Raw genomic sequence first — 141418 nt, 5'->3', positions numbered from 1 at the left:
CAGCGAGGGCTCAGTCAGACCAAGGACAGCCTCTGTTTGTCTGGTGTCTTTCACTTTTCCATTTTAAGCTTCTGCTGGATAATGGTGGAAAATGATGCGGATGTATTTATTTATCTCGCCCCTGTTGGCCTGACAACAGAGACGCAAGACGATTCAAAGAAGGCGAACAAAGGGAGACGCACAGGTGTGTCTATATTTATCTCTTTTTCTCTGAGTGAGGGTAACATTAAACATGAGAATATTGATCTAAGATCGAAATAGAAGCAAGGTGAGTGGAAGTGGAAGAACGGCTCTGTCGCTGAGAATGGATTCCTCCTCGCTCCGTGAGAGCTGAAGTCGAGGGGCTCTTGAGTAAGACACCCACGCATGCATGACAGACAAATGAAGTGTTTACAGAAGCAGCGAGAAACCACCGCTGTGCACATTTCCTCAGTCTACCTGCTGTCTGCCTCTCGCTGTGTTCACGAACAGACGAAGCCACGCACACTCATATTCACACTCCGTTAACACTCATCGGTCTGTGGCGTCCAGCACAGTCCCGGAGTCATCGCTGATGAAGTGATGAAATCCAGTTTTTGATGCCGCTACCTTCCCTCAAGCTGCCCTGGTGAGTTTTATTTGAGGTAATGGTTCCCTGAATGCCTCATGATCGCCCACAGAGAATCAAAAAATGGCTCATTCTCGCCGTAGAGTTTATATATCGTCGAGTTTCTCCGTCTGACAAACGATTAAATCTTCAGAGTTCAAATGGCCTTCATTGATGTCATCGACCAAAGCATCTATCAGCGTTAGATTATCACCACATGATCATTCAAATGTGTTCCTGAGCTGTGAAAATGGGAGCATAAAACCCAGATGAGGAACATTTAGTAAGCTTTGGTGTCATGTGAAGAAAAACAGTGAATGTGACTTAACTCATAAGTCTCAGATGTTGTTGTGATAAAGCAGAAACATCCAGTGGAGTTGAGTTAGCGCAGCATTATGATGGGGTCGCTCGCACAGCAGCATCATTTCTGAGTAACATATTGTGTCTATTTTGGTCGATGTCAACAATCCTGTGAAATATTCTGTTTATCACACAATAGTTGGTGAAGAGTGCTGAAGTGCCTCTTCCTCCCACTGCCTCCCTTATTAGCTCTCTTTCCCCTGTTCTGTCGCTGGAGTGGCACAGTTGTGTTGGCAGTATTACTCATACCTGGGCTGGATCAACTGGGCAGGCAGGCCTGGATCTGCGTTAATCATCCACTTCCACTTCCTGTTCCTCAATGTGCCAGCAACCTGCCGTGGGCGGACGCTGATGACGGGAAATAACGCAGCCAAAGCAGCGAGAAACAGGAGGGAGCGCTTGACTAGGATGTTATTATAGTTTCACTAATATAAGGGTGGCAGGCTGGGAAGGGAAGCGCGGATGACTGAAGCCGCCACAGTGTGAGAACACACACACACACACACACACACACTTTAAGAGGAGTGCAGGTTTACTGATTCACATGAAGTGAGCTGGCAGGGACGGGAGCATCGGAGGGGGAGACGAGGAGACGGGACGGGATCCCGGAGACTGTCCGAAGCTCCCAACGACAACTTTTTTATTATTATTAACTCACTGAAATCAGCAAAAATGACAGCAGCCCATAACATTTCCACAACACAAGCACAGCAATAAATCTTAGAATAATTTGACAATATAATACAGTCAGTTTTGATCTTTCTGTGCCTCCTTTTTGTACTTTGCTGGCTGTAACAATTTAATTTCCCTGATTAATAAAGTTTTATCTTGTCGGAGAGTTAGATGAGAAGCCAGCAGCCAGTTAGCTTAGCTTAGCTTAGCTTAGCTTAGCTTAGCATAAAGACAGGACCCAGGGGAGTACCTGCCAACCACCATCTTTAAAGCTCACCTATCATCGCTTTATCGCTCCTGGTCGTCATGTGGCGATTCATGTTTTAACTTCAGAAAGTAGGCTGTATCTCTGCGTCTGTGGTGCGAGTGATAGTCAACCACAGGTGGATTATTTGTTGATGGATTCCTGCATCACCATCAGACTGACACCAGACAGGTGTTGGACACAACTGACACTATGCTGAAAGTGTAAATGAGACCAACAGAGTGAAAACAAAAAATGTGCATCAGTGAAGCAGGCCTGATAGCAGGTCTGTCTGTGTGGGCAGGCTGTGATGTCTGCTCGCCTTGTTCCTCTCATTTTGTCATTTTTAAAACAGCTTTTAAATCATAATGACTATTTATACTCCTCTCGAGTTGGCTGCGTGGGCTCGATGGAGACAGCGCGAATGATTCACAGCCTTTAGAGATCGCCTTTTGTCAACCAGCGCTTCACTTTCCCGTGGCGCTCCCTCTCTTTCTCTTTCTGTTTATCGCTCTCATATCTCGCTCCCAGTGTTTCTTTTCTCCAGCAGAGCAATAATAGAAAGATCTTGTAGCCGCTTCAGGTAGAGGCCGTGTGGGTGGAAGGACATGTTGACTCAAGGTTTAGACAGGAGCCAAAGATAGTTTTTGAAGGAAAGGTTTCATAAGTCTCCAGTCTGACTCACGATTAAAGTCAAAGAAACGAGTTACTGTGAGCTGCAGCACTGGCCTGGCCAATCAGGTCAGTGTGCTGCTTTAGTCTGAATTCACTCTGAAAACAAGCTCAGAAAAGACTTTCAGAATTTAGACTACTGGAGTTGAACAAATGGCTAATGAAAGATTAAACATTGATTAGATTAGACCTTTATTCCAGCTAAAATTCAGTTTCCATAGAGCCATGAAAACCAGTATTTCCACCTTGTGCAACAAACATGTCCATATCATAACGAAAATGTACCTTCAGAGTCAACGTGTGCTGCTGTACTGAATATGTTTTGTTGGTGCACACGTCTGCAAAATCCAAAATACAGGCATGAAAAGGTGTAGGACAGCAACACTGCAAGCCATCTGTGATAGTTACAGCCTCAAAGCAGTCGCTAACGTTAGCTTAGCCACTGAACGTGACCTCAGTCGCTGCTGCATAAAAACTACAGCTCCCATGAGGCCTTGGTAGTGCACAAATGACAAAGACTCATGGGATATGTTGTTTTATCTGAAATGACACCGAGGCCAACAGGGAACCCAGCACGTTAACGTCTCACACGCTAGCAAACGGGTGTTTATTTACACCTCCAGCAGACACAGGAAGACATTAGCATTTTTTTTAGCTCTGTTTGGGTCTCAACTCTGTCAACTCGTTGTCGGCTCTTGTTCTTGATTATGTTTTGGCTGCGTGACGTCTGTATCTACAGGCCTGTTAAAATCATAAATAATGCATCTTGGCTTAAATGTGACCATACAGCAGGTTTCTGAAAAAGAGTTTGCTTCTTCTGGATTCACAGAACTGGAACCAACAATTTCCCAATCAGCAGCCGCTCCTCCAACCATCCGAGCCGGTTCTGCCCGGACGCCTATAACGGTAAAAGCCTATTACGGTGTAGACCATGAAAATCGGATGTTTCCCCCATTGCTTTGCTGTAACTGGGACAGCTCACAGAAGCACGTGCAGCACTTGACAGCCAGCTATATCAGCACCTTGCAAATCCATCAGATTCGCACATGGATCACAGTGGGAGATGGGTGACGAGGGGGCTGCCAGGAGAGGAAGGTGGGTGTTGAGGCAATTCAAGAGCTGTGAATGGTCGAACTATTTCTGTCACTGGCAGGTGCTTTTAGGCAATCAGTAAAATTCAAAGTTTTAATACGAGGTCAGTGTTCATAGATTCATTATCTGACATGCACCTTCACCTGCTGACTGTGTTTTTGTCTTTAATACACCATGGAATAGCATTTTCCTGATACGTTTCTGCAGGATTTGGACTCAATAGCAGACACCCAGACTGGGAGGAAGGGAGGGTCAAATGGGAGTTTATTGAATGAATAATGAGTGGAGGCTCCAGCCACACTCTTAGCTGGGAAGTCAGCGGGGTGAGGCATGAGGTACTGAGGTGGAGAGCAGCTCACGGATACGCTGGAGTGCACAGAGCTCAGGTGGAGTGCTGTTCTAAATATTCACTTATACTAGCACTGACAAATGGCCAACTATACCACCGAGCAGCAGGAACAGTCTGCCAGCGAGCCCTCTGCAGCCCACAGTCTTTATGCTGTGCTTGATTGTGATGAGTCCCAGCTGTGTTGGAGCTCCTGAGCCACCTGGAGAACCACACCTCTGCCAAACGAGGACACACAGGAAACAAAGCCCCTCACCTCTGCACAGAGTTTCCCGAATCACCACATTTCCAAAAGGAAACAAGACAAAAATTACACAGAAAGAAGCTTTGTCTCAGTCGAATAATGAGAGTAGTAGCAAGAAAATGATTTTTTCGATCTGTAAAAGAAGCTGTCACACACGTCAAGCATGTGTGAAGAAATCTATTCAGATTTAACAAAGTGCTGAACAAAACCTCACGATTCAGACGCTCAGTGGAGGAGGAGCTCAGTGAGAGAGGAAGGCCACATGTGTTTGTACAAAATGTGCAGCAGTTAGAGGCCCTGTGTTCATGGGCACTGCGGCTCTCAGATCACCTCAGGACTCCCTGTGCTACCAAAGGGACTTCATGGAAAAACGCCTGAAAAAACCCCAACGCGTCACAGCTACAGCCTCACATGGAGTGAAAATGTCTTCAAACTAAAAAACTGACGATGAATTTAAACATAGATCACGTTAAAGGTCAAACATTAGTCTGAAATGCCTGCTTTCGTTCAGCACACAGACGCGCCGGTACCCAGATTTCCTTGAATATTGGACCACACGTGAGCCCCTGAAGGAAACGTTCCTGAACATTTCAGGGACAGGCGGCATGTGCGAACGGGCCTTTAGGTAGAGTCGTGATCGCACTGGGGAAAACAAACCGTCTCGCAGTGGAAACTGCGTGGGCTGACTGTGATAGAGAACATTGTATTGTACTGTATGCACACACACACACACACACACACACACACACACACACACACACAGGGAGAGAGCAAAACACTGAGTCCCAAAACAAAGCTCTTCATTCTGACGTTCCCCCCACTCCAGACATTCCTTCCCAGCATTCCTAAGGGCGTGGGTGGGGTCAGAGGTCCCAACCACACAAGTGATGGTTTTAACAGTGGGAAGCATGTTAATGAAACCTTCACACACGTCGACACTCCACACTTCTGAGGACGTTCGGTGATGCGATGCATTCGTTAACTCTCACCTCAATCTGATTCTCGCCCTGATTGTGTTGTAAGAGTTCCCCAAAAACTGGCGCAGGATGTGGCGTGTCGGCTTCCAGATTTGACAATCTGGCCAAACAAATGTGAAGGCAGGAAACAACAGCATGTCATGCACACGCTGGCGACAGGCAAACAGGTTTCACTCAGGAAACATGTGTTAGTCTGCAGGGGAGGACAGAGGAGAGGCTAAAAATGCACAAACGCCACACAGCTGATCTGGCAGAGCGTGAGCTGGGCAAATGGACAGGAAGCGAGCCAGGCTGCTGCAGAGATCAGGTGACCTACCAGAGCGGGAAACTGGAGGAGGGCGGAGAGGTGGTTGTCCAATCAAGTTTTATCTTTATCCATCAGGGCGTTTCACTTAACAAGGTGTGGGTGTGGTGAGTCTTCTGCCGTGAATCTAATCACCAGCTGACATTATTGCACATCTGCTCCAGACGTGTAAAATCTTAACAAATGTCATGTGACTTTGGATACACACATAAGTTAATAAAGGCAACACACACACTCACACACGTTCACTCTGATAGGATTTTTAAGTAGCAGACTGCCTGCTGTTCAATTAGGAGAAAATTTACAACATGTGTCAGCACACACATCTTTGCAACTTTCTCTGAGACACACACACACACACACACACACACACCCCTCCCATGCCCTCATCCCTCAGTTTCGCATAAACACAACACTTACACACATGATTCCAACTGCAGAAATCTTACTCACAAAAAAATAAACTTCTCTAACAAACCAAAAAGTGCCATGTTTGTTGGAGGTGGTGGTTTCACACACACACACACACACACACACACACACACTGGGGACTTTAGTTTTGTCCCCATAAGGAAGGAGAGTCCCACAACATGAGTAATACACACACACACACACACATTTTCTAATCTTAACCTCAGCAACCCCATTCATGAGAAGTGTTATGGGCTGGTAGTTTTGTGTGTGTGTGTGTGTGTGTCACTGTGTGCATAACAGCGTGTGTGATCTGCATGTGTGCAAATCCACCAACAGGAAGTGTTTGGGGGGTTTCGTTGTTTTTGTGAGCCGGTCCATCTGTTGCTTCCGACGAGGTTTTGGTCACAGTACGTTCTCTGAGCCGGATTAATAATCTGCAGAGAGAGAGAGAGGTGGAAAGTGTGATGGTGTAAGCGCTGAGATTGTGAGGATTGGCAGTGAAAACGATAGCATGGCTGGCATGCAAGAGAGTGTGTGTGCGAGCGTTTGGGGCCCTTCATGTCTGTGTGTTCTGAGCTTGTGCGTGTGTGTGTGTGTGGGTGTGTGTGTGTGTGTCTGCCTTTGCAGTTTTGGAACTTGTAACACGATCCATGAGGGCAACAGGAAATTGCTGGAGTGGATGAGGGGGAAGCAATGTGACATGAGACAGGTGGGTGGGGGGCACTGGGGGAGCTGATGAAGGGACGGATGGAGGAGGGGGTGGAGGCTGCTGTCAACACGCTGTCGCTCGAGGGTAAGAGGGACAGGAACCGTTAGCAGAGGATTAGCAGGCGCGCCAAGTTTAGCCCCACAACCCCTCGCCTTCATTTTCATGGCCAAAAAGCCGGAGGGAAGCGGGGCAGCCGCGCTCCACGGCGAGCCCGCAGCTGGATGTCATGTCCGCACTCGGCCACGCAGCGGATGTGGCATTTTCAACACGTCGGGATGCTACGTTTGCGACATGTGTCGGGAGAAATAAGCATGGAGCGGTTTCGTGTGGCGCAAAGTAACAGAAGCTGATTGATCGGCGCTTTGATCGGCGCCAAGAACTCAGCAAAGACTTGCCCAGGTGCTGATTTCAGACTTTTAAAAGTTACTTTCTGGCCCGTGTTCTGTTTTCCAACTAAAACTCCCCACGCGCTGGCAGCCTATCTGCTCCAACTGGAGGGCGGCGTTGTTAGCAAGCACCTGGAGTCGTGAGCTGCTACAAAAACTGAACAATCTCATTCTTCAGCCAAAATAGCAGCTGAGCTGTTATTATTCCAATATTCAGCATGGTGATATCTGGAGCTCACTTCTAATTGGCCCTTTTATACTCTACTGTGAAGAAATGTGCGAGTAGGAGGATAAAAGTTCTATCGATGTTACCACAACTCCCACTGGTGACAGCAGAGGTCAAAGGTGAAGTTACCTTGTGTTATCAGCATTATCTGTAACTCAGAGAAGAGACATAACTTATTAATCTTTTCAGCTAAGCAGTGTGGATTTCTACCTTTTCACTGCAGCTGCTTTTCCTGACTTTTCTGTCTGTCATGTCTTTTCTTAGCTTCGACGGCTTTCTCATATGAATCATCCGAAGAACTGAGCGGCGCTGACGTTCAGGGTTCACGTCTTCCTTCGCATTCGGCCATCTGTGACTGCAGTAAAAGCACTTCACGGATGACGGTCTTAAACCCAGAAAATGTTGTTTTATTGCTCTCCATTATAGCACATTGACAAAAACGACGCGTTGTTTCGGAGAAATGCTTCTGATCTCCGTGGATTTCAGAGGAGGATTGCGAACTGTGCTGAGGAGGAAGGGCAGTGCCGCTGTGCTTTATACTTAAAGGAATAAAACTCCCCTCAAAACGCAGACTGTCACTGTCACACTTCAGTTTTCTTACAGGTTGAACAGGATAGATGTAATTAGTGAGCTTTAGTGATGCTGTTACTCAGAACTGGACTAGCTCCAACCCCTTTTTTCAGCCTTCATGCTGACTTTAGCTCCACACTCTACTAAAGTAAGTGCCTTTCCCCAAAATTAAGAAAGAAATGAGTGGATCCACAGAAAGAATCTCTGTTGAGGACTCCTCTTCCTCCTCTCTCCATTTTGCTCCAAGCACTTTAAGTACACCTGAGCTGACAATAGCACTGCAAGACCAAGAAAGGAGCCCCGGTAAAAAGACTCCGGATCATCCAGCAAAGATGTTGAACCTGTCTTAGCTTTAGCCACAGTACAATGCACGGGCTCATCAAACACGTTGTTGGTAGATCATGTTGTAACATGAATGGAGTTTTTTTTTTTTATTTACCTCACTGACATCAAGAGACGAAGGTGTAAAATGGCGCCATGATAACACTCCAGAGAAATTTCATCAGTGTCATGCAATTATAAATCAAGTTTTGGCTTCTGATAATCCTTAAAACCGGATTGTATTTCATCCCCTCGGTTACACCTGCAGCCGCCCGCCAATGCAGACCCTTCCACTTTTTAATGCAGTGCTAATTTTAGCCTGAACGCCTGCTTATCTCCTCACTACTGTACATTCAACTCTGGGCATATCAGTCATCTGACCACATGTTCGCATGCCAACCCCCCTGAAGGCCCTCGCCATGACCCAGCCATACGTGCTTCCAGATCCCTGTATGGCCGGCCCTGTCACAGCAGCTATGTGATGAAGGTGCTGATGGGGTCTGCCAAACCCATCTACATGCCAGTCTAAAATTAGTCCTGGTAGTTTCCTGTGCCCTTTAATCCTGGGCTTTAAAACCACTAAAGGCCAAGCTGCAGACAGGAAGAACGGCCATGCGAGCCCCCGGGCGCTTGGCGTGCCGCGCATACCCCCGACGCTATCTGTCAATCCCAGTCCTGCCATGACATCACGGCGATCCGTTCTAAGAATAAGAGCTTCCCAGGCTTGGCTATAGTTAGGTTCAGGTTTGATGGACGATATCCGGGTGGCTGAAGCGACCCGTCCCTTCATCCGCAGGTTCACAGGTTTGATCCCCTGCAGCAGCCACTGAGTCCATATCTGTTACAGCGTCCTTGAACAAGACATTGAATTTCATGCTGTTCGGGGGGGAACCACTCCTGGCTGTGCTTTTACCTCTCAGATACTGAGTTTGATCTCAATAGACAATCTTCAATTCAATTAATTACACGTTGTGACTATTGAATGCCTTTTCTCTGCTTGGTCTTTCAATCTATTAGGACATGTAAAGGCCCCAAATTTGACATATTTCGATTTTATGTCACCAGATGTGTAAACTGGTTCTCAGAGAAAAGCAGGAAATCGTGCCTTGTAAACATGTTATCAAAATTCCCCAAAACTGACCCCTTCCAGTAGATAAAAAAACTCAATTTTAAGGTGCTGCTGCTCAAAGAACAGCTTAGAAAAATCGAACATCAGCCATCAGAAGTCCTAAAAACAGCCAGCTACCATATGAAAGGTGTCTGAGTGTAAACATACAGTGTTATGTTGGTACTGGTTCTACTGGATTCCATTATAAACGCAGCTCATCTCAAGGGCTATGGCTTCCATTTTTAGCCAAATAGCAACATAGCTGAGGGAACTGCTTTGTCCAGCACTTAGTGAAATATAAATAACTATGGGATGGACTGAATTGTGTACAGACATTCATGGTCTCACAGAGGATGACGCTTGTTATTGGTGAATTTTGCTGCTACAGTGGCGCAATTATAGCTTCCTTCTACCATTGAGATGGACCGGGGTGGATTAGTGGTGGGCAGGGATGTTCTCGCTCACTGGCTGTACAGTATGTCTGCATTAATCCTGTGATTAACTAACTCTTCCTTTAATTGAGTTCATCAAGCAGAACCCATGACTTTAAAAACCATGAAGCAGGCTGAAAACTTGAATGGTGATGCCACTAAATTATCAGCGTAAGATCTCAGAGACATTTGCTTGCCGGACTACTTGGCATGAAAGGATACAATGAAGACCACTGTACTGTATACATCAGTAGAGATTTCTAGCAATGCTACTCCTCTCTTCTCCAGATTTTTCCCCCAGTTATGCAAATTATTGAGGGCAACATGGAAAATGAAGACCTCCCTAAAAACAGCTTCATTCAGTGAGCTGGAACAAACACTGCTCAGTCCTGCATACACTCGTCTGTTTGAGCTGGACTGTAGGAGTCATACTATTATGAAATGATTACCCAGGAAATGGAAAATATCACCTGAACTGGAAAGTGGGCAAAGGTGCCAGCTCAACTCTGCGCGTTGGCACCCACTGAGACGCAGCAGCCTTTTTATAAATCATTTACGTCAGGACATGAGTGTGCAGGTTTAGCCCTTTATATTATCGCCAATGATTCACTTGCTTTGTTCAACCACAGTCGTTCCGGAGTTTATTTCTACTTTAAACCTAAAAAAGACGTGCCAGAGAGACCTTCAGTCGCTTTATTTTGACCTCTAATTGCTCATCATTAAACATATGATTCATAATGAATGCAATTCATTAATCTGCTTCTAGTTCGACAAGACATTTTTGAAGAAGACTTCACCTTTCTGCATCTACTGCATGTTAGCCTCTGTGTATGATGTGCATATTAAACTGAAAAGAGTCAAGCATTTGCTTTGTTCCATTATGAAGTAAATGCTGATTGCACAATGTAATGGCTCTAGAATAATGACACCATCAGCTTGTCGATTGGATCCCTATAAGCCTCACTCTGTCTGCCTCCAGGTGCCATCTTCTACTCCGTCCTCCACCCCGGCGCTCACCCCTGCTGGAGTTACTTTGCACGAAGCAATACTCAAACTGTTATCGCTCTGTGCAGAATTATGACATTTTAACTACCTCTTCAGTGAGCATGCTCCTTTCTCCTCTCTTATGTCCAAAGTGGTGCTGATGATTTCTGCAGATGGTCGTTTGGTCGTTTCTGAGCTCTGAGGAAAACGAAAGACGATCTGGTTGCCTTCGCGACAGCGTTGTCAACAATAATGTCACTTACAAACACTGGAAGGGGGGTTGAAAAGTGTGTTTCCAAAACAACAGAAATGGATGCTGAAAAGATGAATAAAAGCAGTGTTCACTCATACCTTCCATTGCCTGCTTCTTGTGTCAGTGCGGGACTGTTGGCCCTCGTGTTTTATGAAGCCCTCACTGAACTCTAAAGATGTCTCCTGTGTTGCCTGCAGATTCACAGATTAAAGCAACTCCTCACAGTTAATCACAGTGAAGCTGCTGCTTGTGTTGACTCACTTTTAACTCCAGTTTGAGGCCCTTACCCCATGACGAGCACATACATGCTGCGCACATCAAGGGCTTAGCAGACGACAAGGGAGCCGGTCTTCGAAAACCCCCTTTTATATTCAACTGATGCCCACTTTGATGCACGGAAATGCTTTGCTTGTCCCCAGAATTCACACACTCTGCTGCTGGCGTTGATCAGCATGTGTGGGAATGTGTGTGCAGAGCAGGCGGGTCTCGGCTGAGCTGTGAAGCAAGTCGCTGCTTGCGTGAGAACCCGACGCTCCTCCTCCTCCTCCTCCCTCTCCTGCACTGGGAGGATTATCTCCTCCTGGGCCTCCCGGTTTTTACAGGTACATGCTGCTGCGCTCACTATCAAATAACACCGTATCTGGGTACTTTCAGCTCCCTTTGATGGCTGAATGCAGAGGCCCCACCCTCAGGAAGCGAAGAGGGAGTGCTTGTGTGAACCCAAAGCCCTCGCCGCAAAGCGGCACCTGGAAAAACCAGTCGGGCTGTTTACACCGTGACTGGAATCACCTTGTACCTGTTGAGTAGCATTTTGCAGCTTGTGAATGATTGTTGCAGAGAACAGAGTGTGCGCGTTGCTTTGTTACACCGGCGCCATGTGACAGGACATGCTAATTCTCAACTGGAAACTTTAGGACATGTGTCGAGTGCCGTAGTTAATGAATAGCGAGAGCTTGGTGAACAGCTCCGTGATTCATGGCGAATGTTTTTGTTGTCGTGACTCGGCCTGCTGGTTAACACTCAACTGTACTGCGGGTGAGGAGACACTTACATAAACGTGTTACTGTGGACGCAGACCAAACACCAACAACCAACAAGTGTGTCAATGGAAGAACAGGCATGGAGAGCACAAAGTGTAGACAAAATAGCAATTTATTAATAACTTATCTTTTCTTTACATTCGTAAGAGAGGAGTGTGGAGCGGGTTGGCAGAGGTTACCAAGCGTCCTCTGGAAAGAGGCCTTCTCTGTGGAGGGGGCAACACGTTTTCTCTCATCTTGACAAATAAAAACTGCATTTCACAGAGTTTTCCCTGAAGAGGCGAGGGGAGCAAAGCCTCCTACTTTGTCCACATGACTTTAAACCCTTGTGCACAGATCAGGATTTCTCACATTAACCTTCAGAGATCCAGACAACGCATGTTGGGCCATCCTGACTCAAGCATGCGTTCACTGTCGTTGAAAAACTGCTCAAGGTTTGGTTGACTCTTTCTTGTGATAAATTAAAAAAAAAACCTCTGGGATGCTGCAGAGTTGAGAAAAATGGTGAATTTCTCTGAAGGCTAATGCGCAATAAAACCCTCTGAGCGCAAAAGTAAGGCAAACAACCAAGGTGACTTTGATTTGTGAGAGGGTGGGTGCAAACAAGGCCCGTCGGCTGTATTCACACGTAAAGCGATTATCAAATATATTACACATGTACACGTTTTTGCACAATTCTTAGAAAGCCTACTTGATTTTTGGCATAATCAACTTAAACATACTGATCAATATGCAATTTGTTTACTTAGATAAAAGTAGAATATGAAACAAAGAGAATCTTCAGTACCCACTTGTTGCAAAGGGGATATACTAGAGCAAGGCTTTTACTGTATTGTCTTTATATTAAGATATATACACAATGTATAAATGTTTGAAAAGACTCCACAAATGTAAAATCGAGTTCGGTATATGGTGTGCCTTTTAAAGCTGGGGTGCTTCAACCCCACACAGGCAAGTCTTCACAGAAGACAAAGGAGACGACGCTCCCTGACGTCTTGGGGGAACCAGTGCGAGACCCCAAAACAAACATAAAAAAAGGGTTTCGTTTTCAGATCTGTCCAGTTTGAACAATCACGTCTCTTTGGCACACCAGCCCAGGAGCTTTGAAGCATAACGTACAGCCGTTTCCTCAGACACAACGACAAAAAGAGAGAAAAGACCTCAGGAGTCCGACAGTGATATAGGGTTGAAGAAAGTATCTGCACTCTTTAAATGACTCTCCTTTCTGTCTCTGTCTCTTCTCATTCAGTCAACAGCAGCTGCGTCTTGGCCAGACAGCTTTGGCCCTCCAGTAACCACGTTCAGCAGCAGTCGCCTCAAACCAGCTGTATCAATAACGTCTAGAGCCCGGTCCCACGGCAGACGACGGAAAAAAGAAACTTTCTGCAGCGTTTCCAACAGGAGGCCCATGAAACCTCCAGCGAGGAGATGTGCGGTGCAGCGGCCCTCACGTGGACTCCAGGGGGTCCAGCTGGAAGACGTTGTGGTTGGTCGGGGTGGTGAAGTACAGCGGCTGGCTGGGCGCTGCGATGCGGTTGTCGCACGGGCTCTTCAGGCCCAGCGTGCGCTCAAAGTCCAGGAGCTGGCCCATGAAGTTGAAGTTGGGTGAGATGTTGGACTTTTTCATCTTGACGATGTCGTAGGCGTCGTTCATGGACAGGTTGAGCTTCTGCATCAGGTAGGCCACCGTTACAGTGACTGAGCGACTGATGCCGGCCAGGCAGTGGACCAGGACGCCGCACTTCTGGCCCCGAGCCTCATCTGGCAGAAAGAGAAGAGGGTGGAAATGTTCAAGAAGTGCACCGTGGATTTAGAGCGACACAGAAAAGTGTTTAAAAGGCTGCAAAAAGCGCTTTTTCATTCCAGATTAAAAGTTTTATGACCCGCTGGTTAAATATTTAGCCAATTAAATGTCAGGAAATCCATGGTGGTACCTTCGTTTTGTCCAACCAAGAGTCCAAAACCCCCCAAATATTCATTGTATCATGATACAGAAAAGAAAAGTGGCAGCTCCTCAGTGAAACAGCGAATATCTGGCATGTTCAGCAGTTTTAAGAGGCATTATTTGAACCTTTCAGACGCACTAGTCCTTCTACAAACCCCCTTCTGCACAGACAGAACAAAACCTGCGATAAACATCTGTGACATTTAAGTCAAGCTGTGCTGGAAGCTGGAGCGGGTCCAGAGAGGGAGAGCGGCGGAAGTTATTATCCCGGCTATCTCCCAGGCGTGTCAGTCAACAAACAGGGGCTGCGGCGGGAGCGCACATAAACAGAGCCCACATTCTTTCGTTTTTTGGCCTCGAGTAGCCGGCTGGGAAATTGACTATTACGGTCTATTAAACCATTCTTCCGCTCGCCAGGGTTACTCCGACAATGGTGCCATTTGGGCGTGTAAACGTAGGAGTCATGAGGGCACCCTGTCAAGGCGAACAGGATGTCAACAGGGCCTGTAAATGGCTCCTTTTGTAATGTGGAGGGAGGAAGGAGGGGGGCAATGCCATGTCCTAGATTACTTTCAATGCCACTTCCTTCCTGTTGCGCTCGAATTACCGCCCTCCCCTTGTTCACTCTCCCCATTCTCCTGTTTCAACGTCGCCCTTTGTGCTGCAATTACACAAGCCCCGGGACAAGAGATAGGCCAGGATGTATTCCATTGAAGTCAAATCCTTTGTGCAGAGTGCATTTTAGCCTGTGCACCATTAGAGGCGGACTTGTATTCCTCTGCCTCAACACAATGGCCTTAATCTGCCCGCTCTGTGTGTCCCTGCCTGATTGACTGATAAGATCACAGCCAGGGACACCTCATCTAATCTCAATTGCACAATAAGAACATAAGAACGTCTTGGCAGCGATAAGACATATCACATTAATAAGATTATGTCCCCGGTTATCTGGTTCTGCCCCTCCAATTTGTCTGCATGCATTCAAAAAACTTGCAGTGAGGGATTAAGTGAAGAGTGGTGAAATGATTAGTGGAATAATCAGCCGACAAGCTGCTTCCTGCTTTACAGGCGTGAGGATGTGCTGCTTTTCTCTTTTATAGGACTCAAATGTTTGAGTTTTGGGCTGTCGGTCAGACAAAAAAGCAATTTGAAGAGTCCCTCTGCACGTTTTATGGATGAATGACTCAAATACAACCATTTGCAGTTTAAGCTATAATAAAAAAAAGTATTGATTATTAGCAGCCCTGACAGTAAATGAACATGTAAACAACCCAGAGGCCTCCTGAGGTGAAGACTCTGCAGAAAGAGGAGCAGCAGCGTGTTATCAGCTCTGCAGGATGACTTACCAATGAAGCTGATGGCCTCGGGGAAGAACTGAGAGAGATTCTGGCTCCAGTGATCCGAGATCGGGATCTGCTTGTACTTAAACTCCCCCGCGTTCTCAAAGAGGTTGGGCAGGTTGGGAGTCACGTTGAGGATGTACTTGATGCCGTACTCCTCCAGCACGTCCAGGTTGGTGGAGTCCTTGGCGCAGCCCAGGTAGAGGTGCGGCAGGATCTCCACCGGGAAGGAGGGCTGCGGGTTGGACAGCGGGCTGCCGTCCGAGTCTGTGGCGCTGCTCGGGTCCCGGTCAATGTCCGACTCGATGTCCGAGGAGTCGGAGCTGATGCGCAGCCCGCCGAGGCCCAGCACCTGGGCGGTGGGGGAGCTGCTGTTGGAGGAGCCGTCCAGGTTGGTCTCGCACAGAGCCGGATACTCGGCCTGGAATTTACTGAAGCCACCTGGAAGATGTCACAAAAATCCAGTGAATACACGGCCGCTGTGTGAGCGCAAGACTGCCAGAAATATTCATCTTAACCTGTGATTCACACTCTGTCACTTTCCCTTCCTGAAAGCCAGACTGATTACAGCTCCACATAATGCGTTTTTTAGTGGGTTAATAGTCTACCCATTCAGGAAGAATTGCTTGATTATATTTGCGCTGTAAACATGCGAAGGCGCAGCTGCTTATGAATAGGATTTCACATGAAACGCCAGCTAAAGCGCCTCCTTCCGTCCCTGCGCAATAATCTGCGGCTGTGAATGAACAGCGGCGGCCGCGGGGCCCTAAAATGTGAATGAACCGCACTCACCCTCCAGATAATAGGCCTTGTAGCCTTCGTCCTTCATCCTCCTCAACAGCAAACCCAGCACGGAGCCCCCGTCCACGTTCTCGTTCCACTCCCGGCTGTACTCGTCGTACAGCACGATGGTGTCGGTCTTGCATCGGCGCACGAACTTCTCCCGGTCCTCGCCGTCGGAGAGCAGCGACCGCACGGGCAGGTTGCCCTTCTTGAGCCGGCGGAGCATGAGGCTCGGTATGGCCACGTTGATCGCCGTCTCGACGTGCGACGACTCGTAGAGCTCCTGGGCCCGGCAGTCCATCACAAGCAGGCCGTCCCTGCGCGTCTCCAGCTGCTCCCGGAGCCAGCCCACCGTCTTGCTGATCGCCATAACCGAGTCGAGCTGGACGACGGGCTTGAGCTTGTCAAGCATTTATAGGCAGGAGTCAAAAAATGAAAGATTTGAAAGAAGCGAGGTCTGGAGAGCCGGAGGTTTTCTGGCTGCAGCGAGAAGGAGGCGAGCAACCAAAAAAATCTGTCTGGGATCTCCTTTTAGTCCGCTGCTCGGAGGGCCCGCAGTCACAAAAGCGTCTGAGGGCAAAAAAAATACGAGAAAAGTGAAAAATCAGAGAAATCAGCTCTCACTCCGAGCCTCCTGCAATGCGCTGCGGGACGAGGCGCACCAGTCAAAACGCGTCTCCTTCACAGATTTCCCGGCTGCTCACACTGGCTGTCATTCATGCATCTGGCCGGAGAGCCCGTGTATTTATCAATGAGTCACACCGGCCCTGCGACGCGGCTGACGCTTCCGCTGCTCTTATATAACTCCACTGCTCCGAGTTCAGCTCCTCTTCCTCCTCTAGCCTCCTTTCTAGAGATCCAGAACAGGACGGTTGGGTAGAGGGTGCCTCTGGATCTGAACCATGCGGGTTACGCACGTATATTGGTGTGCGCGGATGCCGCCTGTCCCCCGCTGTCTGCGCTGTGAATAGACGCTCTGCGGGCTCTGGCTCGATGTGCTCTCTGCGGCGCCAGGCTGCTGAATGGCTACAAACGGGAGGCGTTTCATTGGATACATTATGCCGAGCGGCCAATCAGAGAAGCCCCAGCCGCGGTCGCCTTGGAAACGGGGGCCGGATGGAGCGGCCCGTGTTGATGAATTGTTAATGAGTTTGTCATTCACAAAAACGGAGAGGAATTTCCGCTCCGGATCAAGTGAGTGCAAACAAACAGAAGAACTGCGGGGAGAAGGAAGGAAGAGAGGGAGGGAGGGAGAGTGGCCTTTACTCAGACTGAGAGAGAGAGAGAAGGTTAAAGAGGAGCAGAAGAGCTGTGAGGCCATAATAATACAGGCTGAAGATAATGTGCTTCACAGGCTTCAGTCTGTCTGAACTTTCACAAAGTTCAACTTTAGACTTTTGCAACTTAAAGAAAATGTAAACTCACAATAAACTCCAGATAAAACATTAAACATCAGCTCCAAATGTGGAATAGTTCAGTCTTGTCTTAATAAATAAATAAAAACATTGGATTGAAAGTCTGATTGTGACTGAATAAAAACCTCCTGGAGGGTCAGAGGTCAGCCTGGCAACAACGGAGGCCTTCAGCTTCAACGGCCTCTCAGTGGGACGTCCTTCCTTTGACGACATCTCTATTATACCCTCTTGTCACTGGCTCCTGTAGCTTTATGTTGTGATGAGAAACTGGCTTTGGGTTCCGCGCTGTGTGTTTCAGTAGCTGCACAAACCTGCCAGACGCTCAGTGAGCTTTTACGCAGAACGCGCCAGAGCATCCTGAACTAAGAGGAGAACGCTGGTGCTCGTTTCAAGTCCAACCAGCCTCTAAATATTAAGGTAAAAAACAACAAACAGCAGGAGAGTCTTACGAAGACGCTGCTCGGGTTTTATTTTCGGTGTCTGTTTCAGATGTTTCTGTGCTGCTTTTTAATCTGCAGCATCTGAAATAAACACAGCTGAATAATACCGCTCTGAGACATTGTGAGCGCAGATATTTCTGGCTGTGCAGCCTTCAGTGGACTGAAGAGGGTCGTTTGTGTGGGCGGTGGTATATCAGTGTGTCACCCTCTCTTTCTCTCTCTCACACACTAACTAGACAAACCAGAGTATTCCTGTTCAACTGCAGGCTGTGGAAAGATTATCTTTTCATCCTGACATGTGCAGCTGATGTCTGTGATATTTACATTTAGTGGCTATAAATAAAATCCCTGTAATATTCCAGGATTTCTGTAGCCCAGTTCTTTCTTCACGAGGACACGTCCTGCACACGAACAGAGAACACAGGTGTGTCTGCGTTCACTCTGCGGTCCGAAGCGTTGGCATCGCTTCCCATCGTGTCTCCGGCATGTCCGCGTCCTTCACGCCCTTTTAACGCGGCCCATGCACAGTCACCGGGGGCGCTGATTGCTTCCCGTCGGCCTCCTCAATGGCCTCCACACCAAAACTAAATGCGTTTGCACAGTAAACAAAAGGAGCATTTCCACCGGTTGTGTTTTTAGCGCCTTCTGTGTCTCGCAGTCGACTGTAAAGTCACACAAAGGCTTTTAATTGATGACCTGTTGATTTAATATGCCTGTCCAGACCCAGGAGGTCTGATTAGCTTCAGACTGTAGGTCAAGGAAATGGGTTTCCTTCTACTACAATCATATATCAGTAAATATTACTGTTATTACTATATATAATTCTATGTATTATTATTGATGGTATTGTTATTGGTATTATTATAGTATTAGTATTAGCAGTGGTAGTATTCTATCATTCTGTTACTCTTATTCTTATTTCTTGATGTAAACTGTCGCATAACAGACGGTTGTGATTTACTGTTGCATATTATTTCATATATACTATTTATGGTTGATTTACATTGTCGTACAGCGCACATATTTTTACTTATTTCTTCCATTCTCTAAGCCATTCTTACGTCCTTTCTATTTTCATTACTGTTGGGAGCAACTGCAACGGACCCAACGTCCCCTCAGGGATCAATAAAGTGTTTTGATTGTGATTCTGAAAGCTGTCATCAGACGCCAGATGTACCCTGAGATATGGGAGAAAAGCAGAAAATGGTACAAAATCAAAAAAACTAAGCCAACTAGTGACTCAAATTTGTATGTGGCCAATATAACATCATTGTAAAAATCAACATGAAAAACACAAGAAAGCACATCCTGAAGGTGCGGCACTGAATTTGCTGTAAGAATAATGTTTTGTTTTTCAAAATGATGAGATAAAGCAGCGAGTCTGTCAGGAGGGTACAGGTCTGCAGCTGCGTTTGCAAAGCAGATTAGACAATACTTCACCAATACACCAAAAATCCTTTTCATTTCCTGTCTACAGCTACATCTGAGGTATTAGCTCTCTGGAGGAGTCCCACGTGGCTCTGCATCGCACTGTAACTCACACTCACAGACTGCATGGACCACTGACAGCCAGGTCAGAGTTTCCATCGTGGCTTCCTGTAAACCATATCTCATACAGTGAGTGTGGATTCACGTTAAAACCATTTCTGCCCAAATACAGACGTGTTTTGACAGCAGCCTCATTTCTGTGCTGCATCCCGTCTGTCTCACACCTCGGACACCAGATACGAGAGAGCATTGAGTCCACAGGACTTTATCAGTCACCTGACGACTTCCTGTGTGCCTGTAAACGTAGTGGAATGAAACGGTGGCGTGAAGTGAGCCGACTTTGTTCAGAGTCTGAAAATGCAGCTTGTACTTATAGTTTACATCAAGTGCATTAAAGGTCAGATATCCAGACTAACAGAAATAGATGTTCTGCGTCTCTTCTCAGCAGATGTGAGGACAGAAACGCGTTCGTTTTTGTTGCACTTCCACAATTACTTGTTCCATCTTCACAGACTGAAACCGAAGCTGCTATCTTATAGCTTTTCCTTTATGGATTTATTCATTCATTTTCAAGCCAGGAAGTCCACAAACAGAATAAAAGCAAACAATGGGGTTATAAAATTCAACTGATTGCTTTCAGCTGAGCAGCAGATGATTTAAAGGGAACCAATCGTTTAAGAGAAGACACTTAAATTGATGAGTTTGTTTTCATGTAGCTGCGATCTGAAAGGAACTCCTCTCATCGTGGTCAGCTCACCAGAACGTGGTGAACTAAAGTTTTGGCTTCAGACCGGCGACTGTCATAAATTATTAGGTTGTTTCACTTCCTGCCAAATACAAATATAGCTGCATTTCTTTCTGTCGCTCCCAAACACACACACACACACACACACACATGCTCTAATAGCAGACAACCTCCTTTCAGCCACTCGTCACCTCTTGGCTGCACGTCTGTCTGTGTGAACCCAGGATAAATGTCGACATTGTACGTTTCTGCAAACCATTGATGTGTTGCACCTTTTCCCGTCTTCAGGTTTAAACCATACGATTCCTCACATTTCACAGTTTTCAGTTTCATGTTGTCACAGCGCTGCGGTTCATGTCCGGTTAGGTTTAGGCACAAAAACCACTTGGTTAATGTCAGGAAACGATCATGTGTTGGATGAAAATACCCGGGTTCGTCGCCACAAGCATGGCTGGAAAATGTCCCACGTGTCATTACCGGTTTTCTTGTCACAGCCAGAGCTCGAATCGTCGTCTGCTGCTTCGCCTCGCCGTCACGCCACCACCTCCACCTCCTCCTGATGAGAAACTCTGCTCATATACATGCACCGCTAAGCTGAGCTACGTCACTTTGGTAGTGTAGAAACGTTGATATGATACATATGAAATGTGCGTATTTAACGTATTCAGACACCTGCAAGTCCAGCATTTTACGGGCCAGTGTCTCCGTGGTGTGTTAGCATTTGAAGTGTGCAGCGGCCCCAGTGTTAAGGTTGTCCCTTGGCCCCTGCAGAACGCCCCCCCGCCTCCCCCCAGCGTGACAGAAGTCCCTCTGAATGGAGCCAAGCTGTTTCTATTCACCTTCAAATGAATTCTGCTCTCTTTCACCAGCAGACGCTCCCTCCCTCACCGCCTCCTCCTCCCTGCTGCTCGCCCCATTCTTCTGCCTCTGTCTCTTTTTTTGCCCTTGGCCCCGTCTTTCCCTTCCTCTCTCACCCACTCTGTTTCACTTCTCTGTCTCTTTGTCCCTGTCATGAATTCTGCCATCACTCTCTGTACATTAAATACGTCTGTAATCACTTATTTGTGACTACACGCAAGGAAATGCAACATTTTCAATTAAACTTGCTTTGATCAGCCTGATGGAGGCGTCAAGTGTCGTAACGTGTCCACATAAATATGAAAGCACGGCCCACACCTGAAAAGGACCTACATCCTCTTGAGCGTTTTCACATTATTTACAGAAAGCTGTCTTCCACACTGAAATGCCAAACAATAGAAAACTGTACTTCAACTTTGTCTTTTGGCAGTAAAGCAACAAATTTGAGCTCCAAAGACATCTTGGTTACGCTTGAGGATGGCTCATTAGTGCTATGAATCAACAAAGGAACACATTATAGACCTTTCTGTTGTGAATGCATCTGTTAAACTGTTAAAATGTACCGAATTACAGATGATTGTTCAAGAGGTTTTCTCTGGAGAGCCTGTTCAGAAAGCAAAGATTTGGGCAAACTACCGCTGCAGTGAGGACGGAGGGTTAAAGCCAAAAGAAAATATGCATTTTCACATGTGCCTGGCCTAGTGTGGACCGAAGCCCTTTTTAAACAGAGGCTCTGCAACGCTGCCTTCAGGAAGAGACCCATCATTATGCCGGCTTTGCTTTTTCCCAAAGAACCAAACGTAACGCTGCTGCAGTGTGCGATCTGGATTTCACATATTTTACTAAAAATTCAAAACTACGCCAACTGTCAACTTCATTTGGTCCATGTCAAAACCCGTGGTATGACGCAGCCTGTCACCATGTGATTCATGTAAAAATATCTTCACAGGTAGCAGGTTATCTAATCATTGATTAATATCTCTGGTCTGATGATCTGTTGGCATGTTTACTGTTGCCTTATTCGGCCTGCCCGTGTTTGCGTCGTACTCCTGGAAAACCCCTGACCTTCCTCCTCTCTTTGTCCCTCTCTATTCATTTCCCACAGTGCTGCAGACTTACTGGATTTCACGTCCACTCTGTTGTGAATGAGTGACAGGTGTGTCGGAGGAGAGAACAAAAAGCAAAGTGTTGTTTTTCTCCTGTATCGCTTCTTAAAGTTTCACCTTTTCCTCTCCACGTTTTTGTCCTGTCTCACCCTTCCCTCCACGCATTTGCATTTCAATCGGCTCACATTTCCATACTGACTGACTTAATGATCGACTGAATGATTGAAGATGAGCTTCAATTAGCAGATGACCAGAAGCAAGGAGTTTAAAGGTCAGAGCCACATTATCTCTGCTTAATACCCTCTGCTTCATAGACTCCACTCTGCGACTGTCTTCATGGGACCAGAAACACTGAGGTTTCGGTCCTGGTGCGCTCTGCTCTTCTTTAAAACACACACACAGTCTCTCAAACGTCTTTAAATGTCTAAACATCACATCAAATTTCAGATCTAAATGTTCCCCGAGGGTGAGCAGCGACTCGTCCAAACTCAAATCAGACAGAGGATCATGGAGTCGAAGCTGTTTCATACTCTTAACCTCCATCTTTTCCAGGCTGCCCCCCCAACCCCACCCCCGACCCCACCCTCTCTTCTCATTCAGCAGCTAATCTTGTCCTCCTCCTTGTTTCTTTGCCACCGGCTGCTCGTCTCAGACGGGGAAATCCTTTGTCCTCAAACAAAGACTCACCACATGCACTAATCAGGTCTGGAGCTAGACCTGTCTGTGTGTGTGTGATAATGTGTGCATATGACACACGGGATTCAGGAAGTGAGTATGACTTATCATGGAATTTGTTGTGTGAGAACGACAGAGAGACAGACAGAGGCAGACAATGAGAGAGTGTCTGCACACATCGCTGCGTTGCAAAATCCTAAAGTTAGCACATGATGCACAGGAAGCGTGTTTGTGTTTGTGCTTGAAAGAGGAAGTGGGTGTTCAGTAAGAGCGGTGAACGATACCGTGAGTAAACACACGAAAAGAAGAGCAGGATTGTTTAGATTCCCCAACGTTATTCCAAATATCTCACCAGAAAGTTCTTCTGGTCTACATTTCCGCCTGGCGTGTGATCTGTATGTGGCTTGTCTGGATAGGGAGGAAAACATGCAGGTGCACGCCGAAAACAATGAATCACAATGGCACCAGATCAGCCAAACCAGATCTGGAGGTGATCTGGCACGTGATCGGATCTCATGTCAATGACATCTGCAGAGTTTGACCACATTCTCAAGGAAAAAATCTGCTAAATAAGTTAAAGTTCAGCCTCTTTATACTCGCTCCAGCTGCCCAGCAAAAAAGCTACTGTAAAGCCTTGTTTTTCCTCTGCAAAGGAAGAGAAGAAGAGTCTGTCCGCTACCATCGCCTCCCTCGACTCACCAGCTTTCTTGAAAAGTCAGGCAGCTCTCCCTGATTTGCATATTTGGATCAGATTACCAGGACAAATCCAGATTAAAGCATCACAGATACATTGTCTTATGAAAGACATATGACTATCAGCATGTATGTGTCAGATAGTTTAGGAACATAGTTTCTCCTGCAGGGAGTAAAACGTCTCACTAAGTAAAAGCACATAGGCAAGGCAACGTGAAAGCCAAACAACATGAAGCGACGAAGCAGAGGCCGTGCAAGCGTGCAAGACGAGGAGACGCTGGACTCCTTCCGAGGAGTTTGAGATCAGCAGAGGCCAAGCAGGAGGCGTTGCCAGGCTCCTGCTCGCAGATAACCACCGCATGCTTCCTCCTGTTATCACACTGATTCTATCTGTACAGGGGCAAGGACGCCCAGCAGAGCAGCACCCACGCAAACGCTCGCAGGTGGACGGCACGCGATGCCTCTGACGGCTCATTCTGTGCAGGCCGTTTTCTCGTAAATACCGTGCTCTGGTTTTCAGTGGTACAGTGGTGAAGGCTTCCGGTTTTGGGGAGCTGACTCGGTTACAGAAAGCTGGCCAGATATTTTACAAAATATAAGCAATGCCTGTAAAATGGACAGCTTGAAGACAGACTGAAACTTCACAACTCTGCTTGAGATGTAACAGTTGCATAAGACAAGACGAGGCGTCATGTCGTCTCTACTGTTGTGATACTGTATGATCCTTGAACAGAGACGTGGAACCAAAGAACGAGAGACGCAGCAGACGCCTGTTGGTCCTGAGAGAAACTCAACAATGACACGACCGAGTTCGCTGCAGGCCACAATTCATCCATCCTTACCAAGACACTCCTCCAAAAACGCTTACACTCATTCAAGAAAAAGAAATTGTTGCCAACTGCCAGCGAGGAAGAGGAAGAAGAAGAGCACTTCTGGACTTTCAGTATAAAAGCCAAAGCTTTGGAAAATGTTAAACAGCACACGAGTGAGGTGGAGCTTCCGACCTTTTCAGCCCACAGTGAGATCTTGTCTCTGCTGCTCCGTCAGCTGCCGTCTCCACCACCCATCCGCAGACCATTCATGTGTTAATCAAAGGCCCATTTACACCTACATCACCTCAGGGATGGGGAGCACACACACTGACACACACACACACAAACACTCAGTCGCAGACAAGTAGGCGTACATGTTTCCTGTGTTGTGCAAACTTGTCTCGTTCTCACACTCACACACACACTCACACACACACACACATTTCCTGTGTTGTGAAGGGCGGTTGTTGTGTGTCTTGTGAATGATTTGTATGTTAAATTATTATGATTTTTATGATTACGTCGCATAGCTAAGTGCATGTTTTAAGCGAAATAATGAATTATTTTCACAACAGGGTGGTGATTATTGACTGTGTTGTCGGTTTGCAAGTGTTTTCTTGTGTTATTAATGCTAAAGTTTTTGTTTTTTATGTAATACATGCATACGCAACATCACAAACCTGTTTGCACTGCTGTTATTTATATTAACATTGGCTCATATCCATACATCTGCGCAATATTACTTATTTTTTTTACTTTTATACATGGTTTCTACTGCATAATAGTACAAAACACCGTATTTATTTTCCATTATTCATGTGCAATTCAATATAACACTAGTATTTTTACGGCAATAGTATTCTTATACTCTTGTATACAGTGTACATATATATATAGTTGATTTTGAGTCTGTTGATCTTTTCTGTCTCTCTTTTATTCTTTGCTGTCTGTAACAATTTAATTTCCCCAGCATGGGATTAATAAAGTTTTATCTTATCTTTTCTAAACCACACTGTCAGAGTCATATGGAAACTGAAAAGCACACACACACTCTCAGATTTCCAGGGAGGTCCTGTCCAGCTGTGTCGTGACAGCTCCAGACACACACACAGACACACACCCTGGTTAGCGCTCTGTGAAGACAATGGCGGCTCCAGCGTTATCAAGAGCACCATCACTCTGTCTCTGCTCTGCATCGCCTCACTGCTGTCCTGCCTCTGTATCTGTGAGGGGCTGGGGGTTGTGAAGAGGGTTTGGTCAGCTTCAATGAAGTGTCACGCTCATATTGTCTGTGTGTGTGTGTGTGTGTGTGTGAGAGAGACCCTCAGAGAGGATTTCCCCTTCGCTGGGTGTCCACTTCCCTCTGCCTTTAGCCCATTTCTGTCTGTCACTCTGCCTTCATGTGTTCAGATACAAACAGGCTTCTTTCCTCTCACTCTGGAGCTTCCAGCCGTGTTTAGCACTCATCGTGTCATTTACACATCAGCTCAGTTATTTCATGAAGCTGCCTCTGAGGAAGTGACAGTCATCAGCCCATCACATTGCTTACTGGCATCTGACGAATGAAACATGTTTTGCAGAGAATGCTGCCTTGCAATATCTTTACCTTGCGAGATTTGTTTGGAGATACGCCCAGACTGACTAGAGCCAGCATCAGTGGAACTGCATTTTCTTATCAGCTGCAGCCTTCAACCATGTTTGCGACTCTTTGTGCCACAGTCAGGAATTTCTAAACGGAAATGGAAACACACAGAAGAGCAGAATTGAAGAAAGAACATATGATCACATCGTCTGCGTACATAATGATTTTTAATTTGAGCAACATAAACATAACTTCTTTTAGGCCGAACTTCCTACATAAGTTAACATAACACAGGAGCTACAGTATCACACTGAAATTAGGTCACTATACAGCACATTACACATTTCATGAACATGCTCGTGTAGTTTTCTAAAGAGAAGCACCTGCAGCTTGGTCTGGAGTTTTAACTGGTGTTCTCAGGTGACCTTAACGTCTGATACTGAAGTTTGCATTCATCAGCACTGTTTGACACCTACTGTCATTAAATGACTGATAGTGTGTGTTAAAGCAGATAATTGTTCCCTAAAAGAAGAAGTAAGTGATTGTGGTGGTTGAACTGATTGTGGAGGTACTTGGTTTTAAACAATTGTTTTCAAAAATCCTATGCAAATGAACTCGCTGCAGCTGTTAGCTACACATCACACTGTCAGTTCTCATTTTACAAAAGCAGAAATTAGATTCAAAACAACACAGAAAAAAACATTACACAAATACTTTCTGAATGAATGTCCCAGTTGTGGTATTTTTGGAGCTGATATTTCTTTTAATATGTCCGACTGTATTCATAACAGTAAGAAACAAATTCCAGATTAATGCCAATTTCAGCCCACAACACTGGCTGCTGTCCAAAGGTAAAAAAGTCGACTCGTGCTCAGATGCAGCTAATTTTGGTAACATGAGCGTATCCAGTGTTGCCGTCAGTGGGTCTGACTGAAAACAGAGCTGGATGATTTCAATGATCTTCCTGAATTAAGTAACATCTCCAGCGTGTTTGTGACTTTTGAGGAGTGAAACTGCTCAAACATTTTCATTTTGTGTCAGTTTAACGGTTTGGTCACCTTTTAAAAGCATGCAAAGGTAACACGTCCAAAAAACATCAAAGCAAAATCTAATTTCTCAATTGTGCACTTGACTTTTGCCCTTAGACTTTTGAGGATCATTACCAAATTCAATCGGCTTCACTTTGGCAAAAAGGTGGTGGTGAATTTGTTGCCTCAGTTCAGATGGGACTCTCCTGTTCATTGCAGCCAATAATAATGATTTACAGCAACAAGATTTGATGCTTGCTCATTGCTACTTTCCAGCAAAGCCTTTGCTTTGCTACCAACACTCAACATGCGCTGTTGTGTTTTTTATGAGCAGGTAACGGAAAAGTCAAGGTGTTTTGCTGTTGGTTCAAGTGGACAGAAATTGCTGCTGCCCTGCACTTTCGACTTCTGTGGTCTAGTGAAAACAGGAAGCGTCGAACTGAAGGGCGTCCTTTGAGAGCGAGTCGGCAAACAAACAGACGAGAACAAGCATGAAGAAAACAGGAAACACTAATGGGGAGGGGATGGGGAGAGTTTCGCAATGTTGAGCTGTGAATGAGTGTGTGTTGTGCTGTGTGTGTGTGTGTGTGTGCTTTTGGTGGTATTACTATTAATTTTTGTGACTCCATTTCAAGAGGATGCAATAATAAGAAAGGCATACAGCAGCAGAGGGGTCATCAGAGAGCAACGCTGAGAGACAGACTGAGAGAGAATCTAGTGTATGGAGTTCAGTAACAATGTCCAAAAAAGGTTGTCTCTCTGTCTCTGTCTCATGGATCCACTTTGATTCTCTTAGCAAAACATCACTGACATTCCTTGTCAGGTCACTGGGAAGAGAGTGGGCGTGCTTCAGTTTCCAAACAGCTGTGCAGACATTCATAGACGTCAGCCAGTGGACTCGATGTACAGGCAGCCGTCAAAACGAGACTGAACATGTGCACACGAGCTGTCGATGTCCGCTGTCTGGCTGATGCTGCTTTTGCTTTGTATTTTCAAGAACTGGATTTGGAAACTGTTCTGACTGATTCAGTGTCAAAGACGTGTCGCTGTAAATCCTCAAATGTTTGTCTCAAAAGCAGAGATAACCAGCCTCATATTAGAGACAGGCCCTTATTCCTAATTATGTCACAATAAGCATATATCTTGTATCGTATTTTTTTGAGCCACTTGTTTTGATCTGCTTCCATTTTAATTTGTGGTTAATTCAATCTGGGCACGTCTTCCTGTTGTCTTGATACAGTCGAGATAATTTACACAGCTTCATGTGCATCAGTACAACAACATGATCTCACCAGTTTGTTGCTTTGTGTTTCTGCTCTCAATTGAAATACTGTCCTCACTCACTAATTCATTGCTGATGGTTTCACATTAAAAGCCTTCCAGCAGCTCAGAGAACATAATTTCTTCCATTCCTGAGAGGCTTTAATGTGAAACGGCTGCAGGAAGTATTCAGGTCCAGTGAGAGTATAGCAGACAGTATAACAAATTATAGTCATTTGTATTGGCTGCTGTTATTTGTTGTCAACTACTATTTGTAAACCAGCTTTAATTGGGAATTTATGGCAAGAGCACTGGTCAAAAAGTGGGAGCAATACATGCAGACACACACCTCATTTCTTGAAGGGTTTATCATGTACTTTCACTATCTTGCTTCTGCTTATGTTTATCTGACAAAGCGTCTCCTGTGATAACGCCAACTTGATGTGACTTACTCAGCATTCTGCACATGAGTCCACTGGTTTTTTTTCCACATAATGAAGCCTTCTGCAACTAATCAACAAATACTGGCCAGCAGCTGCCACTGAGACAACAAGTGGAACTTTGCAGATTCTGATGGATTGCAGCCAGACAGCAGGGTTGTGTCTACTCTTAAGTGCTCACCAACACAACGGGTCATTGTGTCACTGTAATCCAAACTGCAGCATAAACAAGGTAGACAGAGCAACACCCGGCGTCTTCCAACCTCGACCACACAGTGATGCAATTGAATTTGCCTCATCGCTTCCTGAAAAACATCCAGGAAAATTAAACACAGGAAGGTTGGAGTTAAATGGCACCGGGGCATCCTCCCTGTGTGTTTTTTTTAATTACTGTGCATCATCTTTCAGTGACTTTATGACTTCCTGTTTATGTTTTATTGCTGTATTTTAAAAGAAATCTAATTGGAACTTAAACAAAAGGCAGAAGTCCAATTACACATATTGTTGTAATATTTTTTGCTGTGTGTTCTTGCACTTTTTTAGGTCAGAGATTCCTCTTTTGACCCGTCTTTTTATGTAGCAGGCACTCTGACAAAGCTTTATGGGAGCCGCAGCTGTGTTATGCTAACACTATAATCACTCTTTTATCTTTGTCCAAATGGTGAGCTGTCCAAATTTGACCCAGGAACTTGTTTTAGTGTTTTTTAACAAGATGGAAAAAAGAACCTTTGTATGAGAACATACATTTAGGAATCAAAGCTTGTTTTCACCGAGTATGTTTGAAATGAGCAACCGTTTACAGCTTAGGTACCATTGACATCGAGCTCAAAGTGACGTCTATCGGTAACTCTGTTGGTACAAGTATGTGCATGTGTTGAGAGTAAGACCAAAACCCAACAAACTCCACATGACGGCAAATTATGAAGTCTGAGCTTGTTGCATTCCGGCGCCGCGTGGCTTCCCCCAGCCTCCATAACATCCCAGCAATCTCCCTCAAAAAACAAAAAAAAAACAAAAACAACCACACATCAGGAAATGAGTCGTGTCATACAAGTTCAGGCAAGACCCCTCGCTCCTCGACAGCTGTTTCAGTCCCACATGCACACATAGACACACAGATATCCCAGCATGGTCTGGAGCTTCCCATGCAAGTAAGGCTGAAGTATGGGAGGAATGCAGTAAACACTGGGAAAGGAAGGAGGTCCTGAAGCAACGTGGGTAATGACCCCCCAGAGCAGGGGATGATGGGATGGCGAGCAGGATGAGGGCCATTATGTGGTTGTTTGTTGCTGATTTGCTGGTTGTTGTGTGACCCTAAGTGAGGTGGCCCCTGTAATTAGGCCGCTGTTGCAGTTATTACTATGAGCATCTGTTTAGTGGGACAAACCAGAGGAGGAAAACCTGCATAAGGACTGAGTGTAATTGGAAGCGGATGTGTGTGTGCATGAGTCTTCCAAACGCATCTGTGTAGCATGATGCTGCTCAAAGTACTTTAATTTTCCAAAACATTCACGTTAGTAGATGTGTAGAGATACACACACCCAAATAAGTTGGAACTGAGATTTAAGCCTGCTAAGACAAACTTGGACACAAGTTTGGTGAGCTTGGTGTGAAGAGTAATCAGGCCGGTTCTAAATAAGCCTTGACACCCTTAAACTATGGGATGTTGAAATTACTGCACAAATACTGTAATTATTGTACACTGGCCAACGCTGGTATGGAAAGACAGCCCATGACCTCAACCCTAAGCGTCACCTTTGGGATGAATTAGAGTGCCAGCTACGAGCCAGGCCTTATCAGCCAGCATCTGTGGCTCACCTCACTAATGCTCTTATGGCTGAAAAGGACCAAATCCCTGCAGCCAGGTTTCAAAATCTAGTGTAAGGCCTTCCAAGAAGAGTGTTCAAAAACACTAGGAACAATTGCAATGCAAGGGTGAGAGCAGCTAGCTAGCGGCCATTGGGCTAACAGAACTACAAGTAGCCACCTTAACATAACTAAGAACAAGCTAGGTGAAGCTAGCAGTGCTCTATTAATCTTGACAGGCTCTATTATTTCTTTTGATTCATTGAACACAGCCAAGCCAATCTGATTTTTTGTGTGATAATTATGGTCAGAAGTTTTATTACTGTTTTAAACAACTGCTCTTTTCTCAGAAAGGTGAGTTCATAACATAGTTTAGCGGGTGCAGACTTATCCTTGTTATGCTGGTTGGGTAACATTTAGCTATTTGGCTGCATTATCTGACGTGTTAGCTGGCTCACAGTCCTGTTCTGTTCCCAACCAATGTATTTTACCAACATTATTTCAAAGCATGTTTATCTCTTTTGTTTATTTGTTAAGTGTCCATGTCCGTGATAAACTGTGAAAAGGAATTCTGATGATTCTTCCACCACTACCACTTAATGTGATTTCTGTCTTGCTGTTTCTGATGATACAGATGAAAGATAATCAGACTTTTGACTACTACACTACTGCATCTAATATTTTTGTCCTGTCTGCATCTTTGTGAAGTCCATGTTTGCCTTCCCGTTGAAGAAATTTAACAAAAGAAACAAAACCGAAATCATCATCTCAGACTGGATGACTTCAAATCAAAGACATATGTAACTTTAACTTAACCTTGACGCGACTCTGGAGGGTTCTGGCTGCTCTGCAAATGTTAGCAAAAGGTACGAGGTCCAAGAACCAACTCTGCTTGACTTGACCCCACTACCACCCAATGTAGTGTAGCTATGGGCCACCCAGGCTGTCACTCAGTCACACACACACACACACACACACACACACACACACACACACACACACACAGTGGGTCACCATTGTTCAGATGTCTGGACTGGAGTCGGTCCAGGAGAACAGGCCTCTCTACACTCCATCCCCTTTGGAACAATTAGCACAAGGGATGACCTTTGACCGACTGAGCGGCGGGGAAGAAATGAGCTTCAAGGAACTGCGGAGGGCACAAAGCCAGGAGTCTTACACGCTTCTGAAGATAAACAATAACTGGGGTTTTTGAAGAGAGTGGTTAATTTGCTTCAGCTAAGAGGATGTGGTCTCCGTTAACTGTTCCAAAGTTTAGATCAAACACAAAAAGGTAATCCAACATTTGCAGTCGGAGCCGCTGAACTTTGGAACAACGTGCTTGAGGAAATCCTGTTACAAAAGATTCTTCTCAACACTCATTTTTCATAAACGTTAACCATCTTCAGTAGCAGAGTTTACGTCCAAATGTATCTCAAATTCCAACGGAATTTTGAGATTTTGAGAGAAGGAAGTTGTTTTCCGTCCACTTTCGTGCAATTACTGGGAGTTGGTTCATCGAGATATGCAGTGCCCTGACATTTTACCGTAAAAAGTAACGGGTTAAAAGTAGACCATTTTAATTATGTTGTTATTGTGTGTTTCAGTTTCTCTTTTTCTTTTTAGTTTGGTTTGGTTTCTTCTTTGAAAACCTTTTCTAAACATTCATGAAACAGATCTAAACTGCATTCAATTGACACAAAACTCTATAAACCTGCAATCAAGTGCACTAAACAACCTAATGTCTTGTGTTTAAGTCGCCTAACCACGAAATAATCCTGCTTTGCGTCACTTTAATCAATTGAGGCCTACAGTACACGTTACTCTGTAAGCGCGTTTAAATCCACTGACAGCAGATTTCCATTCAGTGCTCCAGCAGCTGTGACAGTGACACACAGCGACAGTGAGCAGACGGCCGCTTTTACGCTAAGAGTCGACAGCCGTTAGCCAAATGCCCGAGATGCAGCGATTACCACTGTCACTGCTCAGCAACCTGGGCTACCAACTGTCATCACACTGAGCCACATCACACACGGCACGTGGACACACACACACAAATACATGTACAGTCAAATAAAATAAACCAGCCGTCATTGCTGTTGCGCACATTTAGCTCATAATGGACTCAAGCATTCATTCCACTCCATAAACAAACCCCTTTATAGACATTCATACGTCATATTCATCAATCCAAGGACACACGTGCATTCCCCTCCCTCCACACTCTTCAAACACACACATATTTCCGTTCCCACTGTGGCTGAGAAGCCTAATCCTTGGCATTGGTGCACCATGCCCACCCCCCACGCCTGCACCGGTTATTATCGGGGATCTGAACAAGGCCAGAGTTGGCGGTGCTGGCATACCAAGTCTTGCCTGCCCCCCTTCTTCCTCGCCTCACCCTCCCCTTCTCATATCCCCATCCAGCCTAACTCCCGGCGTAGCCAGCACGCCCTGGCTCCTTCAATCCCATCAGACCTGCACGGGGCCAGCTGCCCACAGGTCTCGTGCATGGCTGCGGTGTCTTAAAGGATCTTCCTGCCTCTAATGCCACTTAAGCGCAAAGCGCTTCAGCCGGGGAAGGCTCAGTGCTGACGGCGCTCCCCTAAAGATCAAACGTCACTGTCGCACGACCGGCGGCTTGCTGGATGGCCCTTTGCCCGCTCATCACACTACAGCAAGCTGCCGGGACAGGAGGGATGGGGGTTACTGTACCATAGCCAGAGATGACTGTATGGGCTATAGGAGGCTGCCAGGATGAAGGAGAGCCAAGCAAGACTGAGGGCTGATGGGATGTGATTCAGAGATCAGAGCCTGCCTGTGTGTGTTTTTATATACTTTGGCACCAAGCAAATGCCCGCTCCTAGACCTTTGGGTACACATGTCAAACTTGTTTTTTAATAACCTATGCAGGCATCCTAAATTTAAACCAATGCCAATGACCCCATGAATGAGTTAATCAGTATCAAAACTGTATCTGAAAAGCAACTGGAAGTCGACTAAGGTTAAAAAAATTGTGTCTTCATTTCTTTACTCACCAAAGTTCACTGAACTGCACCACTGAGTGATGTAACTTTCAAGATAAAGTTTTGGGCTTGGCTGGCACTCACAGTGCCTACAGCCCATCAAAACTGCTGCGTGGTCACTGCTTCATGCTTATCATTATTATTTTGTATGTTTATGTTCTTCATGTGAACAAACAGTTCTGCGTCTTTGCTTGAAAGTGCTGAATATTTAGTGTTTATGTGAAAAATGGACTTCCTGCCTTCCTGGCGCCTGATCATGACTTAGCCACAACACAGGCCTCTTTCCCATTTCCCGCCTCTGTTCAGGAAGACCGGCTGCGAGGTCATGAGGTTACAGCCTGTTTAAAGAGGGACAGTGCATAGTGAGACATGGCCAGGCACTAGCATGTGCCTCTATCTTTTGTCAAGCAATTTTTAAGCAGAATTGAAAAAAATGTAAAACCAAAGAAAATGTGAATCCTCAGAAGTTGGCGGTATAAGCTACATTACACATGGCTATAATAAACAGAGTAGAAGAAGAGGAATGTTGAAAACCTTCAGCGCCTGAGAGAAAAATGGAGAAATGCCTGCAGGAGTTTGTTTGTTTGGGCAACTTTTAATTGTTCTCTCATGTCAGTAAGTATTGGCCATGTTTCAGGCTGTCTGGTGATGAAGATTATGAGGATGAAGAGCGTTATGCTACATAAAAAGACGGGTCAATTTTGCTGCTTCCATCAAGCTTTTTCCAATGCGATATCTCAAAATGTGCATAAAAACACCTTGACGGAAAACAGCTAATGTTGCTTTAAGTTGTGTGTTTTTGGTTCTGACAGTCATCGAATTGGATTGAAAACATTAAGACAATCTCATCACATTATTGAAAACTGGTGCTTTTCTTGCTATTAACAACTATAGAGACAGAAGTTGGCGTTATCCAACAAGCTATCAAAGACCAGACAAGACCTCACATTTCTAGAAGACCAGAACGATCTGGAAACATCAGAGAACTCGTGCAGGATAAAACAGCCAGGTGAAAATAAGATGTCTTGTAAAAAAATCTCCACGTGTGACCGGTGAAAGCAGAGGGACAATCCAGTTACCTTGGGAATAAGAAAGGAAGAGACCTAATCAAATCAATCAATTAACTGAAGAGGGGTTCCCCCCGTGGTCGCGGTATTGATGGATTTCCAAACGGGTGGAATCCACTTTGTGCTATCAATCGCTGATTGATCTCTGATCCATTGGGACCTCTTTGATGTCAAGAACAAAGGGTCCCTATTGGGTTACACAGGTCAGGATTGATGATGCGTGAAATCAAGGCCTCAAAGGGGGAACTTAGGGGAAGACACTCTTATCTTCCCATGGGAAGATCACAGTTTCTCTAAAACAGGCCTTTACGTAAAAGCTCTTTGGAAAACCGTTTACGGCTACAAAGGCTGGCGAACCATCAGATGAAAGTGAACTTCAAAGCAGAACTCCAGGTTCAGGGTTTTCGGTTGCTGGCAAAGAAAGAACTAAGGTGGATGGGTCCTTTCCTGCTTTCGAGTCACCTGACACGGGGCGTGCACTTCCTGAGCGAATAAAAATTCCTGTTTATTATTATGAGGGAGAAGAGAGGAGCCGTTTCTGACAGAGAGCGCCGTCTCCTCTGAGCCCTTTGGCTGCTCCTCTCGCTTTCTGTCGTCTGTCGACTCCCTCCTCCCTCCCCTCCCTTTCTCCAGTCTGGGGATAGACGCGCTGACAGATGGACCCAGTACATCCGGACCCAGGAGCGAGGAGGCTGGAGGGAGTGCAGAAAACGGGGAGAGGAGGGTGGGATGGGTGAACCTGGAGGGACAGACGCCAGGAGAGAGGGAATAACAACAGCGGGTGCCAGATACAAAGTGTTTCTCCTCGCGGGTGAAGGAGAGTTATCTGATTCTGGGAATGGGGGGATGATGAAGTGGTGGAAGGAGGAGAGGGCTGAGAGGGTGGAGGGGGGGCAGCGTGTCGGCTTGGGTTCACCAACACCTGGTGGGGATTATAGGGGAGGAGAATGGGTGGGAGTTGGGGGGCACTGCTGTGTTTGGGAGGAAAGACTTCTTTTTTGTCTTTTGGCAAGTTGCTAGATTAGAGGCTTGGAGCGAGGAAGTAGGGCTTTTCCAAAAGACTCGCACACACACAAACATAAACATCAGGGTTATTAAAGGCGATCCATTGCAGCGAAAGGTTATTGCTTTTCAGGATTTAAGCGTAAATTGTCATTAAAAGATGAAGCTGCGGTTATTCTGTAGTTTTCTTTCCAGCAAATCCCATAAAAAACTGAAAACCAAAGATGTGTGAGCCCGTCTCTGCTTTCTGATTGCCTGTCCTGTCTGTGGCACTCACCAACAAAAAGATAAAAACGGCTCCCAATTATATAGTTCCATTTCTCAAAGGTCCAGCAGTTTCCTAAAACACTGGTTTTTAGCTAACGTTACACAAACAGGAGTAAATAGTGGATTTGTCAGGGACTATTTTCAGAGGTTAAACACACATTTGGTGCTGTCGAGAGTATTTCTGCAACAGGATGGTGTATGTGGGATTGAATCAAAATAAACTACACTGTGTGTGTGTGTGTGTGTGTGTGTGTGTGTGTGTGTGTGTTCATGGTAATGAGGGAACTTGTCACAACAGCGTGGCACAATGGGGCTCTATGGCACAGAGGAGGAAGATATCAGGCAGACAATATGTGTTGATAGGATCAAGTCATTGTTGCTTTAGGTCTGTTTGTGGGGGTTGTTATTGCCAGCCTGTCATTTAAAGGGATTTTTTTTAAATGTGTTTTTGAGCAGTTTTATTTTTTCCGTTCCATTTCTAATTTTAGGTTTTGCGAGGGCACAAATTCACATAAACAAATGTAATCAACTGCTATCTTTGTCTAATGGCAACTGTCATCAACACCGTGGAACAGATGATTAGTAACATCTGATGGTTAATGGAGGTCTTTCATGGAATTATGGTCCTCCTGTCTGATTTTACCAATCTGGATTTTAATCTGGATATTTATTAAACTGGGTATTTGTTTGACATTTTCACTTAGTGGTGGTCGTAATGGTTGCTGCGTCCTTTCGCTCAACATTGTGGAGCAAATGAATTTTTCGTGTCTAATTTTAGCGAAATCATGAACTGACAGGAGCTCGACGCTGAGAGCAGATGAGGTTATTTAGGTGGGAGAGACTTTGCAGGTTATAGCAGAAGATTGGGAGCCACTCTGCTGCCCTGACATTCAGTGGAAAGGTCAGCAAACCATTTGGGAGACAGGAAGCAGCAAGCTGTGGCTGTGACACCAAAGCCTTGCTTATTAAAATCTTTCCCTTGAACACGAAACTCTGTCATTTTGCATCAAGCTAAAGCAGAATATGGAGACAGTTTCTGGTGAGCTGTGTTTCAGACACACAGCTCTGGTTTCTCTGGTCACAAAAACGGTTATTTTGCTGTGTTTTTTGATATTTTGCAGACCTGCTGTGTGCTGCGATGGAAAGGAAAGGCCTGGTCGGGGAGTATCGCTAACAATCAAGTGGAACATTGCAGTTTGGAAGATTTAGTGCATTTCACAGTGTCCACAAACAGCCTGCATGGAGCAAGTCAACAGCGCTTCACACACAGTGCGCCCATGTTTTTGTGTTCCTGTCATCACTTTAATTGGAGGGTTCACACCCACATAAACCTCTCCAAAAACACATCTAATTGCACAGGGGACATGACAGCTGTATCCTTTGTCATGGCACTGATGCACAGTAGAGTTGTTGATGAATGTAAAGCCACAAAAAAAATCACTTCCACCTTCATTTTTAGGTTAACCCAAATTCATACGACACATCACGGTGACTAGCAACCCGACAAAAATAAGGCCGATGTCTCCTCAGGACAACAACAGAGTTTCTTCATCGCATGTTTCGACAACTGAACGGTCATTTGTACCTCGTATTTATAGTACATGATAAGAGGAAATGGAACGAAATATGAGGAGAAAAGAAGCGGTGAAGCAGGAAAAGTGCTTGTGGAGTATAAACAAGTTAAGAGAGAAGAGCAGGGAAGGACGGGCAGGCAGCGAAAGCAGTTCATAAACAGCAGCAATCCAATCAGTGAAGGTAAAGAGGATGGAGGGATAAGAGAGGCTGAAAGAGACGAGGGATCAGGCCAGTCTGATGACAGGAGACTCCGCTGTCACATACCGGGAAGTGGCCTTCACCAGAGGTGCATTGTGGGAGCTGACCCAGAGGCCCAAAAATGCTGAATAAAGGATTTTGGCTTAGAGCGTTGCTTCAAGTTCGAGAATGAACAAAGTGAAGAGCAGCATCCATTCAGACTGCTGGTGTAAACTGCTTGAGGCCATTATACACTGCGTACTTTCCATATTCATGTTGGGCTGAAAAAGATTCATATATACTCATACATTCATGGTGAATGTTCACGATGACTGAGACCTCTAAAATGCTTTCATATCGAATCCAAAGGAGTGAAAGTTACGATCACTTTGTCATGTTTTATGCTGTTATGAAAGGAAAGCGTCACTGTTGACTCACAGAAAAACATGTCACTATTGGAAGAAGCTCATAAGATTTCATTCTGTTCTGTTGGCAGATAACTTTGCTTATTTTAAGTAATATTTCCTCCATTTTATTATTTTTTTTCTTGTTTTTGAGAGCTGAGTTGTTGCAGAGCTCCTTTTTTTTAACCTTCATTACGCTTTTTAAGTTCCTTTAGTCGTCTGTTTGGCATTAATTCAACTAGAAGCACCTTGAGTGAAACCATCTCCATCTTACTGCCCTCAAACCTTCAGCATCATCAAGCATTGTGATTCATCAACATGCAGGTGAAGCCGAGGGTTGTGTAGGTGTGAGGATGTGATCCCTGCTATCCTCACCTCAGAGGAGGAGCGCTCAGGGAAAGGCCGTGACAGCAGGCTTAGAGAAAAACCTTTAACCAGGAGAAGATCCTCGAGTCTGCAGCCAAACACATGACTGAACGGACACATGGAGGCCTGAGGAGAGGGGGAGGAAGGGACGGCACGAAGCAAAGAAGAGACCATCCAAGTGACACACTTACTCACATGAAGAGAGAGCGTATCACGATTTCAGGGTGCGTTAGGCTGTCAATCACAGCGGAAGACGACGTGTGAGAGGTCTGCTGCCGACGTCCACACGCCAGCTTCGACGACCCGTTTTAGATCGTCCATCAGACCATCAGCCAGGTTAGAAACTACGAACAAATCAGCACTCTCCTCTGCTTCTGGCACGCGGCCTACATGTACCAGCATGCACTGTGTTTGAGATTATCAATGAAAAGCCGGTGAGCATGTTTACCTGATGGGGTAAGCTTCTTATCACATCTGCCAACTGAAAGAAAGCATTCCAGGAAATGTGTGATTTACTCATTTAGGGCTGCAGCTACTGACTATCAGTTCAGCTCTATGTCACTTTTTTATGAAATGATTAATCAATTCATAGAGGAAATGTAGTAAAAAGAGCCAATCACAGTGACCCAGAGCCCAAAGTGACACCTTCAGATCCTCGTTTTGTCTGAGCAACAGTCCCAAAGTTATCCAATGTACAGTTACACATATTTAATGTCAGCTACCTGCGATTCAGCATCAACATCTTCTCCATCTCTACCACACGTCTGCCATGTCAACCCAAGCCAAAACAAGAGGAAAGCCGAAGAAAGAAGAAAATGAAACTGACCTGAGCCGAACTCCTCTCTGTCATCCGCTGACGTCAGAAGAAAACGTCATGTAGAAGTTAAACTGGCCGGGACAGTTGGCTGCAGAACGCGCTGGCAGATATGATCGACGTGCTCCCAGTGACTCACAAAGTTTGACAGTGTCCATTTAAGGTAAAACTCTCAGTGCAGACTTTGCCTCTTCTAGTTTTGCATGAGATTTTGGCTCAATCTACATATGTGCAGTGCCGGCACAGCTATTGTTTATATGAACGAATCAACTGACAGTCTGGGCCCACGTCGGCCTTTTAAAGACAATAATAAAGCAAAAATAAGAAACTGTATCGACTAAAGAGAACGTTATTAATAAAGAGAACAACATAAAGCAGCAGTGAAGAGTGTTATGTTGACCGTGTGTGTGTGTGTGTGTGTGTGTGTGTGTGTGTGTGTGTGTGTGTGTGTGTGTTTGTGTGTGTGAAGGGCAAACAGAATATGCCAGTCAGAGCTGCCACCACAACCCAGATGGCACTTCCCGCAAATCTGTGTTCCTCAGAATCCACTGAGGCCAAAACACACACACACACACACACACGCCTTTTTGGGGCAGCTGGTCGAGGTTGTGAGTTGATCCAAAGTCACCGCTGAAGTTTCTTGAGCTGCAGTTCCTCTAACGGCCACTAGAAAACAGGACGTGACTGAAGCACGTTCCAGCTAATCTGCAGAAACACAAAGTAAATACAAACTCTTATTTTTCAGTCGAGTTCTTAAATCATCGGAGCTTAGAAATATTAAAGGCACAAAATAAACACACACCGGAGGCCGTGACAGGAGCTCCACTCACCAAACAGTCTGCGGACGGCCAGGGAGGAAGGATGTGCGATCCACTTGAGTGAACTTCGACCTACATGGCTCTGGACCAATGATACGCCAAGATGCCAGGAAGTCCACCACTTCCTTATCTGAGGGACGGAGACCGTTCCCACGTTTGGTCGCTTATTCCAGAGAAAAAGGAACCAGATAAAACAAGTGAAAACTGAGCCGTGTCGGAAGGCCGGCAGCAGAAAAGGGAGCTGGAGGGAAGTGGGACTGTTTTTTACTTTTCTGGGAATAAACATGAGCTGAAGCCACTGAGCTCAGTCTCATCACTGAAACGGGACTGAAGCGCTTTCCTTCAGAGCCGCGTTAATTCTGTCATTACCGAACCAAGACGAGTCCTTAAAGTGCACACGCTTAATAAATATTCAAAGTGTGCAGCTGGGAAAAGGCCCAGCAGGTTCTGCTTCCTTGTTTGCAGGATTTTACTTCAAAACTTGAGGCTTGAATGCTTTTGCTTCCAGATATCAAGTCATGTGCTTCAGAGGCTCTTTTTTGGAACTTAAGTCCGACCTAGCTCCAGTTTCTGACTCTGGTGCTTTGTCCAGCGGCTGCTAATAAAAATGGAAATGTTTAATCACTCGCTGTCCTGCCGCTCCCTGCAGCCTTCCCCCTACGGTACATTGTTGATTTTGATATTGTGAAGTTTTAAAGCTTCAAACAGAGCGAGCAGCGACGCATGCCTCCATATCTGAATCTCCCCAGCTCTTCACAAAAACGAGTAAAACTGGAAATAGGATGGCGTCAGGAGCTCTAATCACAGTGCGTGGGTGCGTGTTCATGTTCGAACTCCACACATTTTCACAAAACTGTCCTCCATCCTGCCAAAATCTTAATTTGAACTTCCTCCCATTTCATCTCTGCTCATCTACAGTTGTTCCGAGAGCCTGGTTCATTGTTTGAAAGTGAAAGGTTTCGACGCACCTTCGTTGAAACAATGGTCATGTTCAACCAAACGCAGCCTGTGAATGACCAAATCAATGCTTACCGGCTCTCTGCTCTGCCTGATGCAAATCAAGCGCTCAGACGTAGTTCAGGTAGCTGTTTGCTCTCTGTAGTTGCACCAACTGTTTGCATACACAAAACATTTCATGGTCACTTGACACGTTATGTAAATATCTTAAACAAATGCAGGGACAGAGCTTAACACATTCAGTTTTTCCTAGAAAAAGACCAACGATTGGTGTTAGTAAAAAGCATTCTCCGTGGCCTTTAGGGCTTATTGGACTGTAAGACGTTCTGGACTTCAGCGGGTTACATGCATGGAGGTAAAACTATTTAGGGTTCAGTACACTGTGTGTCCAGGATACAGGAAGTTTGACAAGAGACAAATAACATTTTATTGGCCCACAAAGGAAGGGAAAAGGGTGAACCTGCTGCCAGAGGCCTTGTGTACATGCATCCCTCTGTTTCCTGTGAGTGAAAGAGAGGAACAGGAAGGCCGAAAGAGAGCGAGGGAGATAGAAAATCAACTCGGGGATCAAATGACAACAAACAGATCACGCAGGAGCGGAGGTCCCTTTGAACCTTCGCCGTGCGGAAGTCAGCTTTTTTTTCCTGCGCTCGCTCTCTTTCCCCTCACTTTTTTTAATCCACCGCTCCCCCCTTTTCACCGGAGATAAGCTTTCAACACGCTAAGCCCTGTAAAAACAGGCCACGAGTGTTTAAGCTGAAACCAGCCTGCAAAGATGTCCCAGCATGCCACGCTGCATCAGGCGGCTGCTGCTCAGCCTCGGCTGCCTGACTGAAAGTTGACTGACGAAGAGGCCGAAGTCGAGAAGGCGGCGAGCAGCTGTTAGTGCCAGAGGTGGATTACTTTCAGCAGGCCGCCGTCACTTTCTTTAAACGTTCTACCGAGAGAACAATAAGTGCCAACAAGCCGCTGAAGCCATCAGCAAACAATGACCGGTGTGGTGAGCATACGTCTCCAGGGGAACACGTTTAAGTGATTTCAATGAAGACCCTGTATGAATGTAACACGTGCTGTGATTACCTCAACAATTCAAGTGGAGGATATGAACCAAATGTGCAGACCTGTCGACTGCTCAGCACGCCATTTACAGGATATGAGGGAAGAAAAAACACATGAATTCTGTATATTTATGCATGTTTTTCCATCTTGTCCTTTAATGGATTGACTGCATTCATCTGAATCTTACCCCTTTAGGTCTCTGAAATACTGAAATCAATCATGGGAGCAGCTGTTCTAAGAGGCGACAGGCCCGAATCTACTGCTGTCGATCACCACACGAGCAGCACATCACCAAGACAGAATGTTATTATTAATAAATAATGTGATATTAGAGTAACAGTACGCAGGTTCAACGGATTGATCAGTGTTTTCAAAGCTAACTGTAACACCACTTTCTTCTACTGACACTTGAAACAGCTGACGACACAGAGGATTCAATATCCTCCAGTTTGTCATCACATTTTCATGCCAATGACTCAGCGGCTCCCTGCTGTGAATCTGTGCCAGTGTGACAGTGTACCAGCCTGAGAGCGGAAAAACAAGAGTGTGAGTTAGCTAACCATTTCCTGAGCCCACTGAAACGCTGTGCTAACCATGTGATGGTACATTATCAAGGATGCTGATTATGCAGTGAGGTAGTTTGTATGGTGCAGCAGCTGAATGTCTCATTGTTGTAGGAGTTACTTTTTAAGTGTCAATCATTCCCTCAACCTCTCCTGCATAGCTCCTGAATTTCCCAGAATGCTATGCCAGAAGTCCTGGATCCTTGAAATGAGCTACAGCTCACAAAACAGGGCTTTAACACATGAATATCACCGACAGTACTTTAAGGTTTTAGGGTGCAGTTTTCCAGTAAATGCGATGGAAAAATCGAGACTTGTGACTTGCATGCTGCACACAGGTTGCTGTTTCTGTCATATATCATAAAATTCTGCATTTTAGCTGTTAGATTTTGCACCACGGCACCTCTCCTGTGCATATTTGTCGCCTGTGAAAAGAAACAGACATTTTATTTGACCAGATCAGCAGCGAGAGCTTTAACTGCCAATCATGTAAAGGTGAAAACCTGTTTGTTTTGTTTTTTATGAGCGAGGCGACGGAAGCAGGTCGTTAAACCCTTCTGGCAAACAGGCCGAGGAAAAGTCAAACAGAGGCATAAAAACAAGCAGAGGAGCCACTGGTTGAACAGCGTGCAGGCTCCTCTGTTTACCTGCCCCCCCCCCGCTGCACCTGTTTGAACAGGTGTCACTGCGTGTGCGTGAATAGGTGCACACACTAGATAAACTCGAGTCAATTATTGTTGAGGCCGTATCCTGAGTTCAGAGTGACACTCACTGTAACTCAATAGGCGTGGGTGCAGGGTCTTCCTCTCCTCCTGCCTGTCTTCCTCCTCTTCTTCTTTCTCCTCCTGCTTTGTCCTCGGCCGCCGTTCATCGCCTCAGCCCCTGAAGGGGGTCGAGTGGGAATTTCCCAAAAAGACAATCCTCCTGTTTTTCAGGGAAAGGCAGGAAGTGGCAGAAAAAAGATGAGGAGGAAGATGAGGAGAGGAGGAGGGTCTGTTGATTTAGCTGAGAGCAAAAGATAAAATGTAGCTTCTGTTTAGAGCCGGCTAGGAGGCAACAACTCGACCATGTGGGGTAAAACGATGGTACACATGGAGAGGCTGTGGCCAATGAGAGAGAAGGATTTTGCACAGAAGCAGTTAAAGTAGCTGAAAGAGATTAAGACGTCTATGCTCACTGCAAGTTTAATTTCCATGTTTGGGAACATTCATCACATCAGCAGCAGACAAAGACCAGCAGATCTCTGATAAAAGGTCAATATCAGTCTGATAAATCTGTGCAGCACTAAAAGATATCGAAGCCGTGTTTCCACAAACGCTTCCACAGCCTGTAAAGTCAAGGACAACAGCATCAGCAGTAAACTGTGAGCCCGGCTCAGTATCAACAGGAACCTCCTCCTCCAGGAAGCTATTAACAGGTTATGTGATCATGCATGTTCCCAACATGCTGAACACACACACACACACACACACACACACACACACAAGGGTTGGTGTGTGCGCTGTAAAACAAGACCTGCGTGCACTGAATGAGATCGAAGTGGAAGTGAAGGTGGAAATTGGTTGTTAAACGTTTGCTCGAGACTCTCTCTCCTGCTTCTGCGCACACACACACACACACACACACACACCCACACACACACACACACACACACACACACACAGCTGAGTTTGTTTGTGTGTTGTTGTGCTTCCACTGGTATGGAAACAGCGTGAGGCCTTCAGGGGACATTTCTGCACAGTGAGGTCATCTTGGCTCATTCTCATTTCGTCAAGGAGTCACTTTGGGTTCAGCTGCGTGTTACAAGGACGATCCACATACCGTCTTGGACATCAGGATTTTATGGCATTCAGTGTATTTAAACGCTTTCAATACTTTTCATTCTTCTGAGCACTTCAAGGACTTCTTGTGAGAGTCGAGTCTGACGGCTCATGCTCGACCTTGGAAACAGCTCTGGAGCTTTAAAGATGTGATACGCTCAAAATCTCAACCCAGAACAAATGAGTCAGTGAACTTTGGGTCGATCTCATCTCAAAATCTGGTTTATTATGTTGTCTTTTCACTTTCCCTCCCAGCTCCATCTTTAATACTCACTATAATAATAAATCTTCAAATGGGTATTTCCTACATTTCCCAGAATACATGGGGGAAAATATTGCAAGCAGACAAATTAGCTGCTTGAGTCTGTTTAGTTTGGTGAAGAGTTTTGTGTATTATACTGCAGAACAGCAGAACATGGCTACTTGAAACGGTGATTTCAAATAAACTTACACTGATACATGGCCAGTTTTGTCCATATCAGACAAATATTCTGAACAATTGTGTGGATAGAACGAGACAGACGGGGAAACAGACGGATGTTGGTCTGAAATTATTCAGGTCTTTCTTTAGAAATGAATGTTTCTGTTTTAGTATTTCACATTTTATGCATCTCATCTTTTTAATGTCACATGAAAACTGAAGTCTTCCCGTCTCGGCGCCACTTTATGTAACTGGGAGGGAGAAAAGAAGCAGGAGGAGGACAGCCAGGGAGGAAGCTAAGGATGTGGTGGGGAGGGCAAACAACAGCCAGCGGAGAGCTCCCCCCTTCATGTGGCTTTTTTACTGCTTCCTCCCGACCCGGCCGCATCGTTCACCACATCTCCGCCGCTGGAAAAACATAAACAGCTGAAGTCTCCACGCCGCGCGAGAGCCAGCCAAAACACTTCACAGTCGCCGGTGGAGACGAGAGGCCGTGACACACATCAGATGAACGAGCTTCGCCACATAACAGGCGAGAGTTACACAGCGTATGGAAGCCCACCACCGCCAGCACAATAACAATGACACATGATGAGTTAGAGCCACATATTGAGTCCAGATCTTTAAAAGACACCGTAACCCTCGACTGAGCTGAAATAAGCTTGATTTGATTGGATGTCAGTGTATTTTAGGAAAAACTCAGAGCTAACAATGACAAACTACCTCATACGTTATACTCTAACCATCACTGTATAACGTTTTGACAAAGCATCACATGTAGAATTACTGTAGAATCTCAAATGTTTGACCTAGAAAGTCCAAATGTTTCTCCTGGTAGTGTTGAGATCCCACACGCTCACTTATCCAAATGCAGCCTTTTTTTTTTTAACTGGTGCGACCTGTCAGACTTATAACAGACCTGTAAACATAAGATGAGGGTTAAAGTGTCTAAGAGTGTAAGGGGTGTTATCAGCCTTTGTCTGGACAGAGACACAGACGACACTAATGACTTCAGTGCAACACAACAGAGGATTTATTCATATAAATGATATTTACACGAGGTGTGTCTGAGGCCATACACACCGAGTTTGAAAATTAGACAGCTTTATGCAAAGATGCAAAAAGATGACAATGAAAAATGTTACTGCTGAAGCAACTGACTGCTAAAACATGTGCTAACACACAACAGTACACATGTACACACACACACACACACACACACACACACACACACACGGGTCATACAGCAGACAAGTGGCGTCTGTTTTCATAGCTGCAGCTGTCTCGATTGGATGTAACATCCATATCCATATCCATATCCACACACACACACACACACACACACACACACACACACACACACACACACACACAGACTGGAATGTCCCGGCCAGACTCGGCTTGGCTGTACAGCTGGATATCCTTAAGAGGTGAAGAAAGACACGGAGAAAATATGTCGCTATTACACACATACACACACACATCCACACACACAAAAACCATCCCAGCCCAATCCTGATTAACCCACTGACCCCTGAGAGAGACCACCAAGGTGGACATTTAAAAACACACACACATATGTACATAGACAGAAACACACACACACACACACACACTCGTGTCGGGCAGTCTTGGGGTTAAGCAACACAAATGTGTGTGTGTGTGTGTGTGTGTGTGTGTGTGTGTGTGTGTGCGGTGTGTGTGTTTGTGCCGCAGTCTGAGGGCGGGTGAGCTCGTCCTCAAGTGGAATGGACAGGTGATCCGTCCGTCTCCTCGCTCTCCGTCCTCCGCCTCCCTCCTGATGACTGCGCCTCCTTCAGAATGTGGGACTGGTGGAGGAGACACTCCTTCAGCTTGTCCTCAGTCAGGGTGAGACGCTCCTCCAGCACTGAAACAGTCTGTGTTTGAGGAGGTGGGGTGGGAGGGGAGGGACCATCATTTTAAAGCAGCGACAGAATAATTACACAATGAATTCTCATTAAAAATAACTGCTAAATATAACACAAATTATGTGAAATCCTCCAGTCACAAGCTCTGCTTCAGGAAGCTAAATCATTAGCCTGCTGTGCCTCTCACTGATCAGCTGCTACTGACACCTGTTCAAACAGGTGCGGTGGGGGCAGGTAAACCATGAAGCCGACCTGGGCTGGCCTCTGGTTGGTGTTTAATGTCTTTATTTGACTTGGCGTCAGTTTTCTGTAGGCTTGAAGGAGGGGGTTAAAACCAGCTTCAACCAGCGTTCTCATTAAGAAAAATATACTGCAGTAGGATCAGTATTGCAGTCTGGGACATTCTGATTGGTGAATGTGACCCCACACTGGGGTCAAACCCCTCTCAGGGCGATTATTCACCTCCAGCAGTAACCTGCCGGCCCGGACACGTCACGCCCCGTCAGTGTCTTCAGTTGACAGTTTGGTTTAACTGACCTGCGTGAGAATATCCAGCTGCTGAACAATGTGCTGCAGGGTGGACTCCAGACATGATGGATGACCGGAGAGAGCTTCTAGTGGGTGCGTCTGTGCTCTCTCCTCTTCCTCTCTACTTCCTCTTCCTCTCCCGCCGGCCCCAGCCTGGCTCCCGGCAGTCGCACCTGCCCTCCCGGCGCTTTCGTCCCCCATCCATCCTTCCCCTCTTGAACTGCCCGTGTGATGTGGGCGCAAGCCGTTGGAGTGGTGACTGTTGGCGGCGGCCTGCGTGGGCGTCAAGTGTGTCGGACCGTTTAAGAGCTGGAGATGAAAGCAAAAGACTGGTCTTCGGCTGATTGATTTTCAGTGCTTTGCGCTGTCTATTTGAAGGTGTTTTCTTTGACATGAGTGCCGCGCTCAGGTCTGCCATGAATTCTGCCCTCATCAGACGCATTGTACTCCAGAAGAAACTCTAAATCAAACCACCATGAAAACAATGGGCTGTCAAAATAAGAGCCCATTAAAGGCGCCTGTAAGCGTTGAGACTGCTGGAAATACAGGACGCAAACAGGGAGCGAGGCCCACATTTGAAACGGCTTGAATGTCTTAAAATGTTGATTCTTTGGAGCTTTTCAAATGTGTTTATCAGCTGAGGTTGAAGCGACTGATGAGGGAGCACTGAAGGAGATGGAGTGACTCCTGCATTTAAGCTTCAGTTGAAGCACAAGCACTGAAAGGAGTTAAAGAGTCACTCTGGGATCGAGCTGTGGGAGTTTGACACGTATGTGCTAAAATGAGCCGAAGCATCGGCTGAAGGGTCAGTGGAGAAAAGAGAGAAAAAGTGTCCGAGAGGACTTGAAGGTTGATCTAACCTCCTTTAACAGACACATGCTGTGTTTTCGGTCTGTAGTATTAGCATAGAGGTTAGCTGAAATGTCACGCTGTTGTAGGGTTTGAAAGTTTCTAATCAGACGATAAACAATGACCGGTGCATGGAAGAGGAAGTCTTGGCTCGGATATCCGTTATCCAGATTTCCGCTGGCTACACCGGAAGCCCGAAACATTGGCTGTTCCCCCCAGAGGCTAAATGATGATCAGACGATAGCTGACGGCTCAGAGAATGGCTGACGTCTAACCGAGTGTAAACACTACATAGAATGTAAGTGCTGGTTGAAGTGTGAGCACTGAACGGAGCTGAAGTGTACGTGGAGACGGAGGCGTTCAAAAGAGTTAAAGTGAAGTTAGAACTGAAATGTCAGTTTAAGCACTGGATGGCGCTGACCTTTAAACTGAAGTGCAAGTTCTAGATGGAGCTGAAGCGTCAGCTGAAGTGTCAGAGCTGGAGGGAGTTTAAGTTTTAGTTGTTAATAATACTGAAAACACACCATAAAAGGAGCCTGAGGTATGGAGCCGACTTTCCTTTTTCCCTGTTTGAAATGCACAGATCTCAAAGCAGGGGGGAGAATAAAGCATAGAAATATTAATTAACCTGGCTAATGTGCCAAAGCGATACATAACGTTTCGATTAGCCAACATCCTTCCTGTCTCGTTGTTCTGTCATTGAAGTGGGCCTTGAGCCTGTTCAAACTTGGCCGACTGAAGGATGTGGATGACTCACGGCTGGATAACTGACAGACCGGCAGATTCTGTGACTGACGGAGTAACTTAAGACAAGTTCACATGATTATCTGCAGTCTGTGCAGGCAGGGAGACCTACAGTCACAGAGGAAAGCAGGATCAAAATCTACTTCAGTTTTACGTCTTTTACTCTTAGTGAGAGCGGTCATGACAAAATGATTTTCACGGGTAGAGAAAAACACATGGCGAGGGAGAGAGAACATAATGTTCAGTTTTACCAGTGACACATTTTCCTCGTTCATCATCATCTCTCCGGCCAGAGAGCTGAGCGTGACGTCACATCCAAACAGCCTCACACATGCACAACAGTAGCTTTTCAGTGCAGGCACAGTGTTCTACTGACGGCTGCCGAGAAGCTCGTTTAAAGTGCCGCTGCTCAAAGGCACCGGTGACAACATTTGGGAGTTTGCAATTCAGACTAAACTTTGGAGTCACAAGACTTCTGCTCCAACTTTGACTGACCTGCCTGAGAGTTTTCAGCTCGTGTGGCAAGAAAGTGAAGCCGAAACAAGCAAATCTCAAAAGAGATGGAGCATTTGTTCTCAGCAGAGCATCCAAGTCAAGAGCATTGTTTTTTATTATTATTCACAGCTATCCTAGATATCTGCATTTGCCTCAGATCAGCACTCACACACTCTCAAAACAGCACAAACGATGACACAACCATGACAGCTGCACTCAGATCAGCGTCTACGCTCATAAAGAGCACCGAGTGAAGCAAAGTTGGACTTTTGCCCAAAATAATAGCAGGGCCTTATGTGAAAGGTGGAAGGAGAGGGCAGGTGGTGTGTGGGGAGCACGAAGAGGAGCAGAAGGGAAGAAATAAATGAGGGATGTGTCAGGAGGATGGAGGAGGAAGGAAGAGGAGGGTGAAGAGGAGGAGGTTGTCACACATTCCTGGCCTAATGCACGGAGCAATCGATTCCGGTTTGCTTCCTGCACAATGTCTTCACTTCAAAGAGAGCGTGGAGGGAGGCAGGAGAGGAAGGAGGGATGGAGGGAGGAGAGGAGGAGTGTACGAGTGTGTGTGTGAGGAAAGGAGGAGGGAGGGTTTCTCTCAACTCCTGAGCGGAGGTGAACAAAGACGTCAGTGTGTGCGGACGGCGAGTCTCTTGCTATCTCTGCTCATTACTCTCCTTATTTTCCTCCCTCTTTGTCCCTCCATCCCCCTCATCCTTGGACACATCTGGCCCACATCTGCTCAGCTCATTTACGCTCAGCAGATGCCGACCTCCATCCCTCTGTGCCCCTCCTCTGCCAGGAAGTTTGGGTGCAATCAAACATTTAACAGGCAGGGTACCCCGGCCGGCCTCGGCGCTAAATCAATGCGCGCACACACGGCCACATTCAAACACATAAAAGCACACACACACTGTGGATTATATGAAACTAATGATTCCTGCAGAAGCTGCAGCAGAAAACAGGGCAAATACAGAGAAGCATAATGTGATTTCAGTGAAATATTGAGAATTCTGCTACAGATATACAAAAATAAAACATCTCTCTTCTAACAGCAAGTTAGACGCACATAAAAGTTCTCATTACTGTCAGGTATGCAGAAATCATGTGACCGTGCAGATCTACAGAGATACCAGGTCACTTAATCAAATGAGCTGAGTGAAGCTCTTTTAGGGACAGAAGCTCTGTCAACGCATCACATCCAAAACAAGAAGCTGATCATTATCTCTGATCTCTGCGGAGCGTCAGGGGTAACGGCTCGCTGTAGCCGCGGTCAGTGGAGGCGCGAGCGTGGAGATGAAGTTTTTTGTGCGATGGGAGATGAATGGGTGGTTAGGCCAGGGTGGCAGAGCAGAGACCAGCCCCTGTGATGATGGTTAGGCAACAATGTCCACACTGTCTCCATGTGGCGTTGGGAAGGAAGGGCTGACGGTGCAGAACGCTTCAGAAAGGGTCACGAGGATTCAAAATAATGAGTGTGCTTTGTGAAGAAAACGTCCACAGTGTACGCTGGTTATGAACTCTCGCTGCAATAGTTTTTATCTTTGTTTCCGAGTGTTGCTGTGTGGCTGATGATCAGATGCACAGATGCTAACTGATGGCTCTAACGCGGCGATGTCATCCGAGGAGCAGCCTATGTTAGGATGCTAACAGTAGCTGCGATGTTTACCATCAAAAGGATCCTCAGGAGAAAGCAGATCAAAAATAGCCTCCCCTCCACTCCTGAATCAAATCGCAGATGTCTGATCAAAAACATGATTAGCATGAGCACCAGAATTAGCTGCGCTCTCTCTTTTGGCAGGAAGCTCAGATACTGTGACCCTTACATAAAAAAGCTGTTTGATCTTAATTGAAGGGCCTCTCTGATGTTGCGCCTCCCCTCACTATCACCTCCCCTGCCCTTGTCCCTCCTCCTCCCCTGCAGCCACATACTCATCTTCAACAAACTGCCTGGTGTTTATTATTTTGCACTGAAAATCTGCCTCATGCGGTGAGCAGCGATCTTCCAGCACTAATAACTTCAACCACACTTCACCGCTTCACCTATAATCATTCTGTCAACGTCTTTAAGAAATGACTGAAAATGGAGGACATCTTATTCTGGAATGAAGCTCTACTTAACAAACCGGCCTTTTTCAGATATACACCCCTCGCTGCAGGTCAGGCTTCCTTTTAAAGTGACAGCAAATGACCAAAATCTGAATTGTAAATAGAAATCAGCGGGGTGAGCACGCCTCATAAGGTGGTCTGTCACGTTGGTCCGAGCATCCTGTCCACTGGAGAGGACACAGATGGGCTCTCGAGCATCATGATGTTTAGTATTCACGCAGAGCTGCCTGCCCTCCTGATGCCAAACACTGGCTCTGCTTACATGCTGACCGTAATGTGACAAATATTATAAGCACTGCTTAAGGTGAGAGCGTGACTGCACCAGTTCTATGCAGTGACACTTCTGAAGTAATCTAAGTGACACGGGGTTAATGGATGCATTCAAATGGAAATGTTGAATAAAACGTTTGCAGGAACAGCTGTTCAAGGTCGAAATAGTGTAAAGACGACATAAAGGTAAAAGTCCAGTCCGACACATGCGGGGGCAATGATGACAAACGGGAACCACCGCAGACACTTTCAGGTGTTTGTCACTTTGACATCATCGGCAGGAAAAACTCAGGGGAACGTTTGTGCTGGATAAAAAGACGGGAATCAACAGAAGGTGGAGTTTTTGAAAGTATACATGCAGTATTGTGGTCTTTACAGAAGTACCCCACATCTTGAAATACTGTCCCATTCTCATGTTTCACTAATCAAAAACATGAACACACACACACACACAGGCAGAAACACACATACACACCTCTTTTCATCTCTTCACAGTCCAATTAGCAATATTTGTGAGCTCTTTCAGAAGAGTAGCGTGAGTGCCTCACACAATCAGCCAATCAAACGTGTCTGCGGGTGGTTCAGCCTGTCGCTCACTGCGGCGCACGCAGGAAATGGACTATTAGCAACTGTCAGGCTCCATCTGTTAAGACAGCAGTAAATAAACCGCTGCTTTGCTTCCTCCTGAGCCCTTCATGCGGCATGTCACGATGACACTGCAGCAGGGCTTTATCTGAGAGGCTCTGCGGAGAGAGAGGGATGAGAATGAGTTGAAATAAAAGAATCCACCTCTTTATGTGAGTAATTCAATCCAAAAAGAGGTCATGTTGGTGATTAAGCACTGTGTGTGAGCACTATTTTTATCAAAAATCTGATACCGGCCGCTTTCCATCATCTACGTTTGATATGCTGGATGTGACTCAGATTGATTGATTGCACACTCATACTGAACTAATTATGATGGAACAATGCTTTGAAAATAAATAACAATAAAGAGAAGTTGTTGAAAATGGCCAAATTAGAACATACTGGACACAGAATACTGAAACCTTCATTTGTCAGTGTGAACCCACGGAGTGACCTCGCCCCTCCTTCCCTGTATTAGACGCTTGGTGTGGTGCTGAAATTGGTCCTGTGATGGTAAGGGATCCTGGTCACAGGATGCCATGTAATGTCGTTAATAAAGCGGCTCCATGGAGGGAGGAAATCCTCGTTAAGAATCAAAGGAGGCATTAGCTGGCCCTGAACCTCCGCCCTGGTTTCACTTTTCTGTTTTTTTTTTTTTTTTTGCAGACCAGCACACACTTGCACACACAAGCAAATGGTTTCCCTCTGGAAACCAACACAAACAGCAAACATTAATGGTACACACACATACTGAGCTGCCACCCGTACCAAAAGACAGACACACACACACAAACAGTTGTTCGCTCAACAACCACCACACACTCAAATACAACTCACACAGCTGGAGTCACTCTCCAGAATCCTCCCCTTGATTATTAACAGCAGTCAGGGCCGTCTTCTCCACATGCAGTCACATGGAGGAACCCGCTTGAACTCAGTGAGACTCTAAGCTAAGACCAAACTCGGCAGTATGTTAAAAACGGTGCCAGCTGGTGAAGACATATGATGGAGGGTGGCCAGTTTGACTTAAGCTTTCAAGAGTGTAAAAGCTGATCAGACACCAAAGCCAAATTAATCACGTCAGAAACCATTTTATCCTCTGCTAGGTCCTCGGATGACAAGAGACGTTCCTAACAGCTAATTTCCCTGATGATTAAACAGAAGTTTAAACTTAGACTAGTCGATTAGTCTAACAGAAAATACTCCAACAGTCAAAACTGTGCACAATTTAATCTATAAAGTTAAACACTGAATTAAAAAGTATTGCATATATTGTAAGAGATGCTTCAAACCATAAATCATATTTTTTAATTACCAAATCTCATTTTAAATGCTGCTGAAATACGTGGCGTTCTGTGCTGCGCATCAGGCTTTCGGTGCTGGTCCACGTGTCCTGGACGTCCTGCAATGTCCCTCCAGGCGTTTGCACACCGTCAGTTTACGTCTACTAAACGTGTTTCTGCCACTGACAGGCTCAGATCGCTATTCTAAGAGTCTGACAACAGCATGGAAAGGATCCCTTTCTATTAAAAAGTAAGATCCTTTTTGTTCAGCCATACAAAGCTGCTCCCGCCAAAGCCACCAGACTCCATTTAGAGAAACACTAATTTTATCACCGTAAACACGCTTCTTTCAAACTCGAGACAAACAAAATAAAACTGACCAAAACTTTCTTGGTTGGCCTTTCCACTGTTCCAACTATCACCACCAACTCTGGTTTGGTCAAAATAAACCTTTAATGGACCGAATTGGGAGAGAAGTGAGAGACAAGCATCGGGGGAACCCAGCGTGTAGAGCCAGGAGATTTTAACATCTAACTCTGGAATAACTTTCAAAGGAAGTTAGGACGGACAGATTTCAATATATTGGACTGATTTTCCCTGTAAAGGTGTGACAGTAATGACAGGATAACATAAACCCTGCCGAGCATCATCCTGTACTTTTGACGCGTACATCAGTAAATGAATAACAATGGGATTAGTGCCGGTGCAGACTGGAGAGCAGAGCAACGTCACAGATACGGATGACGCCGTGTTTTTTTGACCTCCACAGCAGGTTCTGTGTATAAAGGTGAGCCCAATTCTTCCTAGTCGGTACCCATCCATCCCCCTTATCTGCTCCAGCTCCTTAACCACAGAAGTCACATTGCACATCCCAAAAATGAGCTTCTATAAGCAGAGTCGGGTTGCCAAGGCCTCTGCCTTGAGGCTGGTGGGGCCCACATTGTTTGGAGAGAACACAGGAAATGAGAGATAATAACAGCACAATGTACCATCATGTCTGTCTATAACACCGATTCGATCCGATTCATGCCTGTTAGTGTTCACGACATGTTTATGTACTATTATTATGTAAAATTATTATGTACATGTTTTAAGCAGCACAAGCTGCATTACAGATGTGGAACAAAGACTGAAACGATCCCTGCAGGCAACAACGCTGCATGAAATTACAGAAATGACAAGAAAACAGCAGATTGCGGTTTGGTTGTTGCTGCAGAGGCGGCAGCAGCGGCGGTTTAAGGCCGGTGCTTAGACGGTCATTAGCCCTGTGTGGAAAACGCAGCGCCCTCATTCATTTGAATGGGTCAGCTTGCAGCAGGGGTGCTGGCATAGAGTCCCCGGTGGAAAACAACACAAAACAAACAAAAAAAAACGTCAAAAAGGCAAAAAAAAAGCTGAAGCTCACTCGACTTTCGCTGCGAGGCAAAAGCTGCAACATCATCCAAAAAGACTCTGAAATACCCACCAGCAAACACTCTTGGTAGAATACTGATTATTTAGTAACTTTCTAGAGTTAGAAAATCCTGTTTGACTTCTGCAAACTGCTGTGCACAGTTTTGGCATCTTGCTTCAAACTTATGGATTTATTAATCAAACCAACCTTCCAGGATCATATTTCATGGTCTAATCAACACAGCCCCCTTGCATTTATTCCAGGCAGGACTGTTTTTGGTCTGAACGCCCACTTAATCATGGTAGAACTAGTATTAGTAGCAGAAGCAGCACCAGTTGTAGTAACAGCTTTAGCTGCAGTAGCAGGATACAGGTTTGTAGAAGAAGGAGCAGGAAGGACTGTAGTGCAGCACTAGTACAGCAGCATTAGTACACTGTGTGCAGGCTGCGTCCTGTGTGCTAAAGAACAGCAACACTCACACATCCTCCACACCTGACCGCTAACCTTTAACAGGAAGTCAGGTGGAAGGTGGAACTGGCGAGAGATCTGAAGCATCTGAAGGCTCCATTTCCTGTCGGTAAGACGCCACATCAGAGGGTTCGTGTTCCATTCATCTCTGTCACAGCTAATTGTCATGTACCCAGGTGCTGCGTCCACGCCCGCACCACAGCGTTGTTGCTCTTCAAACAGAGCACGCACACACACGGTTCAGGGTGCTGTCACTCACATGTGGACACACGCACACTAAGAAGACGGTCACAGGAGCGCAGATACGAGTCATGTAACCGTAATTTGGCTGGAGCCACTGATCTGATCCAACAGGATCTTTGTCCGGCAACGGTGGTGCTTTTAAAAAGGGCTGAGCTGAAAGACAAGCAGGAAGCCGCGAGGAGTTTCATGTGGCTTTGAGGAAGTGGATACATCCTCTTTACTTCTCACCCTCCCTCCCTCGTTCTCTCTCCCCTATCTGTCTGCCTCCGACATCCGCACAGCAGCCACCCACACATCAAGACGAAAATATCCTGCTCGGCGGCGAATCGCCATGAGATGCGCTGTGTTTTCTGACCACATCACACACACACATGAATGGGAACAGTAAACACTTCCACCACAGGCGAAAAAAAACAAAAAAAAAAACCAGCACCGTCCGGCCTCGGTTCAATGGCAGCTGATCTGTGCATCTCCAGCACTGATGTACACACAATACACAGTGAAACACACACAGTGACCCGTCTCTTCTCTCTCAGGATAACACAGCTGCACATATAATAACACACACTGTAGAACTGCAACAACAAGATCGTGCATCTTGAAACTGTACTCGCACACACCTTTGTAGAAACACATAAGACACACGCATGTGCACACACACGCACACACACATCACAAGTCACACAAAGAATACAGTGTGTGTCTTACACGCATGTGACAAGGACACACACAATTCTCTTATCACGAGGAACGTTCTGCGTCTGAGCCAAAACACACAGACAAACAACAGCTCTGACATAAACACAAAGTCTGCTGAATGAATGCAGCGCTGCAGCCGTTCATTCATAACCAAGTCCCTCTGAGGCTTTACGTAACAAGGCTCCTTGTTGGCTCTGCTATCGTATCACAGTGTCAGCATTTATTTGATAAGTTATGCATAATTGCCAGTTCTGGACAGAAGGCGTGGATTCAATCCCGATGGCAGACAAGACGTATTCCTGAAAATGTGTGAACGCGGCCAGATGATGAGAGACCGAAAAAGAGAGAGTGGGAAAGGATTATATCATTATATAATGGATAGATAATTCTGTATAACACGTATTCTGCAAACGAACACTAAAGAATTACGATATAGATTAAATGAAATGCATGTCCATGGCAATCAGTCCTATCCTAAGGGTCTGTTTTGTGCAGACTGGAGCATAGTTTTAAAAAAAGTCAATCAAAAACACTTTCTTTTCTGTGCTCCGCTGTGTTTTGTCCATCTCAGCCCGTCAGTGTCGTGGTGCTGCTCTCCTTGATGACAGCCTGGCTCGACACAGCGAGCACTTCACTGCACATGTGAGGTAAAATTAAAGCGTGTGAACGTGAAAAACTGTTTGACTGCACTGGCATCGACTCCATTCTGACACCTAAGCAGGCGAAATCTGCAGCAGGCTCAGATGATAATGAACGTGTTATTTCTCCTTTCTCTTCCTCATTAGCAAAGAGTAGTGTACCATTCAGGAAGCAGCTTCTCACATTCAGCAGGCGCTCGCCATCACTTTAACTGCTCAAAATGAATAACCTTGGCAGGAGTGGGTCACATCAGCTGTCGCCATTTCTGTGAGTAACTTGAAGACGGGCCAGGATAACTCTAGGCTGTTGTTGGGTTAAAGTGCTCTCTGCAGCACAGCTCAAAGACGAGATGGGATAAAAGAAGCGTCACTCCGTGAGGCTGCTGTGCAGCTGTGGAGGGCTTCAATGATGAAGAAAAGGTAAAGTAATTTTGCACTGTGGCCTTGCCAAAAATAACGTATCAGCTCAGGTTATGGGCAAAATACATTGGGCATAGATTTAGCATGACACATCTGCTGCAGCAAAATTAGTACAATGCCACGCAGCGGAGCAACCTTGTGGCTGTTTGTACATTTCACATTAAAATAAGTCGATTAAATCGGTGTGCAGCCAGGATCCTGCATAGCCAACTGCATTATTACTTGGCAAAACTCAATATGCGCACACTGTGGATACTGCATCCATTCTCCATGTATTTCTAGGGTTAATGTGTGCTGCTGATGAATGAATGGAGTCCATTCCCTGTGGTGCCTTCAAATGCCAAAGAGATGCAGGACTGAACTGTAATCCTTCTCCTGTTTCTTACTGGTAGTCTATCAGGATATAAGTTGGTCCAGAAAGTGTGAAATATAGACAGAGGAACAAAAATGACCTGAGTGAGACAGTCTGACAGGGTGGAGAAATAAAGCAACTGGAAAAGAATGAGAAAGAACAGAGATGCTGTATATGAGTGTGAAGATGAACTCAGCACTCTGACCCACTTCTGCAGGATGAATGAGTGAGCATCTGTCGCCGAATCCCACCAAGAATGAAGATGACTCATCGCCCGGCACCGCTAGGCTCACACAGAAAAAAGGGGCCGAGAGAGGTAATGTAGAGATGGAGAGAGAGAGAGAGAGAGAGAGAGGTGCAACATCACCCCTCTGATCAATCTTATATGATACCCAAGAGCAACATGTTGATATTATTATCAGAGGAAACGATGAATGTGTGGATAGAGCCTCTAAAAAAATCTGAAATCAGCAAAGGATGCGTCTCATTGAGTAAGAAATGCACTGCATGGACAGACATCTCATTCACGACCACAGACCTTAAAGGACCCGTCAGGATCCTTAAAGCTGCACTGACCCACAGAGAATCAGGTGGCCGGAAACATGAAATAAATGCTAATGTTGCTCCGCGTCTGCTGGATTTGTAAGCAGGCCATGCTTTGACAACATATTCACTATATCAACTTTTTAAGTAGACATTATTTCAGTATCGTGTTCCCAGCTTGTTATGCTGCCCTCCAGTGGCAACAAAACACATCTGATCACCTTCAAAGCCTCCACCAGTAAATGACTAAGATCTGAAAAGATCCTCAGGGATGCTATTAAGATAGTCCAAGAACTTCATAGATCATGAAAACAAGACTCTAATCAATATGTTAAACAAGATGGCAAAACAAGAAGAGACAAGAAGGTCGAAATTTTACTACGGACACACATCATCTTCAAAAGCAAGTCTTTTCTTGTCCTTTCACAATGCATTTCTAGTCACTAGTTTGGTGAACAGATGTCCTGAAACCTTCAGAGAAACATGCTTGTATAAACATTTACAATTTACAAATATCAAATATTGCAAAAACGTCAGTTGGGAGATATGGTATCAGCAGTTTTAGATAATGTATAAAGGTCTTCAGTCCTTCGTAGCTTAATGGATAGAACACAGCACTTACACTGATGAGGTTACAGGTGCCCACTCGCGCTAAAAATGGAGGCAGTGCTGACAATAGAGGGCCGTGTTTGAAAGCATCCTTCAAAAAAAGGTCGCTCACTGCTCATTAAATATGGTCGAGCGCTTGCAGTGTCGCTGTGGTAACTTTGTGGAAGGCTTTGTTGGCCGTGAAGTGGATTGTTTTGGAACCACGAGACGACGATTCAACGCTCTCTTCGTTTCTCGCTGGTCTGAAGACGGCTTAAATCTATCCCCTCCGTGAGGAATGAGTCACACTGGAGCACAAGTCGTGATCTGGACCGCTGCCTGTTGAAAAGCCCTCATTATCACAAACAACAACAAACTAATGTTCACGATGAATGGATTACAAACCCCTGAGTAGTTCAATCCAAGACATGATCTGAAGGAAAAGGTCTGAGAGTTTCGCAACGGCTCCACAGAGCAGACCTGCGACAGTGTGCCTCGGTGGCAGTGGTTAGATGGATGCAATCCTTTGGTTTAAATCATAAACACATGGGAGTCAAAGTTAAGATATTAAAAAGAACAACCGCTAACAAAACAACTGCGACTGCACACAGCACAGAGTGCAACTGAAACGAGATCTGAGCTGATGTGCAGGTGGTCTCCTGAATCTGTGATCAGATCTGTGACAGTCAGCTTGGTCGTCCAGCTCGCTTGCCTCCATGACAAAGTGTCTGCCTATGATCTGGTGTCCCTGCGCCCGGTTTTAAGAGGACGCTCCATCCGCTTACATAATAACATCATGCCAAAGATGAGTCATCCTCATGGGACGCAGAGGTTAAGCTTCCTGCAGCTCCCATGAAAAGCAGCAATGCTTTTATTTCGGGATGCGGCAGGAAACATACAGACACCTGATCAGACACACAAAGATGATCCAATCCACAAAGACACACCAACACACTCTGACACAGATGAGCAGCAGCAGCAAACACACATTTAAAAACACACACTTCACTGCTGTGCTGCTTCACTTTGCTTTGTGTGCAAAAGCCAACATGAGAAAACAGCTTCAGTTTCACTGTTACACTACGTATACACACACACACACACACACACACACACACACACACATATATATATATATATATATAAATATATCACTGCGGGCAACGTGATGGAAAAATCCTGCTGCCTCGCAAGGTCACGTGATTTGAGCAGCAGGACTGAGAGTGTGGCCATAACGCACCTCTATCACACCTCTGCTGTTCCTTAAAGTTTCCATCTTGCAACAAAGTTAGTGTTTTCATTCATGACAGTGAGGTTAGGCAGGCAGGCTGTGGCTGAGACAAACAAGCATGTGTGGCTGTGTGCTCTTTGCTATAATGCATGAGAGCAGGAAGCTATTAACATGGCATTACCAGACCAACAAGGGGCAGGAAATTAAATTTGGCTGCCTCTGAGAAGGTTATGTCCCAGCCCTCCCTCATGCTGGATAGTTGATTATTATGGCTTTCCACAGCTCCCGTGCACCTATATACTTCCCCTCAAAGAGTCCATGTTTTCTACGTTTTTAGATGTGTCACTCAGCTTCCAGGGATGGTTGTTTTTCTCTCTTTAAGGAGATAAAATCATTTTTAAGTTTAAGCGTGCTTGACTAACCTGGGCAAGCGTTTGGAAAATGGGTCATATAGCGTGACGAGTAGTACAGCAACCGAGCCCACCGCCAGTAAAACGTATTAACTCTTATTGACAAAGCACTGCACACGTGCTCTTCCCGTGCCACAAGATGACAAATGTGGCTGAAACCATTGGCGACAGACTGAATCTAAGTTGGAGTGTTGGCCATGCGTGGCGTTCACTGCGCTTCAAGTGTCTCCTGTTTCTGCTAACTGCTCTAAAAGTGAGTCTTCAGAAGATTCATTATGAGGCAACTTCACACATACAACGGTGTAATTAACAATGTATAGTTGTGTATTGCAATTCTATCACTCACATTTAACTTTGGAATGCAGGTACGTCAACAACATTGTAAACTCTTGTATCACACGGACATGCTCAACATGTAATACACACCTGAAGAGTGATAAAATTCAGTTATGACTTTACCACTATTACATAGCCCCAGGAAAGGTCCGACACCACGTCTCTCTGACTATTACTTTATTATCACTATATTACCTGAGCTTGTTGATCATTAACGCCAAACACCATCAGGTTCTGTCACAATCTTCTCTGCGCCAAGATAAGAGGACAAAGCAAACACACGCCTACACTCACCGGGATTATGACCATGACAAACAAAGGGCGTCGAAATTTCTACACCAAACAAGGTGTTGATTATACTTCAGATTAAGAGTCAAGGTTACAGCAAGACAAACACAGTTGGTCACCGTCGGTGTTCCTTCGCTATAAGTTAGTTAGGGCCTCGCTATGAACAGACAGAGACGGGTGAAGAGACAGAAAGCAAAGGCAAGGGGGACGATGGAGAAAAATAAGCCTGGCATTCAACAGGAGTGCGGTTGAGGTGGCAGAAACATTTTCTTGACGAGGCTGAATTTCACTCTACAAACACCCACAGAGCAAATACACTCAGTGTCCCCCGCGCACACACACACACACACACACACACACACACACACACCCACCCACACACACACACACACACCTGGAACATCAGCGCACACATGATCACGCCCTCGCAAACACACCTACACACATTTCTAGGCCCTGTCCTGATGCTGTCAACTGTGTTCACCATGCAGTACAGATCCACTGTCCAATGTGTTCATCTACAGCCAGGATCTTTCTATTTGCACACTTCCCTTCACCTGTTGCGCTCGACTGTTGGCCACTGTTGGCTTCTCTTTAGCTCAGTTTTGTTGTATTGTGATGTATTATTAACCTGCGTAATGATTTCAAAAGAGGAAATCCTCTGTCTTCTTGTAACTGCTCCTCAGCGAGGTCAGAGGTCAGGGTCAGCAGCAGAACACTACCCCCTGAAAATAATCAGCGTTTAGCTCAAGGACACTTCTGCGGGACGTCTTGGGGACTTGAGCGTGAAACAGGGCACTCCAAGTTCACCTCTTAGTGGGGAGATTTAATCAATGTTGCACATGTGGATGAGATTTAGGACTGACCTTTCTGCCAGAGAGTGAAGTAACAACCCTACAGAGAGCAAAGCATGACTTCAGGCTCGCACATTTAAGAGAAGTAAATCAAAACCAACAATTTAGGTCATTGAACCAGACACCGGACAACGGGGTTTTTTTCCGCCTTTCCCTCTAACTTTCGGTTCCTTTCTTTCTTTGGCTCCTCTTTTTCCTTTGTCCATCCTATGAGTCAGTCAGCAACTCTGGTTCCTCTTCTTTCATCACTCCTCATGTTTCTCCCTCTTTCTTCTACTACACTTCCTCTTCGTACTTCCACTTTTCTCTCTGTTTCGTGCCGAGAGGCAGTGGCTCCTGAGGTCATCTGACTCCCTGTGTTTGGGGGGATGCCTTATAATAACTGTGTGCTAATCATCCACACAGGACGCCTCTGAGTAAAGAGCCTAGACACAAAAATGGGAAGACAGCGTCTGTGATTAATGTCTGTTGTTTGGTCACTGTCATCGCAACAAAGTTAAACCATATTTAGAAAGTTGCGAAATCCCTGCGAGCTATGATTCATTGCATCGTACTCTAACTTAAGTTTCAGGTTTCATAGAAGCTTCTTGACATCTTAATGGTACCAAAAACATTATATTTCTCATTTCGGGGTGTCAAAGGCACCAGTCTCTTTCAGGATCAGGAAGACAAAGTCTGAGTGGTCTAATTCTACATAAGGCATCAGCCAAAAGTAAAGGACAAACAGAGCAAAAGCACTTTGTACTTAATCAGTCTGAACAGTGTCGGTGTTGACGGTTTGCGCCTGTAGCTTCAGTATAACGTTCTTTTAAATGAGCTTTGAATGGACTGACATCAAAAAGTAGAGGCTCCTGAGACCAGTCTCTTGTTTGAGAGGAAATGAGGCTTTTGCTGGGAAGTTCAGTTACTCATATCCCAACCAGAGGTTTTTCTTCGGTTTCTTTCCCACCAAAGTCTCAAGTGGAGGCGAATCCTTTCACAGCGAGGAAGTGAATGAGCGTCATTGTGGCTTTGCATGGGATTAGCCCATTTTAAAGCCCCTTAGTAAGATTTACCCACATTATTCACATTTTAATGGACATTCCCACCCACACATACACATGCTGGCTAAAAACAAAATCCGTGGCAATGAAATAATGTGGCAGAAGGCTTAATGCAAGGCAAGAAATTTCAAGGTTCACTGACCTCACTCAAGTGTGAATATTGTGCAGATACAATGAGAGAATTCAAACGGTTGAAATGGTGAAAGCACACGTAGGTGTTGTACCAGTGTGACTGAGTGAGCATGAACACAGGAAAAATTATCAGGCAAATGTAAATGCAGATGATCATTCAGGGGAAACAGAAACACGGAGCAAATCAGCCAAAATATGAGAGTGAGGCAGGTGCACGAGCTCTGCATGCTCACACTGATGGAATAACGGACAGCCTTCATACAGACATGATTCCCATTAAGGCAGGGGGCGTTCTGTTTAGTACAACCACGGTGCCAAAAAAGTTGGGATGCTGCGCGAATTGCAAATAAAAATGGAATGCAGCCATTTGCATACAAACTGTTTACGAACAACAGCTTTACAAAGGGTTCCTGAACCCATATCAACACCAACATCCAACCACATACTGCTTACCTAGAGCACGAGCAGCACTAGATGAGTGTAATAGCTGATGTTTTGGCAATTAAACCTGTAGTACAGAACCTTTGCCTCCCCCTTGTGGTGGTAAGAGTAATTTTACAAAGACCGTCTATGTCCTTATAACCACCTGCTGGCCGCTGTAGCCTACTCTGTAGCTACTGTCAGCTCGATTATTGCTGGTTGACATAAAAAGCATCACGACCGGTCTGCCAGCGCAGGAATGTCGCCACAGACCCCAGATTTAAAGACTCTCTGAGAGGTTTACCTGGCGGTGACAGGCTTAATCAGCGTTGAACGACTTGAACAGACGTTCATTCAAATGTAAAAGTCCCGCACTCCAGCTTTAAGTGAAAGCTTTCTTCATCCATCGTGGCTGCAAGTGACATTACTGGGCTTGCTAACTGAAATGTCAACAACGATCCACAGATAACTCTAACACTCTGCTGCCCCTTCCAAAATGCCAACCTGCAGGAAACACTGATAGCGGGTGGCTAAATGAATGAAAAGAAAGGCCAGCTGATTGGGCTAGAGAGGCCCTCAAAGAGGAAGCAGCTAGCACTGCCAACACTGAGTAGCATCACCGGGAGGGAATACTGGAAGTGAGGTGGGGGTTTACTGGGCTGTTTGACTGGCAGTTGGAGCAGTGGGGGGTTGGAGATCATGCTGAGCCTCTGCCCTTCACAGTACAGGCAGGAGGGAGCAGAGAGCTACCCCAGGCCCTGGCAGCCACAGGTGGGCTTTGTGGCCTGTCATCATGGGTCCTGTAGCACCGAGCTGCCTCTCAGCTCTCCATCGGAGAAACAACAAAAAGGCTGATATGTTCCAGCATGTCAACATATTTCCATCTGTATATGTGCTAGTGTGCATCTTCACAGCTGTGCACCTCGTTTGTATGAATGCTCAAAATGATAACCATCCCTCAGAGTGGTGGAAAGTTATCAAGGTTCATTCGTCTTTCTGTAGCACAGGGCCGCACAGTGAAACGCACGTTGTATTCCCCTGCACAAGAAAAACTATTCTTCTTGGTGGAGTTTATTGGCTTCCACATGGGTTCCAAGTTCTACGTTGTCTCCCGCTGTGGACGGAGCCCCAACGCTCACATGATTTTTGACATTTGACATGTGAGCTTTGGCAACACAAGAACTTGTTGACTGCAACATGCTGCTTAGCCGTCCTGTCATCTCATCCTCGGTGTGGAGGGAGAGCAGTTCTCTAATTTCAGCATCACCTAAGCTTAAAAATGTCAAAATGCAGCAGATTCGGTGTCACTTTCCATTGAGAAACTGAGCCATCCTCCTAAAGGCAACTCCATTTTTAGATGCTTGTTATATATAATGTACATATACTGTATATATATATATATATATATATATATATATATATATATATATATATATAGAGTTAATTCTATTTTTTCTTCCATTTTATCGTCTATTTGTTCTTTTTCTACGTCTCTTTCTTTATTCTTGCGACTATCGTTGTCTGTAACAATGTAGTTTCTGCAGCATGGGATCAATAACGTTATATCTCATTTTAAAAAAACAGGTAGCACGACACTCCTGATATTTTGCTTCCTCTCCACATTTTGAGCCTGTGGCAGCGCTGAGGGGTCAGATTAAACCTCGGTTGGAAGAGCTAAAGTAGGCTGACATCCACTCCTAAAACCCGACAGATCAAACAATGGGACGCTTTAGGACTATGATAGATTTCCTGAGAACAGGAAGTACCATGCAGAGAGGTGTGTGTGTGAGTGAGTGTAAGACAGTAATCATGTAAACTGTACTTGACATTGGACACAGTGAAAATACAAACAAGAGAACAAGACCAACACAAACATTTTGGGGTCTGTTAGTTGTTTTAGTATTGTTAATATGTTAATGCCATGGGCACTAAAGTTTTGACGTATTAGGCGCAATGTGACCTAAAATCAACTCCAGCTAAACATTAAAATGTCTGAGATGTCCAACAACATTTCAGGATTTGTTCCTGATTAATTTGTCTGTAGTTTTAAATGAAGTCCTGTCTGCAAACGTGTAAGCCTGCATGCTGAGCTTTACAACTTTGCCAAAAACAAAGAGATTATCAATTTAGAGTTGTGACCAAAGCTGATTAATCCATTTGGCAAAAGCCATGTTCGTCCCATTTCTCTAAGCAGAACATTGTCACCATCCAGACTGGGACTCAGGAAGAGACGAAACAAAAACCTATCAAGACGTGAGAGTCATGCATTAATCTGTCAAAGGTAGAGGCGGCGTTGGGGTTGTGCGGATGATTGTTCGGGTGAGCTCAGAGCCGAGCAGAGCTGGAAGTGGGCGGTGGGGGAGGCTGCTTCTGAGGAAGAAGAATCTACTTTCTGAATTTCTGGAGACATGATCAGATTAGCTGGCAGAGGAGGTGTTTTTATTGGTAACCCCAGTGACATTCCTGCGCTCATCCACCTTCTCTAACATCAAAGCCAGGTTTCTATGTAGGCGTTGAGTCTAAATAGCACTAAGGGATGGTTACATCAGACTCTGTGTGTATTGCTAAAATATCTCATTCATTTCTGCCTGCAAGCCCTGGACAAGACGGTGTCCAGGTTCTCTAGGTTCGCCTGGTTTTGTGCAAATCTCGTCCCTGGCAAGATGACATAATTTGTATGCAAAATTGAGACTAGAGAGTCAAAAAATACCTGTAGAGGAGGAGCAATACAGGAAAGGTTGACTCAACAATCACAAAATAAACTGGAAATTGGCCAACTTGACCACACACGGATGCAAACTATCAGTGGGTGTAGGGATGTTTAACTACATATACATTACATATATGCATACATACACTCACATGCTAAAATTTTACCCCAGTTCTGCATCTAGTCCCTCAAGAAGGCAAAGTCAGCCTGGGAAAGTTCAAGAAGTGAGAGATTTGAAGATCTAGGTGCGTTGGTGTGTTTGTGTTGATGTATTGAATTCATTTGTTATTCTAAGGAGAGATAACTGCATACTCGAGCTTTAAAGAAGACTTTGCAGAGGAGGGGAAAGACTCCAGAGATGGGAGAGGTCCTACCGGGCAACATCTGAGAACCAGAGGAAAAAATTTGAGTTGCAAGGAAAACATTTTAAACAGTGAAGCCCTTCTTGTCATTTTCACTGTACCACCTCCACAAAGGCCAGGCGTAAACATGAAACAAGCCAAACCTTCAAGCCCACTCTGTCCTGAAACAGGTGGATCAACAGGCTGTCAAGTGTTTCCTCCTGGGCACCTCCAAAACACCAAGGCTATTGTGCTTTACAATGAGTGGTAGGAACAGAGGAAATGTGGTTCATCATCAAGGCGGCGCAGTCCTACTGCTGCAGACCACAGACAGTAAGACATTTGGAAGGAGAGCAGTATCAAGAGAGCAACAAAGATGAAGAGAGGAAACAAAGAATAAATGGGCCGTGTACCGTAGGAGCGGCAGCAGCAAGATTACTGGTTTGGGAAACCATACTGGAGCCGGAAGGTCACTCGCTTTTCAGCATTCAGGTGGTCAAAGAACCATAAATAAGACATCAGAAACCCTCAGGATAATTTCATTTGGATGAAGGTTTACAGCTGCTCAAGAAATGTTTGTGATTTACATGCAGGTATCAAAAATAACGTGCTTTACTGTGGCTGCGGCGGTCGATACACCCACCAACCACGGTTTTCCTCACTACAGCACTGACTCCTTCACAAGCAATGCATTGTGATTTTTCAGTTGTTGTCTGCAAGAACGAAAGTCTTCACCTACTCTCACTGTCGGAGGAAGTGAAGAGCCAGTGGATTAACTTGATGGAAACGACCCCACCACAACTGGAAACTCTTCGGCAGACAGTTCTAACGTTATGTGTGCGCCGAGTATTTTACTTCAGACTGCTTTGAGGATCAGTATGGAGCAGGACTCACCTCAGAAGCTCAAGGATGGATGGACACCAACGTTGAACTTAGAAACTGTAAGTTTTGTTATCTTTATGTTGTTTTACTGTTGATTAGCCTGTTGGATTTGGTGTTGGCATATCCCGTGGCTAATGTGGCTAGTAGCGTCTATGAAATTTTGAGTTAACAGTGCGCGCACACACACACACGCACACACACGCTTGCTACATTTCTCTGGGGGGTAGCTTTGGTGTAATGGAGCTTCATTTAATGTAGAGTAACTGGTAGCTTAGCTCACTATACTTTCCCAGTAGCTTTCCTAACACCGGTGCAAAATAAATTCTGTTGCCTAATCCTACCCTTTGTCTAACTCTGAGAATGAATCACATTACATTTAATAACTAACCTACATTATGCGACAGGTTAGTCCTTTCAAAGCTTATGTAGGCCTCAACCTCATTTTCAGTCTTATTTGAAGCCAATAAACACACTGTTTTTTAACCTTTTTTTGTGTAGCCTTACATTGTTAATGGAGTGAAACCAGGTAGAATCATGTTTTGTGTGGAGCATCCCTTCTATTTTTGTGACACCGTGATATAATACCATCATTGTAAAAAAAAAATATAAAAAAAAAAAATGAAAAAAATACTGTGATATAAATTTTAGGTCGTATCATTCACCATATCATCCTTTGTTGATCCCACGCCGCAGAAATTCAGTTATAACAGACAGCAAGAATAAAAAGGAGACACAGAAAGAGACCCAAATAGAGAATAAAAAAGGATATAATTGAACTATATATGTACATTATGCACAAAAAGAGTTTAAAAATGATATTCCCATAAGAAGAATGGCTCAATCTCACAATGGACAATTTTGTATTGCACATGAGTAAGATATGGATAATGAAATACAGTGGGTTTGTACTATTGCAGGGCAGAAAATATGTAACACAGTAAAAAAAAATGCAGAAGTATATGTAGTAAAAAATCTGTAGGATAGTTCCACAGATGTAATAATTATTAGCAAATGTTAACATAAATAACAGAGCAGTGTGAAAAGAGGTGCACTTCCTGGAGAGAACTCATTTCTTGCACTTGTTACCCCTTAAATAAGGTTTTTTGTTCACACTCCTTAGGACAAACACTGCTGCCAAAAAACGGATGCCTTTATGTAAGTAATTCAACACAACCGTACATGGCAATTTCATAAGTACAAAAACGTGAAGCACATCTGCTGAACTCTTCACTGAATGGGAAGTCGACGTCTACCGCACGCTGCTCGTCGCAGACAATCTGGCGAAGCAGTCGACACACTTCGACGGTTTTGATGAGAACATACAGTTTGACACCTCAAGGGAGAAATTTGCAGTAACTGGATTCCTGATACCTAATCTAAGAGATAGATGGTGAATTCAGGGGCATCAATGTGCCACTTGTTGCCCAGGCCTCTTGTCGATTGCCCTCACATGAGCCATTCAAAACACAGCTCCTGTTGTGTGAAACAAGATTACTGGATGTTCCTTGACAAGGCCCATGGCTGTCAGTTCAGGCCGAGGCCTTTGAAGCTGTGCAAGTGATTCATGAGAGCAGCAAAGGGACTTTCTAAGAATAACTAACTGAAGAGAGGGAGAGAAATGGGTGACTTCCTTTCATTAGGCTCACTTAAGTGTTCAAATATAGCTGGTCACAAGGGGACTCGCAGCACAAAGGTGGCATGTGGACGTACTCACAAAGAGAACGGTGGTGGGTCAGAGGGAGGACATTTATGCTGAGCTTGCTCCATTTCTAAAGTTTATATCTACACAGCGGGCTCTTTTTAAAACAGCATTGTGTCACAGCTTATTCATGGAGCAGTTTAATGTTAATGATGTGAATATGACGGAAACCATTTGAGATACACATCGAGAAGCTCTGTTACCCAGAATTAATCTTTAGTTTTACATCATTGCTGTAAAGATGCACAAAAAGCCATGTTACGCCATGTGTTGAAATCCAAAACCATCTTAATTTGACAGTAACTTGTCACAAATAAAAATGGAATTTGAGCTTCTGGTTATATGAACATTAATATTCTCCATCCTGACCTGCTCAAGATGAATGGTGGGTGTATTACACTTGTTTTTACATAAGTTGGACGTGCTAGCATAACTTAACTCTGTCCAAAAAGAACATTTCTTAATAAGTACTGGTTCTTCTAAATTTTCCAGCTTCTCAATGGCCAACTGTTGCAATAAAGCCCTTCTGTTTCTGGTGAATTAAATACCACCCAAATGAGACAAAAGTGCATTCATTCCTCAAAGTGAAAACGACAAACTGAGAGCTGACAATTAAAAGCATCTTTTAATAATCTTTAAAATTTTCCCCATCAATATGACAGCCATGTCTGAACTGTAGTAACCTAAGCAGCATGCAGCCAACCACAACACAGACCATTCACAAGTCGTACCGCTCTTCAGAACGGCAGTTACATAACGCTGTGCAGCTTGACAGAGTTAATACTTAAACAACTGTGTCAGAGCCAGGGACAATAAACATGGGCGGAAAAATGGTCACAAGGATACAGAGAAACATACATACCACGAAGAAGCAAAAGAAAATTTTAAGAACTTAAAAATATTTAGCAATGAGGGCGTCTATTCGAGAAGGAAATATGTTGCCATATGGAGGGTTTAGGTGTATGTAGGGCAGCAGGAGGTTAATCTTTCCATGTAATCTTGACACATATCCAACCTTACGCATGACTCATATCCTTTTATCTCGGAGAAAGCCAACCTGGAGATTACTGGACAGGTAAACAACTCCGAGGGAGGGAAAGGGTGACAGAGAAGATGGACAAACAGCAGACGTGGTGACTGAAACGGTCATGGAAAATCCTGTATTTTAAAGATCATCGGCTGCAGATACTCACATGGAAGGTAGAGGATAGTGGTACGAAAAGAGAGCACAATAACATCAGACATGCCCTGAATATGCACAGTCAATAAAGAATGAGCGCAAAATGCAATAAGGCCAGCCACAGCCTCCCACAAATATTAAACATACCATTTCAGAGGCAGTGGCTCTCATAGGAAATTGCCAAAACAGGAGGGTGTCCATAAGGGAGATTAGATTGAGCTGCATTGCCGCACAAATGCCTGCAAATCAGCTTTCGCACTTACACTAATACCAAAAGGACTGCAAAGCACCTGTGGGAAACTCATTCGCCATTCAGAATAACCCCACTGCCAATTGCTAATTGTCACACTGTAAGACAATGCAAGCTCAAGGCTAGCCCTGATCCCCCTCTCAGACTATGCTAGCGACCTAACCTTTCCCATGTTCCCACACATACCGGGCTCACAGCCACCACAAACCACTTAAGCCTCTTTAAACAAGAACATTACATCTGAACGTTGACAAACAATCAAACAAAAAACAATAATAATGCAACACAAAGCAATTAGTCCTCTGAATCTAACAATATGAAATTTTGTATGGAGGGCATAATCACAGATTCTGGCGTAAAAACTGCATTTCTTTGCTGGCTAAGTCTGATCACAAAAAAGACCTTCTCAAAAGATCAAAAAGGTATCAGAAAAGTCCAGAAACAAAGAGCCAAACAGTCTTAAGCTGCATGCACAGTGGCTCCTGTGTGAAAACCCTCAACAATTTCATATAAGAACAAAGACGCTGTACGGAAAGCTGACCCACATGCTGTAAATTCAAGGGTTTAAATAAGAGGGTCAATGAGATGGGCACGGGTAGCTGGTTAATGTAAGGCTGTGCTCATGAGCGACTGTAGAGTCTACCCAGGGAAGTGTGCTTGCGTGTATCTGACTGGCCAAGATGCAGCCAGATGTTCTTGGACTGCATTACGGCAAAAGTCAAGTTAGGATCGTCATTGTTGGACAATGTGTTCTTTTTGCTGGAGTCCTCTGCAGCAGCAACCCGCTCGTGCCAACGCAGTGGTCTCAACAAACTGAATGAGGATTTAGCGTGTTTGTAATTTACAATATGGGACGCTGTAATGAGGTCCCAGATCCTGGAAGACCTTTCTGGAGTCCTGGAGGTTTTACCATGCAATCAAACTCTGTTCCTTTAAATAGCACCATAAAATCAAATCATCCCTCTAAATCACAACCCTTGCCCTTTCCAAACTCCGATTCCTCTCAGAAAATGACTCTCTAGTTCAGTCGTTGCCATTTTCTTCCCAACACTGGTTCATTCTGTCGCCTCTACATTATTTTCAGAGCACCCCTGATTGCAGCACTTCTTTGTGTAGTGACTTTATATGGTGGCTGATCAAAGAATATATGACTTTTTGTGATTAGATAGCAGTGGGAACAAAGGAAATACGTGCATGCAAGGGACTTAAGACTGTAGCAGAGGTTGATGATTAGCCTCAGAGACTGCCCTTGAACTAAAAACTAGTCCTATTTATTGCTGCAGTAGAAGCACGTCCCATTGTGATGCTGCATATGTGAAACGGAAATGGAAGACAAACACAAAAGAGAAAACGAAGTTAAAAGGTAAGTCATGAGCAGATAGAGTCAGGAGATATAAAGAGAGTGGATTAGATTTGGAAAAGAAAGAGGAAGAGAGCGGATACTTAAAAAAATAAAAGCCCATTAAAGGCATCCATCAGTGCAGCTGTGGTCTGAGGTGGGGGATCCAGTTATCCCTCTCTGGGGAGCAGAGAGATGAATGACTTCCTAACAGGTGGACTATGAGCTTAACAGGAGGGGGGTAGCAGCGAGAGGAGGTGGGTTTTAACCTGGAACCGAGGCAGCGTTGGGTTACAACTGCACCTCCGGAGAGAAACCGTGACCCCGCGGCTTTCTCAACTCACAGGAAATGGATTTGTTTTCCTGGCCCTTTCTCAATAATCCTCCCTTCACAGACACACGCATGGCTGTACGAGGATTTACACATACACAGTGACGCGTGTGCAAAGAAGGCAAGTGTGCAGATACTTCTGGAGTCAGACTGAAATGCATGTTCTTGATTAGAAAATATGGATTTAGGGGTTTCAGATACCTCGCCCTGGCAGTTTAATCTACAGAAGAGCCAGTGGTGCTACCTACAGCAAACAAATGAGACAGACAATTGTTCTCAACCCAGCAGTCAGCTAAAAAAACGTACTAAAGTGCACTGAAAGTATAGCTCTGTTTCAGCTAACCTTCAGCCAATCACTCAAGGTCTGCAGCTAGATGCCTCTCAATGGGTAGAGAAACAAAACAAACATAAAAAAATGAAAATCAATAACTTGTTTTTCCTGCGAGCCTGGATGAGCTGTACAGAAATAAGCCTGGCCGCCAACAGAGCCATGAGGCGTCTGATCTGCCTACGCGGTTCACCGGGCCACATCCTCTCTGCCTCCACTCAGGGAGAAAATAGCATCAGCAGCAACACTGCCAGATATTAAGGTAGCCTGTTATTTCCACACACATACACACTGCAGCTTCCTTTACATTGGTGCAGCTGCATTTGCCCGCAACAGTTCGACAAACTTAAAAAATATAATAGTGTGGCCTTAATGTTCAGCAGTAGCCAGACAATCTACAACTGTACATTAATCTTAGTATCTACCTAAATAAAGATCATTTCTAAATAAAGCAACTACGGAAATGCCACTGAACCTCTGACACATCTGATGCTGGGGTGCAAACATCGGGAAAAGCAATCAGAGATGCAAATCAGGAGAGAACAGCAGGAATGCAAAACATCTTTTAGTTTCATGCTGCCCTAATGGCAAATACAGAAATCCCAGAACATGACGCAAGACGCTTCCTTTTTTGGCACATATGATGAGGTGGTAGTTAGCAAAGCCAAAGTCAACACAAAAAGGGCGTTTTTTAACAGACGAGTACATCTCGGTTCAAGTCATCAGCGTTTCTTACATTTTCTGAGACTGCGGTGGGTGGACGTGCTGCTCCAAACAAAAAAATGTAGAAGATTTTAAAGTTAAATGCATCAATCTGGGTCACTTGGACAGCAAAATTAAGAGACGAGATCTATGAAGAACACTGTCCTCTAGTAAATAATCTAATTAGAAACACGTTGGTTGTACAGATATGAAAGGTTAGCCTGGGAAACAGATGAATCTGCGAGCTCCGGCAAATGCATCTGGTAACCCTCCCTTTCAGACAGATTTCCATTCGTCCTGGTGCAATCACAACCATTTATCTAATATGATGCGAAACAACCAAGATGGCTGCAAGAGGAAGGCTGGGCAGCAGAGAGGCAGCCGGGAGAAACGGTGTGTAGAGCCACAACGTCTTCACACCTAGATTGATGAATTAAGGGTTTACTTTGACCAAACCAGAGCTGGTGATTGTTGGAACAGTGGAAGGACTAACAAGGAACGTTTTGGTGAGTTGTATTTTGTTTCAGGTGAGTTTGAATGAGGTGTTTTTTTCTGATGATCTGTACAGTAAAAGTAATGTTTCTGTCAGTGGAGTCCGGTGGCTTTGAGGAGACCAAAATATCAGCTGTTTCTGGTTAAACAAAACATCTTACTCATTCACAAAAAGGTCCATCTCTGCAGGGATCCTTCCCACAATGCTGTCATAATCTGAGCCTGTCAGTGACAAAAACAAGCGCTTTTCGAGGACGTAGCTTGACGAGTGCAGCTGAGGTCAAGTCAGCCAGTGAAAACATGAACTGATCACAAGAGGAAGGCAGAGAACGATGAACGTTTCGAGTCGTCGTTGTTTTCCTTTCTCTCGCCACGATCCTAAGGGCACGATGATGACAACGTAATCAAATCTCGTGTCTACTCTTATCCTAGTTCTATTTTCGTCTCTTGTTCCAGCCTCCACCCATTTCTCCGGGCAGGGGCAACGGGAAGCGGGGAAGAAAACACAACACATCATCATTTGCCTTTCAGGTGTCCCTGCTACCTGTAATAGACCCGCCTGGCTATTTTTAGCCTCCTACACCGACCGACTGTCAGCATGTTCCCAGCTGAGGCCCCTGAGGATACAAGCTGTACCCTTGAGAGAGCGCATTCAGAGGGTTGGTCGGATGTGGAGGGATGGCGGAGGTGACATGGAAGGAGGGAAGCCCTTAGAGTAACGGGCGGGAGGTAAACAGCTCAGAAATAATCATGTCACAGTGAGAAAAACTGTGGTGAACATAGAACTGTATGATAGAAGGTTTATTACGGACAACACATGAATTCACCCATCACGTGAATTTTACACCCAATCAACCATGAAGTATTTCAGTACAACTGGATACAAATCAGTAATTCACTGATTCTGACATCTGCAGTTGAGGCCTAATTGTTGGTATTTCACTTTAAAAAGCCATCCCCTTGAAACAGATCCCGATCCAGATCCCACCAGGGCCAGACCGTCATCCAGTCACATGCCTCCACGTGTCTCACCTTCGTTCTAAATATTCTACACATTCAGAACAAAGGACGTCTTCAGGGACTCCAGTGTCCTTCAACACTGTAAAATACAGTACTTATATTAGACTTACGTTAGAAAAATGTTTCCCTGTCAGTATTCCCCAGTCCAAGATGACGTTTTCTCATTATTTATTCTGTCCAACCAACATTACAAAAATCCAAAGCTATTCCTCTTACACTTATATAAATCAGAAAAGAAGCAAATAATCCGTGTTTGAGAAGCTGGGACCAGTAAATGTTTCGCATTTTTGCCTGACAAATGACTTTAACTGTTAATAAAATGACGACTAATTAGTCAATTGACAAATCAAGCAATCATTTCAGCACTATTTTAGAAACTTCAGGATTGTTGTGGTTTATTTGTGCTTTTCTAGAGAGGAATAAATAGTAATATAAAGTCTGGTTTGGCAGCATATTTAACATAAAACAGAAGAGCAACCAACAACACAAGGGTAGAAAAAAACAGTGTGGCCTTCAGGTAAGCACTTCCTATAAGCGAGCGATGCATAACGTTGAGATAGAAGAGTTATAAGAGGAGAGAAAGAGGAGAGACAAGAAAGGTGAGAGAGGTGAGGAGGGGAAGGACGGATGGGAATCCGAAGAGAGAATCCTCCTGCATTAGTAATAAGGCTTGCCCTCTTCTTGTATTTTTGATGAGGAAGATCAAGTTTTTGAACACTTGCATGCCAGCGCCACGGAGACTGGAGCCACCACAGGGAGCCTCGCAGCAGAACAGAGCGTTATGGGATGTGCGTGGTTTCCCGAGACGGGTTTCCGCTTTGACTCGGCTGTCACCGCGGCCATCGACTGGTCAGGAGGCGTTGTGTAATATTCCGGTTACACAAGGTGTTATCAAATCCTTACGGCTGCATTATGCCGGCCCCGCACAAAGGATAACTGGGCAGATTTTGGGTTGGATCCCCTACTCCCGACAATCGCAGGGGCGTTACCGATTCAGGCTGGTCTGCACAGACTAAATGCAAAATGATGGTGTGGTGTGAAGGGTTACAGACATGATCTCAGCGTTAAACCCTGGATCAGAGTCTCCCTGATTTTGCATCTTGAAATCCCGTAGCGGGAAAGAGACAATAGCCAATGAGAGCGAGCTGGCCAGGAAGAGTCGCCAGCCCACGGCTCGTCTTCTCAGCCATGACTTCATCCAGCTTTGTCTTTTTTGTTTTTCTTTATGTGAAAACAACAATTCTGTCACACGTCCAGCAGAGACAGAGCGACACGAGCATCCCATTGGAGCTGTGCTCAGCGCACTGCAACTTAAACAAATCACCAGTTCACACATGGGCTGCAAATCCCACAAAGCTACCAAATACAGAGACGTGCTGCAAGTGTGATGACCCCGGCTTGTCGCTTGTTGTTTTTCATTCATTAGCTATTCAACATTACATTAGCACAACATTTCATAATGAATTGGGTGTATTTTGCCAGATTGCAGAGCACTGAGCTCCACCGTAGTGTCCAGCACGAAGCCTGATCCTCTCGCATTACATGAGGCAGTTAAATTTGATGCCATTGTCCAAAAATCACTCCAAGCAAGTTTAAATCTCATTGCAAACGCCACATCACGTGTTCTGCATGTGAGAGTCAGTGTGGTTCTCACAGTATATGAGAGCATAAAGTATGAATGAACGTGTTTGAATGGCTTTCACTCAGCGTGCACAAGCGCGTTTGCCTGAGTGTAACGGCGTATGCTTGCGTGTGGGCATGTGTGTGAGTGTGAGGGTGTTATGCAGCCTCTGGGAGTCTTGTCCTGGTGGAAAGTGAACCCCCCTCCCCCTCTGAGCTGTTACTATCTTTAGCTCGTTTCCGTCGTGTCTTGTCACTCGTGTTCTCCTCTACAGCACTTAAATCTGGTATCTAAACCTCCGGGCCATCCAATATCCTGTACTTCCCCTGCACAGGAAGCTGGAGAGGAGTGGGGGTGGGGTCATGTGCTTAAATGCAGCCAAGTACACACTGCAATTACACAAACATGCACGGCCTTTTGCATTCATGGATGCACATGAATAGAGTCAATGAAAATGATGGCAGAACGCAGAAAATTTACTCCACACACTCACACGTGATACGGATTATACACTCATTCACACACGATGGAGGGCCATACAAGTACAAAATAGACACACACACACACACACACACACACACACACACACACACACACACACACACACACACAGAGGTCTGTGACAGGACGTCTGTCGGCAGAGGACACCTTGTCTGGTCAAACTGGCGTCACAGCTAACGTCTGCAGGGACATGAGAGATGGCGCAAGTAACCAAATCTAACCTTCTGCTATCTAATCACCTCTTAAAAGCACACAAGCACGTACACACACACACACGAATACACACACACACATTTGCACTGATAAAGCTTTGAGGACCGTTAATCAGAGGCATTATTGAAAACCTTCCTCAACACTATACAGTTAACATTAATTATCCAATCATGTGTTCACAAAGTGGTGAACCTGGCTCGTGAACGTCTGAGCCTTTCCAATCAATCATGATACTGTCACCTGTTACCAATGAGCCTGTTTACCTGTGGAATGATCCAAACAGGTGTTTTTGGAGCGTTCCACATCTTTCCCAGTCTTGGAAACATGTCGCTGCATCAGATTCACAATAAACAGATATTTGCAAAAACTTCCAGTTGAGTAGACGTCAAAAACAAACTATGACATTCTGTTTTATTTATGTTGTGCACAGCGTCCCAACTTTTTTGGAATTGGGTTGTAGATGCTTAACTTCAGTCTGATTCCTAACACACACACACAGTTTTCTAACACTGCTGTCTTTCTTGGCCTCATTTCACGCTTGCCATCCTTCATGTGTTTCACAGCTGACTTGATATCTGTTCAGTGTAACGGGTTTGACACTCTCCATGTCGATGCCTGCTCCCTGCTGCCTCTCAACCAGAGGACAGACTCCAGCAGCCGAGACGCTGGACTACATATTTAGAGACGCACAGCAACGCAATTCAACAATGGTGTACCTGCTTATACTAACAAAGAAATATAGTGCACAGAAAACTGCTTTCACTGAGGATGCATTTATAACACAGTTCAACTTATTTCTGAAACTCAGAAAAATTTGAGATCATGAAAGCACGACTTCCCAAAATGAACATCAGTAAAATCAGATTTTATGTTATTCAGTCTGGCTTTCTGCCCCCAACACTCCATAAATTTAGTGACATTTAGATCAAAAAGTGGTAGCTATCCAGAGGCAAGTGGACAAGCATAGCTGGCAGATGGTGCTCTTGGAGGCCTTTCATTAAAATGAACCGCAGTTTGCTCTGATACAATCTGGAAGGCCCCTCAGTGACCTCTGAAACCGAATTTGGGACCAGTGTCAGAAAGGCTTGAATGACATGCAGCCAGCGTGAGGGAAAAAAAAATGGATAGTCTCACATTACCACCGTCAGAAAATATAAAATGTGATGTTTATGCTAGTAGAGTTATCTGTTATCCAGGGTAGAGTCCAAGGGGAGGTTATGAAAGGCTTCAGAGCTCAAGGACACGCACACAGCAGCTCTGGCTGTTGGCTGAGGATGGATGAGATCACTTTATGGATACTGGTGTGTCTCTCAAAGCTCTGTAATGTCAATGGAGAGTGAGGTCAGCACCTTGGGCCTCTGTCAGCTCTGTAATGATGCAGTGTTTGCTGATAACAGTCCATTCAGAAGCACTGAGCCCTGCTAGTGCCGCTAGCTCACCGCTGAGCTTTAATGGCTAATGCACAGCGAGAGAGAAAGGGAGGAAGGGGACAAAGGCACAGCTGATGCCACATCAGGGTCATCATGTCATTATTGACATCACTTTCCTGTCTGCATACACTTCCTGAAGTCAGCCATGCAGAATTGTATTATGTGCGCACTTTTACGCACAGACAACTTCACCAGTTAAACAGCATGAAAACACCCCACAGGCCTCATGTACAGTGTTTGCTTTGACAGTAACCTCATGCATGGTCGTGCACACACGGCTCAAAGACTAAAGACTAAACACTTCGATTACTTTGTTTGGTTATTATTGATATTATTAGCTGATTTGTTTCAGGATGTTGCTTTGAAAATCAGTGTCTCAACCAAATAAGGACATTTAAAGACATGTGCAACATTGCAACTTAAAGTTTCGTGCCACTGAGGTCAAAATAAAATGCAAAAGGAAAAGAACGCATGAGTGATAAGAGGAGATAGACCTAAATTAAGGACATGAAGGTCACCAATGGAAGCAGGAACTGTGAGTGCAGGAACCTCCCCATCCAGCCACCCACGCACCCACCTCAGGCCATTTGCATCTCCCATCCCTTCCCTCTCTCTGTTTCCGCCTACGCTCGAACCAATTAGGGTGATGGGGGGGAAACACGGATGCAGGGCGGAAGGGAAAACACTCCGAGGACATCAACAACAGTGGAAGGAGGAGGGAAGGACAAGGGAATGACCAGAGGGGAAGAGGTGAGGAGAGGAGAGGAGAGGAGAGGACAGGAGAGGAGAGAAGAGGAGAGGAGAGGAGAGGAGAGGAGAGGAGAGGAGAGTTCCTCAGTGATGGAAATCAGAGCTGACAGGACGAGTAGCACTGGGGGCTCCCTGCTTTGAACCGTCCTAAACAAGAATGACTCTCTCTCACTCTCTCTCTCTCTCTCTCTCTCTCACACACACACACACACACACACACACACTCACTCCAATACTCAGTGACTCATGTACACACACAAACAGACCCAAAGTGCACACAAACACACACTCAAACATGCAACTTGCCAAATTCGCACATCCGCTGACACGTGCGCACGCAACATGAACACACATGCAGGATCATTCATTCACGTGCATGCGGACATACGTGCTACCTGTATGCACAGAGGCTACGACAGGATGCAGGAGGCAGAAGAAGGATGGATGTGCATTTAATGCATTCAGCTGGTGCGCTAACCACGACAGAGCATGTACGGGTGCAGCATTCATCGCGCCATTTGTGGCAAGGATAGAACTGATGTACATGTATTAAACGAGTGTGACACCGGAGTGCAGTTAGTTAGTCAGTGAGTTAAACATGCAGGCAGAACTCCAGTTAGTCTATTATTAGAGCTGCGGCTGCTGCGGCGGCGGCTGCTGCTCCCTGGTTGGGGCCCCCGGGGGCCAGAGCACAGGCACGTGGATTCATGCTCTCTCCCCATCTCTCTGATCGCTTTTCCTCCCCATCTCTCTCTCTCTCTCTGATCTCTCACGGGCCTTTCCATTCAGGCACGCTTGGGCAATTCACACAGGGAGAAAAGAGGAGCTCCTTCAGGAACGCAGAGACGGAAGAGGAGAAAAGGAGGAGGAGGAGGAGGAGGAGGAGGAGGAAGGCACGGAGAGGACAACAGAAGGAAGGGGACAAATCTGAGAGGGACCCTGCTGTTGGCCGCACAGCAGCTTTAGGTCAAACACTCTTGAAAACTAAGGTGCACCAGAAGGTTTATGCTCACATTTCGTGGTCATCTGCACGTTTCTCAGCGTCTACTGTGTCTCAGTCTCAGATGGCAACGACCTGAAACTGCAGTATTCAATGCCGAGTATCTACTGAGGTTTTTTCCCCCAGTTAAGTTCATTTTTTATGGGGGGTTCCTTATCCGAATTAAGGATCTAAGGCCACAGGGTTTTTAGTTTGTCACTTCCTGTATGCTTTTGCATGTGTCCATGCATTAAAATACACATTCTGACTGACTTCTACATTTGCCAGTTTACCAGAAATGATCTGTGGGGGCAAACCAGTCCATCTGATAGCAGGTTAAAACCAGCCCTCTGCGCATTCATCTGCACAGCTCCATGTTAACATCAGAACATTTCCAGGCAGGAATGGCTGTTCTGCACTTGTGTGTTTACTGGAGTCTTGAACCAAAACCACTTATCTGACTTGGCCATCCTGACTCTAAATGACTTCCACTTGGCTTGGTCCATTCATGTCTTTCCTCCCACACAGCAGCCAACGGCAGGGAAGGAGACACTAAGACAAGTAGGGCAGCACGCTAAAGAAAAACTTCGACCGCTGCGATGGAAGCTGTAATTCACGCAGACCAAGTTTCTTTTTCAGGGATTGAAAAGGGGATAACGAGATCATTAAAACAAATACTTCTGGTCGCTCAGTCGAAGTATAAAGTCACTTTTTTTAAACAGTGTCCATGTAATGAAACGAGTAAACAGAAACAGCATCTTTCCATATCAGCCTCTCAGCTGTGCAAAGGACTCAGAAGCCCTTCACGCTGCTCGAGCGTTCGTCTGCAGCTTCGAAGAGGTCACAGCCCTAAAGGAAAATCATGTGCACCATTTCACTCCAGAAACGACATCCAGATCCAAAAAGAAAACTCACATTGCCCTGCTCATGAACACACACAAACAAACACATTTTCACGATCTAAATCTAAACATTACCATGAATCATGAAATGCCTTTTCCAGTATTTAATCTGTGATGATACACGGATTTCAAAGCATGCTGGGGTAGTTTTGTAAACACGTGACTGAATTTCACTTGCAGTATTTGTTATGCAATTGCTTTATGATTCACTCTTACTTTCACTAACTCATGATGGCTGGGTGGGTAGAGGCCAAACATTTGAGCTTTTTGTCTCTATTTTGTGGTCCACAGTCTTTTCAGCATCAGTGTCCTGTGGTTCTTTTTTACAGCAGCAGGGGGCAGTAATTACCTGCACAGTCCCTGAAAACACTGTCGTCTCTGCTGTAGTTTGCATCAACCATGAGCACATTCATGATGCAGTCCTCTGTGGTCTTTAACACAGCAGTGGCTAAAATATTGCGCCTTGCAACCCTACATCTAAACGAGTAATCCTCACACACGTTGTTTTCCGGACACTCGTTAAACCCATACATTAAGACGACCTGCATGAATCTTGCTACCTATTTATCCAAGATCAGTCCTCGTGGACTAAGCGGATAGCACTAATTCACACATAGGATTTTACCTTGCAAAATAATGTGAACCTGCTACTCAAGTTCAAGGCCGGGTCAGTGCCCTGCCACCCCAGACAGGCCCTCAAACAATAAAAACCACAGAGAGAAATGGTCTGGAAAACAACATATATGTTCCCCTGCTGCTCTGAGAGCCGCTCAGTGGCCAGCTGTGGTCATATCTGGCAATACTGACAAAATCCAAACTCACATTGGTCATTTCAAAGGCTAACAAATTATGCTTTTACACAGTTACGACAGAAAACAAACTGGAAATAGATACGTGAGGCTTATTCAAGGAGAAACGCTGAGCACGGATGTTTCAACTCGACCCGTGAATCGCACTCTTATGTAACTGTAATGCAGCTTTCAAGATGGGGGAAACTTTACTTCAGCTAACTTAACCAGTATTTTATCAATGTAATCGGTGAACTGAAGCTGTGCTCTGCAGCTCTGATGTGAGCATGTGCAGAATCGGATGATAAGAGTGACAGTTTGTCTCGGAATTATGCCGAATTAAGCAATTTTAATAATAAATGCAAATTAAAGAGCAAAGACAGACAGCGGAGGGTCGCTGTCTGCTGTCAACACTGCATGTGATAAGTGAATGGGACGTTGTCCTCTGAGGCAGATGTCAGCCAAACTACCAAACTACAGACTGGTCTGCACTGCCACCTGGTGGTCACGGGAACAACACCCGGACACAAACTTCTCATTTCAGCCTTTACAAACGAGCAGTGGAAGTCTTTTGATATGGAGCATATTCTCTATTTTAGGTTAATTTCTTTCATTTTTGAGACTGTCTTCCTCTCGTGAGCCAGCCTAATTTCAATTCGATTTGATTAATCCAGTTAGGTAACATGAGAGATACAGCGAGTGTGACATGCTTTCTTGTGGCTGCAGATTCTCTGCGCCATCTTACCGTGGTGCTGTGAAAAGCCTGGCCCAGCTCTATGACATGCGGATCAGAGGACTGAGTGTCTGCCACTGCTGGACTGATCTGTGAAGAGAAAGACAAGTCACACATAGCTGCTCCCCTTTAAACGTCCACAACATGCAGTCTCTCTTAACTGTGGACCGGGTTTTTTTTACTGTGGACTACAATATTTCTTGTCTATGCAGGAAAGGGATGTGTATAGTTTCAATGCCTGAACATCGATCAGCTTTAATAAAATAAGAAATTCTGTTGGTTTGCAGTCCAGGAAGCAGGAAGCCTTCTGACCAGATGTGATGGACGCTGCTGTGTCTTGATTTGATTCCTGGTCTTGCAGTTGTACTTTCCTCGTGTTAGTTTGTATGATATTAGATAGATTAGGCAGATGATACCGATGATGTTGTGGTTTGCAAGAATATACAAGCTTAACTTTCTGCTTAAGCTTAACGAGCACCTAATCACTCTAAACAGACCCCAGCACGGCACTGAGTGGCTCACTGAAACAATGAGCGTGTGAAGGTAAAACTGAACTAACCTGAATTGCTGTGGGCTGCGGGTGGTGAAGGTGGGGTCCTCTGGGGTGGATGTCAGTCACATGGGGTGGGGGATCGGGGGTGGACCTCCGGCTGTGCTGTTGCAGGACGTCCTGGTAGGATTTGGTGTCAAAGTTTGTCCTCCACATCAGCACCTATGGGATCGAGGGACAACCTCTATGACCACGTTCCTCACATTTTCCACTACAGAAAGTAAAGTTTAACCTTGGCATCACAAGCTATTGAGGGTATGGCGGTCGTTGTGGAGCCGTGAAACACCAACCTGACTGTCGGCTCCCCCAGAGGCAAAGAGGTCTCCAGTCCTGGAAAAGGCTACTGTGATTACAGCACCCTGCAATTCAAGTGAGGAAAAACATCCCATGACAAACAACTTCAAGGACTAATCCGGGTAAATATCAGGGCTGGAATAAAGTCCCTCAGACTGCCTGTGGTGTCTGATGTCTGTGGGTGAACTGAGCTGTGCTGCAGCATCACCTTGTGTCCATGGAGGGTGTAGATGAGGCGTCCCTCCAGCAGGTCCAGGATCTTCACAGTGCTGTCACTGGAGCCGCTGATCAGGTAGTTGTTGGACGGGTGGAAGGAAAAGCTGTTGATTCCCGCACTGTGGACTGGACCAAGAGGTACAAAAATAAGCCACGCACGCCAAAAAACACACTGACAGCAACTCACACGAAGACAGGAGAGGGTGAAAACTTTAAGAAGAACTGGGAATACAATGACAGCCTTCGACAGTTTAGAGGCATTAGTAAGGATATTTCAGGCAATTACTTGATTTTCCAAACAAGATATACAGAGTTATTATAGCTGTGACGTTTTGATATTACCTTGATAATGCTGAATCAGCTTGTTGGTCCGTAGGTCCCAGATTTTCAGTGAACTGTCAGCTCCTGAGGATGCGATACACGTGCCGCTCGAGTTGAAATCGACAAACGTTGCTGATCTGGAATAAAAAAAACACTCAGTGACCTGCAGCAGCGTAACACTGGGCCCTTCAGACGGGACGTGCAGGCCCACAGTCAGCAGCCATAGCTTCAACGTTGGCAAGAAAACACACTGATAATCTACTAAAATGATCTGATTCTGATTTATCCCCCTCTGGGTTTCAATTCCCAGATTTCGTTGCCCCCACATGATGAAAGTTTGAAATCTGGTGATCAATTGCATTTATCAGAAATATTTTAAATTACACACTTATTGCACATATTTGTCATTTGTGTCTAAACAGAAAGTGAGAGACGAGCAGACGCACACACACGTTTCTGGTGTGAACAATGCACCACAGTGCCATCTATGGGAGAAACAAAGCAATGACTAAATTCATTTGTTTTTCTATCAGTTTTTTTAAACTTTTAATTCTATTCAGTGATGTTTTGGTATTAATTCTGAAACGTATTGTATTGGTTCTGGCGTTACAAAAAGGAAAACCTTAAAGGTCTCTGGGGCGTTGTTTTAGGACGTACCCTCCATAGTCAGTGAAACAGTTGATGCAGTGTTTGGTGGAGGTGTCCCACAGCCGGACGGTGCGATCGTCTCCGCAGGAAGCTATCAGCCGCCCATCTGGAGAAAACCTGCCGTGAGAAAAATAGAAAACATGGCACTTATACAAAGTGGGGGCAAATGGACTTTTTCAGCTATTTCCTGCTTCACAGCCATGCGGTTACACACACTTACAGTACACACTGCAGACAATCACGACCACTGAATTTTATCTAGTTGTCTTATAACCTATAAGATACACACATACACACACACACACACACACACACACACACACGAGATGTTACTAATGATGTGGAGCTGCTGGGTACCTGGCACAGCGAACCCAGTTGGTGTGCTGGCTGAGAGAGCAGATGAAGCACTGCCGGTGGACACCCCACACTTTGACTGACTTGTCATCGGACGCCGTCACCAGTCTGTGGCCATCATGGGAGAAGGCGACACTGCGTACAGCAGCCGTGTGAGCTTTGAACACCGTCGACTCTCCTTTTCTATAGCGCACAGACACATAACAGCAAATAAAGCTGATTAAAAACAGTCGAACATGCCGTGCAGCCTCAGCTTGCACGGTGTATGTGAACCTCGTAGTGTGTTACACTGCTCAAAAAAATTAAGGGAACATTTAAATCAAATCACTTAAATAAGAGCTGACACAAAGGAGCAGATCCCGGTACTGCTGCTGGGCTGATGCCCTTCAACGGCCCCGGACAGCTCTCCTTGTGTAACGGCCGGTCTCCGGAAATACCTGTGCAACCTGACTGGGCTGCAGGTGCTGCCTCATGATACCAGTAATGACAAGGACAATAACCACATGCAAAACCATTCCTTTTGGGGGTTGTGTTGCTTTTGCCTCTCCATTGCACCTGTTGTCACTTTCATTTGCACCAGTGCAGGTGTAACTGAGTCACAATCACTTGCGCTTCCTAAATGGACAGACTGATATCCCTGAAGTTTAACTGACTTGGTGATATACTGTGATGATTAGGTGTTCCCTTAATCTTTTTGAGCAGTGTCGTTAGGTTTCCATTATACTGATACACCAAACTGTGCACAAGACCATTTGTTTCACATGTCATATTACGGTCTCATACAAAAAGCATACATGGAAGGTGTCCACAGCCGGACAGTTCTGTCCTTGGACGAAGTAGCCACCAGGTTACCGGAGGGGGAGAACTGCACCCCGGTGACGACGTCTTGGTGGCCGACAAAGCGGAAAGCCCTCGCCTTTGAAGCCAGATTCCAGATCATCAGGCTCTTATCCACTGACCCCGAGGCTGGAGGGAGGCGACACAGAGATGAATGGAGAAAATTCAGTCAAGACTTCCACACTAACAGGACAGATCCACTGCAGGAGAACAGCAGTAGATTTAATTACTGGTGTTTAATGAGGCTATCAAGTTAATAGAGTGAGCTCAGTTCCTATTGCAAGTGAGAAAAGAGTGTAATCTGACCAAAATGTTCTGGTTTGTCTTTTATACCTATTATAGAAGTATCTTATACACATTATCTTGTCTTAACTTACTGATTAAACTTTTGCAAAGGTCAATGTGTTAATCAAAATCAATGGCGATGTTAAACTGACATTTGATCTATTTTGGGAGCCAGACGCATATGATGACAGGCACCTATGAGCAGACAGAACACCTGAATAGCCAACGTGAATTAGCAAAGCTTGTAGTAGCAGCAGGAGTTACCCAGTTGTTTGCGATTTGGATTGAAGTCTGTACAGGTGACGGCATCTTTATGCCCCTTGAAGTGTCTCTCTAGGGTTGGATCCTCCTGCAACGAAAACGCACAGTCGATCAGGTCTTCGCATGGACAACACCATCATAAAAAACACAGCTCTTCAAACTGTTTTAACCTGTGTGTATTAGATGGAAATCCATCCACTGTGTTCAACTCAGTTCACTTGCTCTGTCAGCAGGCAGCTGAGCTCTGGTAAACACTGAGTGAACACTGAAAAAAACAACAGTGAAAGAGCTCTGCAGAACTTAAGTGAAGACTCAGAAAAACTGTTGTTTCTTGTAGTGGAGGGCTGGACAGGAACACTATGACCCTGTCTGCCTGAGCACACCAAACATGGTAGCGTTTCGGGAAAGTAGTGACAGTTTTTGCTCGATGTGACATTACACTGAGCAAAAAGTGCAACAGCTTAAAGGCGTTATTTACCAACAGGCAGGTCTTTTATGTTCTTTAATAGAGAAGACCCGGTGTGTTTGACAGCCCCACACGGACAATCCTCTTAAGAGATGCAGCTAGCAAACTCGCCGACTCAGCTACCATTAGCATTACTGCAACTTATCAAAGTCAACACATTTCTACTCATTAGCCTTAACGAAAGTTTGACAAACATACTTACCAAAACAGACGCCATTGTGGGCATTTGCTAAACGAGCTACTTTAGTCAGAGAGAAAGCTGAACCGCCGCGCTGCTGTGTAACGTTACTTCCATGGCTGTCAAACAGTGCGCCTTCAGCAACTGTCGCAGACCTGACCTGTCGAACCCAGATAATACGGCGCTCTGTTCGGCAGCCTTTTAGCAAACTTAGTTGACTTTCACTTTTCTGAACTCTAAATGTAAACTGAGTTTTGTGTTAACAGGAGCAGCCGAATACCACCCGCTATTTCTACAGCTAGCTAAAAAACAAGCCACTTGTGGCTCGTTCTGTGGCAACGAAAAGTGGTGCTGCATTCAGAACATGTATGAAAATAGGTAAATGCAACAATCACAGATGAAAAATCAGTTCACAACTTGAAAATACAATTCACAACAGCATTCAAGCGTTAAAAAAGAATGATAACGTACTGAGGAATTCAGAATTTTACGGTATACGGTACATCTAACTAGTTAAGGTTGTGCATACTGACTGGAGAGGTCCGCGCCACGTTTAAATAAAAACAAATTGAACAGAACAAAACATGAATGCTAAGTAAGCGTTGGTGAGTGATAGCGATAAAGGGTACAATGTGTGACCTTTGACTACCTCTAAGACACATGCAACGACCCAAGAATGTTGTTTCGTGTACTTTGCATCGTTATTATGCAAAAACGTTTTGGTTATTTCTATGTGACATGAACGCAGCACGTCATTAAGGTGGCGCGTCTTCCGCTGCTAAGCAACTAGCTGGCCGTATCGTATGAAACTACTCTGCTGGAGTAGCCGCAGTATCAACTTCTCTGATTGGTCGGTGAAACAACAATGACAAATCAACACCGAGATTGTTAAACTTGGAAATTGATGTTTGGCATTTCGGTTTGAAAAGATGTCGCTCAATCGAGGCATCGGCAGTGTGCAGGTAACGTTAATGTTGCTTAAATGACAGCATTACTTATTATATTTCCCCGATAATTGGTAATATTACACTGTCGATAATATCACGTAAAGTGAACAAAGCGTGTGGCAACAAAAACAAATGTAGCTATCCTTGCAAGCTAGCTAGTTAGCTCTGATCAGCGTTAAACTACCACATCAACGAGAATCCACCTGTAAACGACTCATAGCGTTGACTGCTAGCTTTCTCTATAAGCTCCTGTGCTTGGAGGCTAACTTTACCGTTAGCATTTGCTACCCGGCTAACTAAAATCTATGGTTGTCTTTTGCTTGTAGTACATGAAAAAAAGAATACCGAAAAACGCCAAGTATCAACATGTCAAATCGAGGCTGGACACAGGTACCTTGACCGTGTACAGATGTACTGCAGTACCTTAAATTAGTCCCATTTGTTCTCCCTAAAATCATTTATTTACGCTCTTTTTGCCTCTTCATCATGAGTGTTATTCTCATTTTTATATCACAGGTTGCAGCCTTACAAAGTATATGGAAAAGCTGGAGGAGATTAAAAGAAGTGAGTAACTCATTTGAAGAGGAATTAGAACTGGAAAGTAATTGTGCATTTGTTTAGAAGTATCATGTCACCTCTTCCTGCCCGTCTATATTCACTTTGCTTGATGTACTCCTATGTCTGGGATGTTTTATGTTCTTAAATCCGGCCTCTGAAGAAACATTACAATGGGTTCCATATGGATGGGAACAGCCTTTGTGTCTTCCTAAAGGACACTTCATAAGGACACATACAGTACCTTGGATCTGAGTTTGACCCAGTAAGTACAGAATAGTGTCTCTGTCCACTGGGCTGCTGGGTTTCTGCCACAGACTGTTTGGTTCAGTCATTCGTTCAGTCCACTTTCCTCACACATGATCCAGTTACAGCAAAATAAACCCCTCTAAGGGCCTTTTTCTCAGAGTGGATGAGAACTATTTACCGTACACTTACGGGAGGATTTGCTAGTTTGGCACTTCATGTTCCCATGGATCTGTGGGCGTCTCGTCACTGTCTGCCTGTGTACTACAAGAGGTTAACAGGAGAAGTTTGAACCCACTGATATTTCCCAGTTAAATAAGTCCTTTGTGGCTGGTGGTCATTTGTTGACCCGTCCTCTGATTTCTCAGGGATAAGTGACACTGATTCCTTCACTCTCCAAAGGAGGATTGTACTGCTGTCCACAATAATTCCCGTGTGACTGGACACAGACTATCAGGCCATGCTGGCCAGGTGCCAGCAGGGGTCTTTGAGAAAGTGTGAGCTGGCGAGGTCACACTGTGGATAATACCAGTATCAATAGCACAGATAAAACTGTGAGCAGCCTGATTTGGATGTGCTAGTGGCAGCTTTGGCTGGAGGGTAGCATGGGGACAGACGGGGCAGAGCTGAGAGCGTTAGAGGGGGACGAGGAGAAGGAGGACCTGCGAGACCCAGGTGAGCTCTCTGCACTACAGCTGCATGCAGAGGCTGAAGTGATTATCACAGTTCTTGTACTCTATTTTGCATTTATCAGACCAGTGGTTGGACTTTTTGACTGATGCTGCAAAGTCAGTATCTTCAGCTCAGCAGCCGTTCTAAATGAGACATTCGAGAGCATCATCAGGGCTCCTTCCTCCTATAACCTTTCTCAGATTTAAGTGTTTGCTTTTGGTTTGATTCTTTTTTCAGATTACAGGTATCGAAAAGATGAAATCTTCAAGCGCTTAAAGGTGACAACGTTTGCACAATTGGTAAGCATTCATGTTTATTTCTTTGTAACGTCCTGCAAGATTTATGTCGCACTCAAAGGAGAATCCAGCCACCGGTCATGTTAGCGGTGGCCTTTATTTTGGAGGTGACTGAATGAAGGCAGTGAGAAAACCTGATCCATTCACAGTGCTTAATAATTCACAGAGTCCTTGTGTGAGTAGTTTTGGACAAACGGCTTGAATTCATTAAACTCAGTTCATTACTTTCATTTAAAGACTCCAGGATACAATTCTCCTTCCTTTACTTCCAGTTTATTTGCAGTTTTCTCTTCCTTGAACAAGCATGTTTGTTTTTCACACCAGGTACTTCAGGTAGCCTCCGTATCAGACCTGAATGAAAGTGTTGACGGCGAATCACACGCCGCAGAAGGTAACCGGCAAAAACACATTACGCAACATGACGAGTGCTGAATGTTCAGTGGATTTAAGTGTGTCACAGCGCTGCAGGGTGACAGTCGGTTCATTTCCCACTCCTAGACGGTCTGTCAGTGGTGTCTGATGCAGACCTCGAGTGTCTGTCCGAACACACCAACGGCTCCCCGCAGGCGTCACTTCTTTCAGATCACCACGATGCAGGAGACGCCAAGGAAATCTGCCACTCTGCCAGGTCGACACTGCTAAGGTACAGCGCCCTGTAAAGCCTCCGATAATCCTCCATACTGTACACAACACACTGTATTCCTCGTCATTTGGTGGACAACCTATATGCAAACTAACTGAAATAATTATGAAGGCAAATACTTTGAGTGTGTGTTTGCACGGCCTGCGTCCCTGCTGTTAGTGCACTGCTCTCTGAGCCGTGCTGAAAACTGTAGAGCACCCTGCATGTGCAGCTGCAACCCTTCCTGGTTGACGTCTGTGCCCTGCGGCTTCAGCAGTAGGTGGGCACTGAAATTCACTTGTCACTGCTGCAGTTATACAGGCCACATTGATATTTATGACAAAAGAGGGACTCAAGGCAGTGATTTGCGGTTGTCTGGTAGGTTACATATACACTATTACCTCTAGTTGTATCTAGTCATGCGGAAAGTTTTGCTTTATTTGCACAAGTTTTAGATATCTACCGTTGATATATAATATCTGCCCCACACCCGTAAAATCAGCCCACAGCATTAAAAGTTAACACATGGTTATACTGTTGGCTTAATCCCCATCAAAATCCAACAGCAGTTCAGAAACAGGCCACGCTGAGGCAGCTTCCCGCCGCTGTCTGGAGGTACTCTCAGTTCTTAATCTTCTCACGCTATCGCCCTCAGTAACAGCCAGCATCCAACAATCACACCTGTGTCCTGACCATGTGACCCGCCACCATGTCTGCATCTGCTCTCAGCACAGTGTACATCCACTTCTGTCCCTTCAGACATCCGCCTGTCCCACACCTCCACCCTCCTGTGTACCACACAATAACGTCCCTCAGTGCGTTCTTAGCCCCCCCCCACCCCCCCCACCCCTCACCTGCGTCCTCCAGCTTGAACAGAAACCCCAGGAGTGTAACTCTATCTGTGCTCTCTCCGGAGGCCACGCTGGGCCTCTGTAAAGGCAGAGCTGTCAGGTCGCCTTCACCTTGTGGGGAGGACAGATGGAGACAGAAAGTAGGGCAGTGCCGGGGGTAAACGCACACCAGGGGAAAGTGGTGTGCTTCTCCCGAGTTGTTTGGCTCAGCTCCAGGCTAACATTTGCTGCAGCGAGTCGTTTTCCTGTCTGCTCACGTCCGCTGGTTTGAAACTTGCCAGATAGGCAAAGTCAGTGCTGTCAGTACTGAATCATCATTGGCTGTTACAGACATGAGTAAAATAGCATCAGGGGATGTTGAAGTGGTGCTTCCTCCATTGTTGCAATGGGAAAAAATGTGTGTGTTACGAGCTGGCAGCTGTCTGTATCCTGTAAGTCATGCTGGGACTGAGTTCAATGAGCATTCTGAATCAGTGCACACAGTTGATTAAATGAACCAGTCAAATGAGCCAAAGTTATTTTAACAAATGGATAACTCTGGTATCTCACATCATAAACAATTATCTCTCTGTTATTTTCTTCTACTGGAGACCTAATTGTGCATCATTGCTGACTGATTAACACGAGGATGATCTGCACCAGAAGAGAGTCCTTCATGCAGTACACCTGCAAGCAAGGAGTGAAAATAAATAAGAATGAATGAATAACACATATATTCACATATAACCCTGCATGTCTGTGACGGGTAATGGCGCCTGTAACCTTGAATCATTCACAGTGTTATTAGCGGCGTGGGAGAGTTGAACCTCGACAGGAACAATCAGAAGATGACCGAGTCGGCGTTCAGCCCCGAGCCAGCCGACAGGCCTTACCCCGACTGCCCCTACCTGCTGCTGGACGTGCGGGACCGCGACCAGTACGACCGCTGCCACATCATCAGCGGTAGGTGGCAGGAGCGTGAAGCTGAGCTTCGAATGGCGGAAATGTCTGCTGCTGGTTTAAACTCCTCTCTCTCCTGCAGCACACAGTTTCCCCATTGCCACGCTGTCCCGAACAATGAACCCCTACACCAAAGAAGTGCTGGAATATGTATCCTTCAGCGATCTGCACAAAGCGTTTACCTGTCCTGTTTTTCCTTCATAGAACAAAGTCAGTGTCAAAGCTTTTTAAACACACTTACAGCTGACTGTTGACTGAACTTAACTGTGACTGTGCAGAAAAATACAGCCGGGAAGATCATCATCGTGTACGATGAGGATGAGAGAATAGCCAGCCAGGCAGCCACCACCATGTGTGAACGAGGATTTGAGAATCTCTTCATGCTGTCTGGAGGTTAAGTATCACTCAAGTCGCTTCGTTTGCTTCCTCTAAAAGTAATCTACAGTGAAGATGTCATCTCATGTATCCTGTAAGTAGCTGTGAGCAGAGCTAGAGCTGACATTTGTGCATCTGACTGATGGAGGAGAGGATTTCAAAGGAACATGAATGTCCAAAATGCTGCGGTCTTAATCTAGTTGATGAGAAAATAAAGTGAAACTGGGTGATTTCTTTTCAGACATAAGTGAGCAACACAAATTTAACTGATCTCTAATGTCAAAGGAATCTAAAGATCCTTCTGCCGCCGCCTCGCAGGTCTGAAGGTAGTCGCCCAGAAGTTTCCAGAGGGGATGGCAACGGGCTCCATCCCGGCCTCGTGCCTGTCCTCTCCCACCTCATCGAAGGGGAAGAGGAGCTCTGTGCCGCCGCAGGCAGCGGAGAAGAGGTGGAGGTTTACATCAGACGAACTGGCCAAGATCCAGGAGCAGCTGGAGGAGATCCTCATTCCCAGCTCCAACAGTGAGAGCACGCCGTCAGAAATCAGTGCTTCAGTTTGAAATTAGAGCTCTGTTTTAGATCACAGTGACCCATCCCTCGTGATTGACTAACTGAGAGTTAGACCTGTTTTCGCCCTGCCTCATCACTGTGCAGCCCCTCAGTATTGTTTGCATGTGTGTTCACCGCAGGTCGCTTGTCCAGCCGCATGTCAGCCAGCAGCTCGCAGTCTAAAGCGTCCAGCACTCGGAGTCGACAGAGTTCCTCAGCAGCCGGGAGGGACAGCGCCAGGGTTCAGAGCAGCAGACCGTGGAAATAAAACCACACCCCCACCCCACCCCCCCGTCCTCAACCCTGCAGAAATACACAAACAAACATACCTCCAACACAAAGTCTGTTTATTTCAGGTCACATTTCTGCTCCACACCCGTACAGAAACAACATAATCCTGCATGATGCCGCTGCACAGTCAGCTGGACAGGAAGCACCGCAGCTGTACATACCTGCATCTGTGCACACGAGCTAAATCTGATGTGTCAAGTTTTGCCTTTTTCAGTTTTTGGAAATTTCACACACCTTGGGAAAGAAATTAACACGACACAAAAAAGACCAAACTATTCTCAAATCTGATTGGGACCGGATTAAGACTGGACGTTTGCATTCCATTTCGGAGTCATCGGGAGCCTTTGTAATCCTCCACTCTTCTTCACCTCTGGAGATTTATATCAGGCTGTAGCATTTTTCCCCTTTTTCAGAATCTGTATTTAATAAATTGTGTGTGTTTGAATGTTTGCACAGTGCCTCGTGTGAATCTGAGAACTGATGGATCTTTTTGCACTCAAATGATTTTTCCATGTAACACTCATCTGTTTTGATCTCCACCATCTGATGGACCTGTCCAGATAATCACTTCACTGTGTGGATAATCTGTTTGATATTTTTCTTTCTTAACATGATCATGTCCAAAAAGCTTGTGTTGAACTCCGTCAGTGTGACAGATGCGGTGCATTGACAGAGTACCTGAATGTTGGCATGAGGTGAAGGATTTGATGAGAATCTGTATTACATGAGATGTAATTTATATAATGATGTTCCAGAGCTTGATCCATTTTGTCAAATGGAGACAAGCTGTGCTGTATTTTGGTAATGTTCTCCATCTTGTCATGATGTCTGACTCAGCTGTAAACTTACAATGCACCAACAGCCTTTATGTTCAACTTCCTCGTCCGCTCACGCTGTTTTCTTCACTGTGATTTTCCCTCTGTGAGTGTGTGTGTTTGTTGTGTGACTGTCACATCACAAACTCTCAGTGTCACTAAAGGAATGAAATGGGCATTTTGTCATAGGTGGAACATGACGAACAGCGCTTCAGCACTCACAGATGCATTTAAAAAACAGTATTGCTCATTTGTGGCCTTTGGTTTTGTTTTGTTGGCGCTGACTTGTTGCTTGTTTCTTGGCCAGCTTTCCCAGGATGCACTCCGTCCCTATGAAGCGCATTCAATGAAAATATTAACTATTTGTTTTCACCATCCGTCTTAACTCACATTCACGATCTGATCACATGATTTTATGTGAATGAATGTCAAATAAAGGGTGTAATTGTTTGCTGTACTGGGTCAGTTGTTTAATGGACTTGAATTGAGAGACTGATCGAATTCAGCAGTTTACTGGATGAAGACTGTCCCCACCTCTGACTCTGCTGGTCACACAAGGGCAAAACCGCAAACGTTTAAACAAAAGAAGACATTTTTAAAATGTCCTTGGAACGAGCCCAGTGTGCAAACTTTGAAGATGGAGGTCAGATTATCAAATAAAGTGACAGGATGAGATCGAAAGAAATAGATTGGGATCAAACAGGACTGGAATGAAGTTCAACTCTGAAACATACCAACGTTTATACTGTGTATGTATTGATTGTTTGAATTATCTAAAAAAAAAAAATTTAAAAAAATCAGGTAAAGATTTATTAATTGTGATCTTCCTAATGAAGGGTTTGAAGGATGCAGAATTAAGGAAATGGGTACAAAATGGAGAAGAGACAACATGTATGTGCATAAATGTGTCCTACATTTAAGAGCTGAGGAAATAATGAAATACAGTCTGCAGTTTTCCAGTGTTCCATTTATTGTCTATTTGTGGTCTCTACTACATCTAACAGTCTAAAGTATGATGATGATGGTGGTCATAAAGACGACACTCTGAAGGTGACAATAACCTCTCATCAGGGATTTCCACTCTGCACACACATTAATACGGGTTCTTGAAGGTGTGATCCATGATCGTCATCAGAGCCAGCCATGTCTCCTCAGCGGTGGGGATGATCTGATCGGCTGGCAGGATGAAGCCGTATTCGCCGGTGTCCCTCAACTCGAAGGTGTAGGAGTACTTGATGCCCTGGCTGTAGGTCCAGTCAATGGTGGTTCCGCAAGCTCGGTCTGCAATTGAATTTAGACCTTCATGTGTGTTGTTTGTATCCATCTTTTAGGCTTGAAAATTAGACTATTTAAGTAGCATTAAGTGAGATAAAGTAAAATTAATCTATATGATAAGCAGTCTTGATGAAACTTACAGATGGTGTCGATGATGCTGCCATATGTGTACTGAGTACCGTACAGGGAGGCCAGGTCAGTGATGGCCCTCTGAGCCAGGTCATGCTGTGGGAGGAGGTGATCGTGATCACATATGAATTTCTCTTCATAGTTTCTCATATTATTTCTGTACTGTACAGAGAAGTTCTGGGTAAAGGCAAGGAGTGTGACTTTTACCAGCTCGGCCTGGTCCTTGGCTGGAGTCCAGGTGTAGCCGTGGGGGTACATGAGCATCTGGGAGTGGGAATGGATGGAGATGAAGGCCTTGATGTTACCGTGGGACTTCACAAAGTCCACGATGGACTTGACCTCAGACTCAGAGTTAGCACTGGGTCCATGGTAGGTTTCTGAGCAGGGGATGCTGTCCGCAAAAGCTTCTACTCAGAGAGGACAACAGAGTCAATGAAGCAAAATACTTTCACTCACAAGAGTCTCCACAAAGTGCAGAAACAAAGCCTGTCATGTAGTGACTGTAGTATAAACACCATTTATTTGATGTTTGTTTATTTGAAGTTTCCTTCTTCTGCATGTTGGAGAGCAATCTGTGGTAAATCTGAGTAATTCGGCTTGAGGCCTCTTTAGAGCTGCCGCCTGCAGAGATAAAATGTGGAACGTTGGCACCATCTGGTGGTGGTATCAAGCATGACACTGGCAGACAGCTGTGCACGTGACTGAAATTCTACACAGAGTAACTTTACATACTGATCAAACTGACAAAAAAGGTAATAATTCATGAAAGTATATAATGTGTAGCTCACTCATCTGTAAGTTTAAAATACAGTTACAACACCAGTAGGTGTGTATGTGGTGCTGCATTACTTCCAAATCCAACTTCCCAGTTCCTGTTGGGGTCGACTCCCACGCAATTAGAGCCTGGGATGGGTTTCCTGGTCTTACGCCACATACGATCCTGGAAACATGAGAATAACTCGTTCCAGTTTGTCACTGTTACATTTTGAATTCAAACCCTTTTTTCCTTTGATGTCAGTCTTCATTAATTTATCGACGGTTTCATTGACTGAGACAGACACACACACATTACAGATACACAGTTGCTACAGTGCCTTTCATTTGCCCTCCTTGGACCTTTCCACATCTTTACATGTGTCACCCCCTTTGCTGTGAAACCCTTCACCAAAATCAGGTGCAACTCGTTGCCTTCAGAAGTCACATAGTCAGTTAAATGGAGTCCACCTGTGGAAGACTCTGGTACTCTGGTCAGATGAGACCAAAGTTGAACTTTGTGCTACTTTGAGCTACACCGGTTTAAGAAAATGAATGTTAATGTCTTCAATGGCCAGTCAAAGCATGACTACCAAGGAGATCCAGGGAGAGTGAATACGTGTGCACCCAACAGGTGTTTGCTGTTTTGTCTTAATTATTGCTTGCCGCAACATGAACTATTTAGCACCTTCAACGCTCTGTGCATGTTGTGTTATTCAAATAGCAGAGAGTCCAACAAAACAACTTGAATTCCAGGTTGTAACATTGCAACATGTGAAAAAGTTCAAGGGGGGAATGCTCATGCAAGGAACTGTAGATGCTTTATATCATTCTGTCAGCTTGTTAGTTTGCAACATCAGTTCCACTTTACCAGTCTACTGAGGAGGTGCTACATTTGACCTGGAAGGTTCTAGTATCACCTATACAACTCATGAACTTATCAATTTCTGGAAAAATTGCATATAGTAGTTTTGCAAAAGAAGACAGGATTTACCACTCTCTAGTTGTCAGAGTCATGACAACTTGGGTTGAGAAACCCTGTAGACACCTTAAAAAGTACCATGAATTAATGCTGTCAATCAAAATTCTGAATTTATTTGGACATAATTCTAAAATCATTTCATGAAATATTCTATCCATCAGAGACTCACAGAGTTGTGGGTGTAGTAGAAGCCATCAGGGTTAGTCACAATCTCCAAGAAGATGTCCATGTTGTCGAGGATGGCAGTGAGAGCAGGGTCACTTCCATAATCAGTCACAATCTACTCAGAAATGTAAAGAGCACAGTATTCAGAGGCAGGTTAGGGGACAGAAACTGCAGGAACAGTGCAGAAAAACCAAAGACAATGTGAGAATTATCAGAACACCTTTTTGGCGAACCAGGTGCCACTGGCCTGAGTGATCCACTCTCTGGAATGGATTCCGGTATCGATCCAGATGGCGGGACGGTTGGTTCCTCCGGTGCTGAACTAAGACACAGGAAAGGAACAGAGTTTGATAAAATTCCATCCAAAGAATAAATGAATGAACATACTTCAAATAACGTGTTTGCTTGTTATTTTCTAATAACTATGAAGCTTTGATTTGCTCTCGTATGTTTGTTTTATTTACCTTGAGCACATTCAGGGGACGACCCTCGTAGCTCTGACCAATCACTACCTTGCTGACCAGGATGGGATTCTCAGACACCAGCATGTCCTGGAAACTGTAGATCTGAACAAAAGACAAAATCCTGGTGTTTAATCATGAGCATCATTTGAGAATAAAATAATTCTGTACAGCACAGTTTGGTCCTGAGTGAGTTTTCTGTTGCTATCGTTTTGGCTTTCAACATCAACATGTCATTTAGTTGGAAGCCAAGTGCTCTGCTGCTCCAGATCACCACGTTTGTTGGCCCTGGTTGGCCCAAAGGTCTTCTGAAGCAGCAGACGGGTCGACAGGTAGACTGAGGCGTCTGTGGTGCCAAAGCAAGAACATGTGGGGAGGCCATGGAGAAAAACTCCTCTGGCTTCAAGAAAGTTCTGGCAAACTATCAAACAAGTCAGGAAGGGAAATCAGAGCTCGACCCAGGCATTGTGTTCCAATACCCACACCAGCATATTAATTAGTATGCCCAAATCAGATTTAGTATATCTCACTATGTAGTACGTTAAATGCAATATGCCAAAAATATCAAGATAGGATGATGGATACAAGCGGTACACATGAGGTTTCTACATCGGGTATTTGGGCTCTCCATTTGAGATGGAGAAGGACCTCAGAAACTGGAAGGAGCTCGGAGTCGAGCTGCTGTCCCTTTGCATTGAAAGAGACCAGTTGAAGTGGTTCAGATCAGGATCCTCATGAGTGCCTTCCACTGGAGGTTTTCAGGGCACATCCAACTGGTAGGAGATTCTGGAGTAGACCCAGAACATGCTGGAGAGATTATATACGTCATCTAGAATGGGAACCCCTCAGGATGTACCTTGCATAACATCCTGATTCCTTTTGATCCTTTAAACAAAGGATGAAGTTGAATATATGTGTGTGTGCACTGCAACTCGTGTGCACTAACCTCGCTGAGGGTGTGGTAGCTGGAGAAGTCGAAGCTGTCAGTGTTTCTGACCTCACCGAAGCGAGCAACAGACGCCATCTCCATCTGCTCTCTATCCAGCAACACCTGCAGGGCAATACCATCATATCTGAGTCAGGCGACATTTTTTTAAATCCATGATGCAGTCAGATTGAGCTTTGGCCCTAAATCAGCTCAAACATCTAAAAAACTCCAAAACAAGTGCAGCAAAATCAGCGTTGTTTATGACTCCAGAATCCAGGTTGTTTGAAGGACTCGTACCTGCAGGTCTTTGATCATGATGGAATAGTCAATGTTCTGAGTCTCCAGGTAAATTTTGACAGACTGCAGGCTGTGGAAAGGAACTCTGACATCCACAGGACTGGCCACATTAGTCACCCCCCTCCAGAAGTCCAGCTGGAAGAAAACAAACATCATTGAAGAAAACAAGTCACCTTTCAGAAAATTCACTAAGAGAACAAAGAGGTTTGTTCTAAAAAAGAGATCAAGATAATAAAGAATAGGGTGTCACTTATTTGAAGCTTTGCTCCTTCATTTTCAACTTCACATTTTCAGTTTAGAATTTATTTATTTAACATTATTGTCAGTGGATGATAAATGACCTCCAAGCTGATCATGTCCTCCAGGTCCTTGATGAGAGACAGCTGGACAGCATCCTTTGCAACAATGCGAAGCACCTGATGCCTGCAAGAACAGAAACGCAATGTTTTACATCTCTTTACTCAAGATTCCAGACCAAGAGGAAAGTTGGCACACACGAGGTGGAGTAAGATTTCTCAAGGCTGGTTCTGCTTATTCAGATGTTGGACAGTGAGAACAGAGTGATGATTCCTGGTGTTGTTTGATTGGCAGAGCAAAGCACTTCTCAGGGTTTGAAGCTTGATTCCCAGTGAGGCCTTCCAAATGTGGAAAAACTAAAGAACGTTAGCAGCAGTTAAGAAGTCAAATCACTTATTATTTCCATAAATTATTTCCAAATGAAACAAATTTCTGAATATCTGATTGGGTTGTACCTTGTTAGAAATTTGCTGTAGGTCTAAACACCACTGTACTCTGATCTGCCTTTAAAGGTAAACATTGACACCAAATATAAAAAGGTTATAATGGCCCTAGTTGGGCTTTTTGCACACTTTTAAAAAGCTATGTTTATGCTAAGCAAATGAGAGAGGGAAACACTGTCAAATGACGAGGAAACATTATCAGTCTGAGCATTGCTGCAAGTGCACCTTTAAAGGGTTGTTTCAGCCAAATTACAAAAGCAATCTGTCTCTGTCATTGACATTTTTTAATTGAGTGGAATTTTTTAGAAAGTTTTGAATGGATTTTTAAACCTTTGAGCGCCACAAACAAAACAAAGCAAACACTTCACATCACCGTTGTGTTGAGATAGAAGCTGAAATCTCAAAAAGAGACACTCAAAAACCAAAACTACCTGCATGGTTGGACACCACTAAGGGGAATATCCATTCATTATTATTTCACATTTATGCACACATATGCCCACTTACCCCTCGAACATCTTCTTGCCGAGAACGGCCACAAACAACGCGGTGAGTGCGAGTAACCCCCTCATCATGACCAACAGTGTGAACCTGGGCCGACCACAGGATTTTATGGTTGAGCATTCCAGGTCATGTGTCCAAACCACAACCTTGGTGAAGGTAATGGAGGTGTATCAGCAGCTGGTTCCCTTCCCATGCCAGCCTGGAGAAACCAGCACCATGCTTGTTGTGAAGTTGTGTTCCGCCTAAAAGAAAGAGGTTATTTAAGGTCTGCTGGGTTTGGGATTTGGTTCTGTTTGACTTTATGTCACCACCAGGGAGCCAATGCAGCGACTCCAAAAAAGACTTACGTTTCCAGGGAAAATTTAAAAATGAATAAGGTGGAAGTGCTGGCCTAAATTCAGTTTTCAGCTTGACATGGAATCTCACTGCTCACCAGGAAACCACAGCCATCAGCTCTCTGTTTCAGCTTCCTCTGGTTTACCGTTGGGGCAAGACTGCACTCAGCAAGCAGCTTCAAGGAGCGACAATTACAATAGCTGCTGGGATACATGTACCATGAACTCTGCATGTTAGAGAGGAACACTTCCAGACATGAGAAAACTTGAGATGTCAGACTGCAGAAATTCCCATCTGGTGCTCTCGGGTTCATTGAGAAATGAGATATCCACCATAAAATGTGACACCAGCACTTAAAACAGAGAAGTCACATCAAAGGAACACTCAAGATCAACTTTAACTCTCCATCAGCTTTTGTCTTCTGCTTCTGATCTTTGAATATTCCCAGCAAGCAAAATTTAGTTCCTAAAACGTTCTGGGAACATTATTTTTGTTGCTGTGTAAACGTTTATTGAACACTTCTCAATGTTCTCTAGATGTTAAAACGGCGAGTGTTTCTGACATAAAACTAACATTATTGTTCAGCTCCCAGAACGTTCTGCGAAAGTTAGTTAAATGTTCCAGGATGGTTGCGTGAACGTTCCTCCTTAACATTCTTTAGATGTTAAAACGGAAGTTTTTGTGACATGAAACTGACATCATTGGTCAGTTTCCCAGAACATTCTGGGAGGGTAACTTGAACGGTTCCTGGTTAACGTCAAGTTTTTCAGATGGAAAACTAACGTCATTGTTACCTTCCCAGAACATTCTGGAAAGGTAAGTTAAATGTTCCACGAAGGTTACGTGAATGTTTCCAGTTTGGTAACTTCCCCAATGTGGGAAAGCTGACAATGAGAAACCTAGAAGGTTCCAACAATATTACTGGAACATTTTCTGTTAGCTGGGTTGAGCAACATCGGATTACAACTTCAGCACATGTGAATGACTCTAAGTAGTAAAACAAAAGCAGTAAAGTAAAGATACTTGATATTACTCACTCATTCAAATTCTCTCCACTGTACATGTCCCAGAATCTGCATGTTTGTGTTATGCAAGCCAGCTGAAGGACGCTGTAGGCGGAAAGTAAAGAGACAGAAGCCGAAATAGAGTCAGGGGTGGTAAACACCTGCTGGACTGCCTCTGATTCACACTCACAGTAAAGCAGACACCGTGTTTGTCCACATCCATGTGTCCTGCAGACATTTCTTCGAGGAAGACACTGAGCTTCTACCTGTTTGGTTTGAGCATCGCTGAAGCCATCAGACGCTGATGTGTCTAAACTCTGTTTTTGTCACAGCGAAATCGCGTTTTGAGAATATGTAACATCCTTATTTTGATGGATTTCTTTCTGGTGTAAAATGCAGTCAAGAAATATCTGCTGCCTGAGAGGGGACGGACTCCCCGAATGAAAATCAGGTCGATATATCCCTTTAATACAGGAAGTGAAAATTTATGTGCATTTTGTTGTAGATGTGACAAGATTACAAAGAGCACTTCAGTACCCACAGATGCATTAACAAACAGTTCTGCTAATTTGTGGCCTTTTTGTGTTGTTAGCCTGGGAGTTAATGACTTGTTCTGTGAACTGTGTTTTCACCGTCAATCTTAACTCACATTAATGATCTGATCACATGATTTTATTTATGTATGAATGTCAAGGAAAGTGTATAACTGTTTGCCGTATTTTCTAATTGTTTCCATGTCTTAACGAGTCACTTGTGAAATGCTGACAGAACAAATACCATAACAGAGGAAATAACTGGTTTTGTTGTGTAACTTTTATTTAAATCTACTTGAACTGGACTGATCTAATTCAGTAGTTTACTGGATGAAAACTGTCACATCTCCGACAAAAATACAAACATTTAAATTAAAGAAGAAAATTTACAAATATCCTTGGAACAAGCCCGGAGTTAAAAGTGTGAACTAATTACGCTTTCAGGCATGAAGCTTTTGCTTGTTTCTCAGAAGCATAAGCTAAGATTGGCACAAAAAGTGGAGGAATGAGATGAACTGGGATCAAACAAGGCAGAAAATTTCAACTGTGGAGCATTTGACATTTATACTATGTATGTATCTATTTATTTATAACATAATATCAGAAACACTGAGTGATGATGGTCTTAGCAATGAGACGTTTAAGAGCTGAGGAAATGATCAAATAAAGACAGAGGTGTGAAATGCAGCAAAGCAAACATTAGAAATCTAAAAGCTTTTAAAATCATAAAGAAATGGAAATGGCCATTTTCCAGTGTTTCATTTATTAGTCTGTTTGTATATCCGCTGGACAGGGATTTCCACTCTGCACACACATTAATACGGGTTCTTCAAGGTGTGATCCATGATCGTCATCAGAGCCAGCCATGTCTCCTCAGCGGTGGGGATGATCTGATCGGCTGGCAGGATGAAGCCGTAACGGCCGGTGTCCCTCAGCTCGAAGGTGTAGGAGTACTTGATGCCCTGTTCATACGTCCAGTCAATGGTGATTCCGCTAGCTCGGTCTGCAAATGAATTCGGACCTTCATGTGTGTTGTTTGTATTCATCTTTTAGGCGTGAAAATGAGACTGTTAATCTGTATTTATTCTACTTCGGCAGCGACAGTCATAATGAAATTAAGAAGAACAAGAGAAAATTATACTTCCTAATAAGTAGTATTGAGTGAGATAAAATAAAATGAATCTGTATTATAAAAGTCGTGATGAAACTTACAGATAGTGTCGATGAGGCTGCCATATGTGTACTGAGTACCGTACAGGGAGGCCAGGTCAGTGATGGCCCTCTGAGCCAGGTCATGCTGTGGGAGGAGGTGACCATGATCACATATGAATTTCTCTTCATAGTTTCTCATATTATTTCTGTATTGTACAGAAAAGTTCTGGGTAAAGGCAAGGAGTGTGATTTTTACCAGCTCGGCCTGGTCCTTGGCTGGAGTGCTGGTGTAGCCGTAGGGGTACATGAGCATCTGGGAGTAGGAATGGATGGAGATGAAGGCCTTGATGTTACCGTGGGACTTCACAAAGTCCACGATGGACTTGACCTCAGACTCAGAGTTAGCACTGGGTACATGATAGGTTTCGGAGCAGGGGATGTTGTCCGCACCAGCTTCTACTCAGAGAGGACAACAGAGTCAATGAAGCAAAATACTTTCACTCACAAGAGTCTCCACAAAGTGCAGAAACAAAGCCTGTCATGTAGTGACTGTGGTCTAAAACAAAATTTATTTGATGTCTGTTTATTTGAAGTTTCCTTCTTCTGCATGTTGGAGAGCAATCTGTGGTAAATCTGAGTAATTCGGCTTGAGGCCTCTTTAGAGCTGCCGCCTGCAGAGATAAAATGTGGAACGTTGGCACCATCTGGTGGTGGTATCAAGCATGACACTGGCAGACAGCTGTGCACGTGACTGAAATTCTACACAGAGTAACTTTACATACTGATCAAACTGACAAAAAAGGTAATAATTCATGAAAGTATATAATGTGTAGCTCACTCATCTGTAAGTTTAAAATGAAGTAGCAAAACCAGTAGGTGTGTATGTGGTTCTGCATTACCTCCGAATCCAACTTCCCAGTTCCTGTTGGGGTCGACTCCCACGCAATTAGAGCCGGGGTCCGGCTTCCTGGTCTTACGCCACATGCGGTTCTGGAAACATGAGAGTAACTCGTCCCAGTTTGTCACTTTTACATTTTGAATTCAAACCCTTTTTTCCTTTGATGTCAGTCTTCATTAATTTATCGACGGTTTCATTGACTGAGACAGACACACACACATTACAGATACACAGTTGCTACAGTGCCTTTCATTTGCCCTCCTTGGACCTTTCCACATCTTTTCATGTTGGAACCACCAACTGAAATGGATTTTATTAGGCTTGTATGTAAATGGGGGGACTATCAATTGTTTAAAAATAAGAATCTGAAAAGTGCTGAGTGCATATGTCACCCCCTTTGCTGTGAAACCTTCCACCAAGATCAGGTGCAACTCATTGCCTTCAGAAGTCACATAGTCAGTTAAATGGAGTCCACCTGTGGAAGACTCTGGTACTCTGGTCAGATGAGACCAAAGTTGAACTTTGTGCTACTTTGAGCTACACCGGTTTAAGAAAATGAATGTTAATGTCTTCAATGGCCAGTCAAAGCATGACTACCAAGGAGATCCAGGAAGAGTGAATACGTGTGCATCCAACAGGTGTTTGCTGTTTTGTCTTAATTATTGCTTGCCGCAACATGAACTATTTAGCACCTTCAACGCTCTGTGCATGTTGTGTTATTCAAATAGCAGAGAGTCCAACAAAACAACTTGAATTCCAGGTTGTAATATTGCAACATGTGAAAAAGTTCAAGGGGGGAATGCTCATGCAAGGAACTGTAGATGCTTTATATCATTCTGTCAGCTTGTTAGTTTGCAACATCAGTTCCACTTTACCAGTCTACTGAGGAGGTGCTACATTTGACCTGGAAGGTTCTAGTATCACCTATACAACTCATGAACTTATCAATTTCTGGAAAAATTGCATATAGTAGTTTTGCAAAAGAAGACAGGATTTACCACTCTCTAGTTGTCAGAGTCATGACAACTTGGGTTGAGAAACCCTGTAGACACCTTAAAAAGTACCATGAATTAATGTTGTCAATCTAAATCCTGAATTTATTTGGACATAATTCTAAAATCATTTCATGAAATATTCTATCCATCAGAGACTCACAGAGTTGTGGGTGTAGTAGAAGCCATCAGGGTTAGTCACAATCTCCAAGAAGATGTCCATGTTGTCAAGGATGGCAGTGAGAGCAGGGTCACTTCCATAATCAGTCACAATCTACTCAGAAATGTAAAGAGCAGAGTATTCAGAGGTAGGTTAGGGGACAGAAACTGCAGGAACAGTGCAGAAAAACCAAAGACAATGTGAGAATTATCAGAACACCTTTTTGGCGAACCAGGTGCCACTGGCCTGAGTGATCCACTCTCTGGAATGGATTCCGGTATCGATCCAGATGGCGGGACGGTTGGTTCCTCCGGTGCTGAACTAAGACACAGGAAAGGAACAGAGTTCGATAAAATTCCATGCAAAGAATAAATGAATGAACATACTTCAAATAACGTGTTTGCTTGTTATTTTCTAATAACTATGGAGCTTTGATTTGCTCTCGTATGTTTGTTTTATTTACCTTGAGCACATTCAGGGGACGACCCTCGTAGCTCTGACCAATCACTACCTTGCTGACCAGGATGGGATTCTCAGACACCAGCATGTCCTGGAAACTGTAGATCTGAACAAAAGACAAAATCCAGGTCTTTGATCATGAGCATCATTTGAGAATAAAATAATTCTGTACAGCACAGTTTGGTCGTGAACGAGTTTTCTGTTGCTATCATTTTGGCTTTCAACATCAACATGTCATTTAGTTGGAAGCCAAGTGCTCTGCTGCTCCAGATCACCACGTTTGTTGGCCCTGGTTGGCCCAAAGGTCTGCTGAAGCAGCAGACAGGTCGACAGGTAGACTGAGGCGTCTGTGGTGCCAAAGCAAGAACATGTGGGGAGGCCATGGAGAAAAACTCCTCTGGCTTCAAGAAAGTTCTGGCAAACTATCAAACAAGTCAGGAAGGGAAATCAGAGCTCAACCCAGGCATTGTGTTCCAACACCCACACCAGCATATTAATTAGTATGCCCAAATCAGATTTAGTATATCTCACTATGTAGTATGTTAAATGCAATATGCCAAAATTACCAAGATAGGATGATAGATACAAGAGGTACACATGAGATTCTACATCGGGTATTTGGGCTCTCCATTTGAGATGGGGAGGCGCCTCAGAAACTGAAAGGAGCTCGGAGTCGAGCTGCTGTCCCTTTGCATTGAAAGAGACCAGTTGAAGTGGTTCAGACATTTGATCAGGATCCTCATGAGTGCCTTCCATTGGAGGTTTTCTGGGCATATCCAACTGGTAGGAGATTCTGGGGTAGACCCAGAACATGCTGGAGAGATTACATACGTCATCTAGAATGGGAACCCCTCAGGATGTACCTTGCATAACATCCTGACTCTTATTGATCCTTTAAACAAAGGATGAAGTTGAATATATGTGTTTGTGCACTGCAACTCGTGTGCACTAACCTCGCTGAGGGTGTGGTAGCTGGAGAAGTCGAAGCTGTCAGTGTTTCTGACCTCACCGAAGCGAGCAACAGACGCCATCTCCATCTGCTCTCTATCCAGCAACACCTGCAGGGCAATACCATCATATCTGAGTCAGGCGACATTTTTTTTAATCCATGATGCAGTCAGATTGAGTTTTGGCCCTAAATCTGCTCAAACATGTAAGAAATTCAAGAACAGGTAAAGCAAAATCTGCTTTGTTCATGACTCGAGAATCCAGGTTGTTTGAAGGACTCGTACCTGCAGGTCTTTGACCATGATGGAATAGTCAATGTCCTGAGTCTCCAGGTAAATTTTGACAGACTGCAGGCTGTGGAAAGGAACTCTGACATCCACAGGACTGGCCACATTAGTCACCCCCCTCCAGAAGTCCAGCTGGAAGAAAACAAACATCATTGAAGAAAACAAGTCACATTTCAGAAAATTCACTAAGAGAACAAAGAGGTTTGTTCTAAAAAAGAGATCAAGATAATAAAGAAAAGGGTGTCACTTCTTTGAAGCTTTGCTCCTTCATTTTTCACTGTACGTTGTAATTTTAGAATTTATTTAAAATTATCGTCAGTGGATGATAAATGACCTCCAAGCTGATCATGTCCTCCAGGTCCTTGATAAGAGACAGCTGGACGGCATCCTTTGCAACAATGCGAAGCACCTGATGCCTGCAAGAACAGAAACGCAATGTTTTACATCTCTTTACTCAAGATTCCAGACCAAGAGGAAAGTTGGCACACACGAGGTGGAGTAAGATTTCTCAATCTGATCTGCCTTTAAAGGTAAACATTGACACCAAATATAAAAAGGTTATAATGGCCCAAGTTGGGCTTTTTGCACACTTTTAAAAAGCTATGTTTATGCTAAGCAGAAGAGAGAGGGAAACACTGTCAAATGATGAGGACCACCTTTGAACACCACAAACAAAACAAAGCAAACACTTCACATCACCGTTGTGTTGCGATGGAAGCTGAAATGAAAAGAGACACTCAAAAACCAAAACTACCTGCATGGTTGGACACCACTAAGGGGAATATCTATTCATTATTATTTCACATTTATGCACACATATGCCCACTTACCCCTCGAACGTCTTCTTGCCAAGAACGGCCACAAACAACGCGGTGAGTACGAGTAACCCCCTCATCATGACCAACAGTGTGAACCTGGGCCGACCACAGGCTTTTATGGTTGAGCATTGCAGGTCATGTGTCCAAACCATAACCTTGGTGAAGTTGATGCAGGTGTGTCAGCAGCTGGTTCCCTTCCCATGCCAGCCTGGAGATACCAGACCAGCAGTTGCACCATGTTTGTTTGGGAAGTTGTGTTCCGCCTAAAAGAAAGAGGTTATTTAAGGTCTGCCGGGTTTGGGTTTGGTTCTGTTTGACTTTATGTCCCCATTACATATTGTTACTGTGTCCTTGTCAATATTTTCTTGTTGTTTGTGTTCTGTAAATGACTTAAGTTTCCGGGGAATTTTTTTTAAAAATGAATAAAATGGAAGTGCTGGCCTAAATTCAGTTTTCAGCTTGACATGGAATCTCACTGCTCACCAGGAAACCACGGCCATCAGCTCTCTGTTTCAGCTTCCTCTGGTTTACCGTTGGGGCAAGACTGCAGTCAGCAAGCAGCTTAATGTTCTCTAAGATGTTACAACAGTCAAGTTTTTCAGATGGAAAACTAACGTCATTGTTACCTTCCCAGAACATTCTGGAAAGGTAAGTTAAATGTTCCATGAAGGTTACGTGAATGCTTCCAGTTTGGTAACTTCCCCAATGTGGGAACGCTGCTAATGAGAAACCTAGAAGGTTCCAACAATATTACTGGAACATTCTCTGTTAGCTGGGTTGAGCAACATCGGATAACAACTTCAACATATGTGAATGACTCTAAGTAGTAAAATGAAAGCAGTAAAGATACTTGATATTACTCACTCATTCAAATTCTCTCCATTGTACATGTCCCAGAATCTGCATGTTTGTGTTATGCAAGCCAGCTGAAGGACATTGTTGGCGGAAAGTAAAGAGACAGAAGCCGAAATAGAGTCAGGGGTGGTAAACACCTGCTGGACTGCCTCTGAGTCACACTCACAGTAAAGCAGACACCGTGTTTGTCCACATCCATGTGTGTCCTGCAGACATTTCTTCGAGGAAGACACTGAGCTTCTACCTGTTTGGTTTGAGCATCGCTGAAGCCATCAGACGCTGATGTGTCTAAACTCTGTTTTTGTCACAGCGAAATCGCGTTTTGAGAATATGTAACATCCTTATTTTGATGGAGTTCTTTCTGGTGTAAAATGCAGTCAAGAAATTTCTGCTGCCTGAGAGGGGTCGGGCTGTTAAGGCTCGGGAGACAAGGAAGGCCAGGACCCAGAATGCAAGAACAGGAGAACAGGTTTTAATGACCAAAAAACACAAAGTAACAAACAATACAACAAAAATCTCCACGAGGGGAAAGGTACTAAGCAAAGTAACAACAGAAAATCACCTCAACGGGCTGCCCACTAGAAAAATACAAAAGGCTGTGCAAACTCGAACGCGTGGCTAGAGAGTAGAGAGCAAAGCGTGGTGAGACGCGAGGGGCCTGGATGAAGGAATCATCTGGCACCGAAGTGAGTGGGGAGCTGACTTAAGAAGCCGCACGCTGATAAGGGCTGATGCGCCTCAGGTGCGTCTCAGTGACGCAGCCGGAGGAGCTCAGCCCCTGCCACACTCCAGACTGCAGAAAGGGAGAATGAGAGAGGGAGAAACACAGGCAGAACAGAAAAACAGCAACCAGAGAGCACAGCCATAACATGGACTCCCCAAATGAAAATCAGGTCAATATGTCCCTTATAATACAGGAAGTGAAAATTTATGTGCATTTTGTTGTAGATGTGTAGTAGTAGTAGTAGTTTACTGGATGAAAACTGTCACATCTCGGCAAAAATACAAACATTTAAATTAAAGACGAAAATTTTCAGATATCCTTGGAACAAGCCCGGAGTTAAAAGTGTGAACTAATTACACTTTCAGGCATGAAGCTTTTGCTTGTTTCTCAGAAGCATAAGCTAAGATTGGCACAAAAAGTGGAGGGATGAGATGAACTGGGATCAAACAAGGCAGAAAATTTCAAGTGTGGAGCATTTGACATTTATACTATGTATGTATCTATTTATGATTAATAATATCTAAAACACTGAGTGATGATGGTCTTAGCAATGAGACGTTTAAGAGCTGAGGAAATGATCAAATAAAGACAGAGGTGTGAAATGCAGCAAAGCAAACATTAGAAATCTAAAAGATTTTAAAATCATAAAGAAATGGAAACGGCCATTTTCCAGTGTTTCATTTATTAGTCTGTTTGTATATCCGCTGGACAGGGATTTCCACTCTGCACACACATTAATACGGGTTCTTGAAGGTGTGATCCATGATCGTCATCAGAGCCAGCCATGTCTCCTCAGCGGTGGGGATGATCTGATCGGCTGGCAGGATGAAGCCGTAACGGCCGGTGTCCCTCAGCTCGAAGGTGTAGGAGTACTTGATGCCCTGTTCATACGTCCAGTCAATGGTGGTTCCGCTAGCTCGGTCTGCAAATGAATTCGGACCTTCATGTGTGTTGTTTGTATTCATCTTTTAGGCGTGAAAATGAGACTGTTAATCTGTATTTATTCTACTTCTGCAGCGACAGTCATAATGAAATTAAGAAGAACAAGAGAAAATTATACTTCCTAATAAGTAGTATTAAGTGAGATAAAGTAAAATGAATCTGTATTATAAAAGTCTTGATGAAACTTACAGATAGTGTCGATGATGCTGCCATATGTGTACTGAGTACCGTACAGGGAGGCCAGGTCAGTGATGGCCCTCTGAGCCAGGTCATGCTGTGGGAGGAGGTGATCGTGATCACATATGAATTTCTCTTCATAGTTTCTCATATTATGTCTGTACTGTACAGAAAAGTTCTGGGTAAAGGCAAGGAGTGTGACTTTTACCAGCTCGGCCTGGTCCTTGGCTGGAGTGCTGGTGTAGCCGTAGGGGTACATGAGCATCTGGGAGAAGGAATGGATGGAGATGAAGGCCTTGATGTTACCGTGGGACTTCACAAAGTCCACGATGGACTTGACCTCAGACTCAGAGTTAGCGCTGGGTCCATGATAGGTTTCGGAGCAGGGGATGTTGTCCGCACCAGCTTCTACTCAGGGATGACAACAGAGTCAATGAAGCAAAATACTTTCACTCACAAGAGTCTCCACAAAGTGCAGAAACAAAGCCTGTCATGTAGTGACTGTAGTATAAACACCATTTATTTGATGTTTGTTTATTTGAAGTTTCCTTCTTCTGCATGTTGGAGAGCAATCTGTGGTAAATCTGAGTAATTCGGCTTGAGGCCTCTTTAGAGCTGCCGCCTGCAGAGATAAAATGTGGAACGTTGGCACCATCTGGTGGTGGTATCAAGCATGACACTGGCAGACAGCTGTGCACGTGACTGAAATTCTACACAGAGTAACTTTACATACTGATCAAACTGACAAAAAAGATAATAACTCATGAAAGTATATAATGTGTAGCTCACTCATCTGTAAGTTTAAAATGAAGTAGCAAAACCAGTAGGTGTGTATGTGGTTCTGCATTACCTCCAAATCCAACTTCCCAGTTCCTGTTGGGGTCGACTCCCACGCAATTAGAGCCGGGGTTGGGCTTCCTGGTCTTACGCCACATGCGGTTCTGGAAACATGAGAGTAACTCGTCCCAGTTTGTCACTTTTACATTTTGAATTCAAACCCTTTTTTCCTTTGATGTCAGGCTTCATTAATTTATCGACGGTTTCATTGACTGAGACAGACACACACACATTACAGATACACAGTTGCTACAGTGCCTTTCATTTGCCCTCCTTGGACCTTTCCACATCTTTACATGTGTCACCCCCTTTGCTGTGAAACCTTCCACCAAGATCAGGTGCAACTCGTTGCCTTCAGAAGTCACATAGTCAGTTAAATGGAGTCCACCTGTGGAAGACTCTGGTACTCTGGTCAGATGAGACCAAAGTTGAACTTTGTGCTACTTTGAGCTACACCGGTTTAAGAAAATGAATGTTAATGTCTTCCAATGGCCAGTCAAAGCATGACTACCAAGGAGATCCAGGGAGAGTGAATACGTGTGCACCCAACAGGTGTTTGCTGTTTTGTCTTAATTATTGCTTGCCGCAACATGAACTATTTAGCACCTTCAACGCTCTGTGCATGTTGTGTTATTCAAATAGCAGAGAGTCCAACAAAACAACTTGAATTCCAGGTTGTAACATTGCAACGTGAAAAAGTTCAAGGGGGGAATGCTCATGCAAGGAACTGTAGATGCTTTATATCATTCTGTCAGCTTGTTAGTTTGCAACATCAGTTCCACTTTACCAGTCTACTGAGGAGGTGCTACATTTGACCTGGAAGGTTCTAGTATCACCTATACAACTCATGAACTTATCAATTTCTGGAAAAATTGCATATAGTAGTTTTGCAAAAGAAGACAGGATTTACCACTCTCTAGTTGTCAGAGTCATGACAACTTGGGTTGAGAAACCCTGTAGACACCTTAAAAAGTACCATGAATTAATGTTGTCAATTTAAATCCTGAATTTGTTTGGACATAATTCTAAAATCATTTCATGAAATATTCTATCCATCAGAGACTCACAGAGTTGTGGGTGTAGTAGAAGCCATCAGGGTTAGTCACAATCTCCAAGAAGATGTCCATGTTGTCGAGGATGGCAGTGAGAGCAGGGTCACTTCCATAATCAGTCACAATCTACTCAGAAATGTAAAGAGCAGAGTATTCAGAGGCAGGTTAGGGGTCAGAAACTGCAGGAACAGTGCAGAAAAACCAAAAACAATGTGAGAATTATCAGAACACCTTTTTGGCGAACCAGGTGCCACTGGCCTGAGTGATCCACTCTCTGGAATGGATTCCGGTATCGATCCAGATGGCGGGACGGTTGGTTCCTCCGGTGCTGAACTAAGACACAGGAAAGGAACAGAGTTCAATAAAATTGAAATAAATGAATGAACATACTTCAAATAACGTGTTTGCTTGTTATTTTCTAATAACTATGGAGCTTTGATTTGCTCTCGTATGTTTGTTTTATTTACCTTGAGCACATTCAGGGGACGACCCTCGTAGCTCTGACCAATCACTACCTTGCTGACCAGGATGGGATTCTCAGACACCAGCATGTCCTGGAAACTGTAGATCTGAACAAAAGACAAAATAGGTCTTCTGAAGCAGCAGACAGGTCGACAGGTAGACTGAGGCTTCTGTGGTGCCAAAGCAAGAACATGTGGGGAGGCCATGGAGAAAAACTCCTCTGGCTTCAAGAAAGTTCTGGCAAACTATCAAACAAGTCAGGAAGGGAAATCAGAGCTCGACCCAGGCATTGTGTTCCTACACCCACACCAGCATATTAATTAGTATGCCCAAATCAGATTTAGTATATCTCACTATGTAGTACGTTAAATGCAATATGCCAAAAATACCAAGATAGGATGATGGATACAAGCGGTACAAATGAGATTCTACATCGGGTATTTGGGCTCTCCATTTGAGATGGAGAAGGACCTCAGAAACTGGAAGGAGCTCGGAGTCGAGCTGCTGTCCCTTTGCATTGAAAGAGACCAGTTGAAGTGGTTCAGACATTTGATCAGGATCCTCATGAGTGCCTTCCGTTGGAGGTTTTCTGGGCACATCCAACTGGTAAGAGATCCTGGGGTAGACCCAGAACATGCTGGAGAGATTATATACGTCATCTAGCATGGGAACCCCTCAGGATGTACCTTACATAACATCCTGACTCTTATTGATCCTTTAAACAAAGGATGAAGTTGAATATATGTGTTTGTGCACTGCAACTCGTGTGCACTAACCTCGCTGAGGGTGTGGTAGCTGGAGAAGTCGAAGCTGTCAGTGTTTCTGACCTCACCGAAGCGAGCAACAGACGCCATCTCCATCTGCTCTCTATCCAGCAACACCTGCAGGGCAATACCATCATATCTGAGTCAGGCGACATTTTTTTTAATCCATGATGCAGTCAGATTGAGTTTTGGCCCTAAATCTGCTCAAACATGTAAGAAATTCAAGAACAAGTGCAGCAAAATCTGCTTTGTTCATGACTCGAGAATCCAGGTTGTTTGAAGGACTCGTACCTGCAGGTCTTTGATCATGATGGAATAGTCAATGTCCTGAGTCTCCAGGTAAATTTTGACGGACTGCAGGCTGTGGAATGGAACTCTGACATCCACAGGACTGGCCACATTAGTCACCCCCCTCCAGAAGTCCAGCTGGAAGAAAACAAACATCATTGAAGAAAACAAGTCACATTTCAGAAAATTCACTAAGAGAACAAAGAGGTTTGTTCTAAAAAAGAGATCAAGATAATAAAGAAAAGGGTGTCACTTCTTTGAAGCTTTGCTCCTTCATTTTTCACTGTACGTTGTAATTTTAGAATTTATTTAACATTATTGTCAGTGGATGATAAATGACCTCCAAGCTGATCATGTCCTCCAGGTCCTTGATGAGAGACAGCTGGACGGCATCCTTTGCAACAATGCGAAGCACCTGATGCCTGCAAGAACAGAAACGCAATGTTTTACATCTCTTTACTCAAGATTCCAGACCAAGAGGAAAGTTGGCACACACGAGGTGGAGCAAGATTTCTCAAGGCTGGTTCTGCTTATTCAGATGTTGGACAGTGAGAACAGAGTGATGATTCCTGGTGTTGTTTGATTGGCAGAGCAAAGCACTTCTCAGGGTTTGAAGCTTGATTCCCAGTGAGGCCTTCCAAATGTGGAAAAACTAAAGAATGTTAGCAGTAGTTAAGAAGTCAAATCACTTATTATTTCCATAAATTATTTCCAAATGAAACAAATTTCTGAATATCTGATTGGGTTGTACCTTGTTAGAAATTTGTTGCAGGTCTAAACACCACTGTACTCTGATCTGCCTTTAAAGGTAAACATTGACACCAAATATAAAAAGGTTATAATGGCCCTAGTTGGGCTTTTTGCACACTTTTAAAAAGCTATGTTTATGCTAAGCAGATGAGAGAGGGAAACACTGTCAAATGATGAGGACCACCTTTGAACACCACAAACAAAACAAAGCAAACACTTCACATCACCGTTGTGTTGCGATGGAAGCTGAAATGAAAAGAGACACTCAAAAACCAAAACTACCTGCATGGTTGGACACCACTAAGGGGAATATCTATTCATTATTATTTCACATTTATGCACACATATGCCCACTTACCCCTCGAACGTCTTCTTGCCGAGAACGGCCACAAACAACGCGGTGAGTACGAGTAACCCCCTCATCATGACCAACAGTGTGAACCTGGGCCGACCACAGGCTTTTATGATTGAGCATTGCAGGTCATGTGTCCAAACCACAACCTTGGTGAAGTTGATGCAGGTGTCTCAGCAGCTGGTTCCCTTCCCATGCCAGCCTGGAGATACCAGACCAACAGTTGCACCATGTTTGTTTGGGAAGTTGTGTTCCGCCTAAAAGAAAGAGGTTATTTAAGGTCTGCCGGGTTTGGGTTTGGTTCTGTTTGAATTTATGTCCCCATTACATATTGTTACTGTGTCCTTGACAATATTTTCTTGTTGTTTGTGTTCTGTAAATGACTTAAGTTTCCGGGGAATTTTTTTAAAAATGAATAAAATGGAAGTGCTGGCCTAAATTCAGTTTTCAGCTTGACATGGAATCTCACTGCTCACCAGGAAACCATGGCCATCAGTTCTCTGTTTCAGCTTCCTCTGGTTTACCGTTGGGGCAAGACTGCAGTCAGCAAGCAGCTTAATGTTCTCTAAGATGTTACAACAGTCAAGTTTTTCAGATGGAAAACTAACGTCATTGTTACCTTCCCAGAACATTCTGGAAAGGTAAGTTAAATGTTCCACGAAGGTTACGTGAATGTTTCCAGTTTGGTAACTTCCCCGATGTGGGAAAGCTGATGATTAGAAACCTAGAAGGTTCCAACAATATTACTGGAACATTTTCTGTTAGCTGGGTTGAGCAACATCGGATAACAACTTCAACATATGTGAATGACTCTAAGTAGTAAAACGAAAGCAGTGAAGTAAAGATACTTGATATTACTCACTCATTCAAATTCTCTCCATTGTACATGTCCCAGAATCTGCATGTTTGTGTTATGCAAGCCAGCTGAAGGACATTGTTGGCGGAAAGTAAAGAGACAGAAGCCGAAATAGAGTCAGGGGTGGTAAACACCTGCTGGACTGCCTCTGAGTCACACTCACAGTAAAGCAGACACCGTGTTTGTCCACATCCATGTGTCCTGCAGACATTTCTTCGAGGAAGACACTGAGCTTCTACCTGTTTGGTTTGAGCATCGCTGAAGCCATCAGACGCTGATGTGTCTAAACTCTGTTTTTGTCAAAGCAAAATCACGTTTTGAGAATATGCAACATCCTGTTGTTGTAGATGTGACCAGATTACAAAGAGCACTTCAGTACCCACAGATGCATTCAACAAACAGTTCTGCTACTTTGTGGCCTTTTGTGTTGTTAGCCTGGGAGTTAATGACTTGTTCTGTGAACTGTTTGTTTTCACCGTCAATCTTAACTCACATTAATGATCTGATCACATGATTTTACTTGTGTATGAATGTCAAGGAAAGTGTATAATTGTTTGCCGTATTTTGTAATTGTTTCTATGTCTTAACAAGTCACTTGTGAAATGCTGACAGAACAAATACCATAACAGAGTAAATAACTGGTTTTGTTGTGTAACTTTTATTTAAATCTACTTGAACTGGACTGATCTAATTCAGTAGATTACTGGATGAAAACTGTCACATCTCGACAAAAATACAAACATTTAAATTAAAGAAGAAAATTTTCAGATATCTTTGGAACAAGCCCGGAGTTAAAAGTGTGAACTAATTACACTTTCAGGCATGAAGCTTTTGCTTGTTTCTCAGAAGCATAAGCTAAGATTGGCACAAAAAGCGGAGGGATGAGATGAACTGGGATCAAACAAGGCAGAAAATTTCAACTGTGGAGCATTTGACATTTATACTATGTATGTATCTATTTATTTATGTCATAATATCAGAAACACTGAGGGATGATGGTCTTAGCAATGAGACGTTTAAGAGCTGAGGAAATGATCAAATAAAGACAGAGGTGTGAAATGCAGCAAAGCAAACATTAGAAATCTAAAAGATTTTAAAATCATAAAGAAATGGAAATGGCCATTTTCCAGTGTTTCATTTATTAGTCTGTTTGTATATCCGCTGGACAGGGATTTCCACTCTGCACACACATTAGTAGGGGTTCTTGAAGGTGTGATCCATGATCGTCATCAGAGCCAGCCATGTCTCCTCAGCAGTGGGGATGATCTGACTGGCTGGCAGGATGAAGCCGTAGCGGCCGGTGTCCCTCAGCTCGAAGGTGTAGGAGTACTTGATGCCCTGGTTGTAGGTCCAGTCAATGGTGCCACCGCTAGCTTGGTCTGCAATTGAAACACGTGTTGCTCAGGATAGTTTGATATAATGTTCAGACTCTCAGGTGGCAGCCATAATGGAGGTTGTCAGCTCTGAGCAGCATTCATTCTGAATATCTGTTTTCTAAATGTACAACTTGGCTGCCTCAACACAACTGTCATTTTTTCCCATTTTCCCAAGTACAGCCTCCGACTCTTCAGCAGTGATAGTCATAATGAAATTAAGAACAAGAGAAAATTATATTTCCTAATAAGTAGTGTTAAGTGAGATCAAGTAAAATGAATCTATATTATAAGCAGTTACGATGAAACTTACAGATGGTGTTGATGATGCTGCCATATCTGTAGCGAGTACCGTACAGGGAGGCCAGGTCAGTGATGGCCCTCTGAGCCAGTTCATGCTGTGGGAGGAGGTGATCATGGTCACACATGAACTTCTGCTCATAGTTTCTCATATTATTTCTGTACTGTATGTTTCTAACATTACAGGCAAACATTCAGAGGCACTAGATCTACAATTGGTTCTACGTAAAGGCAAGGAGTGTGATTTTTACCAGCTCGGCCTGGTCCTTGGCTGGAGTCCTGGTGTAGCCGTAGGGGTACAGGAGCATCTGGGAGTAGGAATGGATGGAGATGAAGGCCTTGATGTTACCGTGGGACTTCACAAAGTCCACGATGGACTTGACCTCAGACTCAGAGTTAGCGCTGGGTCCATGGTAGGTTTCTGAGCAGGGGCTGCTGCTTGCGCCAGCTTCTACTCAGGGATGACAACAGAGTCAAAGAAGCAAAATACTTTGTGTACTCTGCATGTTTTCAGAGCAATTTGTGGTAAATCTGTGTAGCCCTGCTGCAGGCCAGACTCCCCTTGAAAAACACTCCTTTAAAGCGACTGCATGAATGGATTAAAATTGTGGAACTTTGGCACCATTTGGTGGTACTACCAAGCATGAGACTACTACTAATAAAAGTAAATAATCTGTAAGACAATCACTGATGATTTTAAAACAACAAAACACAAACATCACTGATCGTTATTTCAGACAGTAAGCCTGGAGTTTTTAAAAGAAGTCTGAGAAATTCACGTGGTACCTTGGTACAGTTCAGCTAGAAAGAAAAGACGTTACCTCCAAAACCAGCATTCCAGTTCCTGTTGGGGTCGACTCCCACACACATGGAGCCAGGGTTGGGCTTCCTGGTCTTACGCCACATACGGTTCTGAAAGCATCAAAGTAAGTCATCACAGTTTGTCATGTATACATTTTGGGTTCATACCATCCTTTCTTTTGATGCTATTCTTGAATTACTTATTTTTGGCTTCTTCTATTGAAACAGATAACACACAACCATTACATGCGTTATATCATCCTGTAATTGAGCAGATGTTATATCCGAGCCTGGAACACTCTAGTATCAAAATATATCTTGCATATAGTAGCTTTAAAGAGGAAAACAGAACTTACAAGTCTTTGTGTTCATGTCCTACACACATGCCGTTCTCAATTTCACATGAAATTACACAACTCTCCAAGTTTCAGAGTCATGACAACTTTGGACCCCAGCAGGGTTGGGACACACTCTAGACACCTTTAAAAAGTACCATAAATGAATGTTGTCCAAAATTTCAATATGGCAAGACATAATTCTACAACCAGAGACTCACAGAGTTGTGGGTGTAGTAGAAGCCATCAGGGTTGGTCACAATCTCCAGGAAGATGTCCATGTTGTCGAGGATGGCAGTGAGAGCAGGGTCACTTCCATAATCGCTCACAATCTACTCAGAAATGTTAAGAATACAGTATTCAGAGGTAGGTTAGTGGTCAGAAACTGCAGGAACAGTGCAGAAAAAAGCCAAAAACAATGTGAGAATTATCAGAACACCTTTTTGGCGAACCAGGTGCCACTGGCCTGAGTGACCCACTCCCTGGAATGGATTCCAGTATCGATCCAGATGGCGGGACGGTTGGTTCCTCCGGTGCTGAACTAAGACACAGGAAAGTAACAGAGTTCAATAAAATTCCATGCAAAGAATAAATGAATGAACATACTAAAAATGATGTTTCACTACTGTTTTCTTAATAACTATGGAGTCGGTTTGTTTTATTTACCTTGAGCACATTCAGGGGACGACCCTCGTAGCTCTGACCAATCACTACCTTGCTGACCAGGATGGGATTCTCAGACACCAGCATGTCCTGGAAACTGTAGATCTGAACAAAAGACAAAATCCAGGTCTTTGATCATGAGCATCATTTGAATGGAATAATTCTGTGTGGCACTGGGATTTCCCATTGCCTTCAAGGAAGTTCTGGCAAACTATCAGACAACTCAGGAAGGGAGAGCAGAGCTTGACTCTGGCTGTGAGCAAGAGCTGTGTCCCCATCATCTCCTGTCTGTCCACTGCTACAGTTCCCACTTCACTGAAAGTTGCCAAAATCAAGCCAAAGTTGAAAAATCCTGTTTTTTTAGTTCCCCAGAGAGTTCCACAGGGTCGAGCGTTGGGTGCACACTGTTCATGTTCCATTTGAAACTAAATAAAAGTATTATTGCTGTGATTACTAACCTCGCTGAGGGTGTGGTAGCTGGACAAGTCGAAGCTGTCAGTGTTTCTGACCTCACCAAAGCGAGCAACAGACGCCATCTCCAACTGCTCCTCATCCAGCATCACCTGCAGGGCAATACCATCATATCTGAGTCAGGCGACATTTTTTTTAATCCATGATGCAGTCAGGTTGAGTTTTGGCCCTAAATCAGCCCAAACATCTGAAGAACTCAAAAACAAGTGCAAGTGCTCATGACTCGAGAATCCAGGTTGTTTGAAGGACTCGTACCTGCAGGTCTTTGACCATGATGGAATAGTCAATGTTCTGAGTCTCCAGGTAAATTTTGACGGACTGCAGGCTGTGGAAAGGAACTCTGACATCCACAGGACTGGCCACATCAGTCACCCCCCTCCAGAAGTCCAGCTGGAAGAAAACAAACATCATTGAAGAAAACAAGTCACATTTCAGAAAATTCACTAAGAGAACAAAGAGGTTTGTTCTAAAAAAGAGATCAAGATAATAAAGAAAAGGGTGTCACTTCTTTGAAGCTTTGCTCCTTCATTTTTCACTGTACGTTGTAATTTTAGAATTTATTTAACATTATTGTCAGTGGATGATAAATGACCTCCAAGCTGATCATGTCCTCCAGGTCCTTGATGAGAGACAGCTGGACAGCATCCTTTGCAACAATGCGAAGCACCTGATGCCTGCAAGAACAGAAACGCAATGTTTTACATCTCTTTACTCAAGATTCCAGACCAAGAGGAAAGTTGGCACACACGAGGTGGAGTAAGATTTCTCAAGGCTGGTTCTGCTTATTCAGATGTTGGACAGTGAGAACAGAGTGATGATTCCTGGTGTTGTTTGATTGGCAGAGCAAAGCACTTCTCAGGGTTTGAAGCTTGATTATGGTAGTGAAGTAATTATACATGAAAAATCACTTATTATTCAGATAAATTACATCCAAATGAAACAAATTTCTGAATATCTGATTGGTCTTACATTGCTAGAAATATGCTGCAGGTCTATAGGTAAACATTTGAGGTGGAGGCTGAAATCTCAAAAAGAGACGTTCAGAAACACCAGAGTAAACCAAAACTACCTGCATGGAAGCAATGTGCATCAACATCACGCATCACCAGTTTATACTGGCAGGCATCAATTAGCTCTGGATGCATTCATTTAAAAAAGGCCAATAATCACAGAAGTGTTATTATAGGCACTCCGTATTGGTTCATTATTATTTCACCCATGCACACACATATATACACATCACTTCCACCCTACACAGCAGTGGGAGGCTTTGGGAAGCCCACTTACCCCTCGAATGTCTCCTTGCCGAAAACGGCTACAAACAGCGCGGTGAGTGCGAGCAGCCCCCTCATCGTGACCGACAGTGTGAACCTGGCAGGCCGAACGCAGGCTTTTATGGTGCGAGGTCAAGTTCACAACCTTGCTTGAGGTGATGGAGGTGTGTCAGCAGCTGGTCTCGTTCCCACACCAGCCTGGAGGTACCAGAGATAACAACAGTTGCGCCATGCACCATACGTTTGTGACATATCCGAGGTTGTGTTCAGTATAAGAGGAACTGCAGATACATGTTATGGCTGAACTGTTGTTTGTGTCAGTCCATCTGAGTTATTTTTCCATGACGTGTTTAATTGTTCAGTCTGTGAAATGACAGAGAGCAGTGAAAGATGTCCTTCACAAGTTCACAGACCAAAGAGCTTGCTTTGTCCAAAACTCAAAATATATTCAGTTTACGACAGCAAACATTTCATATATATTATCTTTATAATAACTGTTGTTGATTCATTTTTATTATTATTTTTGTTTTTAGCTTCGTTTTACCCTCAATATGGTTTCAAAGATTTTTTGTTTTGTGTCGTCTGATCTTCTCAGTACCTCTTTATCTCATCGCTGTATTTTGTCTCTGTGTCCTTGTCAAGTTTTCCTGTTGTTGTTGAGTAAACAATAACAGTTTCCAAGGATTTTTTTTTAACAGTAGAATGAAAGGAAATCAGACCGCGGTCTAATCAGGCTTGTACCAACATGCAAGCCTGATTAGACTGTAGGAGGCAGCCCACCTCCATCAGGACAGTTCACCAGTGGTCAGTGGAAGCCGAGGAGGAGCTAAGGGAGACAGTCCAGAATGCGAACACTGAGGGACTCTCCCACTGTGTTATGGACTACATGAGGAGGAGTCTTGCACCCACCGAAAAGGTATGTAGCAAGTCCTGGATCAGCGGTGGCTTTAAAGCCCTACTGAACAGGAAGAACAGCTTTCACAGCAGGGGACAGGAGCAGGAGAAAGCAGCTCTCCGTGGTCAGCGTGAACCCTGATAACACCAACCCAGGGGTCATCACGATGCCCAAGAAGAGACGCCACAATGCTCCCAAAGGCTGCAGGCCCACTTCTCTGACGTCTGGTCCTGCAGCACCTCAAGCCCCTGGTGAGTGACTCCCTGAACCCCCTTCAGTTTGCATCACATATCTGGAGAGCTGCGCATCACAGACTGAGACTATTTACTGATAGACTGTACATATGTACTGTATCAGCCCGCAGCTCTGTTGCCTAAATATAACCAAGTAGTTACTTTTGGTCCATTAACATGAGCAACCTGCGACTGCTTCACAACATTAACCACATGACGATGAAGGTCTGGCATGCCTGAGGCTGCTGCTCTCCATCGGCCATATATAAAGTTTTGGTCTTGCTGTTCTCATTCGCATTACTGATGCTGCCGTGACACCTGATTTCCCTTTAACTTATCTTAAGTGCTGATAAATTCGGTTTTGAGCTCAAGATGGAGTCTCGCTGCTGAACAGGAAGCTCTCTGTTCCAGCTTCCTCTTTGTTACTGTTGGTTTAAGACTGCACTCAGCAAGCAGCTTAAACAGGCCAAATCTAAACCAGCTGCTGGGATACATGTACTGTGAACTCTGCATGTCAGAGAGAAACACTTCCAGACATGAGACAACTTGAGATGTCAGAGTGCAAAAATTCCCATCTGGTGCTCTCGGTTTCATTGCTGAATGAGATATCCACCAAAAAAATGTGACACAGCCCTTAAAACTGAAAGCTGACATCAAAGTAACGCTCACCATCAACTTTAATAACCAGCTTTTCCCTTCTTCTTCTACAACAGCCACATTTTGACGAGCGTAGTCACTGGATGTTTGAATATTGAGCAATGGACATCAGATAACATTTTCAGCATTTTGAATGCCTCTAAAATCCAAATCTTCCTCATATGGATACCTTCTCGCATCATTAGCACAAAATATTTCCCTCACACTTGAGCTTGTAATCATTTAAAGTCAGTTCACATGATAGCAAAGTAAAGATTCTTGACATTACTCACTCATTCAACTTCTTTCCACTGTACATGTCCCAGAATGTGAAGGTTTGTGTTATGCAAGCCAGCTGATAAGGACGCTGCACGCGAAAAGTAAAGAGACAGAAGCCGAGAGAGTCGGGTGTGTTTAACACCTGCTGGTCGGCCTCTGATTCACAGACTCACAGCGAAGCAGTTCGTCCACGTCCATGTGTCCTGCAGATGTTTCCTCGAGGAAGACGCCGAGCTTCTACCTGTTTGGTTTGAGCATCAGTGAAGCCATCGGACACTGATGTGTCTTAACTCTGTCTTTGTCACAGTGAAACAGCGTTTTGAGACTGTGCAACTTCCTTCTTTTGACATTCTCCTCTCTGGTGAAGAACCTTCAAGAAGTATTTGTTGGGGGAAAAAAACAGTTGTGTTTATCCTTCCTACACATCAGCAGGCAGTACACGACAAAAAGTGAAATCTAACTAAGATGAAAAATCTTAAATCAAGGCAATAGATGCTTGTTTTTAAATCTGTTTTTATGTTGCAAAATTTCATCTGTTTCAAGCTTTGTTGTCCTTAATTGTCTTCATAAGCTATTATAACTTTTTACACACGTGGTGTAAATGAAGGCAGGAGACATATTTGTGCTTCCACACAACCACACTTGAATGATGTCGATGCAGTTTATTAAAGCACTATCCAGCTGGATGAACAGTAACAGTGGTGGTAAAATCTTGAAAGTAACCGCAGATCTGCTTTAAAGCTGCAATCCATAACTTTTACTACATCAACACTGACGGAGGGTCTAATGATTGTTTGGGAAAGTCTCTGACTGTGTTGTTGCTACGCAGTTAAAATGTGTGAAAGAAATATGAACAAACTGTCTGAGTGATTCAACCCTCACAACAATGAACCGTATGAGTGTTTTGTTAATATGTTGTTTGAAGCACAGAAAGCAGCAGAACTACATTTTTAAGTGAAGACAGTTGCAGGAAAAGATTGTGGTCGTGTTTAAAGGATCTGGTCTACGGTGCCACCTGCAGTCTGGAGCTACGCCGTGCGCTGTCAGCTGACCTGAAAAAACCTAATCAGCACTGCAGGACCACGACTTGTTTTCCATGCCCTGCATCAGGCAGGCTGATATGTGAATAGGTTCATTTATCTCAAAGTACAGATTTAATCTCTCATGGAAAAGATTCCCAGACTGCTCACACTGAGGGTCAGTCAGTACGCTCACACTGCTACAGCCACACTTTGTGGTTAAAACTTCAAAATGTCTTTCAACTCCTCTGTCCACAGTGTGTTTCTACACGAGAGGCTGCAGGTCATCGCATCGTGCAGCTTCAGAACACGTGATGAGGCTGCATGAAGTTTTGGATTCTGCAGGGGAAATGACGACATCTCTGGAAGTGGAGGAGACAGCTGTGTTTTAGTGTTATAGACACTAAAACACAATTTTGTTTTACAGATGTTCATACCAGACAGCATAGATCAGACAGCACTGCTGAAAAACTGCATCCACGCTCGGTGGACCCGTTTCCCTGACAGATGACACCGTCCACAGGCTGACCTGTCAGGGTGTGACGGTGCTGCTTCCTTTGAAGAGGCCAGCAGGAGTTCACAGAGGAAGCTGCAAACCGCAATGTTTCCTGTCACTGAGGCAACACTGCAGCTGTTTGACAGGCAGATCAGCACGAACCACCAAACATCAGGTCACAAAACAAACCAGCTGTGTGTGTGTGTGTGTGTGTGTGTGTGTGTGTGTGTCCAAGGCTTGTTCCATTGGGTAGGCTGCCAAAAAAAAATTAAATTCTGAACATATTTCTCTTTTTTTACGACATGCCCATAAAAAATCACAACATAATTATAAGTAAAAAATAAATTCACTGGAAGACAAAAGAGGACATTTTTAATGAGAACGACTGCAGGTTGAATCTGTCAAAATACTATCATATCCTTTGTTATGACAAGAACACTCCCCTGCTGCTCTCTGATTGGTTATCCTGCACTCCATTGCTCGCCTTCTCTATTTCTATTGGTCAATATGATGATCTATCAAAGCCCAAGCGCCGCCTTGAAAATCAATGAAAAGTGAACGGGACCTCCAGAGTGAAAGCGGCGTCAAGTTTGAGAAAGGGCGTAAACATCTCCCGGAAGTAAGCAAAGTGTATCTTCAAAATAGAAGGAGAAAGGCTGCATTTCTGCTCCATCATACATGCAGTGACATGTACAATGGCAGTGCAGTGGTCTGCAGGTGGTCATCATATGAAACTCACACTTTGACGCAATTTTGTGTCTGCTGACTTCTGACTGTTTCTGACTGTTCATGAGCATTGTGGTTTGCATTATGTTATGTTAGATGTACGACTTCTTTTGACTAATTTTACTTGGCTTTAATAGGTTTAACAGCGCTAATTTTATCTCTTGGTTCGTTTTTCACTTATTTCAAAAAGTATATTAAACTTTCTATAAAAATCTACACACATGTTTCTGTCTCACGTACAGTCGTTTCCGTTTCTCAATGCTTAGTAGGTGTAGGTTAATGATTTCTTTGGTTTGTCAATGACGCCAAGCGTTAGGTAGATCTTGCAAACAGGGGTTTTATTTTGAAAGCTTTGACCGGACACTATGTGGTTGATGCTGCGTGTCTTGACAGTAGTGCGCAGTAGGACCTGTGAGGGGAACGCGGAGAGTGAACTGGGTTCTGGTATTATTTCCCTTTTCGGTTTTAATCTGGTTTTGACGTTGACAGCCGTTTCGCTTGCGGCTCCTGTGTTCGTTTCGTCCGGACCGAGTAAAGTTCTCCCTGACAGACACAAACATGGAGATAGAGAAGGAAGTGAAGAAGGTAAGTGAGCTCGCTGTGTCCCACTGACCGGGGAACGCCCTGAAAAGGTGTGCCGAACACGGGCAGGTGGGGAGGAAACGTCCGGTGTCATCGGCAGACTTTGCTGTTTGCTTTTCGTCTTTCATTGCGAGCGTCCTGTTGTGATAGCTGATGGACATTAACACGCACTTGTCTTGGCAGAAGTAAAGCGTGATGTTACTTCCTTTATGTTCCACCTGAAAGGGCTCCACGCCAAACTGCGTTTGAAATTCCGTCAAGACAGGGTCACCCTGCCCATCAACAGAACTCACAAGCTCTCTAACATTTTAACAAATATTTAGCAAATGAATAGAAGACGCTGCGAAGTTCGGGTGTTGTATTACTGTGGATATCGTACGCGAAACAGTTAAAGTTCATTTAATATCAATGTTTTAGTATTAGCGCGCATTGCTTCATACCGTCAGCGGCTCTGTTTGCCAGGGCGAAAATCATCGCGACGGAAAATATAAACCAGCTGCTAAAGTTAATTTACCAAAGAAGAAGTGCTGCTGTTTGAATTATACAGCTGCCGAAGTGTAGAGCTGCTCTCAGTAGTCCTTTAAGAAGTGAAGTTCTCTATTCCTCTTAGTGTACTTTAGCATTTCAGCAAGAAGATGTTAAATTAAGAGATTTTTTAATTGTGTTTGGTTGTACAAGGGAGAATTAAAGTTAAGTCTGCTCTATGAGTTAAAATGTTAAGCTGGGTTTCTGAATGTGTGGTTTTACTGTGCCAGGCAGGATTACATTTAGAAGAGGCTACAGTTATCCCAAAGGATGTTCATTCATTTAAAGTCAGAGTTTTGTTTTAAATCATTGCATTCATTGGATTCTTCCTTCTATAATAATGTACAGCTCAACTGAAAACCTATGATCAGTTGCTGAAATGTATGGAAATTGGAGTGAAACTGCAAATTAGTAGTTTGCAAACGTCTCTTTTGGTGCAGACTGCTGCAGGGGTCAGACATGCGTCGTGTGATGTGTCAATCATGTCAATCATTCAATTCTCTGCGTCTCGTCTTGTCTTCACCGCAGCTTCAGTCAGCTGCAGATTTAACTTTAAAACAGAGTTCGAATCGTGTCTGCATCGCTGCACTAACACCAGTATGTTTCCAGCCTGATTCACGTGATTCCTGCTTCACACGCGGAGACAAACTGCCAGTTGAAACGAGGTGAAGCACATGATGATGCACATACTGCCTGTGTGGCATGACGCTAACGGATCATTTGCTGCCCACAGTGTGCACTATTCCAGGATTCACCAGCCTTTGTTTCTTTCCACAAGGTCTCATTTGAGTCTTTTCCTGGTATTTACCAGCCTGTAATAGAGCCAACATGCATGCATGTGTCTGCAGATCTTTTTGCTCTCTGCTGATCAGTGAGACTTAACAAAGTCAGCCCCATTAAAGCGCATGATACCCATTTCTACAGTATGTACACTAAGCCGTGGCTGGAAAGTGGGTCTGAGCAGCTGGATGACCCAGACAGACCCGGTCTGACATCTGCTTTTAATCCCCGGTGGAGATAAGTCTGCAGCGGCTGCAGGTCGAGCGAGATGCTGCTGTAATTACTGTCAAACTGTAACTGCCCTTTGCAAGAAAAGCAACCTGTGTGTTTAGGTAATATCATGCTCAATTAAGCTCATGTGGACTCCCAGAAAGATGTGGCTGTGAGCGCGCTGTGTGCAGGCTGGCTTGCTTGTGGCGATCTGTCCCTGAAGCTCTGAGCTCATCCGGGGTCTCCTCTAAACACCTGAGTGGTTACTGAAGGTCCCATAAGCGAAGATTTTCTCTGTTTTGCTCAAATACACTTTAGATTTCTCTGTTCTGGACTGGAAAGATTGTTGCCACGTTAAAAAAAATCCAAACAGAAGACAAACAGAACAGTGAGGAGGCGGAACTGAAACCACAGATGAGGATTGATGATCTTAGACTGATTTAATATTTTCATCATCGTCACTCCACCCAGATACTCAGAAGAATGAGTGTGTGTGGTTTCATGACCATCAGTGTTGTGAAGTGAGTCTTAAACGGCTTCTGCAGCAGCGTGAAGCACGACAGCGCTGCTTAGATGTAGAAAAGTTTGATCGAACTAAACTCTGCTTCCTGGAATTTGACACGTCAGCTGCAGCGTTTTGCAGCGCTGCATTAGATATAAGACACTGCATTCATGCTGCAGATGAGAGTTTTGAATGAGAGCTTTGGCTTCTTATCGATGCAGCAGAAACAAGATGTCGCGCCCTGACAGCAGGTGGCCTGCTGAGATTAAAATGGCTCCGTAACCAGTGGACTTCCGTCATTACAGCTGCCACCGGTCTGCAGCTCCGGCCTGCTGCAGAATGACTCATGACTGTGACTCATCGGACCTGAACTGTGCTTTATGTCTGGACGGAGCGCGGTCACCGGCATTAATCACTCTCCAGGCTTAGTCACAAAGTCGCCGATGCAGTTTGTGAGACTGTTTTAAAGAAAAGTCGCACACGGCGAGCGAGCTCAGCCAAAAATGGCCGCTCGTCATCACTACCCCGAGACAAATATTTAGACTTCCACAAGTAGTGAGCACTTGGTTTGGCTCGCTTTAAATCCCAACACTTAGGTTTGCATGGGAGGCATTTGGCTGATGGTCTCGTCCGAAACGAACTCAGCGGATCCTCTGAGAGTGACCGATCACAAACTTTACACGTGAGATGGAGCTCACAGCACCCACCGCAGGGTCGGGGAATCTAACTCCAGCACTTCGGCCTCCTTCGTTAAATAAGAAATAAACATTTTGCAGAACGTGTTAACTTTTTTCACAGTATTGAAAATGTGTATAAAAATACTTCTGTCAGGTCGACTCTGTTAAACGAACCGCTCGAGACATTCAGGAAAGAAGAAATGATGTTTCCTCTGATCGGCTGCTTCACTTCTCTTATAAACCCACAAATTCCATTAAAAGAAGACTTCCGCTTTCAACAGCAGACGGCTAATTCAGTCGGTTTCTACAGCTGCTTCTGATGAACTGAGCTCAACTTTTACTATTTATGCTGCCTGTAAAAAGGTGAGAGAGCCTTCATCTTGAAAACATAAACTAAGACGTGTTTGTCACTTTAATTATCAGAATGAATCACGTCGTAAAGCTCCTGAACGGCTCCCAGCGGAGCGCCGTCTCTGCACTCTGGGAGGTGGAAAGATCGGCATCGCGCCTCCGTCGTTCCAAACGGGGGTCACGCTCTGCATTCCTCAGGAGTGAGTGCCATTTGGGTCAAAACCATCCCTCTGACAAAAGGGGTGCCTGCTGGGGTCCCACGAGGCTTTCAACAACATTGAATAGTTGACCATATATGGTCATGAGCCGCGGTATTGGCTGAAGGTGGACATGAGGAAAGGTCAGGGGAAAGGATGCAGACGGTGAGGACAGGAGAGCAGCAGAGTCTCCAGATTCTGAATTTAAGAGAAATGTTGCTGAAATGTGTCTAAAGATGAAAAGAAAACCGTTTTAAACTCAGATGAGAAGGCTGGCGGTGACTTTAAAGACTGGCTTTACCTCCACTGTGTCAGAAATCCTGGTCAATGTGTCTCTTATTGTTGCTCATTTTACCTCTGAATCATTTTCAGTCCAGATTTATCGCCTGTCCGTTATTGCTATGGCTGACTCCCCTGACGTGATGCTGGTCCTGCGTTTGTGTTCGGTCAGAGCCGATCTGCGATGGCTCCGGTAACCTCGCTCGTGTGCTCTGTTCGCAGATGACCCTCGGCCACGAGTTCGGCGCCGGAGCGGCCTGTTTGAAGTGCAAGGACAAGTGCGAAGGCTTCGAGCTGCATTTCTGGAGGTTTGTACCGGTCTAATCCACGACGAGAGCAAAGCACTGACCCTCGACTGGAGCTGCTTAGTGGAATACTGGTTTTATTGGGCAGCTGCCAGGTTGTGTTAGAATCTGATTATGAAGCAGGACATTAAAGAAACACATCCTCATTCAGCACATTGTTCATGAAACAACACAAGAAGAGCAAATAAAAGTTCCATTCATGGGCCAGACTGGTCAGTTACATCACTTTCCTCTTTGCTTAATTAAAAATATCTGATAGCAGCAGGAGTCGTGGCCTGCGGGGAACATGCTGTTCCCTGAGCCGAGTCCCACGTCCCATCGGCTTATTGTTAACAGAGGGGATGGAGAGAGTGGGAATATCAGGCCGCCGTGGGCGCTTCTGGTCCTGCTTCAACAAAATGAACCGAGACTCCGAGAGCGTCGCCTCTGCAGAGATGCTCGCGTTGGTTTTGTTAAAAAACAAAAAAAGTCCTGAGCGCCCAGGGTTCTCCGCCCTGCATCCCCCCGTCTGTCACAGTTTGTGCATGTTTTTGGACCAGTGGCTCATGAAATGCTCTTCTGTCTGGACAATCAGCCACACTTGGCTAGTTTTGCTGAAGACAGCACCAGGTGCCCCGATGCCCACTGCAGCAGCAGCACAAAGGCCCACCACGGGGCAGTGGCCAGCCAGGAATGCTGTGCTGTTACAGCCAGACAGCGGCCTTATTTACCATCCTGAGTCTGTGGGATCTACAGTGTTTGACCAAATCCTGTATGTATGGGCCTCGTTTGAATGCTGTGTGCATGTAAAGGTTTCCCACCTCCACAAAAGATATGAAATATCTGCTGCATATTCACATTTTACATATATTTTACCAGATAGAGTCACACACCGTTTCAAAGCCACCACATTACACAGTTTACAAGACTCTTCCTGAACATAGACACTTTCATTATTACTGTTTGTTCTCACCTGTGAGAATCAAAGTCGTTCAAACAGGCTGACTCTGCTGAGGAGAGTCTGTGGGCCTGGTCGTGCTGAAGCATGCCCAACAGTCCTAAATTATATCATCGCTGCTCTACAAATATGAGGCAAGCTGTGTTGAGGCATGTGAAACGTGCAGCTGTTTGCATGCTGAGCTTGTTGTAGTGTTGTCGCAGACTGATTGTTGTCCAGAAGAAAAGAGGTTTTACTTAAAAAATACAACACGGCGCAGTCAAGAGACTTTAAGAGAGCAGAGGCTTTTCCACAGTAACATGATACACAGTGATGTACAAAATACACAGACATAAACACGTTTCTACAGTAGCCCAGAATGGACAAACCAAACACTGACTCCAGAGAGCCTTCTGCATTTTTCACAAATTTGGCAGCTACAGCAGGTAAAGGTGAAAGCTGGAGAAGGAGGGGTGAGACAGGGTTATTCAATTGTTTGCAATCTGCAGTCTCACCACTAGATGCCACTAAATCCTGCACACTGGTCCTTTAAAGCATGAGACTGCACATCTTCAACACATACATGTTCAACCTTTCCCTCTCTCACACTGAAGAGTGTTTTTCTATCCTTCTCGTCTGCAGAAAAATCTGCCGAAACTGCAAATGTGGCCTCACAGAGCACAACGTGCAGATGAACTCGGAGGAGAACAAGAAGGTGGGCAAGCTGTTCGAGGACACCAAGTACACCGGCCTCATCGCCAAGCTGAAGAAGGACGGCATCCCCGGCTACAAGGGCAACATGATGACCGTCACTCTGCCCAGCCCTGCCACGGCTTACATCCTACCGCCAAGTGCTTCCTCCACCGTGGTGCCCCCCTCTGCTGCAGCTGGCTATGCACAGCCTGCTGGAGCCGCTGCAGGCGCGGCACCCAGCAGTGCTCAAGCCCAGGCCCAGGCTCAGGCCTACGCTCAGGCTCAGGCCCAGGCCCAGGCCCAGGCCCAGGCCCAGGCCCAGGCCCAGGCCCAGGCCCAGGCCCAGGCCCAGGCTCAGGCTCAGGTTCAGCCTCAGCCTCAGCCTCAGCCTCAGCCTGTACCAGCCAGCGTCACACCTATCAAGGCGAACAAAGTGCCGGTTGCTGTCAGCGCCACATCAGCCAGTGCACAACCAGTCCCCAAAGATGTGCCAATGAAGTCTGTCACCTATGAGTGGGCACCACCAGTAGCCAACAAGTATCTGGTGAGAGTTCAAACTCAGACTTTGTGGCTTCTCTTCAAGGTGGTTGTCCACAAGAGTCTCTGATATCAGTCGATTTAGTCCATGTATAGAACTTCTTATAATACATAATGTAAATAAACGGTAATTGAAAAGCTTTTTTTTGTCAGCAGCTCTCACCATTTTACTCACCTCCTGCTTGGACTACCAGAACTTTAAAACTTCTCTAGTCAGCCATGTGTCTGTTTGTTTGGTCTACAACTTTATCTGAGGACCTTTGTTTTGCACGTCTTTCTCACCACAAGCCTGAGTTTCAAGAGTTTTTTTTACAAGAATGTCCCTTTACTCGCTCTCTGTGCTCTGTCTTCATCTCTATCCTTCACACAGTCTTTTCTTCATCCCATCTGAGCTCATCAGCTTCTTCTGATTCCTCCTCTGACTTCCAGGCTGTGCGTTACATTGAGCTGCTCCCACCAGAGAAACGTCCGGTGGCCGGCACAGAGGGAGCTGCTTACCGTCGGCAGCAGATGGCCCGTCAGCTGCCCGAGCACGACCAGGACCCGTCCAAGTGCCACGAGCTGAGCCCCGCCGAGGTCAAGCAAATGCAGCAGTACGTCCGCAAGTACAAGGACGAGGCCCTGGGGATCGGAGATGTCATGCTGCCTGAAGAGATGGCTCTGGTTCAGGCAGGAGGGCAGGGTGGAGCTGGTGTCACGGCAGGAGGTGCCCCTGGTGCTGGACAGGCAGGGATTGGACCTGGGGTTGGTGCACCTGGAGCTGTCGCTGGGGCTGGTGGTGGAGCTGGGGGGGCTGGGTTTAGACCGGGAGTTGCCGGTGCTGGGAGTGTAGCTTCTGCTGGAGCCGGTTCTGGCTTCAGACCTGGAGCAGGAGGTAGTGGAGCTAGACCTGGTGGCGCTGGACCACTTTTAGGTCCAGGGGTTGGAGCATCTGCAGGCTTTGGACCAGCTGGTGGAGCCATGGGTACTACAGCCACTGCTGGAGCCATGGGCGTCCCTGGAGCTCAGCAAGCTGGACTACCACAGCAGACCTTTGTAAGTCCTTTATATTTATCTGTGTGAATTTCAAAACCTTCAAAATGTTATGTTGTTCGTTTTAAATCACCTTAATTAACATTGATTTGTGAAGTGACTGTAGTTTGAAGTGCAGGTAACAAACTGAAAGGTCTTTAGTGAATGGGTTTAGAAATGTAACGACCAAAGGGAGAAAAACATGAAAATGACAATGAATCAGTGCAAAGTGCTCAAAATTGTCGGTATCTGCTTTTTTTTGCACGAGTGGGGTACAAACAATGCTTCATAGTTACCTCTCAGCTTAGGCAATAATCTGCAGCAGTTCCTGAGTCATGACTGTTGCTGCTCTTGCACAGACGTGATGACAGAGTGTTGCTTTAATGTGATGCAGCAGCATTAAATTAAGTCTACTTGCGACACCTCGTCACAGATTGTAAATCCACCAGAGAGTGATTTTCTCCCCCTTTACCCTGTTTTTTCTGACTTTTAAAGTGTGATGTATGTAAAGCCTGATGTTGCAGTAATTAAGTAATTTCACCATGTTTTTTTCCTCAGTACATTACTGTGAGGAGTAGTTAGAAAACACTGTGTTAGTCTGAGATTGGACACTAGGTGGAGCCATGAGACCAGCTCTGACTCCCCCGCTTCCCTGGTTCAGGATGATGGATGGTGATTAAACTATAACTCACAATGGGTCATGAGTCACAAGTGGAGTTTTTTAAAACCTCCTCATCACCATGTGCAGTCGGTTAATTCTTGCTGTGCGGAGCCTCATGATTTACTCCTGCTTCTAATCCTGCTGTGACTCATGTATTAAGAAGCGTTTTGATATTGAAACAAGAAGCAGCAGTGAGTTATGGAGGAGTAGCAGTGTTGAAGTGAGGGCATCAGTCACCATTTTTTCAGTTTTCTGTTTTTTCCTGTATTTTTTTCTTTCTCTTCTCTTACAAACTTCCAGTCTTCATCTTCCTCTGTTATTCATCTGTTCTCCTCCTCACTCTCATACCTGTGTCCTCCCTCTTCATTCCTCACTGTATCCATGACTGCACAATGTCAAGAACACGATCTTCTCTCAAGGCAGGGAGTGTCCTAATGACTCTGTATTTGCTCATCTCTGCCTCCACCTTAACTCCACCAGGAGTCCTCTTCATGGACAGGTCACAGAGCCCATGGCTCTGTTTCACAAAGGAGAAATCCACCAGTTCTCTGCAGTAAACTGTGTCGTTCGGATAAATCTGTGATCCAAGACAAAAAGCTCAAATGTTTCCTTTGTCAGATCAAAGGAGACCCTGCTCGACTTTGAGATTGACTCAAAGAGAAGGATATTACCCTTTGTGCAGGCCTATTGAGAAGCATCGGAAGGGTATAATGGTTGTTTGTTGGGACTGAAGGGGCTGTTAGAGATCTTTTTTGAAGGACAGGATGTACCTGACTGTTCTGACGCAGCTTTGTTTTGTTCATACGTTTCCATATCATGGCACACAGCGTCACTTTGGGCTCTGGGAACTTGACATTTTGTAGTCTAAATGATGATTTATTGGGAAAATAGAGGTTGTCATAAGTATGGCTGGTTAACGAAGAGCACAATCTAATTGCCTGTAAATGTTGGCAATAAAATCCACCACCAACCATCTTCTCATTTTCCCCCTCAAGTCGTGCAATCACTGCCAGCAGCCGATGCGTCTGGGTGACCCTGCCGTCTACGCCGAGCGAGCCGGCTACGACAAGATGTGGCACCCGGGCTGCTTCGTGTGCTCCACCTGCAGCGAGCTGCTGGTGGACATGATCTACTTCTGGAAGAAAGGCAAGCTCTACTGTGGACGCCACTACGGAGACAGCGAGAAGCCACGCTGCGGAGGCTGTGATGAGGTGAGAGAGAGGATACGTTTATTTAGGTTATTTGAAAAGTATTTGGATGTTAAGAGTAGTTTTGTTTAAATTTGAGGTTGGTGGCACTGTTTAGTCTACAGTTTGATGTGTGTCTGTCCACAGCTGATCTTCAGTAATGAGTACACTCAGGCTGAGGGCCAGAACTGGCATCTGAAGCACTTCTGCTGTTTTGACTGTGACTGCATCCTTGCTGGAGAGACGTATGTCATGGAGAAGGACAAGCCTGTCTGCAAGCCCTGCTACATGAAGAACTACGCTGTGGTAAGACAGACGTCCTTTCTCTGGGTTTCAGTTTGCTTAAATAGTTGAAATTTCAATGTTTGTTTGTTGGAAACGCTTATCCAATCCGCAAGTCAGAGCTTGAATGGCCCTGATGGGAGTCACACCCTGAGTCCTGTTCTGACCTACAAGGTAAGGTGCATTTATTTGTATAGCTCCTGCCAACAAAAAAGGCAGTTCCATAAAAGCTGCAGCGCAGTGCAAAATAAGAAGTAGTATTACCAAGTTTAATTGAATAAAAGGCAGCGGCAGACAGAGGTCCTGTCATAGGTCTTACATCCTGAAGAGCTGAGAGTTGGAGCGGATCTCAAGCTTTCGGGGATGATGTTCCGGATATGTGGAGCATGAGGACTGAATGCTGCCTCTCCATGTTTAGTTTTGACTCTGACAGTAAGCAGACCTGTCCCGGACCATCTGAGAGGCCAGAGATGTACTTTGGCTCTATACCATTCAGCACTTTTTGAATCAACAGAGGTATTTTAACATCAATTCATTTAGAAACAGGAAGCCAGTGAAAAGATCTGAGAACTGGAGTGATGTGATCCACTTTCCTGGTCTTATTGAGGACTCAAGCAGTAGCATCCTGGACCGGCTGCAACTGTCCAACTGACTTTTTAAGAGACCTGTAAAGACGGCGTTACACTGGTTGAGCGTACCAAAGATAAAAACATGGAGTTAAAACTAGTTTTTCTGATTCCTGCTGAGACAAAAGTCTAATTCTTGATATGCTAATAAGGTGATATAAAGCAGATTTTGTAATTACGTTAATGTGGATGTTAAAATTTAGGTCCGTTTTTCCGAGATGTCCGGCCTGGTTTGTGTGTCTGTAACATTAGCAACTGAAGCTGAGCACTCACTTGTGCTGTTCACTCTGAAAGCAGTTATTTCATTCTCATTTGTTTTAATCAAAAACAATGTTGGTACTTCCAGTCATCAGTTTGTTAAGTGTCCTTACTCCTTGTGCTTGTATGGGACTGTAGTTATGCCAAGATGTGTCATTGTTTTCCATAATCCGAGGTAGTGGGAGCATGTAGATCAAAAGAGGCCCGAGGATGGAGCCCTGGGGAACTCCACATGTCATTTTGTACACTCAGATGTGTGATACGAAGCAGTCGCTGTCCTTCAAACAGGATTTAAACGAGTAATATGTTGAAAGCAGCACTGATTTTTAATAATACTAAGATGGAACTTTTTCCTCTCTCTGGTTGTCATTCAAAGCTTTTTCAAGATCAGTCGCAGTGATGTGGTGATCCAGACTGGAAACCATCAAAACACTGGTTAAGGATCAGAAAACTGTTCAGGTGTAGAAAAACAGCCTTTTCAATGATTTTTTTAGTTAAATTCAGTTATAAATGAGAGGTTTGATATCAGTTATTTACAGAAGTTCTGCTGCCATGCAGTTAAAAACACTTCTGAAAAACTTTTTTTAAATGGACACAACATGGACACAGTGCCTGATATGGAGGTGCTGACAGCTTGTTTAATTTTCTGAATTTTGTCAGGTAAATTCATCACCTGTCTTAGTGTGTAGACGTTGAGGGGCTGCTGACACTGGAGGGTTTGTCAGCCTGTCAGCGGTATCAAAGGCTCATGCCTTACTAATGTTTTTGGCAGTGATGTCAAAGACAGACGTGTGTGGATTTTTCCCTCATATAAATGTCACCATATGTAGGATTGGATTTTTTTTATCCTACTAATAATGGTAACATCCCAGTGGTAACATCAACAAGCACAAGAGCATAGCAGGCTGGCCAGAGTCATCACTGGAGTCCAGAAAACATTTTCTTCAAGAACTAGATAAATGCACTTGTTTCAGTGTGTGTGTGATAATATACCCCAGGCTGCCATTTCACTGTTTATTTTTAAAATTGAAAGATGATGAAAGTGAGGCTGACATTCAACATAACCACCACTGACAAAGCGCCTGACCCTCCTCTTGTGCCTGCTTCACGTTGCCAGTTTGACACAGGCTATCGCAGGTCATGAGATCTGGAGTGAAAGGGTCTCATGCGGGTTGCACATCAGGCCTCTGTGTGGAACTGATAAAAGAGAAGGATTGTAAATGAACGCTGGCCACCCAAAGTCAAGAATGTGAAGCACTCGGCGTGTGTTTACATGATTTATCCAACATAATCCTGCACAAAGCCACTGTTTCTTATCTGACTTCACACTCGCCTTCACTTCTGACTGTGTCTGCAGAAATGATAAGAACTACCTGCTTCTTTCAAGTCATAAAGGTCGACTTTCCACGTGGTTACAAAGATGAAAAAATAGCTCCACTGTTTCTTTTTGAAAGTGTCTAAAAAGGATTTTGGACCCAGCCCTGAAGCCCATTTACCAACTCATTTTGGCTTTAAAGGAAAATTGCTCTCAAACATGTGACGCTTTTGTCTGTTCTGACCGATATTTCAGAGCTCACTGTGCTGTTTTGCTGTCTGTGTTCTATGTGTGTGCTTGTTTCATGTTCATACTTGCAGTGGAGCTACAGAGGATTTACATTTTTGCAGCAGTGTGCTCAGAAAAGGCGAAATGACTAAAGCCGAAGTGGAAAGTTTGAACAGCAATTTGAAAATGAAAAGTGAAAAATGTCAAATATCGAGGTAAAGAGTCAACTGTGTGCACTGATGCCATTATATCCTCCCTCATCCCAGAAATGCTCGGCCTGCCAGAATGCGGTGGAGCCCGAGGCCCAGAGGGTTTCCTACGGCGAGCACCACTGGCACGCCGAGCCGCAGTGCTTCAAGTGCTCCGGCTGCTCCAAGTGCCTGATCGGCCAGCGCTTCATGGCAGTGCAGGGCTTCCTCTTCTGCTCCGTGGAGTGCAAGAAGAAAACCGTGGCTTAGAGGGCCAAAATGAGGCCCTCCATCTTCTCCACAACCACGTGTGAAACCAGGACAGACTGAGCTTCGACGAAAACCAGAGCAGGGAAAACAAACACTGGTGCAGCGGATGGTGGACTGTGGTTATAGTGCCTGATCCCTCTGATGTAGAGACGTACATGAGTCCTCGTGCTGCAGGCCGCTCTTTTCTGTCCATGGAGGAACACAGTTTTGATAAATCTGTCGCAGCTTGACGCCCAAACATCTGCCTTGCAGTTCGTCCTCTGCCTTAAAATCAGCCGTCCTCTTTCAGCTCTTTTTTTCTGACTGATGAGATTCATTTTGTATTGGTGGGTCCAGTTTTTTAACCTTAAACCTGTGTCTGTTGTAACCCAAAGAAGTGTTAGCGCTGACTGAATGTGCCACCTTGTTCTGCTTCCTTCATTTAAAAACTACTGAGATTCACTCTCCTCTATGCAGCAATATGACGAGCAGTATTAACCAGGTTTGGTGTTGATCTGCCTCCAGCGAGCCGCAGATCAAACTGAAATCAATTATATTTTTCTCCATCCAATCATTATGCAGCAGTCTTTTTGGGTGTGTGTGATGTGAGAACTTCCACTTCCTGACTTAAACACCGTTAATCTCTGACGCGGCTTTAACGATCTTCACAAACATTTGGCTCGTTTAAGCATTTATTTTTTCCGCTCTTTCATTCTGCATTGGCTTTTACAAATTGGTCTCTCGTGTTCCCATAAATATTATAGATTTAAATAAATAAGTATTATGGCAAGCAAAATAAAAAAAACGTGTTATTCAGTGTAAATAAAAGCGGAATAAAAGCTGAACAAACCAGAGATGGAGGGCAGAGAATGTGGATTCTCCCTCTGTAATTACTTAGGAATTGGCAGACAAGTTAACACATGGAGGTAAGTTTTCGTCCAAGTCGACTTAGATCATCCACTGGGCTCCAGATGGATGTGCGCACTGTAAAGCTGCTGTATAGGAACAATGGCAGGTTTGGCAAAGCACCCAAGGACTTGATGAATTGAGGAAAAACACTGGAATTTGCTTCACATAAAACCGTTTTGTGTCACTGTTTTTGTTCCTTTGTGCCATGTACTTCCCCTTTCAAGCAATAAACTGCACTTTAAATGATTTTTTCCAATACTTGACTAACAGCTACATCTTTGATCTGTACAGTTTCCACAGCTAATTGAAGCCTTTTCAGCGGTTTCACTCATGCTTGATTAGTCGTCTTCTGTGGATGGTGAAGTTTTTTTTGCACATGTTGCAGCCGCAGAACCTCCTCGCTGGTCGAGTGGACTCTGTGAAGGTTTGCAGCCAATGTGATGTGGCAGCTCGGCTGATGACGTGCTCCACGCCGTCCGGCCATGCGGAAAATCATGGAAAAAAAAGTGACATTTTTCACAACAGACATTCTGACGTGCCATCGCAGGAAAAGCACAGGTGAAACTAATAACATTAATGATGCCTCCATTAGTTCCATTACATGTGCCAGTGAACCATTACAGTTAGCCAGTATGCAAAATACCAGGACACTGGAACAGGCTTATTTAAATTGAATGCAGCCATCATTAATGTTATTAATCACACCTGTGCTTTTACTACTACGACATGTCTCTCGATGCATTTAGTGCGGTGACCTCATGTAATTCCCACCACGGCTTCCTGAGCAGAGATCACAGTCAGTGTAAGTGAAAGCACCTGTGTGGATGTGCTTTGGTCCTGCTAATTGAGAAATGAGCTGAAGCACAAAACCCCACTACAAACACATGTACTGTATGCTAATTGCCAGATTATAATGGAAATGATGTAAGACTGAAACTGAAATGCCACTGCTAATTAAGGTTCACACAGAGAGAGCAATATGTTTTTCCACATTTTTGTTTTCCTCAGGAGCCCTGGAGCTGCACATCACCGTCCACAGTCAGTTTTTAATGTCTGCACCTGTGAGCAGCTCCTCTGCCACATTTCAACACACACAGACAGCAGAGAGACTCGAACAATCAGCTGGATTCAGTCTGCGTAGTGAGTGGTTTTCTGGTTACCTTTTTAAAAGTGACATTCGTTAATGAGTTCTGGCCCTTCGTTGCACACGGAGACACGGTGAGCACCGAGCGGACAGGGTGGGTCGGGGTGAGCTCTCTCTGACGTAGCAGCTGTTACACACTGATGGGAGCTCTGCAGCAGGCCGGCCATGATGGAAAAACCACCTCTGAGGGGCTTGTGTTTTCATTCACCATGTGGAAACAGTGCACAATTCAAGGAAGCTCCATCTCTGAGAAGCCCCATTGTCTTAAATGGCAGTCAGCCCAAAGCTGCGCTGCTATTTCCTCTCTTTCAACCACAACTCTGCCAGACCTGATGTGACCGAATAGCCTGGCCAGCTCCAGGATCACCCAGCTGAGGTTATGACTCCAGCATCCTCCTGTTTTTTCTCTTATTATGTTGTGTCAAAAATTCCTCGTGTTTCTAGTTCTTCCACCACAGGAAGTCTGGTCATCTCCGGCATTAAACTTTCAGAGCTGATCTAAGAATTGAAGCTTTATTTTTGTGATTACATTTATGTAAATAGGGCTCAACAAGCCGTGCGGAGAGGGGTGGGGTCTTCTTCCTGTAATATTGTGCACTTGCTGGATTTGCATGTGATTTGTTTCATGCTTGAATTTGCATTGTGCTGCAGTTTAAAACAAGAATTTGCATTGTGATTCATTCCTCACAGGAATTTTCATGGTGTTGAAGTTGACTTGATTCCCGCCTTGACTCCGCGCCACCTCCCATGCTGATCTCCTCAGTGGAGAGGGGCTTGTTTGCTCCTCAGCTCCCCGCTGGCTCATGGAGAAATGGAGCCGAGATGCTGAAGTGTTGATTGGCTTGTGGTTTATCTCAGCGTCACCATATGATGATTAATGTTTCTGGTTCTCCGGTGGGAGCTGGTGATGCTGCTGTAGAGAGTTGACGGGAATGGAAGACAGACAAGACTCTTCCTTCCATGTATCCTCCTCAGAGCTTTAAGAGTCTCTTCGTCAGTTGTGTTAAGACGGGCTAACTCCACAGAGTAATTAAAGAAACCCACAAAATGTCGACAGTCATAGAAGAGTCAGTGAGGTGTGTTACCTACTCAGCACTGATGGGGTTCTTGGCAAAACAAATGCCAAGAA

General features: G+C 44.7%; 8 protein-coding genes across 13 annotated transcripts; 2 read left to right on the top strand and 6 right to left on the bottom strand.

Annotated features, from left to right (window-relative positions):
• Window positions 1–12033: 12033 nt before the first annotated feature.
• On the bottom strand, window positions 12034–16419 carry dusp6 (dual specificity phosphatase 6). The gene is made up of 3 exons (XM_076732338.1): window positions 16017–16419; window positions 15231–15665; window positions 12034–13700 (listed from the first exon to the last, which is right to left on the bottom strand). The coding sequence occupies exons 1-3, from the start codon at window positions 16417–16419 to the stop codon at window positions 13387–13389; spliced, it is 1152 nt and encodes a 383-aa protein (XP_076588453.1). The 3' UTR covers window positions 12034–13386.
• Window positions 16420–25850: 9431 nt separating this feature from the next.
• On the bottom strand, window positions 25851–87465 carry poc1b (POC1 centriolar protein B). Of its 4 annotated transcripts, none has more exons than XR_013077238.1 (12): window positions 87163–87465; window positions 86498–86582; window positions 85906–86077; window positions 85115–85294; window positions 84767–84874; window positions 84131–84246; window positions 83781–83914; window positions 83569–83637; window positions 83288–83440; window positions 82741–82818; window positions 43220–43371; window positions 25851–25968 (listed from the first exon to the last, which is right to left on the bottom strand). XR_013077238.1 is itself a non-coding variant. In XM_076732335.1 (12 exons), exons 1-12 carry the CDS (start codon window positions 87184–87186, stop codon window positions 46428–46430), a joined length of 1578 nt encoding a protein of 525 aa, XP_076588450.1. In that variant the 5' UTR covers window positions 87187–87465; the 3' UTR covers window positions 45656–46427. The 4 variants fall into 4 exon arrangements, 2 of the variants coding, with proteins under 2 accessions (XP_076588450.1, XP_076588452.1); XR_013077239.1 differs by lacking the exon at window positions 25851–25968 and adding an exon at window positions 40901–40979; XM_076732335.1 differs by lacking the exons at window positions 25851–25968; window positions 43220–43371 and adding exons at window positions 45656–46586; window positions 47115–47414.
• Window positions 87466–88002: 537 nt separating this feature from the next.
• Window positions 88003–95087, top strand: cep41 (centrosomal protein 41). Its single transcript, XM_076732339.1, has 11 exons — window positions 88003–88100; window positions 88412–88475; window positions 88602–88649; window positions 89796–89857; window positions 90179–90245; window positions 90353–90497; window positions 92106–92269; window positions 92349–92416; window positions 92545–92659; window positions 92960–93163; window positions 93331–95087. The coding sequence occupies exons 1-11, from the start codon at window positions 88068–88070 to the stop codon at window positions 93456–93458; spliced, it is 1098 nt and encodes a 365-aa protein (XP_076588454.1). The 5' UTR covers window positions 88003–88067; the 3' UTR covers window positions 93459–95087.
• A 201-nt stretch (window positions 95088–95288) lies between these two features.
• Window positions 95289–100690, bottom strand: LOC143322120 (carboxypeptidase A1-like). The gene is made up of 11 exons (XM_076733051.1): window positions 100534–100690; window positions 99628–99709; window positions 99287–99421; window positions 99008–99112; window positions 98065–98166; window positions 97821–97922; window positions 97605–97715; window positions 96550–96640; window positions 95908–96107; window positions 95712–95796; window positions 95289–95577 (listed from the first exon to the last, which is right to left on the bottom strand). Exons 1-11 carry the CDS (start codon window positions 100599–100601, stop codon window positions 95390–95392), a joined length of 1269 nt encoding a protein of 422 aa, XP_076589166.1. The 5' UTR covers window positions 100602–100690; the 3' UTR covers window positions 95289–95389.
• Window positions 100691–103197: 2507 nt separating this feature from the next.
• Window positions 103198–108828, bottom strand: LOC143322115 (carboxypeptidase A1-like). Of its 2 annotated transcripts, XM_076733043.1 has the most exons (12): window positions 108601–108828; window positions 108130–108380; window positions 107634–107715; window positions 107297–107431; window positions 107018–107122; window positions 106069–106170; window positions 105825–105926; window positions 105609–105719; window positions 104455–104545; window positions 103812–104011; window positions 103616–103700; window positions 103198–103406 (listed from the first exon to the last, which is right to left on the bottom strand). In XM_076733043.1, exons 2-12 carry the CDS (start codon window positions 108267–108269, stop codon window positions 103219–103221), a joined length of 1341 nt encoding a protein of 446 aa, XP_076589158.1. In that variant the 5' UTR covers window positions 108270–108380; window positions 108601–108828; the 3' UTR covers window positions 103198–103218. The 2 variants fall into 2 exon arrangements, with proteins under 2 accessions (XP_076589158.1, XP_076589157.1); XM_076733042.1 differs by lacking the exon at window positions 108601–108828 and having other exon boundaries at window positions 108130–108441.
• A 1129-nt stretch (window positions 108829–109957) lies between these two features.
• Window positions 109958–115624, bottom strand: LOC143322293 (carboxypeptidase A1-like). The gene is made up of 11 exons (XM_076733405.1): window positions 115327–115624; window positions 114559–114640; window positions 114222–114356; window positions 113943–114047; window positions 113172–113273; window positions 112936–113037; window positions 112720–112830; window positions 111666–111756; window positions 111024–111223; window positions 110828–110912; window positions 109958–110618 (listed from the first exon to the last, which is right to left on the bottom strand). Exons 1-11 carry the CDS (start codon window positions 115392–115394, stop codon window positions 110431–110433), a joined length of 1269 nt encoding a protein of 422 aa, XP_076589520.1. The 5' UTR covers window positions 115395–115624; the 3' UTR covers window positions 109958–110430.
• Window positions 115625–117298: 1674 nt separating this feature from the next.
• On the bottom strand, window positions 117299–123708 carry cpa5 (carboxypeptidase A5). 2 transcript variants are annotated; one of them, XM_076733406.1, is made up of 12 exons: window positions 123451–123708; window positions 121407–121591; window positions 120712–120793; window positions 120375–120509; window positions 120107–120211; window positions 119652–119753; window positions 119425–119526; window positions 119207–119317; window positions 118671–118761; window positions 118101–118300; window positions 117863–117947; window positions 117299–117555 (listed from the first exon to the last, which is right to left on the bottom strand). In XM_076733406.1, exons 2-12 carry the CDS (start codon window positions 121469–121471, stop codon window positions 117368–117370), a joined length of 1266 nt encoding a protein of 421 aa, XP_076589521.1. In that variant the 5' UTR covers window positions 121472–121591; window positions 123451–123708; the 3' UTR covers window positions 117299–117367. The 2 variants fall into 2 exon arrangements, with proteins under 2 accessions (XP_076589521.1, XP_076589522.1); XM_076733407.1 differs by having other exon boundaries at window positions 123610–123704.
• Window positions 123709–126071: 2363 nt separating this feature from the next.
• On the top strand, window positions 126072–139399 carry tes (testis derived transcript (3 LIM domains)). The gene is made up of 7 exons (XM_076732129.1): window positions 126072–126262; window positions 130003–130088; window positions 131644–132238; window positions 132661–133266; window positions 134899–135114; window positions 135238–135396; window positions 138066–139399. Exons 1-7 carry the CDS (start codon window positions 126236–126238, stop codon window positions 138255–138257), a joined length of 1881 nt encoding a protein of 626 aa, XP_076588244.1. The 5' UTR covers window positions 126072–126235; the 3' UTR covers window positions 138258–139399.
• Window positions 139400–141418: the final 2019 nt, after the last annotated feature.

This window comes from Chaetodon auriga, chromosome 6, assembly GCF_051107435.1.
Source record: "Chaetodon auriga isolate fChaAug3 chromosome 6, fChaAug3.hap1, whole genome shotgun sequence".
Taxonomy (NCBI): Eukaryota; Metazoa; Chordata; class Actinopteri; order Chaetodontiformes; family Chaetodontidae; genus Chaetodon; species Chaetodon auriga.
The sequence above is the reverse complement of the archived record's forward strand: the minus strand, read 5'-3'. Positions and strand labels throughout refer to the sequence as shown.

Excerpts from the sequence above, each read along its gene's own strand:
- dusp6 (XM_076732338.1), bottom strand. The coding sequence starts at position 16,419 with ATGCTTGACAAGCTCAAGCCCGTCGTCCAGCTCGACTCGGTTATGGCG. Across the intron at positions 15,666-16,016 it reads CAAGGCCTATTATCTGGAGG|GTGGCTTCAGTAAATTCCAG; the intron begins GTGAGTGCGGTT and ends GACATCTTCCAG. Across the intron at positions 13,701-15,230 it reads CGAGGCCATCAGCTTCATTG|ATGAGGCTCGGGGCCAGAAG; the intron begins GTAAGTCATCCT and ends TCTTTCTGCCAG.
- poc1b (XM_076732335.1), bottom strand. The coding sequence starts at position 87,186 with ATGCCCACAATGGCGTCTGTTTTG. Across the intron at positions 83,441-83,568 it reads CTGGGGGAGCCGACAGTCAG|GTGCTGATGTGGAGGACAAA; the intron begins GTTGGTGTTTCA and ends TCGATCCCATAG. Across the intron at positions 46,587-47,114 it reads AGCTGGATATTCTCACGCAG|ACTGTTTCAGTGCTGGAGGA; the intron begins GTCAGTTAAACC and ends CCTCAAACACAG.
- cep41 (XM_076732339.1), top strand. The coding sequence starts at position 88,068 with ATGTCGCTCAATCGAGGCATCGGCAGTGTGCAG. Across the intron at positions 90,246-90,352 it reads CGAATCACACGCCGCAGAAG|ACGGTCTGTCAGTGGTGTCT; the intron begins GTAACCGGCAAA and ends TCCCACTCCTAG. Across the intron at positions 92,417-92,544 it reads CCAAAGAAGTGCTGGAATAT|AAAAATACAGCCGGGAAGAT; the intron begins GTATCCTTCAGC and ends GTGACTGTGCAG.
- LOC143322120 (XM_076733051.1), bottom strand. The coding sequence starts at position 100,601 with ATGATGAGGGGGTTACTCGCACTCACCGCGTTGTTTGTGGCCGTTCTC. Across the intron at positions 99,710-100,533 it reads GGCAAGAAGATGTTCGAGGG|GCATCAGGTGCTTCGCATTG; the intron begins GTAAGTGGGCAT and ends CTGTTCTTGCAG. Across the intron at positions 98,167-99,007 it reads GCTACCACACCCTCAGCGAG|ATCTACAGTTTCCAGGACAT; the intron begins GTTAGTGCACAC and ends TCTTTTGTTCAG.
- LOC143322115 (XM_076733043.1), bottom strand. The coding sequence starts at position 108,269 with ATGGTTTGGACACATGACCTGCAATGCTCAACCATAAAAGCCTGTGGT. Across the intron at positions 107,716-108,129 it reads GGCAAGAAGACGTTCGAGGG|GCATCAGGTGCTTCGCATTG; the intron begins GTAAGTGGGCAT and ends CTGTTCTTGCAG. Across the intron at positions 103,407-103,615 it reads CAGCCTCATCGACACTATCT|ACCGAGCTAGCGGAATCACC; the intron begins GTAAGTTTCATC and ends ATTCATTTGCAG.
- LOC143322293 (XM_076733405.1), bottom strand. The coding sequence starts at position 115,394 with ATGATGAGGGGGTTACTCGTACTCACCGCGTTGTTTGTGGCCGTTCTC. Across the intron at positions 114,641-115,326 it reads GGCAAGAAGACGTTCGAGGG|GCATCAGGTGCTTCGCATTG; the intron begins GTAAGTGGGCAT and ends CTGTTCTTGCAG. Across the intron at positions 111,224-111,665 it reads CTGGGAAGTTGGATTTGGAG|AAGCTGGTGCGGACAACATC; the intron begins GTAATGCAGAAC and ends ATCCCTGAGTAG.
- cpa5 (XM_076733406.1), bottom strand. The coding sequence starts at position 121,471 with ATGAGGGGGCTGCTCGCACTCACCGCGCTGTTTGTAGCCGTTTTCGGC. Across the intron at positions 119,527-119,651 it reads GTCCCCTGAATGTGCTCAAG|TTCAGCACCGGAGGAACCAA; the intron begins GTAAATAAAACA and ends CCTGTGTCTTAG. Across the intron at positions 117,948-118,100 it reads CCAAGGACCAGGCCGAGCTG|CATGAACTGGCTCAGAGGGC; the intron begins GTAAAAATCACA and ends CTCCTCCCACAG.
- tes (XM_076732129.1), top strand. The coding sequence starts at position 126,236 with ATGGAGATAGAGAAGGAAGTGAAGAAG. Across the intron at positions 130,089-131,643 it reads TTCGAGCTGCATTTCTGGAG|AAAAATCTGCCGAAACTGCA; the intron begins GTTTGTACCGGT and ends TCTCGTCTGCAG. Across the intron at positions 135,397-138,065 it reads ACATGAAGAACTACGCTGTG|AAATGCTCGGCCTGCCAGAA; the intron begins GTAAGACAGACG and ends CCCTCATCCCAG.